Raw genomic sequence first — 140,164 nt, 5'->3', positions numbered from 1 at the left:
ACAGGAGTGTTAAGAGTAGCATGCTAGGACTTTGTTTTAATCTGGCTTTAAACATAGCACAAGTAGGTTGAATAGCACAGTAGGTTACTGGACAAAGCAAGGCATCTCTCTGCCCCAGGCTAGGCCTTGCGTCCGCATGTGTACATAGTTAGGCCTGTATTGATGCACGACCAGTAAGTCACCGAGATGGGAATTCCGTCTTTGCCCAGCTGGGGCGTTCACGTTAGCAATAACTGGCATTTGTTCTGGAAAGCAGCCTGAGACCCCATCCGCAGGGGTCTGCCCCTGCCCACCCCTCTGACAGGTGCATGTCCTGGTCTCCCAGTTACAGCCAGAAGTGGTGCAAACAGATGCCCACTGGTTGCCGAATTGTAAAATCGGGAAGTAACTGTAAATAACATTACACAAGGGGTGTACTATATTTGTTCAACTTAAGATGATTATTTCACAGAAGCCTTACAGCCCTCTGCTTGGTCTAAGCAAACAGTTACCAAAAAACGTTTCTCTCCATAGCAATGCGAAATACCTGTTCAGATGAGTTAGTGCTGATGTAGGTAGTGTAGATTTTACTACTGCATTTTATACCATTAACTGCTTATGACACAGTATTATTGCAGTGACCTATTGTTTCATATAACCAAAATGCATGGTTTAATTAAAACATGTTTAACCTAATAACTGTGCCTTAGGAGTTAATGCCCCCTTATGGAACATGACTGAATTGCACCTATGGGCGGAGACTTGGTGGCCAGTCACCCAAGGCATGGTGGAGCTCCCACTCCTGGTCTGCGGGAGGAGTCACCTTTGAAATGTCTTTGGATGATGCTTACCGTTTCTGACTCACAGAAACAAAAAGCTGAAGCTGTCGTGTAGTGTTTTCACAGGACCGCCAAGAGCCAGTGGCCAGCCACGGGTGTGCGGGCACTGCACCCCACCCGCCTGCGCCTGCTGACCTAGGACTTGCATGTGGCGTGCCTTGATCGCCTGCCATGTGGGAGGAGATGTTGGTGAATGTCTCAGCTGTCTTTGTAGTTAGGCCCAATAAAGCAGTATTTTTGCTGGACAGTTGGTCTGCAAGTGGTCCGTTCTGGTGGTTTGCCCCTACGGGTGTGTGTGCTTGGCTGTGCCGGGCAGCCCACGGGTCCCTTGCTGCAGAAGTGGACCGAACTGGAGCTTGTCCCCCCATGGAGAGGAGATATGGCCAGGAGCAGCATCCTGCAGGCAGCCTAGAAGCTGGTCATCTGGGCGGGGTGCAGGAGGAACTCCAGCTTCTGTGCCGTATTCTCGCTCAGGGAAGCTCCTGGGCGCGGCTTGGGCCACACACAGAGTCCCTTGCGGTTTGGTAATCGCTGCAGCAGGAGATGCTGGAGCCTGCCCCTGCTGCCCACCCACTGCCCGGAGCCACCCTCTGCTCACACAGACGCGGGTGGGCTACAGCTGTGAGTCTGTGGGTGTTGCTTCTTGTGTGCCTCGCTGAGAGGCCTGTGGCCAGAGAGACAGCAGAGGCCTTATGCCTGGACCAGGCACAGGGGCCCCAGAGGCTGAAAGGAGCCTTCTTGGAGTCTTGTAAGTGGCTACTGCTGTCAGAATCTGCACTGTCCAGCCCCAGGTCTTGTCCAGGCTGCAGCCTGTCAGTGACACCATGTCCTGGAGAAGCCTGGCATCCTGCTGGCTGCGGAGGAAACTCCTGCTACCCCCTCTGCTGAGAGTGCCCGTCTGGGCATCCCGGTCTACAGTAGGCACCACACATGGCCAAGCTAGAAGCTCTTGGTTCTAAAGTGTGTTCTCTAACCCCCTTTTCCATGATCCTACATAAGATTCTTCTATGCCGGAAATGCAGATACAGCCCAGAGGCAGCCAGGTGGCTTCTACGAGGGGCGTGGCTCTGAGTAACCATGAGTCCCAGAGAGTGCCACAGAGCAAGGCACGGGGGAGCTGCATGCAATGTGGTCCTCACACGTATCAGATGTTCCAGGCAGCGCTCTCCTGGGACGCACTGCTTCACGGAGGCAGGTGGCCTGGGGACCTTCCCAAGGGTCACTGCCCACGGGCTATCTCCTAGGGACACACGTGCCCCTTGGCGGGCTGCCACACACAAGGCATGAGACCCCCTCTGCCTTGTTTCCATGGCTTAGATTGTGTGAGATGACCAGGACCTACTCCACATCGGACTTGTGTCTGAGTCCTCGTCGCCCTCTGGTACAGCTGGGCAAAGGCCTGCGTACCCACCTGCCCAGCACTCCAACTACCCGCACCCCCCAGATCCCACACACTGACACAGCACCCAGAGCGCACACTCTGTGCAAATAGGAGTAGCCTCATGGGGCTGCCGTGTGTGGGGGACAGATGGGGGCCGAGAGGAGCCAACAGCCTCTGTGCAAGGCCGGCTTTTGCTTTGTCCTGAGTGCAGGTGAAATTTGGATTTTCAGCACTTACAGTGACGTTTCTGACACCACTTCTGTCTTACTCCAGAACGCCCTTGTCACCCAAGGCCACCCCTGCCCCATGTCTGGCCCCCCAGCCTCCCATGCAGTGGAGCTTCTCAGTGTGTCACGGTCACTTCTGTGGGGTCCGCACAGTCGGTCACCTGGCCTGTCCACCCCCAGCTCATGTCCACTCCCCTTTCACACAGCTCTGTGTTCAGGCCTTTGGGGCAGAATTCTTGGGTGAAGTCCTCATTGTATGCCTGTGTCACCGTCCCAATCAGTCACCAGCTCATGCACCCAATTAGGAATGCAGATGGGAATATATCCCATTAATAACCTTTTTCTTTTTTAAGATTATTGGAAAAGCAGATCTATAGACAGAAGAAGAGACAGAAAGATCTTCCATCTGCTGATTCACCCCTCAAGTGGCTGCAATAGCCAGAGCTGAGCTAATCCAAAGCCAGGAGCCAGGAACTTCCAGGTCTCCCACATGGATGCAGGGTCCCAAGGTTTTGGGCCATCCTCGACTACTTTCTCAGGCCACAAGCAGGGAGCTGGATGGGAAGTAGAGCAGCTGAGACACAAACCGGTGCCCATATGGGATCCTGGCACTTACAGGGGAAGGATTAGCCAATTGAGCTGTCATGCCAGCCCCCACTGATAGCTCTTGACACCAAGAGAACTGAGTTTGGTGCTCACTAACCAAATGTGCAGAATCAGGGGACAGGGCCCTCAAGTCCATATGTGTGACCTTGGCCGTCTGGCTGGTCTCCAGTACACACAGCAAGAGGCTATTGTCTGAGATGCACTGCAGCCCACAGGTATTCGGTGCAACACCTGCCTGACTCCTAGCCCATCCTGGCCTCGCAGAGCTTGCTTTCAGAGTTCATGGCCCCAGGGGCCAGGGGAAGGAGGAAGAGTGCAGATGAGACTGTTGGGCAGCTTGAGTCACAGCTGCGGGCAAGGAGTTTGAGTGACTCAAGCCCACGCTATCCATCTGCTGCCTGGCCCCGGGGGTTCTTTGCCTTCCCCTACCCCCACCCTCTGCTCCATGTTCTGGAATCACCACAGCCACAGCCTCTCCTCCTGGCTCAGGCCCTAGAGACGCGGGCATGGATCAGCTTCTGCTCTTACAAGCGCAGCTCCTAGAAGGGGACTCTGGTCCTGCCTGGCTGTCTGCATCCATCCCTTGGCTTTAGGGTGCAAAATCGAGGCAGTTAGAGGGTCTTCCCTGGGTGTGGGCTCTCAGGGCAGAGGACTGAGCACTAAACCCTGGGGGCCAGGAGCTCCCACCCGTTGAGATGTCGGCTGCAACCGAGGCTCACAGTGCATGGCTCAGCCTGCTGGCCCCAGCGTGTCTGGGACACTGACAGTGGGGCTGTGGATGGCCATGTGTCCAGCCATGCCAGGAGACCCGGGCTCCCTGCTTGCCAGCCCCACACCCATGAGGCAGAAACTGTTCCCAGTCAGAGCCAAGGGCCAGAACTGGAGTAGGGCCATCTCCCAGGCAGTGTTTCCTGGCCTTGGGCTCAGGCCTTTGGGGGACTTGGTGGCTGCAGGACAAGGCAGACCACCTGCCTCCTGATTCCCTCAGGGACACACCCCACCAGAGCCTGGCCATGTGGGGAAGCCATGGAGACCCCAGCTGAAAGCAAGCAGTAGCCATATGAGCTAGAGAGACACCAGGAAGAGAGACAGACAGCAAGACGTGGTCATAGAGACCAAGAGAATGCAGTGCCAAGTCTATGCCATGGAGTGACTGATTCCTGGGTGCCCAGGCTGAGTATCTGCAAGGGAAGAACCCTCCCCAGTGGGCTGCCCCAAGTGACGCCTTCTGTGCCTCTGGAAGGAGCAGGGGAATGCTAGGACCCAAGCAGGAGCCCCCACCCCCACCCCCATGCCAGCATTTAAGCAGGACTGACTCGTGCTGGGCCTGGGACAGGCTCCTGCAGGCTGCTTACCCTCCCCCTGCCTGACGCCGCTGCCTCCCTGCTCGCTGTGCTTCCCTTCTAAGAAGCAGCGAAGGCAACCAGGTAGGTGTGAAAAGGCGCCCTGCCTTCTCCAGGTTGACTCTGTGGGCTTCACCCGCCCCTTGCTTTCTCAGTGCCTGGCCTGGCATTAGGATGAGAGCCACGCCAACCGCAGAAGAGCTGGGAGGTGTTCCGGGCAGATGCAGGCTGTCAAGCAGGATCTGAGGAGGACAGTGACTGCAGAGACAATGTCGGCCATGGAGGTGACTTTTCCAGGCCAACTGGCCCCTGGGAACTTGCCCACACGTAGCTGACCATTGTTCAGTCACCCCGTGAGCATGGCCTGGGCTCTGGTGTCTTCACCCACAGGGGAAGCCGACAAATCCTGTGGACCCTTTCTTTCAAGGCAACAATGTCTGGAGGTGGCCGAGGAGCTGGACGCTGCCTGGGGCCTGCCTCCCGTACCCAGTGTCTGGTTCTGTTCCAGGTCCGTCCTGCTGACAGCTTCACCCACCCGTGCAGGAGACCCTCGTGGAGTTCCTGACTCCTAGCCAGCCTGTAAATTTGGGGGGTGAATCAGCATGTGGGATCTTTCCCTCCTCTCTCCCTTTCTCTGTTTCAGGGAGCCCTGGTTGTCAGCCTTCTTCCACCAGCTTGGTTTCACTCTTAACCCCCGCATCTCTCCAGCCAAGACAAGCTCGTGAGGGAAGTGGTGCTGTGCAGGAGAGGACCCCACAAAATGGGCACAGACGTGGGCACGATTCTCAGCACTTGTCCAGAGCTCTCCAGTTTTCTGAGCACGCACAAGGCCTTGGAAGCCTCTCACAGCCAAGGCCAGGCACAGAACTACCACTCTGTGGGGCTCCTGCTGAGCACAGGGCCCCAGCCTCTGCCTGTTCTTCAGCTCCTGTGAGTGAAATTGCAGGCTCATCACCCACACGGGCATCAGGTGTCACATCCGCCTGCAGGCATGCGTGGGGTGGCTGAGTGCAGTCTGCGAGTGCTGCTGTGGCCCGTTACCTCCTGTTCCACCTGTTTCATGGCTCACTGGTATTCTCCAGGAACACAGCCTTGTCCGTGAGATCTGAGGGTCCAGTGCACGACTCCCCTCTGAAGGGTCAGACACTGGAGCTGAGCCCAGCCCAGCCTGAGCAGCTTCTCTGGCTTTGTGGCTTCGTGCTCTGAGTTGGTCGTCTGGAACCCTCACTTTCTGTGCAAGCGCAAGAGGTTCATCCTCTCCCTAGTCACCCGGCGGCTCCCCTGCTGAGCAGTCCAGCAGCTCGCTGATCCCAGCTGAGGTCCGTGGTGTCCCTGCCCTGATCCCAGCCATGGTCTGTGGTGTCCTTGTCCTGTCCACTTCCTGAGAAGTGAAACGGGCAGGACTCAGGCTGATATTTCTATGGAATGACAGTGTCATAGGCAATTGCGTGGAGATCTCAGGCGACAGCTGTGACAGTAGACACCCTTGTCTTGTCCCTCAGGCTGAGGGGACAGTGGAAATCCACTCCTTATGTTCCCAATCTCCACCACCAGGGGGATGTGAACCGATGGACTATGCAGAAGTTCTCTATCAGGCTGCCAACACACAGTGCCAGCTCGTGCTTCATCTGTCCTGTTGGGAACAAGAGCGTCGTGACGCTGTGTTCTCACGAATGTTAGGGTCCCTCTGATCAGCTGTGTGCCTCCTGAATGACTCTTCATTTCTGAAAATCCTTGTTCCTGTAGATTCTGTTTGCTGGTATTTTGATTGCTTGTCCACCATTCTCACGTGCGGCTTTGTTCTCAGCCACCTCTAGCACTGCATGGCGCTGTTTTCTGTGCAATTTGTTTTCATTATTTTATTTTGCCTGTAGTATTCGGGGTTTGCTGACTTCATGGACCTACAGTATGTAATTTCCATCAAATGTGGAAATGTCAGCCACCGTCTGTTCAGCTGTTCCTGCCCTCTCTTTCGGAGATGCCAATCACACGTAAAGGGGGGTCTTTAGAGTGTTCATGGAGAGTGCTTATCAGGAAAAAGCTCACGTGGATTTCAAAAACTGGTGCACTCAAATAAATTCCTCTTTCAGTCACAACTGCTCAGAGCTCGTGTTGCAGTGCCTCCTGTTGGTACGTGGAACTGGTCCACGGCTCCCTCCTGCTGTGCGTGGGGCTGGTCCACGGCTCCCTCCCGCTGTGTGTGGAGCTGGTCGCTGGTCCACGGCTCCCTCCCGCTGGTGAGTGGAGCTGGTCGCTGGTCCACGGCTCCCTCCTGCTGGTGAGTGGAGCTGGTCGCTGGTCCACGGCTCCCTCCCACTGTGTGTGGAGCTCATCCACAGCTCCCTCCTGCTGGTGTGTGAGCTGGTCCACAGCTTGCTCCTGAACACCCTGTTCTAATGCCTTTTCTCCACACTCAGGAATCTGCATCTGCCATAGCTATTGTTCTGATAACCCTGCCTCCCATTTCAGCTCTTGCCGCAGGCCTGTGGGGCACCAACACGTCTCAGTGGGTCTTTCCCGGCCCTGAGGGGCTTCCTCCCAGACACCCAGTGGCTGTGTTGGGCGAGACCCTCAAAGAGCTTCAGGGTCTCACCCTCCCACCTTATCTCACCCTTATTCCCCCCACCAGGCTCTGGAAAGACTTGAGGCCCCTCTCACCTCTGCTACGAAGAGCACCCTGCCTGAGCCCTCTCCCTGCACTGGGGCCTGGGCCCTTCTCCAGGCCTCGCCCTGCCTGCCCGCCCCACAGGCCGGCTGCCTTGCACAGCCTGACGTTGAATGTCTAACACATGTTTCCTATATTTTGTCCACTGTTAAAAGTTATTTTGGTGGAAGACTAAATCTGGACCCTGTTAGTCCCTCTTGGCTCAAGTGCAAGTTCTGATCCTGATATTTCAAAGCTTCTTAGAAAGCCAATTTTCAGTCAGAGCAGTAGTCAATCTCCCTTTCGCAGGCATTTTATGTCCCATAACAATCATGCTATTCAAATGGAAACTGCACGTCTGGCCAAGCGAGTGGCTCGTGATCACCAGCTATGCCTCCGGGCCTCATATAATTTTAATCGGAAGGGAAGCATCAAACAGAGACTGAAAAACAGCTCTAGCTGCCAAATATGCTTTTTACCTGGAGGAAGAACAAAAAATCCTGGGGATGGGCCAGGAGGTTTTCACAGCTTTTACAAAATCAACAGAGACTCGAAGATATGTCAGTGCCCCACAGGCATGCGGCTCCCTCCCCCAGGCGTGGGTGGTGTGTGGGCTGCATTTGAGGGGTTCCTCCTCGCCCTGTGCCATGGGTTGGAGGCTCACCCGCGGAGCACCTATGTTTGTTTTCATGCCCAGGCACTGTGGGGGGCGTGCTGCACCTGGACGCTCACTCACAGGGCCGGCCTGGAATTCAGGATAATTGGATATTAATGATGACTTGGCTGCGCCTGGGTTTACCTTTCAACTTTCTGGCGTGGAAGAGGCTTGCCAAGCGATTTAATCACTTAAAACAGGAGTGCAAACACCACCTTCACGGGGACCGCTTTAAGACTTGGGGAACGCTCATTGTTTGCATGCAAATGAGGCTGCTAATTATGAGATTTATTTTCCTATTCATTGGAGTGGGCCCAGCCGGACTTCTACTTGAAAATATGCTATTAGCAATTAGTACCTTAATGACATACACTTGGAAGGAATAAAGACGATTTTTAAATGCCCTCTAATTCAGACTTTGCACTAATTTGGATTCCACTGAGCCTGGTTTATAACCACACGTGAATTTCACTCAGCTATGGTTTTCACTATTTCTTACAAACATGCTCCACCTCATCTGATGCCCAAAACTGCCTTTGGAGGCAGATGGACAAGGGACTTTCTGAAGACACTCCTGGGGGGTGGGGAGGCAGCAGGTAGCAACAGCGTTCCTTGTTGCAGTGGGACCTTAATGAGACAGGGCCAGACACCCACCCATCTATTCATCTCCCGTCACCCCCTCTTCCCTCTCTCTATTTGTCCGATCTCCATCTGTCTGTCAGTCCATCCATCCGGTGTCCACCCATCTGTCCAACTGTACATTACACATGCATCCACCCACGACCTTCCATTCCTGTGTGGCTCACGTGTCACCACGATCATTGCTCACCTCTTGTGAGAGCAGCCCAAGGTCGAGTTCGTCTCCAGCTTTCTGAAGAGTTTCCTGAGGTCCCATAAGAGCGAGGGCAAGGGCTCAGTGGGTGCAGGCTCTGACGCGTACTGGGTTAATGAAACCTGGTCTGCAGAGGCACTTTGAGTAAACTGATCAAATGCCTGGCTTGGGGAACAGTGCCAAGGGGAGCCATGAAGATAGAGTTGCGGGAAGGCCTGACCCCGGAAGACCCTTCACTGGGCATTAGGACCTGCCCTGCTGCCCTCCTGTTACACAGCCTCCAGAACCCACCGGGAGGCAGGCTCTCAGGAGTCCCACACCCCTGTCCTTGGGTCTCTCTCCCATCAGCCCCTCCCAGCCTGCCATGGGGTTGTGGAGTTGCAGTACCCTAGGGGACAGGGTCCAGTATTCTGGGAGCTAGAACAGAGACCCACTGAGCTGCCAGCTGTGCCTGGGACTGCCCTGGGATGAGGTGGGAATAAAGCTGGCTGCTTCTAGCTGTATGAGCACGAGACCTCACCTGTGGGTCTTGATGTGTCCAGCGGCAGCAGAGCCAAGGTGGTGGCTTCCAGCCCACCTGGGGACCCCTGCCAGGTCATCGACTTCCTGACCATCCCATTAACCAGAAATACTGGGTTATGCTCTGATGGGATGTGATGCAACCTGGGGCAGTGTTCCTGTTAATGAGGAGGGGAGGGAGGGAGGTCCCCTGGGGGAGGAACTGCAAGCCCCCCCCCCCCCAGCTGTGGGAAGTTAGAGGTCAAAACAGGGAGCTAATTAGGGGAGACTCAGATGAGAGGTGAGACAGGGCCTACCCTGGAGAGAGCCAGGGAGCTACTGCGGCACAGCAAGCCGCAGCCCTTGGTCAGATCACAGGTCCAAGGGCAGTGCTCTCAGCAGGTGCTGGAGTTCCTTGCCCGATTCCTCTGCTGCACCACTAACCTGCAGCTGCACTCCTGTTCCCTGAGGCGGCTCAGCTGCCAGGCCCCTGGTTCTGTGGCGCCATAAGGCATCTGGTCCAGCCGGCACAGCCAGCATCTTGCAGTTTCAGCGTCCCCACCTGTGCTGCTGCTGGCCCCATTTCTTGTCAGCACAGCCTCTGCCTGAAGCCCAGGGCTTTGGTGCAGCCCTGCATTCTGCCAAGCTGAAAGAGCCACAGGAACCTATAGGCACCCACCTCCTGCCCATGGGCTGGTGCACAGCGCCACTTCCTCGTGTTCCCCAAGGTGCAGCCGAGGAGCCCTGTGGGCAAGGGCTTCTCCTCCATCAAGACCTTCCCACCTTAATCAGAGAGTGTGCTCAGGGACCCTGGGTTGGGCATGACCCCAGGAGAGCCAGGAGAGCCCAGGAGAGCCCAGGAGAGCCAGTCTCCTCAGTGGCGATGGAGGCCTAGAGCCCAGAGTGGGATCGCCTGTGCGACAGTGCAGCCACTGTCCCCTGTGAGCCCTAAAGGACTTCAAGACACCAGCTCTCCCAGGCTCTACCTCTACCCAGGTCAGGCTTTCACACTGCCTTTCAGACCCACAGCAGATCCAAGCCTGGGGTCTACACTTTGGTCACTAAAGGCACCTCATTCGCCTGTGAGTCCCAGAAGAAGAGGTGGCCGCCCTGTATCCCAGCTGACCCTCTACAGGGCTGCAGGCCTGTCCGCTTCTCTAGGTGCTGCCGGGGCGGGTCCCTGGGCACAGCGCCTGCCACATCGGCCACCACACTCCCTAACTCCTTGCAGGCTGGGGTGAGGAGTGAAATGTCACTTTGTCCCAACCTTCAGCTTTTCCCATTGTCCTACGAATCTCACCTTTGAGTACATCAGCGACCAGGAGATGTTCCTCAGGAAGCGACCTGGGGTGTCTGACAAAGGAACTGCACTTGGAAATCTCCCGTGAGCCTCTCTGGGTGGCCCCCCACCTCCGTGCTGCCCTCTGTTCACTGGCTTCTCCCTGTACATTCAGTTAGTGAAAGGGGCCACACTCAGCTCTGTACCCACGAACCCATACCCACCCCTGCCTGCCTGCCTGCTCTGAGAACGGCCTCAAATGGCTGCTCAGACTCAAAAGCCAGCAGCTCCTGTCCCTTTTGTTGTTGCTCCTGCTCCCACAGGGTGGACTGTCCCCGGCGAGCTGCCCACCTTCCTGACAGTGGCACCTTCCCCAAGGCTAACATAGGGGCACACATGCCAGATGATGCCCCACTGGCCAACGTGCCTGCTCGGTGCCCAGCCTGCCCCACAGCTCACCCACACAAGGTTTTGTTCCTGAGACTGCCTTGTCTCCCGTCCTTTCTTCCTGGTGGGTGAGAGGTGCTTTTTGCAGGTGCTAAGTGTGTGACTTACAAAGCAGTCTCCGCACACGTGGCTGCATGCTGTACTGGGGCCCTCCTAAGGCCGATCCCATCAGAGCTGCAAGCCCTAGTCTGTGCACTGGAGCTGAAGCCATTTCTGAAAGCGTCCGGGAGCTGAATGCAGAATCCCTGCACGCCGCCCACAAGGCTGCCTTTCTCTGACACCTTCTTCCCCTCGGTCACCAGTTGCACAAGAGACAGCATCCTGCTTTAGGCAGAAGTGGCCGCTCCTAGTTCCTGGTGCAAATCAACATCAGGATGATGACCACTACCGGGACAGCCAAAACACAACCCTGGGCGCCCAGCCAGCTCCACACGCTCCCTCCCCTCCTCCAGCAGTGCAGCCTCTGGCCCAGCCCCAGCACCTGCATCTCCTGTTCCAGCTCCACCTGTAGGATTCAGAATCAGCCAAGCAGACCCTCAAGAGACTGCTTCTCTGGCGCCTTCCAGCCCTGGCCGCACGCTGCCCGAGGCTGTCACACCACGGGTGCTGGGGTTGTAGGACGGTTCAATGCAAAAATCCAACAACCTTGTTTCTTGTCTCGAAAGAAGAATTTTCATGCAGACAATTCCAGTTTGCAAAGCAAGATTTATTTAGGGAAAAAAAGAAAAAAGGGCTCCTGCCATGGTGATGAGAGGGGGCTCCAAGTGTCCCAAGGAAAAACCCCAGACCCCCTACCACTATGGCAGGAGCAAGGAAGGAACCCCCGTTAATGGTGGAGATGGTGTGTCTTATGGCCCACCTCAGGGGAGTCACCCAAAGACAAAGGGAAGAAGAAGAAAAAGCTCGTTCATAATGGGCAACCATCTGGCACCTGGTCCAGAGCCAAAGCGTGAGGCTGGGAGCTTCCTGCTCTCATCCTGATGGAAACTGAGTCCTCAGACACCACCTCTTTGACAGTGACCCAGAGATGAGATTCCACGGGCCATGTCTCCTTGCTTTGGTGATGACACAAACTCTGAGATGGGCAACTGACATGTTAATTGTGCCCCTTTGTTCTTTAAGGGATGAATGTGTTCTTGGAAGGAAGCATTTGCTCTGGAAAAGTTAGGAAATGGGAGATTTATGGATTTATATTTTTAAAAGCAACTTCTCCAGGGACTAGAAAAACCTGAACTGCCTGCTATCCTGTCTGATTCCTCACACACTGGCACCATGCAGGTGTCAGGAGGGCCTGGCTGGGTCTGGGAGCCCAAGCACTCGTCTGGGTTCGTGGCTGCCAGGAGGGAGGCAAAGCAAGATGCCCACTAGGGCAGAAAAGGGTGGGCTGCACCAGGCAGGAGCCGCTGTGGGGGGCCGACACACAAGGGCAGCTGGGACCGTGCCCCCTCGCAGAGTGCGTGCATGACCCTCAGGACCTGCCTGACTGGCCCCCCATTTCCTGTCTCACTGCCAACCGTGAACAACAGCTCAAGGTGGCTCAGCCCCGGCCCCCCCACCCACCCACACCTGGGCTCCCCTGCCTGGGTGACACTTGGCAGCACTCTGGGAGCTACTGACGGTGCTGTGTGTTGTCTGTCACTTGAGTTCTCAGCTTTTCCGCCCCAACACATCCTGCTGGGACAGGACACAACCCCCGGGCTGCCTCAGCTCTCTGGGGCAGGTGCTGAGAGCTCTGAGCCACACAGACAAAGGAGTGCTGGCAGCAGCCCAAGTTCCTGGAGGCAGGCAGCCAAGGTTGGGGTCCCCAAGGCTGGGCCACTCTGAGCCCGTGGGCGCTGCCCGGCTCTGGTGTAGCCAAAAGCCTGTGTGTTGGGGATGCCTGTTACAAGGTGTCTCCCTGTGTTGTGTCTGTCAAGGTTGAGTCCACTGGCTTTCCATGGGCACACAGAACCCGGGCGGAAAACAGCTGGGCGGGAGCAGGCCCCAAGCTCACAGCACAGCCGAGTCTAGGTGACTTGAATGCCACACCAAAGCAAGAAGCCATGGCTCTGGAAGGCCCCGGGGGTCATGGCCTTTCTGCCATCACCGTGCCACCTGTGTCCCCAACTCTGTGTTAAGGAAAGACAGGAAGACAAGTGTCTGGCTTTGTGGCGGGAGGTAGTAGGGCCTGGGGCCCAATGATCTCGGACAGTTTACTGAATGTCAATTGTGGAGGCACAGCCAGGCTGTTCAGGTTCCCTGAGAGAACACACTGCCCACACTGGGCCCCAAGTGGCCCCTACCACCTGAGGGCCTCATAAGCAGCGTACACCAGCTGGAGGTTCGAAATGGCTTATCTGGCATTTTCAGGGTGCTGGACTTAGCTCAGAAATGGACCAGCAGCCAAAAGGTACTGCAAGTCAGGTGTGGGCTGGACACTGGCGCTCAGATCTGTCCTAAAGGGTTGCTGAATGAACTGGTTGTTGTAGCTGGGGTGCAGGGAGATGTGGGAGGGTCTAAGTTCTTCCCAGAGCCTTCAGTTTGGAGTTAGGCGACCTGGGCACACAATCCGCCAGCAGTGTTTGCCGGTTCCCAGGAGACACCCTCACAGCTGCAGCCAGCGCCTCCTGGGGCTGCATCGAGTGAGTCACGAGGGCTCCACTGTGAGTCATCTCTTCTCCGGCACCTGCCCAGACATGGAATCCTGACCCACCCTGTCCCCCGGAACTGCACTGACTCTTGCACGCTGAGCACGGTGTCCAGATAAACTGCTGACCGGCGCTCTCTGGGCGCTGAATGAGCAGCCAGCCACAGGCAGCCGCAGGTGGCAGGAGTGTGTGGAAGAACCCAGCTGACAGTAAGGAGTGTGGGCAGAAGCCATTCTCGGACAACACGGCGCATAGGTGGCCCTGGCACACACCTGGCTCCTTAGGCTGGTGAGGGCCGCGTCCCCGCTCGAGGATCTACCCGGAAGCTCAGACTCGGTGACGTCAAGACCTGAAGGAGATGGATCAGGATTCACATCTCCCACCCATCCCTTGTCCCTTTGTGCTGCAGGGGTGAAAAGCAGAGGGGGGACAGAGAGAGTAACCGACAGGGCCAGAACGAGAGCTGTGACTCACAGGTTCGCCCCCCCCGGGGACCTCTGAGCCTGATGGGGGGGGACCTCTCCTCCCGGGGTCCCTCCCCTGCAGCCACAGCGCCCCCTCTCTGGCCCTTCCTGGCTCACAGATCCCACCCCGGGGCTCCCTGGGAAGTGGACAAGGCTCATCTGGAGAGTGTGAAGGTGCAGACACATTGGCCAGAGAATGGATGGGAAAACACTCCAGTCTCCTTGAAGGAAATCCACACCCAGGGTGGGGGTGAACAGTGTGAGCTCTGTGTCCACAGCAGCCACGGCAGGATCAAACACACGTGGGAACTGATGTGCCAGAGCCACAAAGGCCTCCCCACGCTCATCTCCTGCACTGCAAAGCCATGGGCTTGCTTCACAGGAGGGGGCTCAGCCGCTGTGTCCTTGCTCCACAGGGAGAAGCTCTGGCAGAGACGTGGGCAGCGCGGTCAGCCTTGATGCAGAGGTGCTGGCCGCTTGCCGGGGTCAGCTGCCTCCTGAGCCCTTGGCAGATATCCAGCATCTTTGCCACCCAGGCAGGGTGAGGGTGAAGGCCACCTGCTGCCTGATCAGAGGGATCTGGCAGGAACGTGCTCCAAGTCCCTGGAGCAGCAGAGGAAACGATGAGAGCAGCCAGGGAGTACTGAGACCCGTCTTAAAAACCACAAGGATCCACGCAAGTGACCAGGTGTGGAGGAACCACCAAGGACACAGCCCCATGGTCATGGCCTTCGTGACCACTCAGGCACTCACTCTGGGCAGGGGTGTTGGGCCAAGCAGTGGGGACACAGGCTACACTGCCCAAATCCCACATGGGTCTGGTCTGGTGCCAGCTCTGCTCTTTATGCCAGCTCCCTGCTAATGCCCACTTGAGGGGGCAGTGGTGATGGCACTTGTGCTCGGGCCTGTGCCCTCAGTCTCCCAGTCCCTGGCCTGGCCAACCCTGGCTGTCGTGGGCATGCAGGGAGTGAACCAGCAAATGGACAATCTCTCTGCCTCCTCATCTCTCAGACAATAGCTCTAGGTCCTGAATAATTATACTAAAGTAAAATTAAAGAAAATAAGTGGTAGGAAAAAAAAATCTCACTAAGGCAAAACTGAATGAGTGCAAGCCAAGGAGAACTGATAAACCCAGGGCAAGGACGCCCCGCCCACCCCAGGATCCAGCAGGTGTGGCCACCATGTTTCCAGCCTTCACACCCACACCCAGCCCAATCTAGGGATCCAGTGCCAGAGTAGGAGGTATCCTGGGGACACCCCAAGGGACCACACTTGTCAGCCAGATGGACAGAGAGAGAGACCCTGAGTTCAGCAAGATCTTTTCTGGATTTGTGCTCCAGGCAGCACACAGACTCTGGAGCGTCAGCAGTGTTCCACATGGGAAGTGCAGTGCCAGGGCTGTGACCCCAATGTGGCTACTCTGGCAATGAGACCGCACTGCAGGCCAAACTGCTTTCACTTAAGGCCCAGCAGATAGGGGCAGAGCTGTGCTGGGCACGGCCACCTCCACCAGCCCTGTGCTGGGCATGGCCACCTCCACCAGCCCTGTGCTGGGCATGGCCACCTCCACCAGCCCTGGGCCCCTTGTGCAGCATCTCTGCAAGTGCAGCCTGGGTGTCAGGCCAGCAAGGAAGCATCTTCAGGCCAACAACATCATCACACTCATTCTGCCATCATCCCTGGCAGCCACGGCACCGCCAAGGGAGGGGCCAGTTCCAGGGTGGGCCTAGGAGACGGAGCCCCTGCAAGCCTGACACAGTCATAGGACCCACGTGGAAACCACACCATTTGGGGTCCTTGGATCCTACAGGGGACATGGTTGCCCTGGCCAGCAGCCCCAGAGCTGCTGTTGAAAAGAGTCCCAATTGAGCACAGACGCAAAAGTGGAGGTGCTTCTAGAAGAATCCAAAGGGAAGAAGCAGGGAGCGGAGGTGGAAGTTCAGAAAGCAATATGCACTGGTGAGTTCTGAGGTCTCCTCCATGTGTTACAACTCCGCATTCACGCCCAGATCTGTCTGCATCCAGCTGCCAAGAGAGCTGCTCATACAGCGTGGACGAGCCCCTGGGGCCACTGCCGCACCCAGCTGCCCACTGTGCAGCAGGCCCCCATCCAGGCAGCTGGGGAATCCAGGGAGGGGAGGGGGGCCTGGGGCCAGGTCCTCAGAGACTCCAGGGCTGAGTGCCCTCCTAGAATGATCATCCTGGGTTAACTGGGAGCAAAGTGGTGCAGACAGAGGTGAGGGAGCAGTGGTCAATCCAGGCGCTGTCTCGCCAAGTGCTTCTCTCAGGTTTTGTTTGGGAAAACACTTTTTTTTTAATGCATTCCAGGCACCTCTGTGAGGTTGAGAAGTCATGGCAAATACAAAAAGCTTAAGAAAAAAAATCTTTTATCTGGGAGCAAAAGTCCTGCTGAACAGCAGCTTACACAGCCTGTCTCACCTACTCTGAGCCTCCCTGAGCTGCCCGCCTGTGCACAGTGCCTCCTGCACGTGCTGTGTGCCCATGCATACCACATGTGTGTGCTGTGTGTACCACATGACCACCTATGTATACCCCCATGTACCACATGCTATGTGCCCATGGGGACCACAAGCTGTGCACCTGTGTAGACCACACATCGTGTACTCTGTGTACCAGGTGCTTCCCAAGGTAGTCCATGCTCATCAGGCTTCATAGAGATGTCTCACTTGCTGCCGCTTCAAGATACTCAGGAAAGCTGTGGGTGCTTCCCTTGGAGGCCCCCAGAGCCATCCATCATAAATTGAAGTGAGGGCACAGAGAGCACCTCGACTCAGATGCTCCCATGCAGCCTGGCGAGATGCCCCCACAAGAGCTGCTCCCAGATCCTAGCCAGTGAAGACCCAAAGAGAAGGGCTCACGGCAAGGCCAGGTCCTGTGGCAGAAGCTGGTCTGTGCAGTGAAGGCTCCTGGACTCTTGGCCCACGGCTTCTGTCCAGGCCTCTGGTCCAGGGCCTAAGAGGGATGGGAAAGGGGGCAGACTGGAAAGATGAGCCTGTTAGCTGAAGAATCTCAAAACTCCCCAAAATGAAGCTGTCCAGATTGGGTGGTGTCAGTTTTTTCAAGCTGGCATGGTGCTGAGGGGCAGTGGATGAAGTCCTGACCTGTAACACCACTACCTCCGATCTCAGTGCCAGTTACAGTCCTGGCAGCCCCACTTCCCATCCAGCCCATTGTTGTCTGGGAAAGCAACAGAGGATGGCTCAAGTCCTTGGGGCCCTCGCCTGCTTGGGAGACCGGGAAGAATCTCCTAGCTTCGGATTGGCCCAGCTCTTACTATTGTGGCCATGTGGGCAGTGACCCAGCAGACAGAAGATCTATCTATCCTTCTCTGTAGATCAGACTTTCCAATAAAAATGAATAAATCTTTAAATAAAAGCAACAAGAACAACAACAAACACACAACAGTGATGACCTGGATGAGCCGTGGCGTCCTGCTCTCCCTGGCTCAACCTGGATGAGCCGTGGCGTCCTGCTCTCCCTGGCTCAACCTGGATGAGCCGTGGCGTCCTGCTCTCCCTGGCTCAACCTGGATGAGCCGTGGCGTCCTGCTCTCCCTGGCTCAACCTGGATGAGCCGTGGCGTCCTGCTCTCCCTGGTTCAGCTTGGCACGTTCATGTCTTTCAACACCCAGAGGCAGACAGTCTGCGGCTCTTGGTGCAGTCGCTTCTGTAACTAATGCACGCTGGCCATGGGTGCGGTACTGAGCAGGGAGAGTTACAGTGGAAGCTCACTCTGGGCTGGCCTCCATGGCCACTTACGACAGGGGCCTCCTAGCATCTCTACCCCGGGTCCACAGGAAGCAGCTGACAGTCTGTGCATTGCTGACCCCAGCCAGCGGGAAACAGACTACTTCCCACGTTTCAACTGAGGGGCTGAGACCCAGCCAGGCCCTGACATAGGTGGCTCTGTCCCCGCCAGGGCCTCCCCAGGGTCTGGCAGCTGAGTCCTCCTGGCACATTCCCGCCCTTACCCAGAGCTTCTCTTCCTGGTGCACCATCTCACCTGAGACTTGTGATGTCTGTCCCATCGGGGGCAGCCTGGGTCCCATGAGCCTCAAACATCTGTGGAAAAGATGACATGGCACTCACTTCCAAGCTAGGCAAGTTCCCACCAGCAGTGTCCCCCTTGCTGGCCATACCTGTTCAGCCACCTCAGCCTGCCCTAAGCTGCACCAAGCCAGCTCACAGCTCCAGAAACTCAACACCGTGGTGGCTCAGCCTGGAGTGAATCCCCCAGCCAGGCTTCTGCCCTCAGAGCTGACAGAGCAGAGGGCGGCTGCACCCCAGCGCTGCCCGGTGCCATTGGCAGCCGCCAGCCTGGACTCCCAGGCCTGCCTACAGCCTGGCCAGCCCTTGCAGCGGGAGCCTGCCTGGCTCCAGCCTCCCTCCCCACATTGATGTAAACCCCTGGCCCCACCATCTGAAAGTGAGCTTTTGGACTCCACAGACGTGAAATTAGCTCACAGCAGTCCAGACACACATCACAGCTCAGAAACCACACGGGAGCCGTCGGGGAAGGCAGCCACGCCGCCCAGCAGCCAGGCTGAAATTTATCACCGTGGCCTGGGCCTCATCAGGCCTGTGACAGCGGCCGCTTAGTCACCGGCTGGCGCAGCGTGGCCGGGAGGATTAGTCCGGCCGCTCAGACAGTAGGAGTCTGTCTGGACTCCTGGGTCTCCCCAGCAACCCGTACAAACACCTCCCGGCAGCCTCCCTGCCTCTCGCTGGGTCGCTTCTCACTGATGCGGGGCCAGGACACATGCTACATTCCCCACCCACAATTGTCATAAGAAGAAGGGGAAACTCAGACATACCTGAGGCCTTGACGAGACACAGCCCAGTCAGCAGCTCCAAGCAGGCACAAAGCTGACACACAAGAACCCACACGTGCAGGCCCACCTTCTCCCCACCTCCTGGCTGCCATATGACCGCCTCCTCCACACACGCTCCACCAGCCAGTGGCACCTCCTCACAGTCCTGGGAGCTTAGAGGTCTGACCACAGCCCGTACTGGGAGACCCCCACTCCTGGACGTGGCCGGGCAGGGGCCTGATCCTGAGAGACACAAGCATTCCATCTGTGCCGTGAGAAGGTGCTGGCCAGGGGGCAGCACTGCTCACTCACCCCAAGACTGCAGCTTCCACCTCAGCAGCCTAGAGTGGAAGGCGAGAACTGAGGGTGCTAGGATCACCCATCATGTAAGTGCTGGGAAATCGCAGATACCCACCAAGTGCCCAGTGTCCTCCTGACACCGCTGAGAAACCACGGGAGATGGGACCAGCCATGGACATGGCTTTGAGCCGAGAGAGAGGAATTGTGGACACGAAGTAAGGCACCAGCTGGGGGTGCAGGTCGAGGGGCTCCTGCGCCTGGGCAGTGGGCAGTGTGCTCCAGAGTGGAAACAAGCACTGGACATACAGATCAGGGATCCCTGGGACAGCACAGAGTGCTGGGCTGAGAGAGGCCAGCCTGTGTTGAGGGGACCACAGCCCACACAAAGCAACACGATTCCGAGAGGCTGAGGAGAAGCGCCCATGGTCGGGGGTGCCCAGGGCATGGAGCTACAGTGCGATCCAGAGCCAGGCGAGACATGCCTGTGCTGAGCATAGATCATGGCAAATGTCTGGGGAACCAAGGCAGGTTCACCCCACAGTCCTCCACTGGCCCTGGGTGTCCAGTGCCCAAACCAGGACAGGGTGAAGCCAGGCCTCCTGTATGCCAGTCCCCATGGACGCATGCTCCTGGATCACCCACCTTGCTCTGTGGGACTGCCTCACACTTCCGTGTAGAAGGCAGGTCCACGAGGGACACTCCCAGCTCCCCTGGGGTTCCCGAGACCTTCGAGTCCACTTCCCATCCTTCCTGAGAGCAACTGATGCAGACATGGGGTAGGGGGTGGCAGCACTGCCTGCAGAACTGGACAGACGCAGACGCTGTGGGAGAGGCTGCTGCCGAGGGTCCCCATCGGACTTGCTCCGTGTGCTGCCATCCTGAGTCTCTTTGGAGACTCGGGGGTCCTGTTTCTGCTGGAGTTTGGGGCATGTCAGTGGTTCCTGCGGCCATTGCACTGGGACCTGTGCACTGTCGCTGCTGCCCCTGGGGAGCAAGGGGAGGGTGGGGTCCCCAGCTTACTGGCCCAGACTCCCTGCCAGCGTCACCCACCTCTGTGCTGGTAGGCAGGTGGCTGCTCAGGCCTGGGACAGCTGAACTCTTGCGATGTGCAAGTGTGTCCTTCCAGCAGCCCAGGACACAGCTGTGCCTCCTCAGGAGCACTAACTCTGCAAGAGGGACCCTAACGCCAGGTGACATCACATGTTTGCAGGTGCCTCCTGTCCACGAGGACCCTGTCCACCTAAGGAAGCTGAGAAAGGGGGTCTCTCCTTGCCCCCAACCACAACTGTTCCCCTCTCCCTCTCTCTCCCTCCCTGCCTCTTGCTCCCCAGTGCTCTGGCCCATCCCTGAGAGGCGTCCCTCCATGTGGGGGGACACACAAACACATGCATTCTCTCTCACTGTGAAGCCCCGTCTCATCCACCAGTGCCCACTAGACACTTGCATGGAGGACAAAGCAACTCCAAGGTGACAAGTGGGAGCCAGGGCCACAATGTGATCTCCAGTGAGGCTGGGAGGTCTGTGCGATCCCTTCTCTGAGCACCTGCCAAGCAGACAGGCCACAGCCACACAGCCTGGGGGAGCCAGAGGAGAGGGCCCTCAGCAGCTGTGTTGGCCAGGAGGGGTGAGAGGCTATCTCCCCGACCCCCAGGCTCAGGTGAGCAGAGGTTGACACAGTGTACACTAGGCACTATGTCCCTAGCATCCCAGGTTCTGGTCCTAGATAGAGCATCTGCAAGTGTGATCCTGATGGTCAAGGGCAGCCACAATCCACTCCCCATTCTGGCTCTCCTCAGCCCCTGGCAGCTTCCCTCATCTGTCTCCAAGAACCAGGTCCCTGGTGCAGAGAACATGCCCTGTGTCCACAGGGCCGGCCCAGGGCCGAGACACAGCAGATGGGCCATCCGTAGCTGCATCTCAGCACAGACCTTGCAGATGGAGATTCCATCGGAGCACACACATGATTTTGTCCAGAGAGGAAGGGGAGGGTCGAGGGCTCGAGGAAGCCTGAGGCATAGCAGGAGGAAGGGCCCTCATGCTGTGTCAGGACCACGGTGTACAGAAGGCAAGGCACTCTTGGCTGGCCCAAATCCATCATAAAGCAGTATGTCTGGAGGCCCCGGCAGCAGCCAGGTGCTCCGCCATGGCTTCTCATGAGACCCAGGAAGCCTGCCATCCTTCCCCCTTCCTGGGACTTCAATCTCACAGAGTTCTCAGTTTAGGCTGGACAACATCTCTGAGCAGGGCCATCCAACATTTCTCAGGATCAGCCTGTACTTGGCTGAAGAGACCAGCTCTCCTGAAGGCCAATGGTTTCATCGGTGCAGTGATGTCTTGATTAGTGTCGCCAAGCTCACCTGCCCAAGCAGAAGCTGGTATGGCATATGATGGACACTGTGGATACCAGGTGCAGACACAGGGGAAGTCATGAGGAACCTTGCAAGACAGCCTCATGCAGAGCCCAGCCCACATGCCGCTTGACACCTGTCATCCAGGGTTGTTAGTCTGTCCAGCCAGCTGGCCTGTCCGAGGCCTGTGTGCCCACCCAGCCTTGTCCACACTGCCTCAGCAGGCCCTGAGTGTCCTATCTGTGCCTAGACCTCTGCTCCCTACAGAAATTCAGCCACAGATCTGCTGTGAGTGGTATAAAGAGGGGACCCTGGAACCCACTCTAATTTGTGTTGCCCATTCCACAGCCACATGGCCACACCATCCTCTCCCCCATGAGGCCTCCCATGGGCCATGCAAGGCTCAAGGCTTGGCCTGGTGTGCAATGTCCCCACTCCTGAAGGGTGCCCAGGAGCAGTGTCTGAGTGTTCTGAAACAGAGTTGAAGGCCGGTCCACTTGTTGCCATGAGCACAGACCTAAGCATCTACTCTGCCTCTGCTTCCCTGCAGGTGGGTCCTGACCCCTCACACTCACTCAGCAGCCAAGCCAGGTCCCAGGCAGGACACTGCACCCGTAGGAGGCTGTGAGCCTTGGGTTGCAGCCCACACCCAGCCCGGGGTGCACTCTTGTCTAAGCATAGGCCAATGGCCAGGAGTGACCCTCCAGGAGGGTACTTGCCACCTGATACCCCAGGTCCTAGCTGCTCCCACATCATAGAAAGGCCTCCCAGGCAGGCCCCAGCTCCACAGCTCTGGAGTGGCCATCCATGCACCTTCAAGGCAGCCCAGGTGGGGCCAGCAAGCAGAGGTAAGCAAAGCAAATGCTGGGGCCCTGGGCGCTGCACCCCAAGCCACAGAGCTTCCTTCTGTCCACTCTGGGGACCAGAAGTCCAAAGCACAGCACAGCAGGCCGTGCACTGCAGCGGCTCCCCGCATCTTCAGCTTGTGCCCGTGTGGTTGCGGCCCCTGCCAGCCATGTGTGTCTTTGCCCACTTGCAGGCATCAGCCATGCTGGCATGGCCACCCCACCCGAGATGACTCCTCTTATCATGTATATGTCAGTCCTATTTCCCAGGAAGGACATGACTTCCGGGGGACCCCGAGAAGTGGGTGCCTTGCTCCATCTTTTGTGCCTGAATCCTGTGCCCAGAGTCTACCCAGCACAGGATTCAAGGCCCGCAGGGACGAAGTATAGTTCACAGGGGTCAGGCAGTGCCCACAAGGGCTCCGGCGTGGCGGGGCAAGGAGGAGCGAGGGCGATAATCAAATGATATTTTCCTGCTCTGAGTCCACTGATCGCACGCTAAGAACCACTCTCTCTTAATTAAGCTCGGCTTCCAAACCCCTGCCACCACGCACCTCGAGAAGACGCATGCATCTTTCCACATTAGCCCCGGCTCCGAGGTGAACGAGACGGCAAGAGTTGCACTAATTCACTTAGCCCAGCCACAAAGCCCATTTGCCAGGCTCTCGTTTGCTGCCCTGAGAGCCGACACTGATCAAATGCGGAGGACGCTCCAGGCCCCAGGGGGCGCGTGCAAGGCAGAAGCAGGTGCAGTTCCCGCCTGGGTGTCTGGCATGACCTGGGGTCTTGCCACCCCAGGTAAGCTAGCACACCTGTTGAGTGACCGCAGCCTTTGTCTGGAGCACAGGCTTTCAACGGATGCTCTGGGAGGAAGTTTCCCATAAACAGGGCCTCGGGCACCATCTATGTCAGCCATACCTGCAGCACAGCCTCAGTTCCAGCCTTGACCAAGGCCTGGACAGTGCAGGTTGGGCCCCAGCCCATGCACGCAACTGTGTTCCTGGGCCAGTCAAGCTTCTCTCTGGGAGGAGATGCAAGTGCTTGGCATGCAATGCCCCCTGAGTCACAGCTGGGGACCCCCAGCAGTCTTTGTGCTTAGACAGGAAGTACCCGTAGGGGCAGGGAAGCCAGGGGCAGTAGCCATGGTGCTCATTGGGGACATTTGCTGACGTCGGAGTCTGAGGCAAGACCAGGCAGCCTGGGGGCCTGCAAGCGAGGCAGGCCTCAGAGGGGGAACCTGGGCACACTGTGGCAGCCTGGGTGAGGAGAGCATGCAGGCCAGCCCCCAACCGCCACAAGGCCATGGACCCCGTCTCCAGCATCTGGGCGAGCCTGGCTCAGATTCTTTGTCCATGAAAAACACAGTGAGGGGGGAATGGACTGTGTGTCATACTGACCCAGGAAGTCCTTGTTGCTCCTGGCATCCCCCAAAGAGAGAGGCACCTGTGGGGGACAGGACTGTCTATGTGGCCTAAGGTCACAGGGTACAGGGCTCCCATACAGTCTAGCTCACAGGTGCCCAGCTCAGTTAACACGCTGGACCAAGCCCCCGCCTGGTGCTTTTCCCAAAGGTGCCAAGGAGGCCTGCTCCATGCTCAGGCTGCCATCACCCTTCTCCCCGCAGGCCTCAGCCTGCCAGGCCTCTTCTGACAGCAGATGCTCCCAGGAACATTTGACACGTTGAACTTTCGGGTGGAGAGTGCTCACCCACTCACTGACTGCCCCAGCGGCCAGGGGCCTGAGAGGGGGTCTAGAGTTCCAGCTGGGGGGTTGTGGGTAGGCAGGGCCCAAGAATGGGAGCCCTCACCACTGCCTCCCAGGGTACACGCTGGCAGGCAGCTGGAGTGACGAACAGAGCCCAGGCATCCTGGAGTGGTCAGGGTGCTAGAGGCCAAACTCAAGCCCAGGACTCACCTCCCAGGTCCTTCCCCGAGTGGAGGCTCCTGCTCCTGTGTCCCAGGCCTTGGTGGCACCCTGGTCCCGGTGTCCAGGACAGCTCTGCACCATGTAGCTCATAAGTGGGTTTCACCCTGACCCACTCTTCCAGAGTGGGACCCAGACCCTGTCTTCTGGGCAGCAGGATAAGGGGGCCTGGCCAGGAGGGAAAACAGGGACTGTCAGATCCCTGCCACCTGTAGGTCCTTCACTTGTAGCCTCTGTCTGTCCAGCCGGCCTCCCACCATCTTCCTGCTTGTCCCTCTGGATGGGAGGAGGCCAGGCAGGGTTGTGCCCATCCGTGGCCCAGCTGTAGGAGGTGGTCTGTGCTGTCCACAAGGCTGCTGCATGCTGACCCTGCCCCATCCCACACCTTGAGATGGTGGCACCAGCTCAGCCCCAGGAAGCCAGTAGCCATGGTCCTGGGACAGCCTCTGTGCCAAGCAGAGCCACAGCCCCACATGGAACCTCTTGGTAGCTCCACAGGGGATCATGGTCATGGCAAGGGTCTGGAGGGTTCACAGGCATGAACAGCTCAAAGTGGCCAAGTACTGACCGGTTAGATACCATCCTAGCAGCCCCACGTCCCTCCTCTGGGCTGGCTAGCATGAGATGCACTGGTCAACCACAGAACCTGGCACACAGCACTGGCTGACCCTCCCCTGTCCTCACTGTCCTCCTGACCCACAAGGGGCACTTGGGCTCCCAGCCTGGGCTGCTGCCCAGTGGGGCACAGGTAGCACCTCATAGGGCCGACAGAGTGCACCTCACTGCTGTGGCTACTCAGTGTCCTGGAATGTCCTCCAGTGCTACCTGGAGAACCCCACAGAGCTAGTCCCAGCTGGAGGGGATGATGCCAAGGCTGTTGGCCCACGGGTTGGCAGCACCCCCCTGTCCTGCTGGTAGCACCCAAGGGCCACATGGGATTTCATGAGGTCACACCGGATACACAGGGTCACAGGCTCACACAAGTCAGGGCAGCATTGGCACCGCCCACAGTCTGCACAGCCCAGGCCTGCACATTGCACAGGGCTCACCCAGAGCAGGGAAGAGATTTCAGAAATTTCCTGATGACATCTGAGAGTCCCACAGGAATTCTAGGCTGCAGCTTCCCCTCCTGATTATCCTCTGCCCTTCAACGTGGGATCCTCAGGTCAAAGGCCAGGAGGAGCTGAGGGAGGATGTGGGAGACCCTAGCCTGCAGCCGTTCCTTTCTTCCTGGGGAGGAAAACTGTGTGCTTGGGTATGACAGTTGTATGACCATAGCATGGTGATGGCATGACAATAATACGATGAAGACATAACAGAATGACAAGGCATGACCATGGCATGATGGAAGCATGACTGTAGCATGGAGAAGGTGTGACCATAGTGTGATGAAGGTGCAACACTGACATGACAAAGTTATGACCATATCATAATGATGCCATGACCATATCATAATGATGCCATGACCATATCATGATGATGACATGAAAGTCATGACCTAGTGTGACAAAGACATGACCATAGCATGATGATGGCATGACCATAGCATAGTGTGTGACCATAACATGACAAAGGCATGATCATGGCATGATTGTATGACCACAGCATGATGAAGGCATGACCCATTACAAAGGCATTGTCGTAGCATGACAAAAGTATGACCATGGTGTGACGAAGGTATGATCATAACAAGACGAAGGCATGGCCATGGCATGATGAAGGTATGACCATAGTATGATGAGGGTATGATAATAACATGACCATGGTGTGGAGGCATGACCACAGCCCTGTGCTAACATGCATGTGACAGCAGCATGACATTGCCAGGACATTGGCATGACCACAGTATGATGATAACCATGGGCAGCAGACAGTGCCAGCCCAGAGGTGACACACTGCAGAGAGCAGCCTGGGGGCCAGCATTTACCATATGTCAAGCAGTCGGGACACAGGGCATGGCATGGGTCTGCCAGCGGGGCATAGCTGAGCGACTCCAAGGGACAGGGGAAGCCGGGACTTCCTGTGGCAGTACCGGGGCCTGTTGGCTTGCCTTCCCTTGTGGGCTAATGCTTCATGGTGGCCACTGTGGGCCATATTCCCCATCAGGCATTCAGTCATTTGACAATAAAGCTGACACCATTTCAACATGTGCTCATGGGCTGGCAACCCTAGTTCAAGTCTTGCTTGTTCCCTGCTAAAGCTCTTGGGAAAGCAGTCAAGGACAGGCAGGTGCTGATCCCCTGTGCTTGGTGGCAAACCTGGAGGAGACTCAAAGTGCCTGCCTCCAGACCAGCCCGGCCCACCTGTTGCAGGCATCTGGGCAGTGAATCAGCAGACAGATCTGTCTCTCCCTCTTTCTGTGTCACTGTATCACTCAAATAATTAAATCTTTGTAAAGCGCTGAGAAGCTAAGCTCTGAACACAACCATCTGGGTATTCCAGCAGGGCGTGCCTCCTTGTTGTGGCCAGGGATGATGGAGAAAGACGGTGCAGCCACACTACCTCCTCAGGAAGCAGCACCTGGCCTGCAGGCAGTCCTGGGCCCTGGGCATGTGCCCATGTTCCTGCATCCTGCAGGCACATACACAGCACTGCAGCACCTGTGTCCACCGTGACCCCCCAGCAGCGCCAGCCTTCCCCAAGGACCACTGCAGGTGGCACTGACAGTGCAACTTCCTAGTTGACTAGAACACGACCATAGTGGATGTGACAGCATGTGGAGTATCTTATAACGGGGTGGGAGGAGCCTGGAGCCTCCACCCAGCAGCAGGCTACCCATCGGAAAGGCAGGACACAGCTGGACACCCAGACCCCCAGGCTCAGCTAGGCCAGAGACCAACAAGTCTTACAGAGATGTAAGGCAATTTGTCTTGCCCAAGCACTCGTTATGCTTCTTAAAAATGAAATTTGTGTCAACACTACATTAGTTTACTGCTGTCTACTGCCCAGAGACTTCAGACCCAGTGGACCCCTCTCCGGGTGGGGGTGGGAGTCTTGTCCTGGGGAGGAGGGGAGGAGTATTTGTCCTGTTCTTGGGTAGCAATGAGTCATGAGAGCTGCACTGTTCCTAAGCCTGGTGCCACCAGGCCTGGTACAGAGCAGGTGTGTCTCCAGCCAACGTGTAGGGCCATCTGGGTACATAGGCTCCTGTCTGCACCTAAGAGACCGACAGGACCTCCCAGCTCCCAACCATACAGGTGGCTGGGAGGCAAGCAGCAGATAGGAGAGCCTTTACTGTTGTCTTTCTCCCTCTCTTTCAATGTTCTCTCGCAGTCAGTGCTATAGCCCTTGCATTCCACTGGGTATAAATCATTCTGTGAGAAGTCCCTGAAGGCCCCGGACCCTGGCCTGGGTCCACAGTGTTGGGAAGCAGCCACAAGGCACACAGATGAACTAGGAGGGACATGCCAGGACACAGAAACATCCATCAGAGTCCGAGGGCACATCCACCCCTTCACCAGGAGGAGGAGTTGGCATTTCTGTATGCTGGGCAGTACACACATTGAGTTCTCATCACCTGCAATTCACAGCAAAATGTGAATCCCAAACTCCCAGGTCAAAGCCAAAGATGAAAGTCGGAGGCACACACTAGCAGGGTCAGCAAGGGTTAGGGTTAGGCTGACAGCCCGTGCAGGCTGAAGGCGGCAGCTCGTTCCTGTGGCCATGCCACCCAGGCCAGGTTGCCATCCTAGAAGTGCACACTTTATCCTCTGACCTCCTAGATGCTTCCTTCCTGGTGGAGAGGGCACTGTGAAGCCACAGTAGGGCCTTTGAGGACAGGCATCGAGGGCAGGCCGCTGCCCATCCCGTGGGAAGCCCAGTTGGGGTCAGCGCAGTGGGGGCACAGAGTCCACCTCAGGAGGGGCTTCCCCGCGTAAGCCTCGGTGTCTCACCAGGCACCCGCGGCTGGGGAAGCAGCCGAGCTCACAGCACCCGTGACAGCACCAGCTTCCCCTTTCAGAGAGAAACCAGAAGTGGGTCCTTCCGCTTTCCTGCCAGACCCCTGCAGGTGCGGACACGAGGCTGCTGACCATCCCGCCCAGCCCGTGTGTGAGTCACTGCCAATCCTGATTGTGCGAAGACCAGGGCTGCCGCGTGACCCCTGCAGGGACAGAGCTTCAGGAGTTCAGACTTGAGCCTGGAGCCCATGACATGAAAAACATCATTTCCTTTCCTGGATACTGAGGCCTCGCAACCTGTGTATTCCAGGTCTCAACCACCGCATGCACACACTGGGGGCTGCTGCCCACTCCCTGCGACCCTTGACCCCACAGTCCTGCTGCTGGCTGGGACAGTACCCTATGTGATGCGGCCTCCCCTGCGCTGGGCCAAGCCCCCCCCCCCCGCCCAGCCTGTGCCCTGGCTGGCACACTGTGTGTCTGTGGTCATGACCTCATGCTCTCTACTCTGACATGTCCCTTGCATGCACTGTCTCCTGTCTGCATGGACCACATCACATGTGAATGGACGGACTGGTGGCATTGCAGGTCACCTCTGGGGATGAAGGCCCGACCAGGGGCCCAGGGTGGTGGGGGCGCAAGTGGAGCTGGTGACCAGCAGTAGAGGACTGGCACAGGACCCGTCATAGGGACCCGGTCCCAGCTGCCTCGTCAGTGTCCATGCTGCCCTCCCCTCGGGCGGGAGCTGCCATGTCACTGCTAAGAATAGCCACAGCACATCCACGCCTCCACCACCGGGGACTCTGGGGGGCTTCCCGCCCACTTCCGGGCTCTGGGGGGTGGGTAGCACTGTGCTTAACAGGCCGTCAGACAGCTGGCCTCTGGAACCTGCCTGCTGTAGCGGAAGCCAGCCCGGCCTATCACTGGCCTGACCACTGTCCAGCTGGCCATGCATGGGAACCACAAGAGTTGGGTGATGCTTGGTGTGCCAGGCAGTGACAGGCCCACACAGACCCTCATTGTCATGGCCAAATAAGTGGGTGTCAATCTCCCTGCTGGAACCCCCAAATCAGTGCCTCCGCCTACTTCTTCTGCCTGAAGTGAGTCCACCCAGGGCTGGGGCACAGGTCCAGGCGAGGCTACTCCGGCACTGAAGGCAGGGGAGGCAGGGCAGCCAGCAGCAGGAGGGGTCCAGCACTCCCACACCTTGTCAGAAGAAGGGGTGGTGGGCAGAGGTTGGTGCCCGGGCCAGGGTTAACCACAGGCCAGAAGGACAAGTCAATCTCCCCTGGAGGTCTGCATGACTGCCTTGTACTGACACCAGAGCCCCCACAAGGCTTCCCTGCCTCTGCTGTGAGCAAGGAAGGTCTAAGGGTGCACCTCACCTCCCAGGGACCATCTGTCTTTCCACCTGACCTCTACCCCTAGCACACTTGGGTCTACACCACTTGGGTCTTCACACACGCCAGCTGTTTCCAGTTTATGATTTCTTAGATTTGTACCCCTGAGACTTACTGGGGATTGGGACAGTGACATGTCACAGTGTAGGTGGATCTGTGAGAGCGTGTGAGTGTACATGTGTGAGTACGTGTACAGCCATGGAGTCTATGCACATATGTGTGTGCATTCTGTGAATATACATGTGAGTCCATTAACATGGAGCATGTGTGGATACAATGTGTGAGCATGTGCACCTGTGAGAGTGCATGTGTTTGTGTACCATGTGGTGGATTGTGTGAGCACACGTGTATGGGAGCACCTAGCACTGTGTGGGTACTGTACGTGAGTGTGTGAGCACACGTGTATGGGAGCACCTAGCACTGTGTCGGTACTGTGCGTGAGTGTGTGAGCACACGTGTATGGGAGCACCTAGCACTGTGTGGGTACTGTGCGTGAGTGTGTGAGCACACGTGTATGGGAGCACCTAGCACTGTGTGGGTACTGTATGTGAGTGTGTGAGCACACGTGTATGGGAGCACCTAGCACTGTGTGGGTACTGTGCGTGAGTGTGTGAGCACACGTGTATGGGAGCACCTAGCACTGTGTGGGTACTGTGTGTGAGTGTGTGAGCACACGTGCATGGGAGCACCTAGCACTGTGTGGGTATTGTATGTGAATGTGTGAGCGTGTGTGGACATTATGCACACTGGCACAAGCATGTGAGGACTGAACATGTGTGCACATGTGTGAGTGTATGTACCTGCATGTGCACAGCTAGGTGAGAGTGGACACACAGGTACGTGGAAGGATACTTCTTTGCTGGCCCCCACTATTGGTAAGTCCCAGCCACCCTCAGCTCTCCCCCTGACTCCCGCAGGCACAGCCAGTGAGGATTCTGAGGACACTGAGCAGAGAGCAGCCTTCCCCGTGTGCAACCCCTAAGAATGAACACACAGCTGAAACAAGAGCTGAGCACCTGGCCATGGGCCTGATGACAAGGCTGGCTCCAGGCCACGTAGCAGCTATGCCTCACTGTATAGCCACACCCAGACAGTTGTACACACACTCATACAGCCACACCACAGCTGCATACTCAGGGACACTCAAGGCCACAGGCACAGTGGACAGCGTGTGCAGAGCCCTCTTCATACATGATTTCACCCTCCAAGTTGCCCATTCAACACATTTGTCAAAGTCCGCTCAGCTGACTGACACTGTTGTACTGTGCTTGCATCAACACCCAGCACTGTCTCAGCACTTCTTCCCACTAAGAATACTCTGGGGACCAGAGGCAGGGCGCTGGTGTGTCCCTGCAGAGCCATGCCTGTGGCCTTTCCTTGCCACCCACTCCCCATGGTGCCCTGCATTCTGAGGCCTCAGGGTGAGGTTCCTGAGGTAGGCAGAGCTGTGGGCTTCCGCCTGCACCCAGGGCACCTGCCATCCTCTGACCATGCCCCTTCCTGTCCACATGATGGCCTTGACACTGGCACAGATGGGACCATGGCTGCCTGTGCCATGAGAGCAGCACTGAGGCTTCCCACTCTTGGCCAATTCTGGGAGAGAGGACACAGGGCTGCCCCCCAGTTCTCTTTGTACTTCCCTCCTCTCCAATCCTGGCTGCTGTCCTCCAGGTGAGCCCTCCTCCCCACCCCCAATTCCTTGTCTAGGTGCTGTAACTTTCCCCACCTTGGACTCATCTACATATGGGCTTTGATCCTGCAGACTTCGCCGCGGCTGTGGGTAGGTCCAGCATCTTGGTTCTGTCACCTTCTTTGTGCTTTCCCTTCCCACAGTAAAACTGGAAGTCAGCATACAAGAGGTAAGTGTGTGTGTGAGATTACTGTCTCACGGTCAACGTTCTGAGATGTGACGCTGCTCATGGAGTGCCAATTGCCACCCTGCAAAATAGGGCAAAAAGATGCTTCCCATCACAGCATTGCCGTCAGCACAAACAAAACGTGGGCACCAGCAGCCACTGACATCACACAGGCACGCTACACACAATGCACGCAGACCTCGGCGTATGGTAGGTGGGGGGCTCTTCAGGAAAGACACGGGGCTGGGGGTTGGGGAGAGTGAGGCATCCGTTGCAGAGAGAGGTTGAGCAAGTGGACTCCAGCTCCCATGTGACAGGTTTCTTTCCAAAAGCCCCACTTCCTGGCTTCAAGCCATTAGCTCCAACAAGGTCAGCATGTGCCCCGAGCTCCTACCCCTGGCTCACTGGGACTGCCCCCCAGCCCCAGGGGCAGTCCCGATGGTGTGCAACCAGGTCTTTGGTCTGGAACAGAGTGTTCCACTCCCTGAGGGAAGTGGTCTCCATTCAACCGTCCAGTCCTCTGCCCAGCTCCTCACGCCATGTCACCATCTAATAGTCACACCGCGGGCTGTGCTCTTCTCTTTCTACTGTGCATTTCAATCCCACACAATGCGGCAGCCAACAGGTCATCTGCTGACCTCCAGAAGGTCACTCCAGGTCGCAGGGCCCTGCACTGGGTCATAGCACTGCCTGCCTTCTGTGCGGTCCCCATTGGGGCCATGCCCGCAGCCCGCGTGGCTCTGGGGATGTGTCTCCATCTGGTGGTCGCCTGCTCCCATCACATCTGGAAGTGGTGTCCGGCTCTGTTGGAATTGGAGGGTGGGGATGGCTGCCCGCCTTAGGACAATACCCAAGCTATGGGAATTCAGGAGAGAGGTCACAACCATTTTACTATTACTGGGGAGTGCACTGCCATGCCTTCTGTCGGGGTGGAAGCTGACACAGGACAGGCAGGTAGCCAGGTGAGTAGGCCCCCGGGAAAGACACTGGTACCTGTGTGTCACGGCGTCCCGGTTTGAGTCCCGGAACCAGTTCCGGGTGCAGCCTCCAGCTAATGGTCACCACGGGAGGCAGCAGGGTGGCTCACACAGCTCTCACGCCCCCCGTCCCGTGTTCTCAGCTCTCACAGCCTTCTCCTCCCGTGTTCTCAGCTCCCACAGCCTTCTCCTCCCGTGTTCTCAGCTCTCACAGCCCTCCCCCTGTGTTCTCAGCTCCCACAGCCCTCCCCCCGTGTTCTCAGCTATCACAGCCCCCTCATGTTCTCAGCTCCCACAGCCCTCCCCATGTGTTCTCAGCTCCCACAGCCCTCCCCCCGTGTTCTCAGCTCCCACAGCCCTCCCCCCCGTATTCTCAGCTTTCACACGCCCTCCCCCCCCCGTGTTCTCAGCTCTCACAGCCCTCCCCCCGTGTTCTCAGCTATCACAGCCCTCCCCCCTGTGTTCTGAGCTCCCACAGCCTTCTCCTCCTGTGTTCTCAGCTCCCACAGCCCTCACCATGTGTTCTCAGCTCCCACAGCCCTCACCCCGTGTTCTGAGCTCCCACAGCCCTCCCCCCGTGTTCTCAGCTCCCACAGCCCTCCCCCCGTGTTCTCAGCTCCCACAGCCCTCCCCCCCGTGTTCTCAGCTCTCACAGCCCTCCCCTGTGTTCTCAGCTCTCACAGCCCTCCCCCCGTATTCTCAGCTCCCACATCCCTCCCCATATGTTCTCAGCTCCCACAGCCCTCCCCCCCGTGTTCTCAGCTCTCACAGCCTTCTCCTCCCGTGTTCTCAGCTCCCACGGCCCTCCCCCCGTGTTCTCAGCTCTCACAGCCCTCCCCCCGTGTTCTCAGCTCTCACAGCCCTCCCCCCCGTGTTCTCAGCTCCCACAGCCCTCCCCCCGTGTTCTCAGCTCCCACAGCCTTCTCCTCCCGTGTTCTCAGCTCCCACGGCCCTCCCCCCCGTGTTCTCAGCTCTCACAGCCCTCCCCCCGTGTTCTCAGCTCCCACAGCCCTCCCCCCCGTGTTCTCAGCTCCCACAGCCCTCCCCCCGTGTTCTCAGCTCTCACAGCCTTCTCCTCCCGTGTTCTCAGCTCTCACATGCCTTTGCATGTTCCCCAGCACTCACACACTGTCCTATATTATTTTTATATGCTCATTTCTTTTCTTTGACACTGTTCCTTACATGGGTTAGAGCAGAAACACCATGATTAAACTTCACTCCTGCACAGTGCCTCTGCAGAAAAAAAATGAGTAGAGACTAAAAAACCTTCTGCTAGAGGCCTTCGTGCCCAGATAGGCCTTAGGGAGTTCTACCAAATATAAAAAATAAAAGCACCTCCCACAAACTCCTTCTGAAGGGAAAGGGGCTGTGACACTTGCCACTCACTCTTTCCACGAGGCCACTGTCACTCTGATGTCGAGTGGCAAGATTGCCAGAAACCCACAGCGACATCTTCATGAGCACCAACACAAGAGCCCCAGAATCCAACAGTGACTAGCTGGAGGTTATTCCAGAAATGCAAGGATGGTTACGCATCAGAAAATCAGTCAGTAAATGCAGAAAAAAACAGGGCCATGCGGCTGGCTCAGGGGAAGGGATTTAAGCACTGTCAGGTGCCGGCACCTGCTCCGCTCCTGATCCAGCTCCCTGCTCGCACAGCTGGGAAAGCAGTGAAGGTGGCCCCGCGCCTGGGTCCCTGCACCTATTTGGGAGACCTGGATGGAGCTCTTGGCTCCTGGCTTCAGCCTGATTCAGCATGACTGTTGAAACCATGTGGGGATGAACCACTCTCTTGCCCTTCTCTCTGTCACCTGCCTTTTACATATATAAATCTTTTCTAAGAAATCATGGACAACTCCACCACCTGTTCATGATAAAGATGCACACAGCCAGGGCACTGAGAGGAGCAACAATCAAGGATCTCCACCTGCCAGCAGGCTGCACAAAGCACTTGCAGCCAGCAGCCCGGCTGATGGAGGGAGGGCAGCGATGCCTCCTAGGACTGCAGGTCAACGGCAGCAGATCTCACCACCTCTGTCAGCCTGGAGTGGGACAATGAAGTTCCCAATCTCCAAAAAGAAAGAAAAGGAGTAGAATTGATATAATTAAGAAAAAAAAGAAGAAAATATATGGTGCTGGTGTGGTGGTTCTACAGGCTAATCCTCCACCTGCAAATGCCAGCATCCCACATAGGTGGCAGTTCATATCCCAGGTGTTCTGCTTCCCATCCAGCTCCCTGCCTGTGGCCTGGGAAAGCAGTCGAACAGGGTCCAAGATCTTGGGTCCCTGCACCAGCATGGGAGACCCAGAAGTAGCTCCTGGCTCCAGACTAGCTCAGCTCTGGCCATTGCGGCCATTTGGGGAGTGAACCAGTGGATGGAAGATCTTTCTCTCTGTCTCTCCTCCTCTACATAAATCTTCCTTTCCAATAAAAATTAATAAGTCTTATATTAAAAACAAAATGTACAAGTATTCAGATGACCTGATCCTGATCCTCTGTGTAAAAATCCTAAGCATTGTAAGAAACAAACACAAACCAACAAAACCCTAGTCAGTGAGTTTCTCAGGTGTGCTGGACATAAGCTCATCCTGCAAGTCAGTCACACATTACACCACTAACACCTGGATACCAACTTAAGGAAACACCCCCTCGAATGGCAATGGCACCAGTGCGCTTGGTACTTAGGGCCCTGGATACACCTTTGCTCTCTAGGAACCACACCACGGAGTTCCCAGCACAGAACACTGCACACCTGGAAGGTCTGAATGTATGGAGAGACCACTTCAGCTCAAGGGTTGGAGGACGCAGTGCTTACTGTCAGCTCTGCCTGACCCACCGCAGCTTCCGTCTTCTGTGACCGCTTGCTGTCTGTCACAACGTGGGACACTACCACTCTGCCAGGTTACTGCAGAGAGAGGCCCTGCCCCTGAGGACGCCCCACCCAAGGCTCCAGCCGTTCTCGGCGCTCAACTGCGTGGAGATGGTTGACTTAGACCTGCTCTTCACCCATCGCTCCGCAGGCACAACACAAGGGGCCAGTTAGAAGACAATGTCCGTGGAAAATACACATCAGATTTAGTCAGAATTATCAACTCCAGAAGTTAATAATAACAATAATTGAAAGCATGGTGAGAATGTTCAAACATGTTCCAAAGACACCTCTCCTAGTGTAGCTGTGGTCAAGATCTCTGCACTACAGACTGGTTCCCAGAGTCCTTCGTTAATGGTTAATGATTAACATTAACTACTGGAGTAAGTGGGTGGACGCTGTGACTGCCCAGCCCTCCATGTGGTGGGCATCTGGAGTGTGAACCAGCAGGCGAAAGACCTCTACTACCACCCATCCCAAGGTTTTTCAAATACGCCGAATATTTTAATAGATTAACACTAGAAACCAAACCCACTCTGGACCTTGAGAAGTGACCAGGCTGAGTGAGGTCACACATGGGTGATGCACCTTGCCTCTCTGCACTATCCTCCTTCTGCCTGTGCTCTGCCAACCCCACTGCACACCACGACGATGGCACAGGCTGGTCTTAGGCCGAGAGACCCAAACTCCCGAGCTCGCTCCTCCCTGCAGGGCTTCTCTCCCGCGTCTGTCATGGAGAAGGAAGGTGGCACCGTCTGCTTCAGGCAGAGCCAGCATCCGCATGGAATGAGCCCATCCGTAAGCCAGCGTAGCTCTCTAAATGGTAAGGATTATTCTTAAAATACTCAAGTAAATCATCACTCGTCTTCCATAGCACTTCTTAAAAACGATGCTGGGAAAGCCCCCCAATGTGCACTCAGCCGATAAGCCTGGGAACTCTTCTAAAAGCCCTCTTCAGACTCATCTGAGGATGAGTCACGCCCATTTTTTAAAGCTTTATTTATTTTTAACTGGAAATCCAGATATACAGAGGAGGAGAGACAGAGACGAAGATCTTCTGTCCGATGATTCACTCCCTAAGTGACCGCAACAGCAGGAGCTGCGCCAATCCGAAACCAGGAGCCAGGAACGTCTTCCAGGTCTCCCACATGGGTGCAGGGTCCCAAGGCTTTGAGCCGTCCTCGACTGCTTTCTCAGGCCACAGGCAGGGAGCTGGATGGGAAGTGGGGCTGCTGGGATTAGAACCAGTGCCCATATGGGATCCTGGCGCATGCAAGGCAAGGACTTTAGCCACCAGACTAAGGTATTCGCTCCATTATGCTCATTTAAAAAAAACCAAACTTTTTCCACCTGCAAAGAATAGTTACACACAAATACACTGTAACACAAAAAGAATATATTACAGCATGCAGAGAATACATAGTAGCACACAGATTACATTGTAGCAAGCAAGTCAGCCTGTTGCATTTCTGTGCTGAAAATGTTGCCCAAGTCCACAAATTGTCGCCCCCTGCAGTGCACTGAGTGTATCTTCAGGCTTCTGGAAGTGCAAAGCTGACAAAATTTTTTTATTTTGGTAATTATTTTATTTTTTATAATCTTTACATAGTTGATTGGGGCACAAAGGGTCAAGGGTTACAGGAAAGTAGGTAAGACCATTGTTTCCACATAATTTTTTCTTGTATCTGGGGTAAGAGGGGAGATAAATGGAAAAGCCCCACCCAGCCTCCCAACCATCTCAGGGTCCCTGATGTGGGCATGCTCCAAGGGTCCTGCTCAAGTGGTTTTGATAGTTCAACAGTTCTGTATTGCTGCCAATCTCGTCAGTCCAAGCACGATGAAATCTCTCCAGAATCTACTGGCTGACATGGTTCACCTTAGAGTCTCGGTTTGCCTAGATTTTCACTGCCAACACATGGCTGGGGTAACTGACCGATTTGTTCTATCCTCCATCCTCTGTTGTGGTCCCAGGTGTCCTCTGCAGGTTTCTATGGACTACCACATCCTCCATGTGCACCTGGATATGCTGTCCACCACTTTGGCACATGCACTCCATGGTCAGACCATGGAACCTGCACTTCTCTTCATGGTTGGGGTTCTGAGTACAGTGGCTCAGTTGGAGGGATCCCCAAAGAAACTTCATCTAAGGTAATCCCAGGTCTGATTCTTGTGTGTGAATGCCAGTACAGGGTCCAGCACATACCGTCACCCCAATCAGCTTATGCACATGCTGGTCGTTGCAATTGCTGGGTCAGTTCTGTTTTCAGCCCCGTCTTCCACACAAAACAGTGGGTGTTGCAGTCCACCCCGATCCTGCCCAGCACACACTCGGCCCTCACATAAACCAATGGGAGCTGCAGCGTAGTCGGAGCAACCCGCAATAACCCCCACCAGGCCCACCCCCTGCCCTAGTTCCCGTGCTTGCCAGTATGTACAGCTGATTGGTCCAGTCTGTCCCACATCCCATTCAGCTCTCACACATGTCAATGGGCATTGAAGCCTAGTTCAACCCCACCACTGACAGAATTTTTAAGTGAAAAACATGTGGCTTAGAAATGTGAATCATGGGCTCGGCAGTGTGGCCTGGTGGCTAAGGTCCTCGCCTTGATCCCATATGGCCGCTGGTTCTAATCCCGGCAGCTCCACTTCTTCTCTCTCCTCCTCTCAGTATATCTGACTTTGTAATGAAAATAAAATAAATCTTAAAAAAAAAAATGTGAATCAGTATTCTAGAATGTTTTGCTGGGGCCGGTGCCTTAACACAAGGAGGCATCCACTTGCACACCCACATCCCACACGGGCAGTGGTTCATGTCCCCGCTGCTCCTCTTCCAGCCCAGCTCCTGCTTACAGCCTTGCAAAGCAACAAAAGATGACCCAGTCACTGGGTCCCTGCACCCATGTGGGAGACCAAAAAGAAGTTTCTGTCGCCTGGCTTCAGATCAGCTCAGCACTGATCATTATGACCATTTGGAGAATGAACCAGCAGATGAAATAACCTCATTCATTCACTGTGTGTGTGTATGTGTGTGTGTGTGTTCTCCCTGTGAACCTACCTTTCAAATAAAAATAAATAAATCTTTAAGGAAAAAATGTAAGTATTTTAGAAATGTTTTCTTAATGTCTGAGTGTTAATGATTTTGAGATGTTAACCAAGCTGTACGGGAAGGCATTTCAAGGCAGTATCTGCTAGGCTACAGTGAACACATGCCTGGTGCCTTCTCTGGAGGCCATGCCCCCCAGTCGGCATCTTGCCCTCAGCTGCAGAGTGCCATGTGCAATCTGAAGTGCTCACACTGTCATTTCAAGGGTGTCAGTCCTGTGTGGCAACTGCTCCTCCCATGGTGACCGAGTCACAGATGTCCCTTCCCTTGGGACTCCACCACCATGGCCAGTCTTTCCAAAAGTCCACAATGCCCACCGCTGTCTCCTTAAGAAACCAAAACCAAGACGCAAAGGGCTTTGTGCTCCTTGTAGCCAAAGCACACCTGCTGTCTTTAGTCCTCTCCTCTCTCACCCACAAACATCCGTCCCGCGTGACCAGGCCCATGCGAGTGGGCAAAGTCAGGAAGCCGGTTGACTGGAACACTGCCTGAGGGACACCAGGACAGAGCAAGCGCTTGAGAATTCCAACAGGACCCTGACCGCAGGGCACAGCAACAATACTCAGCAGGTGCCTACAAGATTTAGCCATGCAGCACCTGTAACAGACCCTCCTCGGCAGGGGTCTCCGGGCTCACCCACACTGCACGTGACCCTCCTCGGCAGGGGTCTTCAGCTCCACTCATTCAGCTGCAGGATGCTTCCACCACGGGTTTGTGGGCAGCGACCAGCGGTGCATGCCGGGACTCGTAGTTTGCATCTCCTGACGCTATCCCGGCAGCGGGCTGCATTGCATGCCGGGACTCGTAGTTTCCTGACGTTAGACCGACCCGCGCGGGGGACGGCGGGAGTGGAAGTACACACTCCTCTGCGCATGCCGGGAGTCGTAGTCCCGAGACGCCGGGACCCGCGGGGCGCAACCGTCGTCGAGGGCCGCGGCCGGCGCCCGCTGCAGGACCCGCAGTCCGCCGTCTCCACCCCGAGGCCGGCTCCCGGACCCGCGTCGGCGTCCTGCCGGCCGTCCCCCACGCACGCACGCCGCGACGTCACCGCCCTCCCGGAAGTGGGCGCGGGCCGGGCCGGGCCGGCGCCGAGCGGGAAGTGCGCGCTGCCCCGGCGGGGCCGTCCGCGCTGGGCTGGGCGCCCCGACGCCGCCATGGAGCCGCCGCCCGCCGCCGGGGCCGAGGTGCGCTGCCCGGGCCCCGCGCCGCTGCGTCTGCTCGAGTGGAAGGTGGCGGCGGGCGCGGCGGTGCGCATCGGGTCCGTGCTGGCCGTGTGCGAGGCCGCCGGCCCCGAGGGCGGCGTGCGCCCCGCGCGGCCCGAGCGCAGGCTGCGGTCCGAGCGCGCCGGCGTGGTGCGGGAGCTGTGCGCGCAGCCGGGCCAGCTGCTGCCGCCCGGGTGAGTGCGCGGGCCGCGGGAGCACGCTGGTGGCGGGAGAGCTGAGCCGGGGGCGCGGGGTGGCAGGAGTTCTTCCAGGGCGCCGAGGCCGTCCTAGGTCTGACCACCTACGCCCCTGCGTCCTGTGAGAGTGCTGGGCTGCCTGGGAAGTCTGCGTGATCCGTCGGTGGGTGGGTGTGTGGGTGGGTGATGTGTGTGGACCCGGCTGGGCTCCCAGGGAAGTCTGCGTGATCCGTCGGTGGGTGGGTGTGTGGGTGGGTGATGTGTGTGGACCCGGCTGGTGTTTCCTCGTGCAGACAGGTGTCAGTCCACCCTCTTCTGCGTATTCAATGAACCTCCCAGCTCCCATGAACCCTGCTGGCTCTTCCAAAACTTGGGTGTTAGAAATGGAGTCCCTGAGGCAGGTTTCGCACCCGGGCATATCCTCACGGGTTTCATTGAGCCACAGATGACTGGCCCAAGTACGTCCCAAGGCAGCGCTGCCCGGATTTCCTGTGGCTGGCCCGTGGCCTCTGCGGCAGGACCCAGGACCCAGGACCCAGGAATAGGTGCCGGTTCTCGGAGGCAGTACCCCTAGGCAGAGCACCTAGCAGCAGACTATGGGGCTGCAGGTGGTCCTGCTCCTGGGATGTGGGGACTGCACCTCCCCCCAGGAATCCAGGGCAGAGACAGAGTGCAGCCCGACACCCAGCTTCCCCCACAGAGGCTGAGGGAACGTGTGTGTGTGCGTGTGCATGTGTGATTCAACAGTGTTAAGATTGTCGCCGATGCTGTGAACTGCTCCTTCACTGAGTGATTCTTTGTTGTCATTCACACAGAGGCACTAAAGACTTCTCAGGGCATGTTTGGCCATTGCGTAGGAAAGGCTGGAACTGACCGTGTTCCTGTGCACAGGACGCAGGGGGCCCCAGCAGTGCTGCTGGCCCGACTGCAGTGTGGACGTTAGCAGCACAGGTGTTAAGGAACTTCAGTTAAGAGCTCAACTAGACCACAGCCTGGACTTGGGTCTGGGGGTGTCTGTACCCCAAATGTAGCTTAGTCCACTGTAGCGGTTGTCTACGGGCACCTGCCTGAAAGTCAGGAAAGAACCTCAGGATCCTGACAAGTCGGCTGACTCTCTCAACTGGATACCTCAAGACTTTGCTACCTACCTCTGTCCTCAGGGGCCTGGCGCAATAGCCTAGTGGCTAAATCCTCAGATTGCATCCACTGGGATCCCATGTGGATGCCAGTTCATGTCCCAGCAGCTCCACTTCCCACCCAGCTCCCTGCTTGTGCCCTGGGAAAGCAGTCGAGGACAGCACAAAGCCTTGGGAGCCTGCACCCATGTGAGAGACCCAGAAGAAGCTCCTGGCTTCAGATCGGCTCAGCTTCGGCCATTGCAGCTGCTTGGGGAGTGAACCAGCAGATGGAAGATCTTCCTCTGTGTGTCTCCTTTCTGTAAATCCGCCTTTCAACAAAATAAACAGATCTTTAAAAAAATTCCTCAGGAAATAGCTACCTGGTACTTGGATGTTGGGCACTTGTCTCTTTGGTTGAGCCCAGAGGAGGTGGCTGACTTGCAATTTGCTGTGCCATTCACTGTGTCCTGTGGGATGCCAGACTTGGCATCTGAGCAGAGCTTTGCCTAAAACACTCGTGTGGGTTTTAGGAAATTGTGGCTCCTTTGTCAGATTTGTCTCTGTTTTTGTGGGGGTTTATAAAAATTCTTTACTAATTTGAAAACAAAGAGATCTTCCATTCACTGATTCACTCCCTAGATGCCTGCAGCAGTGAAATCTGGGAGCCAGCAGCTCCATCTGGGGCTCCCACAGGGTGGTAGGAACCCAGCGGGCACCTGCGGCCTCCAGGGTGTGTGTGAGCAGGAGCCAGCAGCCCCATCCCGGGCTCCCACAGGGTGGTAGGAACCCAGCAAGCACCTGTGGCCTCCAGGGTATGTGTGAGCAGGAGCCAGCAGCCCCATCCGGGGCTCCCACAGGGTGGTAGGAACCCAGCAGGCACCTGCAGCCTCCAGGGTGTGTGTGAGCAGGAGCCAGCAGCCCCATCCCGGGCTCCCACAGGGTGGTAGGAACCCAGCAAGCACCTGTGGCCTCCAGGGTATGTGTGAGCAGGAGCCAGCAGCCCCATCCGGGGCTCCCACAGGGTGGTAGGAACCCAGCAGGCACCTGCAGCCTCCAGGGTGTGTGTGAGCAGGAGCCAGCAGCCTCATCCTGGGCTCCCACAGGGTGGTAGGAACCCAGCAGGCACCTGCGGCCTCCAGGGTGTGTGTGAGCAGGAGCAGGGCCCCGAGCCATCACCTGTGCCTCTGGGTGCTCATTCACTGACAGTGGGTTTGCAATTGGAGCCAAAAGAAACTGCACCTTCCCTGGAGGGGTCCACCACATTGACTGTGGGGACCATGTGACATCAGGGACCAGAGAGAGATTCCAAAGTCAAACGAGAAACGATGCAAGTGCTTGTCTTGTTTGGGAGGAAGGTGATGTAAGGAAAACAGCAGATGAGTTTCCGAGGGCTTCTGGAACACTGTGAAGGCCACTGAACTTCATAAGTTTGTGAAAAGCTTCTTGGGGTCGCATTTTGGAACGCCATCTGACATCCAGGTGCTCTGCATGCAGCCTCCTGCTGGTGCCCCTGGGAGGCCCTGTACCGGTGTGGAAGACCAGGATGGAGCTCTTGACTCTCACCTTGTCCCGGCCCCTGGGGTGACCCCAGATGAAAGATCTACGCCCTCAATCCCGCTCTGCCTTTCAAACCGAAAAAGCCAACAGACTGTGACGCTGGCAGGGTTGAGCCTCTGAGGCCGGGTGTGGACCCACAGCAGGGTCTGTGTGCTAGCCTGTTGGAAATGACGTGGACACACCTGCTCTGAAACACCTCACAACGGGTTGGAGTGGGACCCAAGCCACTGCGCTGTCCCTGAGCCATCTGAGAAGCCCGCCTCTGGGGCAGAGTCCTGCTGTGTGTGTGGGAACTAGACGGGCCCCTGCTGGCCTGGTGGCTTCTGCTGGTACTGCCACAGGGGAGCTGCCTGCAGCCTCCACAGGCTATATCCTGGGGAACGCGAGAGACCAGAGCCCAGTCTGTCCTGTTGTGGCAGTCGCTCCCTTCTCTGCCCCACTACTGACAGTGGCGTGCGACCATGGCTTGTCCCAGCCTGTAGTGCTGAGGGTGGGGCCCTGGTGGAAGTCACAGCCTTTTCTGAACCTGGACGACTTGTGAGAGACACTTTATTGCCCTGTAAACACCCTGCCCACCATCCTTGGCATCTGCGTTCCATTGCTGTGGACATGGGAACAGCTGATTGATGGCTTCGTGTCGCAGTGTAGGCTTGTTGTCCTCAATTTACCTGCTAATTAGGATCCACTGTGTGTATCTTGATGCCCGGATTGTCCCCAATCCTGACAGGTAGTCTGGCCACTCAGTCCAGCCCTGACTCTCTTCCTGCATATGCTGATCTGAGTGGCTCCTTTCACTCCTGCAGCAGCTGTGGGTGGTCTTTTCTCTGGCAAGGCATGCTTCTTTCCAGTGGGAGTGGCAGAAAGTCTGCCTACCCCAGGTGCTCCCCACCCCAGGTTCCCTCCTCCACCCCTCAGGTGCTCCCCACCCCAGGTTCCCTCCTCCACCCTTTAGGTGCTCCCCACCCCAGGCCCTCTCCCCCGCCCCTCAAGTGCTCCCCACCAGGCCCTCTCTCCCACCCCAAGTCTCTCCGGGTACTCTCCCATACTCAGTGTTGGGAGCTGGTGCCGTGTCCAGGGCCCTGGCAACCTGTGGGTGCAGTGCCTGATGTTAAAGGAGTAGCAGCTCTCACACCACACTTCCTGACTGTCCCTTGGCTGCTGTCACTCCCATGGAGATTCCCAGTGCAAATTGGAGAGCCCCAAATCTCCTAGTCTTCCTGTATATACAGTCTAGGGAAAATCACACATTTGTACATTTCATTTTCTGATTTTCTTCAGCTGCTGATCCTTAGCATAGTGCGTTGTCTTCACAACAGTGCTGGTGTCAGAGTGTGTGTCCGCAGCCCTGGGTGGGAGGGGTGAGGAGTGACAGAAGCACAATAGGAGTTATCCCCAAGTACTCACCTCAGCCTCCACGTGGGAGTCCTTAACTCCCGGCTTCAGTCAGTCCAGAGCCACTGTTGGAGCCTTGTGGGCAATGAACTAGCAAGTGGAAAATCTGTGTCCCTCCGTCTGTCTCTGTCACTCTATCAAACAAATCTAAAAAATCGGTGGTGCTGAGGTCAGGACACAGTGGTCCATCCCAGGGTGGTCTCAGGTGTTGCTGTTGGGGTCCGTGGGGTCAGCACATGGACAGGTCTTGGACATGGAGGTCTGTGTCAAGGGTAGGCTTGGTTTGGGGGGCGTAGGTGCAAAATGCTCACAAGATGAGGGTGCTTGGAGAGGGTTGGGTGGATGAGACCCACACCCAGCAGAGGGCTCCCTGGGCTAGAGCGGCCAGGAGTGTGCTGTGTCTCAGCTGCCGCCTTCCTGCTGTGGCCCAGCACCTATACTTCTGTGCTAGGCTGTTGTCCTGGGTAAGAGCACTGCCTGCTCCAGGGTCCCAAGAGTTTCCTCCTCCTCTTCCAAGGTTCCTACCCATTGTGAGTTCATGTCTGTGTTGGACACGAGCTGGGCTCTCACACTGAAGGGGTGGTGGGCCTGTTTGCAAGTCCCTGTGCATGTGGCTCCCTGAGGCACAGGGTGGTTGCAGTTATGGAGGTAAGAGCAGGCACAGGGACCCCTCCTCTGTCCTCTACCACGCTTCATCCACACCAGGGCCAGTGGGCTCCGAGGCTTTGGGTTCAGCTTGTCTGTGCCAGCAGAAGTCATGCGTGGGCTCTGGCCTGTGTGTGTGTGTGTGTGTGTGTGTGTGTGTAGACCTCTCTGCCCTGTGGCACAGCCCGTGACGTTGTGCTGTGGCCCTGCAGGGGCTACTGGTTCTCATGTCTTATATCATGCAGGCTTGCTGAACCTTCCGTTGGCATCCCAGGGGACAGCCACAGCATCTGCATGGGGAAGACTGCTGTTACTGAGGGCCAGGCCCCAGGCACACTCCGCTAGGCTGTCTGTTCTTGAGGGGACAAGTGCCCCACAGAGCAGTGTGTGCAGGTCTCCTCCGGGCCAGCACTGAGCCTCTTAGTGTCCCCTCAGCATGCCCGTGGCCACCTCCTGTTTGGGCGCTTGGGCAAACAGGTTGCAGAAGTTGATCGCTAACAGCTCATGGAATCTCAGCAGCGCCTGTTTCAGAGTTCTGTCAGGAAGGCTTGGCTGAGCACACAGGCATGTGATTTATCAGGTGACATTTGACCAGCTGTCCTTGCTGGTGAAAGAACCTCACTGTGTCAGAAGAGTGGCACTGGTGAAGCCAGAGGGCTCTGAGACAGCATTAGGCCTCCCCGTCTCTCCTGAGAGAGACCCCGCAGTGCGCCTGTAGCTTGGCTCTCATGTAGCCCAGCTGATGTCAGGGCAGGAGGCAGCGGGTCAGGGCAGAGCTGGTTGTTCCGGAATACTCACAGTGTGGTGAGCCATGAGCTCTGAAGTATCTCTGTGTCCATGTCTGTCCCCACTCCATGAGCTGTGGTGGGTTTGCGTGACTGCCCTCATTCCATGTGTTGCAGGGCAATCCTCGTGAGACTAGAAGCATGCAGCCACCCCGTGGTGATGAAGGGCTTGTGTGCCGAGTGTGGCCAGGACCTGACCCAGTGAGTACCCCCAGCACGTCTGTGCATGTTCCCATCTCTAATTTCTGAAGTATCATGTCATGCTTAATGCCCTCTTGGCTATGGCAATGAAGCACTGAGCGGATTCCTCTGCTCGTCCTCCTGAGCAGACTACAGGTCCCTCCATCTTGTGGCCCCTCTGAGAGAGGCTGGGCCTGCTCCCCCAAGCCCTCCGCCCCTGCACTTGGGCCCGGTTACTAGCAGCACCTCTTTCCCTCAGTAGGGAGCTGTGTGGGAGTGGCTCGCATGGCTCCCTCAGTGCGACTGCGTGTGTGTGAGCTTGACCAGCTTTGGACTGTGTGTGCCAGGGCATAAACAGTGTGCTTGAATGTGGGCTTGCTCTTCTCCAGTGTTCCCAACAGCGAGGATATTGCTGTGGTACCCCCAGAACAATCTGCTGAGACCATGGTGTACCCAGTTAGCTATCACGCAGCTCCCCGTGCCAGCTGACCAGTGAGAGGTGCGTCTCAGTGTTCCCTCCCTCATTGCAGGTTGCAGAGCACAAATGGGAAGCAGCAGGTACCGCTGTCAACGGCAACTGTGTGCATGGTGCACAGCGTGCCAGAGCTGATGGTGAGCTCCGAGGTGAGTAGCAGCACCTGGCCTAGGGACCAAGCCAGCAGGTGGGACCACGGAGCAGCCTAGGGACGTTTGCCAAGCATGAACAGTGTGGTCCAGTGGGATTTCTGAGTGAGTTGCAGACGGAGCACGGAGTTAAGAAAGGGCCACCTGGAAACAGCACTTGAACAAGTGCTTATTGATGTGTCTTAAGTAGCGTCAGGGTCTGCATGCTGAGGGCACATCAGTATGCACAGCTGGACAGCGGTGGGTGGAGGGGTAGGCGAGAACAGTGTACAGATCCGAGGGGTGACTGGACAGTGTGCAGAGCTGGGAGGACAGGGCAGTGTGCAGAGCTGGGGGGACAGTGCAGTGTGCAGAGCTGGGGGACGGAACAGTGTGCAGAGTTGGGGGGACAGGGCAGTGTGCAGAGTTGGGGGGACAGGGCAGTGTGCAGAGCTGGGTGGACAGGACAGTGTACAGAGCTAGGGGACAGTGCAGTGTGCAGAGTTGGGACAGTGCAGTGTGCAGAGTCAGGGGGACAGTGCAGTGTGCAGAGCTGGGGGGGACAGTGCAGTGTGCAGAGCTGGGGGGACAGGGCAGTGTGCAGAGCTGTGGGGACAGAACAGTGTGCAGAGCTGGGGGACAGGGCAGTGTGCAGAGCTGTGGGGACAGGGCAGTGTGCAGAGCTGGGGGGACAGGGCAGTGTGCAGAGCTAGGGGACAGTGCAGTGTGCAGAGTTGGGACAGTGCAGAGCTGGGGGCAGGGCAGTGTGCAGAGCTGAGGGTGGGGGACAGAACAGTGTGCAGAGTTGGGGGGACAGTGCAGTGTGCAGAGTTAGGGGGACAGTGCAGTGTGCAGAGTTGGGACAGTGCAGAGCTGTGGGGACGGGGCAGTGTGCAGAGCTGGAAGGACAGGACAGTATGCAGAGCTGGGGGGGTCAGTGCATTGTGCAGCACTGGGTGGACAGGGCAGTGTGCAAAACTGGGGGTTAGGGGGCCAGGAATCACCTTTTTCTTAGGATCCTTTGAGAGCTTCGGGTCCTATAAGGAGACAGAACCTGTCTGATGTTAGGGTTTTGCTAGATTTGTCTCCACGTGATGTGTCTGATGGTGAGAGGAAGCTAACCCTAACCCGGATTCAAGATTCTGGTTTTCTGAGCCTAAGCAGGCACAGCTTTCTGTGTGCATGTGTGTGCGTGACGCTGGCACTCTTGTCCATCCCTGAAAGAGCTCCCTTCCCAGAACCCATACAGTCTAAGTTCTGCCGGCCTGTCGGGCCCAGAACCTTGTAACACTGAGGTACCAATCACGGTGAGAGATCTGAACTGCTGCATACCCCAGTTTCTTGCAGTGCTGTCCTCGTCTTGGGAGAGGAGCCTGACCATGAGGGTGCAGTGCAGCCGCTCCCAGCCCCATGCCAGTGTCTGGGCTTTGTAGCTAAGTGGCTGTGTCACCACCTCGCATTCCATGAATTCGTGCAGAACAGCCACTTTCCAGGGCCTTTTGCCGTGGTTGGCTTCCTGTTTAAATTACACACTCAGCACACATTAGACTGCCCCTGACAGGTAGAGGCCAACAGCACTGCCTCCTTGCTGGCTGCTACCCTCAGCAGACCCCTAGACACTGCAGGTCATGTTTGTGTGTGTGTGTGTGTGTGAGAGAGAGAGATGTGAAAGGCATGCAGGCTGTGTGTTTTTCATGGAAGGCTTGTAGGCCATATGTGTGGTGCTGGGTTCTGTAGGCCGTGTGTGTGTGTGTGTGTGTGTCATGGTGGACACTGGAGGCCGAGTGTGTGGTACTGGGCACCATGTAGTTCTGGCCTGGGTGGTGAAGCTCATTAGTTAGGGATGTGTCGGTGTGCTTCGTTTCTGCTCGCCAAATCCTGTTATCCTTCTGTGTTTTTATAACTGTAGCAAGCTGAGAAGATAGCAATGGAAGACCAGCAGCGACTGCATCGGAACAGGAAGCTGGTGCTCATGGTAGACTTGGACCAGACCCTGATCCACACGACGGAGCAGCACTGTCCTCAGATGTCCAACAAGGTGAGCGCTCCAGCTGCCAAGTGCTGAGGGTTTGCTCTAGGCACATGAGGTGTGCTTCCCTGCTCCTGGGTGGCCTCCGCTGAGGATCTGCACAGCACGTGCACCCCTGGCCCAGGAAGGTGGACCGAGCTCCAGGCGTCAGCCGCTTGAGGTCAGCTCAGTAAACCCAGTGACTCTGGTGTCCCTATAGGTGACCTACGCAGATCCCACGGGGAAACTTTCATGGCATTCTGCAAGTGATGTAGATGTGTGTCGAGCCCTGAGCGGAGTACAGGGCTGTCACAGGTGCATAGTCCCATCCTGTATGCTAATCACATCTCTGTGTCCATGGAGTGAATATGTATGGAGGCCTCCCGTCCACACTGGCCTCCTGCCTGACCCACTGTGCCTGGTTCTCTTGTCTGCCTACATGTCTGTGCCTGCATGTGCTACCGTGGTGCTGTCTGGCTCTCGGCCTTTGAAGTTGAGTGTTTGAAGTGGTCATGTTAGGCTTGCTCCTTCTTGTGTGGTCTGGAAGGTGTGAGCAGGCCTCTGGTGTTGGCTGTAGTGTCTGCCCAGTGCCTGCCACACTTCCTGGGCCTTGTTCACCCGCTGGTCCAAGGGCAAAAGACCATTGACTTCTTCGTTGTGGCCCTCTGGACCCCATGTGTTTGAGCCAGGGACTTGTCACTGAAACTGCACCCTCAGCATCTCCTGCCACAACAGCTTCGTCATGAGTGGTGAGGTGTTTTGAGGCAGTAGAGGTTGGACCTAAGTTGCTAAGAGTGAGTGTGTTTACAGAGAAAATGTGGGTACACAGGAGTGGAAGAGCAGCTTGTGACTCCATGAGGAAGGGAATGCCTTGCCTGTGCGTCCCTGCCACACCTGCTGCATGTGATCATCATCTGTTAGTGACAGTTGATTACCCTTGCTGTGCACCTGCCATTAGACCACAGGATGGGGCAGAATGCCGGGGGTGGGTGTGGGGCAAGCACCTGTGAATGTCTGTGACCTGCCGGGACCACCACGACATGGACACACATCCAGAATAGTCCACTGCCCAGGTACAGGTTGGCACCAGGTGGTGAGCGTGACCAGCAGGAGTAATCCCCTTGGTAGTTGCTGTGGGCAGTTAACCTTGTTGTCAGAGGAGGTCACTGTTGTGGGTGGGTAGTTAGCATGTTCTCGGTAGTCATAGTGGCCATAGCTGAGTGGAGCTACTGCGGGGAGAGGCATTACCATGGCCATGTCTGTCGGGGTGGGTGTGATGAGGAAGGGCAGTCTTCATGGGCTGCCCTTGTCATCACGGCAGCTCCGACTGTTAGGGTTAGTAGCACAGTTGTCATGGCAGTGGTCAAGGTTGCCCTGTTGTCGTACTCACTTGCAGGGGTGCCACCCTGCCCTCCTGGTGGACCTGGCAGGGTCTCTGCTGAACACTCATGCTGTCTCTTGTAGGGCATCTTCCACTTCCAGCTGGGCCGGGGCGAACCAATGCTGCACACACGCCTGCGGCCGCACTGCAGAGACTTCCTGGAGAAAGTGGCGCGGCTGTACGAGCTGCACGTGTTTACCTTCGGCAGCCGACTGTACGCACACACCATCGCAGGTGGGTTCCCAGCACACCTGGCCGCTCCCTCCGTCAGATCCTGTCTCTTGAGGTGTCCCTTCAAGGGCACCTTCAGCTGCCTCCCTGCAGAGGAGGTGTCTAAGGGAAGAGAGCCTTCTATAGAAACCCACTTTGAAAATACGTGGTGGGTAGATGTGGGCCACGCTGCTCCTGTACGGCAGTGGTCCGTGAGTATGCGCGGGAGGTAGAGGTGTCCCACAGGGGGCAGCACAGACTGGCACCTGAGTCAGGGACAGACCCTCCTTGGGGGGTCACCTGGGGAAGTGCAAGGTGGGGGGTGGCCAGAACCCAGTGGTGTGGGCAGTGGTGGTGTATCTAGTGTGTCTGCAGGAAGTTAGTGCTATCCCTGGGAGCTGCACCTCCATTCAGGGTCTTGGTCTCTGAGATGATCATGGTCACACACGTGCGTGCACACCACACATACCACCCACACACAGCACATACGCATACTATACATGGCACACACATGTATTTATGGAAGACAATTGGAGAGAGAGAAAGCTCCCATCTGCTAGCTCACTTCCCAGGTGGCTGCAGTGGCCAGGCTGGTCCAGGTCAAAGGCAGCAGCCACCCAATGCTATCTCCTGCATATTAGCAAGGAGCTGGATCGGACACGGAGCAGCTGGTGCTCAGGTGTGCCAGAGTGCAGCTCCAGCTGAGCTGGGGACTTGAGAAGGGTGCATGGAGTAGGCGTAGAGAAAATAAACGGACCGCTACAATTTCAGGGTCATAGTGGACAATGCAGGAAAGCTGTCCCCTTTATTGATACAGAAGCAGTCACAAGCGCTGGTACACACTCTTGGTCTCATGATCAAGTGGGTGTTTCCTAAGAATAGTTCTGCCAATTGTTTCACCTTGAGGCAGGGTATCAGCCGTCCTAATCCTGTGGTCAGGAAGTTCTCAATGCGTATCAATCAGTAACACATTCCTACTACAATCCTCATTCTACAGCTTAGTCTTGAACCAGTTAAGGGAGAGAGTGTAGCACAGAAGGAGGGACCTAAAGATCAAGGAAAGAATAGATTCCCACTGCACCTGGGGACTTACCCTTGGTTAGCATATGGTCAGTGGGGGCAGCCTGAGTAGTAAAAGGCCTTTTGCTAAGACGTTATCAGCAACATCAGCTTCCAAGCTCACATTGATAGTAAATACCAGCTGTGCAGAGCAAGACAATGGCTAAATAGATTATAGAGATCTCAGTGGGATTGTCCAGTTTCCATGCAAAGGGAGGTGGAGCTGCCTTCAGGTGGTTGTAGAGATCCGCGGGGCCCTGCCTGCAATGGAACAATATTCTTCACACCTTCGTGTCTTCCACACCCACCGCACGGACCCCAGCACGGAGGGAGGCTCAATCCAGTAACCAGCACTTTCACTTTTAGAACTAAAAAATGTCACAGTACCACGGGAGGATGAAGAATGCAGAGTTGCTTCTCACTGCCAGCATGTCAGTTGGCGTCCGTCCCTGCTTTGTTTTCTTGCGCCTCACGGGTCCACAGCCTGCTGTTAGAATTTACCCCATGTTCCACACGGGCCACAGGTTCAGCTCGGTCTGTGCTCTCAGCTTGAACTTGAGGCAGGAGTGGACCTTTCCCCTTCTCTGGCTCAGTCCTCTGGACAGTTTCCTGAACAGGCTACAGGCAGGCAGGAGTGATTCCCAAAGGCACAGACGCGGGGTAGTTGCTTCTCTCCCCGACAGGCTGCGTCCGCCCAGGGAGGCCATGTGCTCCTGTGTCTGTCTTCTCCCTCTCCTGTGCTGTGGCTTTGGGGCTGCTTCAGGTCTGCTGGTTGTGTGAGCCGCGGTTCGCTGGAATGTTGTTTGGCTTGCTAGACTCACCCTTCCCCATTAGACAGCACGAGGAGCAGCAGGGCCCAGCATCTGTGTGGATTCCCAACAGGGAAGTAGGACATGTGCGAACCCTGTGCTCCTTGACCAAGCCGAGAGCTGTGAGGAGCCTGTTGGGCCACAGGCGGCTGGACCCCTGAAGACTCCTACCATGGCACCTGTGGGACACTGAGGCCCCCTGCCTCCTAGGGCCTTCTCCTTTGGGGATGCCATACTCCCTGGAATTCCAGTGTTGCAGCGTGTCTAAAGAATGCTGGCCAGAACCAAGGGCCACAGGAGGCAGCAGACCTATAGCCCCATGCTAGATACACATCAGGTCCAGCAGCCAGGAGGAGGGCTGCTCCACCCAGGGAGCTGTGGACATCCTGGGAGGTGGGTACCCTGTGGCTGATCCAAGACAGAATAGCTGGGGGAGCAGGCCTGCCTGCTGAGACTGGGATGAGCTCCCTAGGCAGTCCAGGGATTTGAAAAGTTTGAACTTTGCTTCCATGAATGAGCATGACACTTTGTAGGTAGAAGGAGTTGGGAATGAATATTTGTGGGCCACTGTAGTTATTTACTGATGGGAGCCTAAGTAATTGTTAACAAATGTGGCTGCTAGCTTCCTCTTCCCACTCTACTGGCATTGAAAATCACCCTTTTCGTGTGATGCACACTCCGTGTAATTGGGAGAGGAAGATTGCAAGCTTGACCACTGGCGGGCTCAGCATTCTCGTGGGACCTGCATGTCCCTTGGGCGGTGGAAAACAGTGTCACCTGTTTGGTGGAACAGGCATTTTCCAGTGCCGTAATGCACATTTGTCAGTGACCCCAAGGAATGGGGATGCACAGTCAGTGTGCTTCCCACAGGGGTGGAGTGTATCCCTCAAAGGTCCCACTGCAGGGAGCGAACCTGGTGTGGCTGGGCACTAGTAGTCGCCAGGCAGTGTGAGAAGAGGAGGGTCCAGGCCTGTGCCAGGGAGTAAGCACTCACAAATGGCACTGTGTCTTGTCTGTCCCTGGGGCCATGCGTCAAGTGGAGAGCCACAGCTGGGCTTTTTGGGGGACAGATTGCCCCCTGGCCACCACCGCTTGGGTGTCTGACGCGCCGTGCAGTGCTGGTTCCAGGGTCCTGCTACGAGTCACGCTCACGTCTCTGTTCTTTCCTCCTTGAAGGTTTCTTAGACCCTGAGGCGAAGCTTTTTTCTCATCGCATATTGTCAAGGGATGAGTGCATCGACCCGTTTTCTAAAACAGGAAACCTCAGGTATGTGTTGGGTTAGAGTGCTGCCAATATGGCTCCATTCAGTCCCTGTCTCAGCAGGCAGGTGCTGGGCATGTGTCCACACCTAAGCCAGATGCCCACTGCCCTCCATCCCCAAGGTGCCTGTGTGTCCATTAGCACGCACAAGATTCCAGGCTTTCTCACTTTTCGTCTCTATTTGTTCGCGGCAACCAAGCATGGCCACAGTACTCATTCTAGCTTTAGAGTTCCATTTCTAATCCGAGGTTTCTCATGGCGGAGACACAGTCTGAACTTGGCCTCCCCACAGTGAGCGTCTCTGTCTTCTCCCTGCTGAGTACCAGGGACGGGAAAGCAGAGTCACTGGGAGTCCTCAGCTGGGCAGCCCCGGGGTGCACGCCCATGCTGCCCTGTCTTGGCTCATTTCCACCTCCGGGCAAAGCAGTGCACTACCCCCAGTGGTGCTCTTCGTAGCTTCTTGCTCGCCGTGAGGGAAGCCCTGTCTGCTGTGCGGCTGGGTGCGTGGACTCGGTGCCCTGAACTCTGTGTTTGACTCATAGGAACCTCTTTCCGTGTGGAGACTCAATGGTCTGCATCATTGATGACCGCGAGGATGTCTGGAAGTTTGCCCCCAACCTGATCACTGTGAAGAAGTACGTGTACTTCCCGGGCACCGGTGACCTGAATGCACCCCCGGGACCCCGGGAGCCTCAGGCCCGAAGGAGAGGTATGTGGCCCTGCCAAGTGCTGGCTACCTTGGTTCTAGAACATTCAGCTGTCAGAGATGCGGGGTTCATTGGACACTGGGAGCCAGGATGGTATTTGGTTCTGATGTGGGCTCCCAGTTGCATACAGGTGGGAGGGGGCAGGCTCATACGCTGAAGGGCTGGTCTTCACCCCACTTTCCTTGGACAGACACAGCGCCAGGAACCTGGCTGCTCCACTGTGGGAAGCAGGGAGCCCCAGGTCAGTGGCAGGACAAGCCCTTGCCGTGGTCTCCAGCATTTCAGGCCTGCAGTTAGGACTGCACCCGCTGACACAGATGCTGACAGCTGAGGGCAGGTCCTTCAGGGCAACACAGGTGCCACTCCCTGGAAGTAACACTGACCTCTCCTTTGCACGCACCTGTAGCAAACCCTTCTTGTAAAGGGACTGACATCGCTGAGCCCACCTTGCCTGGGAAGGACTCTGAGGAGGGAAGGCACCTTCCTGGAATGGAGCCGAGCAACGGCCTCGGAAAGCCTGCGAGGGAGCTGAATGGTGGTGAGACCATGCCAGGAGCCTCAGAAGGCATATCCCGCCTCGGGAAGGCCGAGGGCCTGGAGGCCTGGCCCTCTGGCCCGCGGGGAAGTCGGACCTCAGCTGTAACACAGCATGCTCAGGGTGCCCCGGGCACAGACTTGGAGTTTGTCCTGTCCAGTGATAGCGAGAGCAGTGAGTCCGAGGCCTCTGCCTCAGCGAGGGACGGTGAGAAGAGTGATCGGAAGAAGCCAAAAGCCCTGCGAGATGTTGTGAGGGTGCTGCCACAGGGAGGCACCCCCGACCCGGGCGGGGGCAAGCCCTCAGGCCCTACCCACACGGGGGAGCTTCCACCTAGCACCCTGGACATGCCCGAGGAGGGCGAGCAGGGCAGCCTCTGTGGCCTGGGCAATGGCTGTGCTGACAGGAAGGAAGCAGAGACTGAGTCACAGAACAGTGAGCAGTCGGGCATCACTGCTGGCGAGTCCCTAGACCAGAGTGTGGAGGAGGAAGATGAGGAGGAGGAGGACACGGATGACGACGACCACCTCATCCACCTGGAGGAGATCCTGGCCCGCGTACATGCCCATTACTACACCAGATACGACCAGTACCTGAACAAGGAGGTGGAGGAAGCTCCAGACATGCGCAAGATCGTGCCGGAGCTCAAGAGCAGGGTGCTGGCCGGCGTCGCCATCGCGTTCAGTGGCCTGCACCCTGCTAACTTCCCCGTGGAAAAGACCCGGGAGCACTACCACGCCACAGCCCTTGGCGCCAAGATCCTCACCCGGCTGGTGCTGAACCCTGACGCCCCTGACAGGGCCACACACCTGATCGCGGCACGGGCCGGTAAGTTCTCAGCGCTCCCAGGCATCCCTGCTCGGCCTGGATTTCCCAGAGTAGATGGAAAGCTGTGTGCTGGCCAACGTCTCACTGAGCACACATGTTGTAGCTGCCGTCCTTGTGGGTGCAGAGGAGTAGGAGGTGGGTGCTAGCGTAGTGGAGAATCAGAGGCAGGACCTCAGCAGAGAAATGAGGACCGGGGCAGGGGGCTGCAGCATCCCCAAGTTAAAGCACAGTACGGCCTTCGGAGCCAGAAAACTGAACACACAATTTCACAGCATTCCCCTGGTGGCTGGGCCTGGGAGATGGCCGTGGTAAGAGCAGCCCCAGGCAGCATTCGCTGCTGAGCCCTCGGCCCAAGCAAGGCTCCTGGACCCCCTAAGATCCCTCTCTTTGCCATTCAGGGCTCTACTTCTAGGGTCAGGACAGCTGACTCCCATGCTGCAGTACACAACGTGCCCTGTTTGACACCCATGTGCGGGGCTTGTCTCAGAGAAGACCAGAACCTCCACTCTTGAGCCTCACACTTAGGCCCTCTTGCCCACCCCGAGTGGCACTCTCTTGGGAGCTGACGGCCAAGCCCTTGTCTTACCTGTGCTCTGGAGCCTGATTGTTTTCTTTAAATTTTATTTATTTACTCAGAAGAGTCACAGAGACGGAGAGACCAGAAGAGATCCTCCATCCGCTGACTCAGACTGAACCCCACCAGACGACCATAGTAGCAGGGCCTGGGCCAGGTGATGCCAGGAGCCTCTTCCAGTCTCCCAAGCACTCAGGCCGTTCTCTGCTGCTTTCCCAGGTCATTAACAGAGAGCTGGATTGTAAATGGGACATCTGGGACACAGGCTGGTGCCCATGTGGAATGCTGGCGTCACAGGTGGTGGCTTTACCTACCACACCACAACGCCAGCGCCTTGAGTCTGCTCTCATTTGAGCGTCTCGCATATAGAGTTGGCCAGACTTTTTCTTGCTTGTCGAAGGGCTTTTTCCACAGAGGGCAAGAGGGTTCCCTAAGGGGGAAGCTGTGTGGACACATCAGTGGCCCCTGACTTCCATGCCTGCCCTGACCATGCCTGCCCCTACCTGATGTCTTATATATATGCTGTGGAAGGCTGCTGCCCCATGGGCTTGGAGGAGGGCAGCAGTGCCACAGATGGAAGGCTTCTGAGGAGGGGCGGTAAAGGCAGACAAGTGAGGGAAAGCTGAAGGTGTGGTCTGGAGTCTGGACCACAGAGGTGGGCCCAGATGCTGGTGGCCACACAGTGACGCTGGGGTAGAAAAGGGCTGAGGAGTGTGGCTGCAGAGTGCCGCTGGGAGAAGGGTGCGTGGGCCGGGGAGTGCTGGCTCAGGACCTGACCTGGCTAGGGAGCCATCCTGGAGTCACGGTGCAGCACACAGTGGTGCGCTGTGGGGACAGCATGGCAGATGACAGGACAACAGAGGGTCAACTGAACCTTAGCAGTCGCCCACCCAACACAGGCAGCCCAGGGCCAAGAGCACAGGCAAGGGCCACCTAGGGGGCCTGGCAGGGGAGGCCATTGCATAGCCTGGCTGCTGCGAGCCCCGTTCACACATCCCTGCTCCTGACCCTGGCCTATTTCCTGCAGGCACAGAGAAGGTGCGCCAGGCTCAGGAGTGCCACCACCTGCATGTGGTCAACCCCGACTGGCTGTGGAGCTGCCTGGAGCGCTGGGACAGGGTGGAGGAGCAGCTCTTCCCACTCCGGGACAGGGACTCCAAGGCACAGCGGTAGGTACCTCAGCTTGCAGCCGGGGCTCAGTGTCCTCTTGGCACTGGCCTTCCTGTCCCGCTGGTTCACAGAACGGCCTCATTAGCACTGCAGTAGCTGAGGAAGAAGTGGAATTGCTTTGCTTTGTCCTGACACAGGCTGGGGCTGTCCCTGCGGCCTGGGCTGGCGTGTGTGGGCATCACACAAGTCACATTCAGGTCATTCCAGAACAAAGATGAGGGTGTTAGACCAAGGTGGGGAAGAAGCAGATTGTCTGTTTGAGAATGGCTATTGTTGGTCAATAGTCTGCCTGCTGTGTCCACACTGAAGGCCTTCCCGTGTCAGACAGTGCAGGAGAGAGCAGCAGTCCCTGCGTGTGACCGCCAGGCAGGAGATCTGGACGCTTGCCATTTCTTTGCACAGCTTTATCAGGAGCTGGGAGCTTTCAGCAGATGTGCTTGAGTGGTTGCCTGCTGTCACCACGATCCTCACAGCCCTCACCCTCTCTGCACAGGGAGAATAGCCCTGCGGCCCCTCCAGACAAGCAGGCTGTGCCTCCAACCGCCCTGCATCACCCGGCGCCCGTTCACGCTAAGGCCCCACCTGGCCCTGAGGTTCGGATCTACGACTCCAAAACAGGAAAGCTCATCAGAACTGGGGTGCAGGGCCCTGGGGCTGCACCCTGCAGCACCCTGCCCGCCCGTGGTGAGCCCTCTGCCTTCAGGTAACCATGGTGCCCACAGCTGGCGCCTGCGGCTTCTGGTCCTGCTAGGGAGAGGGTGCCATGTGGACACGTGAAGGCCAGGGCCTCACTCGGCCCTGGGTTCCAAGGGAGCTACAGCTGAGGACTCGGGAGTCCCTCGTCTTGAGCCCCAAGCTGGGATGGAGGAAACCTTGGATTCAGCCTCTGGCCACCCGCCTCAGAGTTACCTCCTCTTGTCATCAGGCTGGTCTCAGGAATGGCCTAGGAAAACTCTCGGAGCCCAGGCCACCTGCTATGCCATGCCACTGGCTCCCTCCCATGCCTGGGAAGCAGGTGCAGTGTTGGGCCCCACAGCTACACCTTCCCATTGCACACACTGAGGAGACGACTAGAGAGGGCATCGGGCAGTTGGTGGGCAGGAGGCCCTGGCTGAATCAGGACACTAGGGCAGGGCAGGCAGGTGGGACAGAGGATTGGTCACGTGCCCATGTCCTCTGTTAGAGCACCTAGGTCTCCCCTCGGAGGCGCCCACCCCTGGTACCCTCTGCCCAATCCACAGCCTCTCTGCTCTGCTCCATTCATGTATTTATTCCACAGTCAAAATAAATCATAATTTAAAGCCATAACATTTTTAAAAGACAAAGGAGAATTTGTGGCGCGGCTGCATTAATAAAACGGACACCAGTCTAAAGGGCAATATTAAACAGGTATTCTGTTCCCAGGCTGGAATAAATACACAGCAGTGAGACATGAAAATTTCACTAAGAAGCCAACATGAGGCAAATAATCCTTTGAAACAAACTGAATGGTGAACAGAGGCAGCCTGTAAACAGGTTCTATTAACATCTTGCTGCAATAGGAAAACCCTCAAGGCACTCAGACCCTTCATCCGAGTGCCAAGCCCTGCATTCTGCCGTCCTTCATGTCACACCCCAAATCCAGAAAGGCTCCTGCACCCCGGGCTCAGAGTGTGCATCTGGCCGTGGAGAAGGGCCCTCCTGTACATGTCCAGTGCCCCCTGGTAACCTGAATGCCCTCCTGCCACACACCACAGTGGGGTGGTTCCTGTTGGTGTGGGAGCGTGGCCACCCATGGGCTGCTCACTTAAAGATTGTGTATATATCACCCCCCCAGTAAATGACCTCGGCTCTTTGCCACATTTGTTGTTTTCCTTCTAACCAGTAGGATGACTACCTGCCCGTGTGTGTGTATGTCATGTGTCTGTGTTGCCAAGAGAGGAAAGGAAGCATCTTCCCTTCACCAAGGCCATGGCTCCTGCTTTGGGCAGCTTCTTGGCAGCCTTGGAGCAGCTGCTTGGACTTTGCCCTAGTGGGTACCTTCTGTGTTCCCATTTCCTCCTGCTGAGATGGTGTCCCTTTTGGGGCCATCCATGCTGGGAAGCATATGTGCAGTGACTGAAGGGGTGGCCCGTGTCCTCACTGAGCAGCTCTTCAACCTCCTGCGTGGTTGCCTGTAGGTGACATGTTCCAGGTTTGCAACGGAGCTGTCCCAGGGCGGTTCTCATGGCGGGTCAAGCTCAGCTCCCTTGCCTCTCAGAGGGGATGCCGCTGGTGGACAGCCTGGTTCACAGCCCAGAGCTGGACTGCACTGCCTTTCATGGCATCAGAGAAGCAACCACATAGGTCAGTGGATGAGGCTCCTGCTGGCACACACATGGTCACCGTGTGTCCTTGAGTCACTCCCTGCATCCCAAGAACTCTGAGTGTGGCTGTTTCCAGAGGAGAATTGAGACTCCACTTCTGTTGTCTTCCTCCCTTGGAATTTTCTGGTGCTCCAGGTTTGAGAGGGACCAGAGCAGTCCTGAATGGGTGCCCCCAGGAGCATGCAGAGAACAGATGCGTCCACCTCTGCATGCACACATGCACACACACACTTTGATGGAGGGCCATCTGCAGCATTGGAGGAGGGCAGCAGCAGCTGGTAAATGGGCTGGTGGGGAAAAATACCAGAAGACAGGTCGATCAGAAAACTAACTTGAAAGTGGGACCACAAGTAGGACCACCAGGACAAGGTTCCCAGGTGAAGCAAACCCTTGGAAGTTTCAGATCAATCCTACAGGTTCTATGAATCCAGGAGCCACACCCTAAGACAATTAGAGGGGATCCAAACAAACCCTTAAAGCCCAAAATGAGCAGGCCTGCAGCAGCCAGATCATCATGCAGTGCTTGGCCTTAGCGAGAACAGCCAGCAGCTTGCACAGAGTGCCAGGCACACGGTGTGCAGTCCTGGGACCAAGCCAGGAGGGGCAGAGAAGTGCGGAGTTCCCGAGTCTCCCCACAGGACCACTTGCACAGCTCTGGGAGGTGACAGGGAGTGTGCAGAATCCAGCCTGCGGGGGCGGGACGGGGACGGAGCTGGGGAGCGGCAGGACTGGGAACCCTGCATGTTTTCTTCACACTCTTCCCTGTCTGATGTAACACTGTGACCACATAGTTGCTTTGAATAATCCAGGTCCTTCCTGAGCCATGGAAGATGCCATGTAAGGGTCAGTGTTACCTTCAATTGTAGTGTTTGTGGCAAGGACCCACAAATAAGCAGCCAGTTAAGATCGCAAAGGACATCAGAAAAACTGTGTTGATTCCCTGTGGGGCTGTGTGAGGCCATGATGCTCCCCAGGCTGGAACTGTGCCTCCTGGAGGGCATGGAAGGATTGGGGGCCACCCAGGACCTCAGGACAGCTGACAGGTGCTCACACAAACGAGTGTGGACAGAGGCTATGACAGGAGAGGGGCACCGTGCTGAGGCCTCGCTTCCCCAACCCCCACCTCTCCACAGTCACAGCCCCTTAGCAGCCATCCTCAGTTTGTGATAGAGTCAGTTGGGATGCACCTGCTCTCACACTCTCGACACCCTGTTGAAGCCTCCTTGTGAGGTGTGGTTGGTGGAGTCTTTTCTAGTGACCAGCCCGTCCTGATGCTGCCTGGGGCCAACTACCATCCGCTCAGCTGTCTGGGGACTCCCGAATGTCAGGAACAAGTGTTTCTGAGACATGAAAGCCACAGTCCCCCTTGGGTATCTGTGTTTTTGTGTTTTGCTAGCCGCTCCACTCTAAGCTGGCCCAGATCATGCTGCCCCTATGACCACTCGCATGCCTCAGTGACTACCAAGAGCACAGGTCCTGTGACACCGGCCCCCACGACTGGCCATGTCCACTACAGGCAGTTTCTCGTTTCTGAGTGTGGCATCTTGCTGGTGGCGCAGCAGTGTGTGGCCGCTCTGGTTTCTGATGGTTAACTGTGCTGTTCACAGGAGCAGCACCTAACCCTCAGAATCTGCTTTTCATGCTGAGAAAAAGACGGAGTTGGAGTTTTTTGTAAACATGGACAGCAACCCTGGCATGTCTGAAGGGGCATGGGCTCCCTGGGCTGATAGCAGAGGAGAGATGGCACTGGGCCTGAGTGCCTGGGTGACCACGTGTCATTCTGGGGTGTGATAGGTGAGGCCTGCAGAGGCGAGTGTCCCCAGTATGTGCTGGGTTCCTTCCAGGGAGCTGCCTTTCTCCAGTTCTTCACAGGTCAGAGGGATCATGATGGGCCTCATCTGTGACCTGTGTCAGGGCCAAGTGCTGTCCACTCTGCTGAATAATTGGCAGGGCTGAGGGGCTTCTCTTCTCCCAGGAGTCAGTGTTGGTGCCACCATTAAGAGCTGGTGAGGTGAGCCGTGTTTGGGCCCTGCTGCAGCCTCCCTGTAGGCCAGCAATGAGGGTGGCTGGACAGGCTCAGCTGCAGAGAGCCCTCGACTCAGGTTAGAATGGGTTCTGGTGCTTCTCCAAGGGTGAGAAGACCCATCGGAGTGCCAGGTTCCAACTGTTGGCGCCTCCCTGGACTTCGTGTGATTTCACAAGATGCCTGCCTGGCCGGTCTCCCTTCTGGCCCTGCTCTCTTCCACTCCATGGAGCCCCTCCCCCATGCAGAACCCTACAGCAAAGCCCATTGTGACAGCACACACATGATGAGGCTCTCACTGGAGACTTCAGGGACTGTAAGTTGGTGTTGGTCTGGCATCTGAGTCCCTGGAAGGATGTGTCAAGTGGATCTTGCAGGCTTGTAGGCGAGCATCAAACAGCTCTTAGGGGTGCTGCAAGCGTGCTCAAGGTTGGCAGATGAGAGCAAGCCATGGGGGAGTTCTCATCCAGCAGTGACTCAGTGGCCCCGGGCTGCAGCAGCATGTGCACCTCGCCCTGACCCGGGTTTCTGGGGTGAGGGAGACTGGTCTCACCCAAAAGAATGCTGAGCTCCTACACCGCAGAACCCTCCAGGTGCCCTCAGGGTCAGCTACTAAAACACCAAGTAGCAGATGACTGTATGCAGTCACTGGGGGGCAATAATGCTCAGTATCACACTGGAGTATGTGACATTCAGACATAGATCAGAGTGGATCACGGGAGTGTGTGAGGATCTCATAACTCAGTGTGGGTCATAGAGTGGATCATAGATCAGTGGATCATGGAAGTGTGTGAGGATCTCATAGCTCAGTGTGGGTCATAGAGTGGATCACAGGAGTGTGTGAGGATCTCATAGATCAGAGTGGATCATAGATAAGTGGATCATGGAAGTGTGTGAGGATCTCATAACTCAGTGTGGGTCATAGATCAGAGTGGATCATAGATCATTGGATCATGGGAGTCTGTGAGGATCTCATAGATCAGCGTGGGTCATAGGAGTGTGTGAACCAATCTAAAGCCAGGAGCCTCTTCAGGTCTCCCGCCTGAGTAGAGGGTTTCAAGATCTTGAGCTGTCTTCTGCTTTTCTAGGCCATAAGCAGGGAACTGGAATGTGAGTGGAGCTGCTGGGACTCCTCAAACCAGGGGATGCCGACTGGGATGTATGGGATGTATGGGATGCCGACACTGAAGGCAGAGGCTGAACTTAGTACGTTGTAGTGCCAGCTCTTTACTCGTTTTTGTTGCTGTTGTTATTGTTAAGCTTCATTTTTCTTGGCGAGGCAGATTTACAGAGAAGGAGATACAGGAAGATCTTTCTGCTGGCCCACTGCCCAAGTGGCCACAGTGGCTGGAGCTGAGCCGATCCAAAGCTGGGATTCAGGAGCTTCTTCCAGGTTTCCCACACGGGTACAGGGTCCCAAGGCTTTGGGCTGTTCTCGACTGCTTTCTCAGGCCATAAGTAGGGAGCTGGATGGGAAGTAGAGCAGCCAGGACACTAATCAGCATCCACATGGTATTCTGACACATGCAAGACGAGGATTTTTCCACTGAACTGTGGGTCCTCCTCTCCCTTTTTTGAAGACTTATTTGAGAAGCAAAGTTAGAAAGAGGGAGAGACAGAGAGGCCTGGCATTCTGTGGTTAATTCCCAGGTGGGTCGGGCTGAAGGTGGAATCTGGGGGCTCCACCTTGCTCTCCAGTAGAGTAGCAGGACCCGCACCTGTGAAGTCTTTGCTGCCACTCTGCCAGTCACATGAGCACCAAGCCAGAATGGAAGTCACAACTTCCTTCATCAGCAGCAGTAAGTCTGCATCATGCGTGGCCTGTGCCACGAACCAGCCACACTCCATCCAGTGAGGCAGTGCCCAGTGTTCCTGCCCACCAGGAGCCTGGCCAACCCTGGAAGAGAACAAGTGGCCATTTTTAGAGTCCTGAGTGCCATGAGAATGTGACCAGTTGTGTTTCCAAGGGCACCCAGAGAGTCTTGGAGCATGGAGAGACAAGTCCATGCACGCATTCATGGGTATCTGAGCTCACAGGAAGTGTGTGTGTGATGGGAGAGCCTGCTCTGGATTCTCAGGCAGCTGTGCACCATGAGCTGCAGCGGTGCCCATTGTGGGGACAAGAGGCTAATTGGATTTGCTGATTGTAGCAAATAGAAAGCATGAAGCATAGGTGGCCCCGGCAGGGAGCCTTGCCAGTAGCAGTCTTACTCCACACAACTGTTAGCAGACTTGGGATGGGGCTTGTGACCTTGCAGGTGTGATGTGACTATGTCTGTCTCCTTTGGGAGTGGATGAGCTTCTGCTGGTTGACACTGTCAAAATCCCCGTTGTGTTCTGTGTATCTGTTTTGTGCCCGAGACAGGTTGTAATTGCTGTTTTTGTTTGGCTTTGCTTTGTTTTATGTTTTGCAGCCCTCCTGGTCTTATTTTGAGGGCTGATAACACTTGCTGGGGCCTTCTGGGACATGCCCATCTCCCTTCACATTTGCTCTTGATTCTGACCCCATTGAGCCAACCACTGGCCTGCAGATGGGGCCTGTTGGGGAGCAGGTGATGCATGATGGGCGGGTAGCTTCAGAGGCCTGTTTACCCTCAGCCTGACCCAGCTGTGGGGAGCAGGACGCATCCGTAAGCCCTGCTGAGGGTGCAGGGAGAGCCCTTTGGACAGTCCGGCGTTTTCCCATCCAAGCACTCTGCTGCCTCGGGGGAGGGTCAGCTCCGATTGGCTGCATTTGCTCATGGGCCTGTGAACTTGTTGCAGAGCTGCTCAGCCACTCCAGCCACAGATGTTTGGTGGAGCAGTACCTGACATGTGCGATGGGGAGCACCCTGGCCCTTCCCGGAGAAAGCGACAGCCCAGTATGTCGGAGACCATGCCGCTGTACACCCTCTGTAAGGAAGACTTGGAGAGTATGGACAAAGAGGTGAGCCACGGGTGGGCAGGACTCCGGACGGGGCGGGAGCTCTGAGCCAGCTCTCCTGAGACCCTGTGGCTGGGGACACCTAGGACCCATGTCCCCCTTCCATCCTGCTGTTACAACAAGAGGTACTCGGGGCAGGTTGCCATGGCTGCTTGGCCTAGGACCCTTGGTGTGCCATGGCCCTAAGCAATGAGGGGCCATGGGGAGAGTTTCCCAAGTACAGGAGTGAGGACCCTGGAGCTCCAAGTCCAGTTTTGACTGGGACCAACATACAGCAGGGACTTTGCTAAACTAGAAGTCATGTTGTAAATCAGTGTTTTTGTTTCACGGTGTGATTTTACACTCAGAGTAGCATGGCTGGCCCTGCATGACTGCCAAGTCCTCATTGGCTTACAAGGACTGTCTGCCAGGGTTCCTGAGGCAGGAGTGTGCACAGCTGGACCTCACATAAAAGCAGTCATGATGGCCATGACATGCCCACAGCCAATATCTGGCCACTCCTCACTCAAGCAGCAACTGCACTCAGTGTCCAGTGGACAGCCTTTGTACCATAAGGACAGAAAGCAGTAACAGATGCACTGATGGCCAGCCAGCCTAAGTTGGCGCCATGTTCAGGGAGGATTCAGCCATTGTCACAACGTGCTGGGTCTCATGCTTGTTCACCTCTGGGCCCAGGCTGCTGTCTCCGACCCACATCTGTACCCATCCATCCATGCCTCCCTTCCAGCTTTCAGGGCTTGCCTTGATAAGGCAGCTGCAGTTCTGACTATCACAGAATTAGAATCTTAATGTGAAGCAGAAACTCCAAATGCACTTAGCATTGCAGCCACTCAACGCCAGGTCCTTTTTCCCCAACAATAGCAACCCTAGGCCTCAACAGTGGCTCTTGAGAGACCATGCTCAGACTGCTGCTGTGGGTCTGCTGAGCACTGGGGCTGTGCCCTGGGCAAGAAACCCACAGTTTGTGCCACATATGAGTTCCTTGGGCACCTGTGTGTTCTTGCCATCCCCTGGTGTCACAGGGATACCACCATAGATCAAGGCAAGGTGTGGTGGACAGCGCTGTAGACACCATGTGTCTGTCTACATGCGAAGAGACATTCGAGTGGAGGGGGAGCTATGGCCCGAGGTGTAAGAACCCTCTGCCTTCACACCGGATGTGCAAGCGTGGGGCCATGAGTACTGACACCTGGTGTGGCCATGGCTGCAGTGCCTGCCCACCTCGGCCTTCCATCCTGCCTGCCATCACTTCTGCAGGACTCGCTTCCCTCCCAGGAAAGCACACACACTTGAGTCTTCCGTGCACTGGTTCACGCCTCCCATGGCCGCAGTGACTGGATGGGGCAAGGCTGAAGCCAGGATTTTCATCCTCATCTGCCATGTCGGTGGAGGGGCCCAGTCACCTGAGCCATTGTCTGCTGCTTTCCCAGGCACGTTAGGAAGCTGGCTGGCAATGCGGCAGCCAGGACTCCAGTGACACCCCACATATGTGCTGGGATGCAGGCTATGGCCTCACCCAGTGTGCCACCATGCTGACCCTTTGACTTCCTGAGGGAGGAAGTCTCCTTTACATCAGGCATGACATTTTATATTTTACTGGAAGGGAATCCAGATCACCCCTGGGTCTTTTCTTGTTTGCAAGCATACCTGGCTCAGGTTGTTTAGGGAAGCTTTCTGGCCTAGCTTCCCACCGAGTGCCTCATGCTGTGTGCACAGTGTGTCAATGAGCTCATTGCCCTGGCTCATCTTCCATGGAGCTTTGCTGTAACGAGCCGGTAGGGAAGGGTTTTCCTAACCCTTGTCTCTCACCTGCATCTGGCACTCTGAACCTTCTGGCTCAGGGTGGGTGCTGTCTGAACTCAGCTCCCCTGAGTGGCCACCGCCCGTGGGAGCCACAGCCAGCCTAGGCCCTCATCTGCCTCAAGCCCTCAGCTTCACGCTGGCCCTGGGGCCCCAAACCATCCACCTCTTCTGCTCACCCTGGGTTTGACTCTCCTTCCTGGGAGGTTCTCAGAATATGGCCTTATATGAATGAGAAAATCAGGTACCACTGCTCCAGCCTCCAGCTTTGGCTCATGCAAGGGGCACTGCACATACAGGGACCTATAGGGATAACTCTAGGGAGCTCTTGCTAGTCTCCAAGATCCCCAGACTCAGGTTGATACAGCCTTGAGTTTTAATATGAACCCTCCCATGCTCCCAAGCACCAGGGCAGCCCTGAATGGCCCTGCCTTGCTGGCACAGGCACCCACAGTAGATCCTTGCATGGCCTCTCAGGGTGAGGACTAGGGGCAAAACCCAGACAGTGAGCGCCATCCATGTGTGTTGAGTGCCTGGCTTGTGTCTCTTCTCCCAGCACTGCCTGGGGCCTGCTCTCTGCTCTGGCCTCGCTCCACAGCCACAGCACAGCTCCTACTCAGCCGTCAGAGGACTGCTTGTGAGTGTGAGCAAGCGGATGAACACCATGTGCGTGGCACGGTCTCCCCGGGACGCGCGTCTTGGGCTTGCCTCACAGTAGCTTATCTCCTTCCATGCCCGTTCAAGGGCTGGGAGAAAGATGGAGCCGGAGAACCCAAGCCCAAACAGCAAGTAGCCTAATTGAAATGAAGTTTGCCCACCCGATCAGGCAGCCCTGTCAGCCACGTGCTGTTTCCCATTTACTACCTGCTGCCTGGGGGTCCCTGGTGGACGACCACATGCCAGGGCCACCACCTGGCCTCTCCAGGTCAGCCGAGGGCCTTCGTCACAGGTGGGCCTGGCCAGCAGAGCTGATGTCTGTCTGCAGCATTGGATTTTGGAGTGTGCCAACCATGGATGCACCTTCCCTGTAAGTCATGCAGTGTGGTGCTGCGCATCTGCATTCACAGATTCCGGTGTGTCTGTCTGCTCACTGAAGGCCTCACTGGGCGTCTTCAGTTCCACCTGAGGTGGACAGGGTGCTGGTCGCATTCCTACTTCTTATTCCAGTGCCTTCCCCGTGTCCTGCTTGTTCAGGCCCACACACTCCTCTCCGTGCTCATGGGGGGCTGTGTGCCGCTAGCCATGGTCTGTGCTGTGGGGTTTTCCCACCAGTGTCCAGCTCAGTGAGGTGGTGAAGCCACAGCAGCCTGCTGGAGCGTCCTCAAGAGCACCCATGTTTTCATGCGACAGCCGTGACCACGTGGCTTCAGGTTTATAGTGACACTTCACGGGCGTGGTCAGTGTCTGAGCCTTGAGACCCAAGGTGGCACCTGGCCAGCACCAACAGGCAGTGGGGTTGCCATGGCACAGCCCTCACTTTTGTCTCCCATCCTGCCTGCTTGCAGAAACGGTACCGCTTCATATGGCCACCTCCTACTGGGTGCCTCAGCTCCCTGGTAAAGCAAGGTGTGCGCATGGTGTCCGGACGGTGCTAGCTGTGTGCCTGTCCGCTCCTGTCGTTATATAGGCTTATCCCTGTGAGCACCCCCTCAGGTGAGGACTGAAAACTCGCCTCTTTGAATATCTGTGCAATGTGAGTTCACATGCTCGGATTTGTTCTGGCACCTGCTACTAGGCACAGCCTCTCCCAGACTGAGTGGAGGCTGCCCTCTGGGGACAGGCTAGAGCCTGCTACTGGGACTCGCACAGCTTATGTGCTCACGTGTGCTACAGAGCTTTGCTTCTGAATCTGTCTCTACAGAAACCACATTGGATCATGCCAGGTTCTCCCTTGCGGTCAAAGTCTCAGGAAGGAGTGACTTTGGGCTGTAGTATTTTGTGGTCAGTGGAGAGGTGTCTGCCCAGGTACTCCTTTGGAGCAGGCTTGGGTGTGATTTGGTTCCTGCTCTTCTAAGGTGACGAGTGTTTCTCTTGGAAGTTGCAGTCCCCCTCTTCAGTCAGGGCTGCTCTCCGGACACTCGCCATGGCCCCAACGTGGAGCAGTGCCGCTCTGTCCTCCGGGTTTCTCTTGGGCTGTGAGGTGCTGTGTTTGAGTGTTTTCTCGGCTGCCATCTGTCCACTTTACAGCGCATTCCAGTTCCAGCATGTTAACTAACAGCCACGTGTTTGATGGGAAAACAAGCGCCTGGTGTTTTGTTTTGTGATTTTATAACTAATCTATGTTTGAGAAGTAGAGTGACAGAAAAGCCTCCTCTGCTAATTCATTCCTCCAAAGTGCACAGCAGCCAGGCTGGACTAAGCTGAAGCCAGGAGCTCCACTGGACCTCCCACATGGGTACAGAGGCCATGAGGCCCTGGGGCCATGCTCCGCTGCTTCGCCATGTGCCCTAGGCAGCAGCTGGATCCAGAGCTGGCCTGGGCTGGCTGAGCAAGCTACACCAGAGAGCCAGTCCTGCCTGCCTTTTGTTAATGCGTGGATTTTTTGGTTCAGGTCCCCTGCTTGGATCTTGACATTGTGCTTTAAGTGGCACCTGCTTTCTCTCAGCACAACGTCCTAGCCTGGATACCTGTGGGGGTGTCACAGCCCCTGCCTTGAGGCCACAGAAGCTGTCCACGACCTAGGGATAGGCTGTGTGGGCCATGACCACATGGCTACCGGAGGGCAGTGAGGTTTGGGTCTCCTGTGTGATGGGCAGGTGGCCTGGCTGGACTGAGGCCCATGGGTCTCAGGGTGGAAGCTGAGTGCTGCCATGCTCCATGTAGCTCTGCCACACGCTCCATTTCAGCAGTGTCTGAACAGCTTTAATCCCATAAAATGTGGGTCTGAGTAATGGGGACAGGATTGTGTGGGCTCCAGGCGCCCTCAGGTGGTACCATTTCAGTGGGATGGATGTGTTCATGAGCCCCAGCTGGGCTGTGTGTCTGCCTGTACACCTGCAGGCGCCCTCTGGGGCTGATGTGGCTTCCACAAGGCCAGGAGGAGGTCCTTCACCTTGCAGGTTCTCAGCATTTCCGTGGAAGGTGCTAGAAGCCAAAGGCCTGCTGGCGGGGTCTGTGGCTGGACGCTGCCGTCTCCACTTGGTGGTGTCTTAGCCTCTGTCCTGTGCCTGGGCTGGCCCTGCCTTGCTCTCTGCTTCCCGCCCTCCCTTCCACAGGGGTCCTCAAGGTGTCCGGTGGCATTGTTGTGCCCACTTGCTGCGTGCATCCTCTTGGGAGGGAATTCAGGACTTAATTCAGAATAAATTGAAGTTTTCTATATATTTGCTTATATTAGTAAACGAGCTTCCTGGTAAATCAGTCACTATGTACACTGCTCCTCTGGAAGCACGGTTGCCCTGTCTGTGTGACATGCTCCATCCCGCGGACGGGGGATGCTGAGCCTCAGGGCCCTGCTGGCATTCCTTGTCTGTGTGACATGCTCCATCCCGGGCATACTGAGCCAGAGCACCCTCCTGGCATTCCAGACAGAAGAGGGTTTGTGCCCTTTGCTCAGCTGTCATCAGATGGGGTGTCAGTACCTGTCAGACATGTCACAAGTCCTGGGTAACCCCAATCCCCATGACAAACATGTCACAGGTCCTTGGAGATCCCCTCAGGTTGCAAGCTCAAGAGGCTGTGCTGCCTCATGCTGCAGCCCCTTGGCGTGGGTGTCAATGAGAAAGGAGGCCTTGCTGCCTGGCCACCATGGCCCCCAGAGGGTGGGCCTCACCCTTGGCAGAGATGCTGGCAGAGGTCAGGGCTCGGCATGTGCTTTACCTCCATGAAGGTAGGGTTGGCTGCCGGGGACAGCGGGGTCCTGCCTCACCTTCTGTTTAGCCTGCGTCTGCCCTCTGGCCCACCCCAGAGGTGCTATCGAAGGAGGCCTTGGCAGTGGGTTGCCAGAGTCCTGATGCGAATCCCACTGACCCAGCAGTCAGCCCTGTTCAGTGCAGCCCCCAGCAGGGTCAGCAGTGTACCACAGGAGCCCCTCCAGCAGCCTGCTGCAGCGCGGTGTTCATGTGCATGATGCAGTTAACGCCCAGCCTCTTGTACAGCGAGGCCAGAGCGTCTGAGCGTGCTACATGCTGCAAGCTGGGGTCTACCCACAGCAGGGCCAGGCGCGCGCCGGCTGCTGACCAGCTCTGTGAGTCTGTGTGTTGGCTGCTGACCACCTCCACATCTTTCAGGTTGATGACATCCTTGGAGAAGGCAGCGATGACAGCGACAATGAAAAGAAGAAGCCGGATAGCCAGGAGGAGGGGCCAGAGGGGCGACACCCACCCATGAAGCAGGAGGCCTGGGGGGCCTGCAGGGAGCAGCCCCTCCGGTCATCTGCACGCACTGAAAGGACGGGGACCAGCCCCCGGGGACCCAGGTGAGAATGCTGGCCAGGGTCCCTGAAAGGGCCACCAAGGTAAGAGCAGGCAGCTGAGGCCCGGGCAAGGGGATCATGGGGCCGGGGCGCACACACACTGGCCCAGGCCCACATGCAGTCACTGGTGTCCCGCTAGAACTCGTGAGGCCCTAGGAAAGCTCAGGGGGCCAAGCGTTGGGCCTGGTGGCTGCCCCGCCTGGATGCAGTCCCCGCTCGGCAGCTCCTCCAGCATGCTGCCAGTGTGTCCTCAGGTGCTGGGGCCCCTGCCGTCCATGGGGGAGACCTGCATTACGTCCAGCGCCGGCTATTGGCATGTGGGACGTGAACCAGGGATGTGATCTCTCTCTTACCTGCTCTCTTACTCTCCCTCTCTTTCTGTATCTCTCAGATTTTTTATTATTATTATTATTATTAGTCCATGGAAAGTGAAAATGCAGAATTCAGAAGTCTTTGCATGGAGTCAGCATGCCTTTTAATCCCATTCTCCTGGCAGCTTCTCGGATCCTTGTCTAATGTTTGTGCCATGTGCCCGTGAGGGTGCGGGGTGTTCCTCAAACTGTGGGTCCTGCAGAACCAACTTTCCAGTGTCAAGTTTTGTGATGTCACGTGTTTGTGATGTCAGCTGGCACCCAGGCAGGCTTCCTTTACCACTGCAGAGCATTCTCTGTGTTGCTGACAAGTGGTTTCCCTGCATGAGGGAGGACCTGCGCTGGCCGAATCCTCTGACCAAGTGTCCAGTGTGCGCCGCTGGGCTGGTGCTCGGCCATGGGTTTGGTGGAGACAGAACTGGAGGGCAGCAGCCCTGAAGCCAGGAGAGATGAGCACAGGTGTCCACAAGCAGTGTGGATCCTGGAGGTAGAGAGGACAGCCCAGACAAGCTGGCTGCAGGCGGCACCTCACAGGTGCTCCTCTGGGGAGGACCCCACCCAGCCACAGGGGCCAGGGGCTCAGGGTCCGGTTACTCTTCAGATGTCCTCACCTGTGGGAGGCCCCCGGAGAGCATGACAAGATTGAGAAGGGGAAACAGCAAATGTGGGGTCCAATGCTACGAAGCACACGAAGCATGCGCAGAGGGAGACGCTTGGAGCAGCAGGGCCTGCTCCTCAGAGCCTGGAGGACCCAGCTGCTCGTCCTTTGCCCTTGTGCCCGCAGCTGGCAGAGAGCAGAAAACTGCCCCACATGGGGGGCTCATGAGTTAACGCCCCTAGAACCCCAGCCCACTCCAGTGGGGCTCACAGCACCGATGGCTGTCCGCCGTGGGAGATTGAGCACTAACTCAGTGGCCACTTGTGGATAAGGAGCGATTTCCTCCAGAGCAGCTTGGAAAATTCCTTGAAGGCCTTGTGTTAAGGGTCTCTGGTTCCAAGCTTCTAGAGGGAGGGGCCTGAGCTATTAGAGCACTGAGGCAGGGCTGGCAAACAGCTCCCTGCTTGCAGCCTGGGAAAGCAGTCGAAAGCCTTGGGATCCTGCACACCCACGTGGGAGACCTGGAAGAAGCTCCTGGCTTCGGATTGGCTCAGCTCAGTCATTGCAGCCACTTGGGGAGTGAGTCAATGGGAGGAAGACCTTCCTCTCTGTCTCTCCTTCTCTCTGTATGTCTGACTCTCCAATAAAAATAAAATAAATCTTAAAAAGTGTTGGTGAAGGCAAAACTCTCATGACCTACAATACTGGGGACATGGGTGCCTGGGACCTGTGTACAGGTGCCAGTGCTAATGTGTGTCCCTTGAGTGGGGGGTAGGGCCTGGCACCATGGTGGAGCTGAGTGTGCCAAGCCGTCCTCACCCCGCTCTCCTTCTCCTCAGAGGCCACAAGAGGAAGCTGAGTGAGGACAACGCTGCCAGCGACTCCAGCAGGGAGTCCAGCGACGCGGACGGGGAGGGCAGCAGCTCGGAGGCAGACGAGATGGCCGCGGCCCTTGAGGCGGAGCTCAACGACCTCATGTGACTGCGGGCTGTGCCAGGGGCTGCGTACCATGCTGGCTGGCAGCCACCAGGCCAGCGCTCGCTGCCCCCTTTCTCAGAGACACAGTTGCAGAGCTCCACGTGCAGAAACACATTATTTTGCAGAAACAGGTGTTTTTAAGAAGTTTTACTACAAAGTACAGGAAAGTCTACTTTTTTAAGTGAGAGGGCGTACTCACCCAGCACTCCCTGTGCGGTGAGCTGCTCCTGGCCTCTGCATTGTCGGGAGGCCACTAGGCAGAGCTGCATGCAGCCAGGAGCAGGCTTCCCTCCCGCCACCTCCCCTCTGCACGGAGGCCTGATGTAAAGTTTTGTATATCTTTTCATACTGGATCCACCACGCAGATCTTCTCTCATTTAATAAAAACCCTTTTCATACACTCTGCTCTCAGTGCATTGCTGCAGGGAGCTGTGGGCCCTGTGGGGCTCGCCTTTCAGCTCCCAATGTGATGGGCCACCCTGGTGCTCCCTGGTCAACGCTTAGTGCCTTTCCGGTCTGGTTGAGAATCCGCACGGGGGGTAACCCTGTGGCTCACCTGGGTAAGCCACCACTCGCACTGCCTCACAGTTGTCCAGCTTCTGGTCCAGCTGCCTGCCGACAGCAGAGGATGACCCCAGGGCTTGTCCTCTAATGGAAGAGAACAGAGTTCATGGCTCCCGGCTTCTCTGTTCTGACATCGCACAGCCACTTGAGGAGCAAATCTGTGGTTGCGAGTTCCCTTTGTGGTTCTCCCTCACTGTCACTGCATCTTTCAAGTAAGTGAAAAACCAGCTTTAAGGAAGAGAATTTGTACACTCAGGATGCCAAGGGAAGGTTTCTAAATTTCTTCTCCTCAGGCACAGGCTGGGGTCCCCAACGGAGGGCCAGGTCAGCTCACATGAAAGAATCCACTTTTCCCTGTGCACTTCCTGTGAGAAGCTGCAGTGAGCCAGGCTGCCCTCCACTGCTGCCCCGGGGTCCTGCTCCGCCCCCTGTGGCCACCTTTGGCAGGTCAGTGACCCCTGTGAAATGAAACACTCATCTGAACCTCAAAGCTAGACATGCAGATACCCAGGGCCACACGCAGGTCACCCTGCACCCGCCCTGTTCGCCCTCAGTGCCTGTGACGGACATGAAGGTATCGGGCCACATGCAGGTACACTGCTCACCAGCAGTGCGTGTGACAGACATGAAGGTGTCCCACTGGGAACTCTGTTGTGCACACTGCCTGGTATCTCCAAGAGGATTTGCAAGATAAAACAGCAAAGGAGAGCTGGTGTGTGAAGACCTCAGTGAGTGGGCGCTGACCCGCTCGGGGCCCCTGACCCACAGGGCGCTGGCCCACTCAGACCACTTGGTGGGTGTTAACAGTTCATCTGTCTCCTGCGAGGGTGTGGGTTTTGTTCTGTTTATTTCTTTAGAGATAGACGCTGAATTACTTAAAGTTAAAATCATGGAAAGGGCGAGTCAGGGCAGAGACTTGTCTGTCCCCTGTCAGGGCTCGGCCAGCTGCTGCTGCTCTGTGCGCCTACGCAGGGAGCAGGACCAGACTGCAGTGAACTAAGGGGCACCTGACATGGGATGCCAGTGTCACCGTGAGCAGCCTGACCCACTGCCCCCGGCACCTCTTTCACATTGTTTCACTTGATTTCTTCAGAAATGAGCCAGCCCACACCCCTGATGTATTCTTCCTGTCCCCTTGTCTCCCTGGGTGTTCCTGGGATGCTGTTCGTGCCGGGCACCTGCTCATCACTCCTGCCCCTGGCGTCCAGCCCTACATTCTGGCAGGATTGTCCAGAACATTGTCCAGATCCAGGCAGCATCTGGCACCCAGGTGGCAATATGCTTGTCGCTCTGGCGTCTGTGGGACTAAAACCTGCCACTGGATCCTCCTCTGGCCAACCTGGCCACCCACTGACACTCTGCACATGCACCTTCCGGAGGAGGAGGAGCAGGCAGCCTGGGATGGTGCTGTTTCAGAATGCAAGACAGACTCGTGTAGTCTGCTGTACATCTGGCAAGCACCTGAACCAGGGCAGGAGGCGGGCCTGGTAAGGGTCATCATGGGTCGCTCCAACTAGGCTGCAGCTTCCACTAGTTTGCATGAAGGCCAAGTTTGTGATGGGCAGAGGCAGGCTGGACTCCAACATCCATTAGTTTGTGTAGAAGACAAGGCTAGAGCCAGAACTGACCCAGAAATTGCAACTAACAGTGTGTGCGTAGGCTGATTTGGGTGTCCAACTGTGCTGGACCCTGTATTGGCACACAAGAATCAGGTCTGGGATCATGAGATGAGGTTTATTTAGCAGTTCTCCCCCTTCACTGCCTCCCCGCCAACTGAACCACTGGACTCAGAACTCCAACCATGGAGAGAATCGCAGGTTCCATGGTCTGACCATGGAGTGCTGGGCCTCTTCAGTGGCTTAGACAGAGCAGTGGACAGCATATCAAGATGCAAATGAAGGATTTGGCAGTACACTGGAGCCTACAGAGGACACCTGGTACCATAACAAAGTTCAGAGGATAGAACAAATTGATCAGCTACCCCAGCCAAGCGTTGGCAGTGAACATCTGGGCAAACAGAAGCTCTGAAGCGGACTATGTCAGCCAGTGGATTCTGGAGAGATTTCATCGTGATTGGAGTGGCAGGATCAGCAGCAATTCAGAACTGTTCAGCCATGAAAACCACTTAAGCAGGACCCTCGAAGCATGCCCCACATCGGGGACCCTGAGATGGTTGGGAGACTGGGTGTGGCTTCTCCCCTTCCCCCAGATACAGGAAGGAAAAAAGAGAATGTCAAAACAGTAATCTTACCCACTTTCCTCTAGCCCTTGACCCTTTGCATCCTAATCAACTATGTAAAAATCATCAAACTAAAATTAAATTTTAAAAAAAGAAGTCCCAGCCTGGCCTGGCTGGCCTAGGTGGTATGGCCTCAGCTCTCTGCTTCAGCCATTTCTTAAGTTCTTGACAAGAAGGACCATTGCCTTGTTTCTGGGATCCTGCACAGCATGGACTAAGTGTTTTTGTGTGCCTAGGCCTCAGCCTGCATGTTCCCATGTGTGGCATGGGCTGCGTGTTCCCATGTGCGGCGTGGGCTGCGTGTTCCCATGTGCGGCGTGGGCTGCGTGCTGCCATGTGCGGCGTGGGCTGCGTGCTCCCATGTGCGGCGTGGGCTGCGTGCTGCCATGTGCGGCGTAGGCTGCGTGCTGCCATGTGCGCCGTGGGCTGCGTGTTCCCATGTGCGGCGTGGGCTGCGTGCTGCCATGTGCGGCGTGGGCTGCGTGCTGCCATGTGCGGCGTGGGCTGCGTGCTCCCATGTGCGGCGTGGGCTGCGTGCTCCCATGTGCGGCGTGGGCTGCGTGCTGCCATGTGCGGCGTGGGCTGCGTGTTCCCATGTGCGGCGTGGGCTGCGTGCTGCCATGTGCGGCGTGGGCTGCGTGCTGCCATGTGCGGCGTGGGCTGCGTGCTCCCATGTGCGGCGTGGGCTGCGTGTTCCCATGTGCGGCGTGGGCTGCGTGCTGCCATGTGCGGCGTGGGCTGCGTGCTCCCATGTGCGGCGTGGGCTGCGTGCTGCCATGTGCGGCGTGGGCTGCGTGCTGCCATGTGCGGCGTGGGCTGCGTGCTCCCATGTGCGGCGTGGGCTGCGTGCTCCCATGTGCGGCGTGGGCTGCGTGCTGCCATGTGCGGCGTGGGCTGCGTGCTGCCATGTGCGGCGTGGGCTGCCTGCTCCCATGCATACAATCTTGTACACAAAGCATCAAGTGAACTTGAGGCTCAGCATCAGAAGTCCCTAGCTGCTTTCCCGCAGTCCTGCCTCCAGGACACACGGGGGTGGAACTCCATGAATTTTCCCAAGGGCTTTGCTTACCGTGCAGCTCCTACTGGAGTCCCAGGTGTACGCGCGTGCTCCTCTGTGGGCAGACGACACTGTACTCCAAGGCAGCACAGGCGTCACTTGGCGCAGCCCTGTCCTGTCTACAGCTCTGGGGTCAGAGCACACAGGCTCAGCTGACCCTGAGTTCCAGTGACGGCACCTGCAAAGTGTGGACAAGTTCCAGCAATGTCACTACGTGGTATGTCACTTCCAAAGGTCAACAAGTCCCAGAACATTCTTATGGAACAGCCACTTCCCAGGTCTCCCCACAGGATTGTGTGTTCCAGGAAAGTCAGCCTGGATTCAGGCAGGGACATACAAACAGGAGGACTTGGCCTCTTGCCTGTGCTATGGGCCAGGGAACAAGGTCAGAGCAGACCTGCTCTGCACTGTGCTGGGAAAGGAGCAAGGGGTGGTCCCTCACCCACCTGTCTTCTCCCAGGGGTCCCCAGTGCACCAGGCTCCTGCATGAGAGGGTTCACCCTGTGTGTTCCCTGGGCCACAGGCTGCCCCTGCTAGTCTGGCACAGGGTCAGGAGGAAGGGTCCCCACGGGGGTCGGGAGGCCTTACAAGAAAGCCTCACGGGTCACACAGGCGATGCAGCCCTGTCTCCTGTTGCCTCCCAGGACAGCTGTGAGCCCCAAGACCAGGAGGGGCTCCGTGTGGCTACTGGGAACCGAGGCTGCAGAGTTGCAGCAGGGACCTCTTGTGACCTGACCCAGACCTGGCATTTCCTAAGTCAAATAAAGCCATACCGTTTTTAAAATACGAAAAGCAAGGCTGTGCACATGAAAGTTTGCATCCAGGTAAAATGGAACGGGAGCAGTGAGGAGTGGAGGTTAAGGATGCAGATGTGAGGCCGTTCCAGTGCGGATGTGAGCAAGACTGGGGCAGCAACGTAGGGCAGCGGCTCAGCCACCACCTGCTACACGGGCAGCCCACAGGAGTGCCCCTCGGAGTCTCACCTGTTCCTGCCTGGCCCCACCATCCCCATGGGAGACCTGGCTGGAGCTCCTGGTTCCTGGCTCAACCATGGCCACTGAAACCACTGGAGGGGTGGATGAACAAATGAAAGACCACTTGATTCTCTCTCTTACTGTCAAATAAGTGCATCTGACTTAACCCTGATAGCCCAGGGTAGCCGCCAGCAGCTAGGGCAGTTGACTGAGGTTGTTGAGTTTGAACTTGGGTGACATGGAATGCCAGGAAGACTGGGCCAGCCAGGGGAAGGATATCAACATGGAGGGGGCAGGGTGACATCCATGGCAGGATTAACCATGGGGAGGGGTGGAGCTATGAGAAGCCCATGGCTGAGGGCTGGGCGGGGCCCCTTGAGACCAAGGAGAGGTAGACCAGCTGAGGAAGCCAGCTGCAGTGCATGGAAGCCCCCGGGGACTTCAGCAAGCAAGTTGGAGCCTCCCAGCATGCAGCAGGACCCAAAGGGACTCATCCACCCTCTGACCCGAGAATGCTGCACCCCCCTGGTGAGGTCTGTCACCTGTGATCTTGGAATGGGGTGTCCTCCCTGAGGCTGGAGTCTCTGGTCCCTTTTTCCTGGCCTGGAAGTTCCCCGAAAGGGCCACGGCTCTCCCTCCTGCATTTCTGGAAGGTTCCCAACTCCTGCCCCATCCGCAGTATGCCATGAGTGGGCCCTTCTAAGCAGTGTCCCTGCAGCAGCACCTCCGGAATCTCCACCATTGAGAGCACCCAGGACGCTCACTTGGCAGGTTGATGAGGGTAATGGCGGAAAGCCCAAGTGTTCCAGCCAAAGGCCCACGTGGACTATGCACACAGCAGGTCCACTGGTGAATTGCTACAGACACTGCTGCCTTGACCAATGTCTGTCCAGTGGGTGCTTCCCCTGTAAGCACTGTCACGTTGCTGCAGGGCTATGCTCCAGCCGCTCCAGCCTCTCCAGCCTCTTCTGGGCTCATCACCCACAACGTCCGTCCATCTGAAGTGAGTCAGGTTAACAACCGGAAGCTGCTGCTCACAGCCCTGGACACATGAGCCACTCACAGGCTTCCACTGGCAAGCAGAGCGATCTGCCCCTGCCAGGCAGGGAACGTGGCGTGCTCAAGCAAGCATGACTCACCACCTCCAGGACCGTCCTCCCAAGTGGACAACCCTGGCCTGCATACACATTCTTCCCTCTGCCCAGAGCTGACCCTCAGGCTGCTACACCACCAGGCCCGAGGAGGCGGAGGTGCCCACGCCCTCCTCCACCCAGGAGACGGGGAACTGACCTGGGCGCCCTCCCCTCTGCTGTGGGAATTCTGAGGACACAAGGTGTTAAGCCCTGGAGGGAGAACGGCAAGGACATTTGGTGCCTCATGTCCACCGCAGCAGAGCCTGTGGTCAGGGGTTGTGGAAGCCGAGGGCCCTTCTCTGTCTGGGGACCAGCACAGGGTGGCTGTGTGGAAGCAGGCAGTTACAGTCGGAGCACAGGCAGGCTGCAGCCCTGGGAGTCAGCTCCCTGTGTCTGGGAACATCCATCTTCCACAGCCCCAAAAAGGTTGCACCTGTGAGCTGTTCTTTTGCCGTCTGAAGTTCAAATTCGCAAATTTAGAACTTGGTCAGGGTCCACTTCCACAAAGAAGCATTTTAGGGCTAACAACGTTTGGTAGTTTTTCTTTCTCCTCCATGGCGAGCATTTCTTTAATTGCTTTGCCGTCTTGGACTTACTGCTGAGCACATTTGAGGAGTCTCTGGGGAGCTTCCACTCTGCACCTGCCCAGCAAGCCGTGGGGCAGCTTTTCATTTTTGGTCTCAGTGATCGCTGGTCCGTAGGTGTTGAGGGAGAAGCAATTTTCCAGTCGTCTCACAGGGACACCGACTCAGCTACCGGCCTCTCCTCCATCCCGCGGTCCTCGCACGGTGAAAGGCTGCGAGGATGTGACAGCTAGGTTGCGTATTAACCACCATCAGGCCGGGTCAGCAGCTGGCTCTGTCCTGAATGGCAGGGTCTGGTGCCAGAGAAGCCACCGAGAGCTGCTAATGCGGTTCCATCCTGACGTCACTGCCTGCACACCACTCTATGGACAGCCGGTGATGAGGCTGGGATGAATGCTCGTGTATGGGCTGAGCCTTGGGCAGATAACGAGGGAAGCAAGGTGCCCAGGAGATAAGCTGGACACTGCCAGCACAGGAGGCAGAGGCCAGGCTTCCTGGCATCCCTGTGTGTGTCCATCTCACACCCCAACCTGGCCTCCTGCGCGTCCTAGGGCCTCAGGCACTCTGCAGTGCTTGCTCACTCTGCTTCCCACACGGCCAGTATCTCCTGGTTCCCTACTGGGGGGTATGCAGCTGGCACAGTCTGCTCTGGGGAACAGCTCAGGCTGGGCTGGGGGCTGGTCCATGCAGGAAGCCCACAGGCTTGGTGGGGAGGGAGATCAGCCATGCTGCCTCACCCCAGACCCCTCCTAAGCTGTGACACTCCCAGTGTGGCCCAGGGCCAAACAATCAGATGGGACTTTCTAGGGTTGCAATCACCTTCCAGGATCTGAGGCCATAACCACACTGCTGACCAAGGCGGACAGCAGCCAGCACTCTCCAAGATGGACTTCTCAGGCCACTTTGTGCAAGAGGACTTAGCTCAGAGGAGAAGGGATTTGTTACCCGGTAGGCCTGGCGATGCCCAGGCTGTGACCAGCACACAGCCCTCCCTGAGTTTGCTTCCAGCCTGGGCCCCGGTGATTGGATGTGGCTGCCTACTTTCTGCACACTCAGCCCCAGGGCAGTCAGTTGTCTGGCATGGTAAGGCAATGTTCACCTTGCCTTTTGCAGACACGAGCATGTTGTCATACAGCCCAGCTCCGTATTTTCCTCAGAGCCCACGCACTGCACACACTACTGTTGCCTGGGTCATCCTTGTACACTGGCACTCTTGAGCAGAATGTGCTTTCTGAAGATTCACATATTTTTATTTGAAAGGTTGGTTTTATAGAGACAGAGAGAGAGATCTCCCACCTGCTGCTTTACTCCCCAAATGGCCACAATAGCTGGAGCAGAAGTTTCCTCCAGGTGTCCCACATGAGTGCAGGAGCCCAGAGACCTCGGCCATCTTTCGTTGCCTTCCCAGGCATGTTAAAGGAAGCTCTGATTGAACAGGCAATTGCTGCGTGCTAACGGGAACCTTGACCAAAGACAGCTGTGGCCGTGCCCACAAATAGGCCTTTGTGTTTTGAGTTTGACGAGTCAGCACCCCGGATGAGTTGGGGGATGAGTTAAGAGACCGGCAGACAGCACTGTGTCGGCTCACAGCCTTGCCCTGCACCGCTGATGACAAGGTTTCTGTGTGACACTGTGTGTCCCTTCCTGGCACTCCACGCGAATCCCTACAGGAGTCACACGGTCTGAGAAACAGGCCGTGTTCGGGGTGGTTTCCATCCGCAGTCACGTGATGACTGCAGTGCCGGCCAGCAGAAACATCTTAGGAGAGACTTGCTAACCAAATTGGAAATTCTCAGCTCTGAGAGGGGAGATGGGCTGCACTTGTCACCATCACCCGTCGCATCTCTATTTTTAGCTGCTGCAGTCCTGTTTGGAGGCTTGGGCGTTTCGAGAACAGTGGGTCGGGTCCTCTGCCGGGAGTGCCCACTGCTGGGTGCCCAGCAGTCCCTGGGCCCCTTTCTCCTTCGTGACGGTGAGCAGCAAGCCCTCCCACAACAAACACGCGCTGGCACGCTCCTCTTCTGCCCCCCAAGTTGCCTCTGAACCATCACTAAGCGTTCCTTTCCTGGAGAAGCAGCAGGGCCCTGGGAGCCCTGAAGTGAGGTCCGAGTGACTGGGAATCTCACCTCAGCCGTGAACTGAGCAGAGCTCCAGGACAGGAGCTTGGTGTGCAGATCCAAGGTGTTATTCCCTGCTGATTCTCCATCCGGGGATGGGGGCTGCAACACCACCTCCACCAGCAGGTCACCCCACTGCTCCACAACTACACTCTGATGTCAGTCTCCTTGTTGCTGCCCACAGTGGTCTGTTCAGCAGTGGACAGCACTTGAACACAGCCGGTCAGTGCCTCCTGGGAGTTTTACCAGAACATTCTCAGCACCAGCGTCACCTGAAAAGCCTCCAGTAGTCAGACCCTCATGTCCACCTGGGAGCACCACTAAGAAAGCAGAGGGGGAGCGGAAGGACGAGCGGACACTGTGGACCTGGAGTTCAAGTCTCAAAGTCAGACGCGCTCCCCGGAGGCCCTGGCTGGTCAAGTACTTGAGGTTTTCAGCCAAGGTTCTGTCTGAAAGCAGCCCTGTGGCACAGTGGTGAGCTCCCCGCCATGCAGCAGCACTCAAGGTCTGTGACTAGAAAGGGGCAAACCCAGCGCTCTCTCTCCTTTTTCTACTTCAACGTGGGCATTTGTTTGCTTAACTTCAGTTTACCACATTGTCCTGTGGTTAACAAGAGCACCTTGAGTTCTGAGAAGTTTACAGAATTGTAGAATAAGCTGTCCAGATGCTGCCTGTCTCCATCAGTACGCCAGCAGGTGCCGCAGGTAAACACAGAAGATTAAACGACAGACTCAAAGGGGGAGCCACGACCCACCCACCCACCCAACAGTAAATACAGTTCCCATGGACCACCTGTGTCTCCTGTGCATGCACACATGTCACAGTGCCCAGGGAAGAGACGAGGTGAGTACGTGTCCGTGATGGAGCCCTCGGAGGCCGAGCAGAAGCACAAGGACTGCTGACTGGCACCTCATGAGCTAGTTCCCTAGGCAACATGCAGTCCACAGATGAGGTGCTCCTTGCCCAGCATGCCCCTCATGCTCTGCAGAGACCAAACTGGGCTGCACACCAGATCCCGAGTGACATCAGGGCTGCCTGCCAAATTGTGGGCTTGCATTCTCATTGCTGGAAGCCGAGTTACAGCTGGAAGTGTTTTCCAGAACCATGGCAAGTCCTTGGGGCTCAGCATGGCTCAGCAAAGAACAGCGGCACCTGTTCCCCCTGACACACACGTCCTGGTGACTGGACCCTCTGCTGTTTGCAGTCTGTAGGGGCTAAGGGCCCAGGAAGTGGCTGAGTGTGGGGGCTGTGCTGTGTAGCCTGAGCTGCCCTGCCCTTCAGCTTCCCCGGGGAAGGCCTGGCTGGGGCTCCAGGCCAGCTGTGGCTTTCTCTGGCCTTTCACATCCTGACTACATGATCCGGAAGCTTCTGCAGAGACTGGAAGTGGGTGGCATGGAGCTCCAGGTTTAGGAAGGAAGAAGTGAGAGCAAAGGATGGGACCTGTGAACACCACCCTTTCCATGTGGCCACATTCCGACCCAGCACACTGCTGGTCACATCTGGTGTTCCAGGCAGTCAGTTATATTTTCCTAGCATGCCTGGGTGTGATGTGTGAGCTTGGGGGAGGCAGCCAGTCCACCCAGTGGGAGCGACTGAGGGACTTGGCACACAGCAGCAACAGAAACCTCTGCTCTGTTGACCCTTCCACATGGCCGGGGGGCAGCCCCAGCCATTGTGCTTGGTACAGTGGGCCAGCCGGGTGATCCGGTGTCCATGCAAAGGAAGGTGGAGCTGCATTCTTGTGGTTGTGGAGACATCCACTGGGCCCTGCCATACGCGGGAAATTCCTTGCAGCCCTGCCTGCCAAGGGACAATACTCTTCACACCTTCGTGTCCCCCTCATCCACCGCACGGACCCCAGCACAAAACCAGAGGAGGAAACAGATCAGTTGGTGCAGGGTGGGGGACTGAGGGGTGCCGAGCAGAGGGGGAGCCCCAGAGGGAGACACTGAAGCGGTGAGAAGTGCTTGGTCTGTCTTGGCCTAGAGGAGCCCTGAGGGAGGTTAAGTAGGCAGCTCTCAGGGCACCTGCAGGAGCCACAGAGCAATCTGGACAGGTCGAGTGGAAGGAAATTGGAGCCTGGGAGCTGGGCAGATGGCACCATCTGGGCTTTGGGGCTGAGGAGGCTGGCTTTGTTGGTGTGGTGCCAGGGATGATTGAGAAACTCTGGAATACCAATATCCACTTAACTGTGCTTTGTATGACAATGGGCCTGGGGTCTGAGCTGCCTCCACAAAGGTGCTTACATCAAATGGAAGAGAGAAAGAAGTGTTTCCTCTTGTTCTGAAGATGAGGATCACAGCAGAATGTGTAAACTTCAGGTGGGAACTAGGAAGTGTGAGCATTGTGGTGCCTCCCTTGATAACGGCATTCCTTCACGTCCTTGTCACACCTTCTGTGATGTGGGCCAGTTAGAGTCGGGTTCCACACCATGGACTGAGAACACAAATGCAAGATGGCTCCTCCCGGGGTATTGGGTGGACTCACCCCTGCACCTGCCACAGGTGAGTACCTGGACTTCCTAGACAGCACAGCTGTGAGACTCAGTGACTGCAAGGCTCTCTCCGTGGGACTCGGCAACTGCTATAGGGCTGTCTCAAACAAGAGTTGAAGCAGATGTCAGAAAGACAAGATCTTCCTTCTGTTGCTTCATAACCAAGCTGGGCCAAGCCAAAGTCAAGAACCTGGAACTCAGTCTAGAGTCTGGGTCTCCCAGATGCGTGCCTGGGACCCAAGTACTTGAGCCCTGCCTTGCCTCCTGGGTGTGCACCAGCAGGGAGCTAGGACAGAGCTGGTGTTGACACCAGGCCCTCTGACATGGGGTGCAGTGATCAAAGAAATGTGTCTGAGGCTAGCATGATGGCTCAACAGACTGATCATGCGCCTTACAGTGCCGGCATCCCTCATGGGCATTGATTTGTGCCCCGACTACTCAACTTGCCATCCAGCTCCCTGCTTGTGGCCTGGAAAACAGTAGAGGATGGTCCAAAGCCTTGGGATCCTGCACCCAGGTGGGAGACCCAGAAGAAACCCCTGGTTCTTGGCTTTGAATCAGCTTAGCTCTAGCTGTTGCGGCCATTTGGGGAGTGAACCAACAGAAGGAAGATCTTTGCCTCCCTCTTTCTCTATCTGTTGTAACTCTGCATTTCAAATAAAAATAAAAATAAAAATAAAAAAACAATTTTTAAAAAATGTGCCAGACCCCCAACCCTGGCAGAGTCCTTTACAGCGGTGGAAAGCTGAAGAAAAAACCACTGTAGGGCCCAGCGGCGTGGCCTAGCGGCTAAAGTCCTTGCCTTGAATGTGCCGGAATCCCATATGGGCGCCGGTTCTAATTCCGGCAGCTCCGCTTCCCATCCAGCTCCCTGCTTGTGGCCTGGGAAAGCAGTCGAGGAAGGCCCAAAGCTTTGGGACCCTGCACCCGCGTGGGAGACTTGGAAGAGTTTCCAGGTTCCTGGCTTCGGATCAGCACAGCACCGGCCGTTGCGGCTCACTTGGGGAGTGAATCATCGGACGGAAGGTCTTCCTCTCTGTCTCTCCTCCTCTCTGTATATCGGAATTTGTAATAAAAATAAATAAATAAATCTTTTTTTAAAAAAACACTGTAACGTGATGGGGTTTTAGTTTTTCAGTTTCTGTATTTTATGCAGAATAGAACTCTATTTAAAGATTACTTAAAATGATGTTGGAGATGAGAAAATGCTGAAAACTTTCATTTCCTGGGTGGCAAAAATCCAGTCCATTATTTGTATTAGGATGCTGGGTTTTTTTTAACAGAAATTTTTTTAAGATTTATTTATTTTTATTGGAAAGGAAGATATACAGAGAGGAGGAGAGACAGAGAGGAAGATCTTCCATCCACCGGTTTATTCCCCAAATGGCCGCAATGGACAGAGCTGAGTCAGGACCTGAAGCCACAGTAGAGGGTGCTCCTGTATAAGAAATGCCACTGACACATCCTGGTCCCATCCCCAGGTTGTCACTATGATGGAGGCTTTGCTGATACACAGGACCTGGGCTGCCAGGAGGCCCGGGAGCCTTGGCATTGGCCAACAAGGATCAGAGACATGTCTAACAGAAACAAGACAAACAGGAGAGAGACATGTGGCATGGAGCATGGAAAGGAGGCGAACCTGGGGAAACGACCAGGCAGCTGTGCATCCAGAAGACACTGCAGAGCTGTGGGGCTGTGGGGAGGGTCTGTGGAGGGCCCGATGACATGGGTCATCTGGTGTCCTTGTCTGCTCTACGTGAAAAGCTGGCCAGCCTGACCCCATTGGATTGTGATGAGTGATAGAAGGGCCTAAAACAATGTAAGCACTACTTTGTTTACTCTCTGCCAGGTGTATCCCAAGGGCAACTCATTCAAAGATGAGAACACTGGACAGGGGATAGGAGGTGGGCAGGGAAGGGGACATTTCCCTTCAGTTAAGGTATTTGGCTCACTCTGTTAACAGCCCCTGCTGCTCAGAAGCTGACCCGAAGACAGGCAGATCCCTCCAGCCCTCGGCAGATGAGGAACTTGGGCACGCACAGGGTGCCGGGCTAAGTTGCTCTGATGGTTCCGGCGCCAACATGGTTTGCCTGTGGGTGTCCCAAGGCGGAGATTAGCTGGCGCCTTCTGGGCTGACTGCATTTGCACATTTTCTCTTGCTGTGATCACACTCCTGGGCTGGGGACTCTGGGAATTCCCCCCATTCAGAACGGTGACCCCTGTGGGAGGCATCCAAGAGGTTTCCATGTCTGGCGCCATGCATAGCAACCCACTGCGCCCACTCAGTGACAAACTAGACCAGAGCCTTGCGGAGCAATTGTCCCCTATTCGTCCAGCAGCCTCTGGCCGAGACCTCCTGGCTTTGCTTGACCCTCCAGAGGCCTACCTGTCTTCTGCTTTGGTGGTGTTGAGGCGCGGAGGCAGCTGGGGAATGGCCACAGGGTGAACACGAGAGGGGTGAAGTGAGTGCACCCGAGCGCGCGGGTGTGTGCACTGCAACTGCGCACCTGTGCCGCGTGTCTGCGGTAAGATCTCTGAGCTCTGTTCCAGGCTCCCCCGGCCCTCCCAGGCTCCTACTGGCGAGGGGGCTTTGCGCCACCATTGGTGGGGATGCACCGGCAGCTCCAGAGAGGCTGCGCTCCGCCCCAACGACGACTACGACTCTGGGCGAGTAGAGCCCTTTGGGACAGTCCCAACTCCAGGTAAAGTTGCCCTTTGAAGTGGCCCGAGGCTCACCTTTGGGGTTCACAGGACAGGAGAGAAGCCAAAGTGTACACTGTAGAGTTGCAAGGCACGGCAGGGCTCGGGTTGGGGTCTGCCTGGAGGGACCAGGAAGGAGCGGGGCAGAGGCGCAGGCACCGATCTGGAGCCAGTGTGGCCAAATAGGGGCCGGTGCTTTGGGGGAGGAACAGTGGGCTCGGGTGGGTCTGTGCGGGGTGCCGCCCTCAGCCCCGAAGTGAGGCAAGCTCCAGCGGGAGGCGCTTACAGGCTTGGCCAAGTGGCTTCCTGCTGCCCCTTCCGTTAGAGCTTGTCCTGCGGGAGCCCTGGTAAGAGGGAGTGGGCACACACCGAGAGGGGAAGGGGCCGCTGGGGATTCCCCAGCGCCTGGAAGTTCCACCAGCGAGGGTGGGTGATCGCTCGCTGAGGCACTTGCCTGGGTCTCTCCTACTGTGCTGGGGGGTGGCGTGGGCGCCCATCACCAAGCTTCACTCGTGGGCACGTGAGCACAGCTGGCCCTCTCGTCGACCCCGCACAGACCTGAATCTGGGCAGGTGACCCGAGCTGCCGCTGTGGTAATCACTGCCCAAGTGTCCGTGGTACCGAACCAGGGATGCGGGGAGCGGCCCCTGGTTCAGATGCTTGGCTTGTCAATGGTTCGTGGAGGGGTGCAAGCCTGGAGAAAGGGTGGGGTCCCAAGCCTGGGCTAACTGCACTGGGTTCTCAGGGTGAGTAGGGCTCCCTTGATGCTCCTAACGATCCTCCAAGACGTCAAGCACCTGAGGAGCCAGCGGCGTCCTTTCACGCGCACCTTTGCACTCCAGCAGTCTCGGACTGATCCTTGGGCACGTGGTTGAAGGGGGCCTGGCCCCATTTCCGCTTTTTCGAATCTCGGGAGGCCTCCTGCTCTGCCTCCCTCCGGGCCAGAGAGGATAATGGATTTGATCTAGTCGGGCGCTGCCAGGGTCCGTTAGAAAATACTCCCTCACTCCGGGCCTAATGGAGGCAGGAGGCGCAGGGACTGACTCTGAGCATCGTCCACTCGCGCTGAGAAGTCCCCAGCCTCTCCTGGGGCGGAGCGGAGGCCCTCCTCTCCCTGGGGCGTTACCAGGGGCTCTTAGCTTGGGAAGGACTCCTGCGCTTCTCCCTCCCTCGACCTGGTGAATTTGTGTTCTCCTGCCTGCAAAGTCCTTTCTGAAGCGTGGGATTTGCATAATTTTGGAAACAAATTGGGTGTCTTATGGGCAGGGGAAGGAGAGGATTTTGAAATGTGCTCTTTGGTTGCGAGTGGGGGAAGGGCGGAGCCCTGTGTGCGCCCCAGCCCCAGGAGGTGCGTGCTAGTGGATGTGCTGCTAGCACATCCTGACAGTACAGAGCACCAGCACACCGACCCAGCTCTGCTCTGGCCAAAGCAGGGTCCTGCTGGAGTCAGTGGGGCTTCCTTGTCTTGTCTCGCTGCCTGGAGTGGCCGTGGGATGGCCTTGTCGGTTTGTGAAGCCTGCTCGGATGTGCTGTGGTGGTGGCAAAGGCAACCAGTGGAACTGTGGGGGTGGGTACTGGGGGTAGGGCGGCCCTTCCTCTGCCTGTGACTGGGGTGCTGCTGCGTTGGTCTGCACACCTAATGGGTACCGGGTTTTTTAGGCCCTGGTTCTGTGCCAGGAGGGCTTCAGCGGTGGTGAAGGAGTAGTCCCATTGCCAGGACCACAGTCACAGTGAGGATGGGGCTGCTCCTTAGCACCAGGGGGACCCCAGGGGTGTCCACCCTCACCTCTGATCTCTCAGAATGGGTCCCAGCCACGCAGGGCCTGCTCCCCACTGGGTGGAGCTCCAGAGGACTTCCGCATTTACTTCCCAGTCCAGCAGCTTTCTTAGCAGATTTTAGCGGTTCTCTTCCTTGGAGGAGTGAAAGCAGGTGAGGGGGAAAGCCGGCCCTGACCTCGGGGCTGGCCTCCTGCCTGGCATTTCACCTGCCCCAGCATGTCCCGGCAGGGTGGGCTCAGGGGCTGGTATTTGGCTGAGCAATCCACACCTGTGTAGAGAACACAAGGGCTCTGGTGTGGGATCTGGGCTTCTTCTCCACACAGCACTCATCAGATTTCAAAGTCAGTGGCCTTGGCTGTGGCTGACTTTCCACAGGAGGTATGAGGAGTCGGCATGGCCCCTCCAGGTGCCTATGGACGAGGATACCTGCTTCTTGCTGGCCACTGTGGAGTCCATAACTCACAGATGTACCTGTGTCTATCCTGGAGAACAGAGGTTCTGGTGGCCATGTGCTTCCTCTGTAACTTGCTGGTTGGCCACAGTTAGGTACAGCCACAGTCTCCTGCTGTAGCTGCTGTGTGCCATCCAGGTGACCACTTGGACCGTTGGGCCTGCAATGCAACAGGTACCACCATATGAATGGTCACATTCGGTAACCACACTTGTGGTTAGCCATGGCATAGTCAGTGTGTGATTGTAGGGCCAAAATAGCTTAAATTTTGGCTTTGCTGCATACTGAGTGTGAGCTGGATTCTGTGTGCTACAAGTCATCTATTAGAATTAGAAAAATCTAACTGTGAGGAGACACATGTTGCCCCCCAGGGTGGCAAACATTGTGATTCTGAGCCTGGCTGCTTTCACGTCTGGCTGTGAAGAAGCAGTGCTTGAGCCACCCTGTCAGAGCATGAGCTGGGACAGCCCTGCCTCAGGTGTTTGTCTTCATGTCCCTCTGGGGTAGGGATGGGAGTGATGTGGCTTCAAGGCTCCTTTGTGGAGCCCTTTTGCTCCCGTAGTGCCGGTCGTCCCTGTGGCTCCCGTGCAGCCTGTGGGTGGGTGGTGGCTCTGGTCCTTCCTGTGGCTCCCGTGCAGCCTGTGGGTGGGTGGTGGCTCTGGTCCTTCCTGTGGCTCCCGTGCAGCCTGTGGGTGGTGGCGTTGGTCCTTCCTGTAGCTCCCGTGCAGCCTGTGGGTGGGTGGTGGCTCTGGTCCTTCCTGTGGCTCCCGTTCAGCCCGAGAGTCATGCCAGTGGTCAGCCTGAGGCTCCCGTTCAGCCCGTGGGTGATAGCGCTGGTCCTTCCCATGGTTCCCGTGCAGCCTGTGGGTGGTGGTGTTGGTCGTCCCTGTGGCTCCAGTGCAACCTGAGGGTCGTGACAGTGGTCAGCCTGTGACTCTCAGGTGAGCATTCTACCTCTGCATCAAGCTCAGAACCCATGCCTTGGTTGGCCCAGGCCAGCCCTCACCTCAGCCACACTGGAGAATGTGGGTAGCACCTCTGGGTGGGGTCCTAGTCCAGTAAGCTTTGTATCCCACACATTTTCCACCCCGTGAGACCTTCACCTCATGATTCTGGAGGGAAACTGAGGCAGTTACATACAGACCAAGATGTCAGATTGGCATCGGGGACAGCATCCCGTATTAGAGTGCTGGTCTCTGCCACCTGCATGGGTGACCCGGATGGAGTTCCTGGCTTTGGCCTGGGCCATCCCCAGCCATGATGGCCATCTGGGGAGTGGGCTGGGGAATAGATCTCTCTCTCCAGTCTTTTCCTTTTGTTTATTTTCTTTTTCATTCCTTCCATCCTTTCTTTCCCTTTCTTTTCTTTCCTCTCTCCCTCTCTTTCCCTCTGCCAGTTTGTAATTAAACTAAATTAAATAAATCCGAAGACACCAAACATCTGATGTTCCACATGGAACAGAGAACTGTTGTGGACTCAGCTGGTCTTTGAGAAAGTTGCAGAGTTCAGTGGAGGAAACAAAGCCCTGATTGTAAAGCTATCAGACTTGCAAGGGGTAAAAAGGAAAATAATCATCTAGGGTCTGTGAGAAGTTTGAGGTATCCAGGGCCGGTGTGATCCCTGCCTGGCAGGATGGGTGGGGCCCCGTTGGGATGCCTGGGATCTGTCCCTGACTGGAGCTCCTGGCTCCAGGTTGCCGGCAGTGAGGACCCTGGGAGACGCTGATGTGGCTCATGTCGGATTGTGGCCACCTCATGGGGAACCTGGATGGAGCTCCTGGCCCCTGCTGGCCCCTGGCTTCTCTCCCCCCAACCCTGGGGCGTCTCTGGGGAGTGAGGCAGCTGGTGGGGTGCTCTTGAGTGCTGAGAGCACAGGGAGCATGGGCTGCCATGATGGCTTCTCATGGAGTTCCCACTCGACCTGCCGGCCTGGTGAGTGAAGTGGCAGCTCATGCTGATTTTAACTTCCACTTTCCTGGAGCTCAGGTAGTGTTCTGTCCTGTGCTTACTGCTGGCCATGTGAATGTCCCCTTTGGAGACACTTTTACCCATTTTTTAATTGAGTTGTCTCGTGGCTGAATTGTATTTCTGAAATAATATCTCACACACATAGTGCTAGTTTTTTTCACTTTACTAATAGCGTACTTTTGTTAAATTTTTTTTTTTTTACTTTTTTATGTAAAAGAGCAACAGAGAGAGAGGGAGAGTCAGAGAGCCCCCATCTGCTGGTCTCATTCACACGGTCAGGTTTGGGCCGGCCAAGGCAGGACACGAACTGCATCTCCCACACGAGTCCAGGCAGCATCCCCAGGTGTGGCTGTGGTCTGGGTGCAGCGTCCACCTCCCCGGCCCCACTGGACCCTCTTTCCACTAGGTTCTGTGACTTTTCTCTGGTTGCTGTGAAATTGCCCTGGGGGTTGTTCCTGCCCATGAAACCTCTGACCTGAGACAGTTTCCTTGTCTTCAGCTTCTCTCCCACAGCCAAGGCAGACTTCCCAACAGGCACTGCCCCTTTGGCATGCTCTTGAGGCTGCATTCAGGCACATGGCAAGCCCTTGGGTCCCACATAGCTCCAAATGGTTCTGTGGCAGGTGTTGTAGTGTGTGGAGGGATGTGGGGCTTCCCGGGCTCTGGGCATCCCAGCTGAGCTGTGTGAAAACCCTAACCACCCTCAGCTCTCCGTGGGGAGTGACCTGCTGGGTCAGGCTGTCACTCCTACAGCCACCTGAGTGTCTCCACCCAGTGTAGCCAGTTCTCCTGGGTCTCCTGCAGCAACCAGTGCTAGGTGTCAGCCGCCCGGCCATGGCCTGCCTCACTCTTGGCCCTGCTGCGGGCAACAGTGGTGTGGGCATTCCCAGGCACTCTCATGGGTGTCTGGATCAGGTCCAGCATTTACAGCTGCACTGCCATCCCCGGTGACATGGTGCCTGCATCTTCCATTTCCACAGAGCCAACTCCCAGGGCCAGCCCTGCAGGAACAGGGCCACTTCTCTCACCCCCACGCTGGTACCACATCCTGGCAGCTCGAGGTGAGATGCACCTTGGTGCTGGGCTGATGTGCACACACCTGCTGAAACTGTCCATCCCTTCACAGTCATTTCTGCCTCAGTTGCCACCTTATCCCTGCGCAGAACTCATGATGGTTCTCACTGTGTTTGTGTCTGGGGTGTTTGGCCATGGTGGCACCTCTGATGTCAGGCTGTGCTTCTGAGCTCCTGCAGAACCAGGTCCCTGCACTGTCTGGCATCCCCTCTGCTCCCTCTGTGTGCCAGAGGACCTCACATGCTTGCTTGTCAAGCCAGGGCCCATATAGTTTATGCTGCTGGCATAAAGACAGCCTTTGCCCTCTGCAACCTCACAGCCACCATGACCCCGGGGCCTCTGGGGTCCCAGGTGCTGTTTGTTACCTCTAGGGACATGCTCTTCTATACCCACCCCTGACCCCTCCCAGCAGTGTGGGACACAGGGGGTCCAGCTGCTCCTGCAGGTGGGACAACAGCTATGCTGTGAGAGTGCCATGTTGGCAGCTTGCCCAGGCACTGTTCTTTCTGCCTCTCAGGATGCCTGAGTGGCCCATCTCACAGCTTTGATTCTTTCTTCAGCCGTGGAAACCTCCTGTGAATGTTCACAGCTCCTTGTCATGGCTGTCTTCGCTGAACTTCATGACCTGCAACTCCCCTCTTGCTGCTGGGTTGTGGCTGCCTTGGCTCTGCAAGCGAAGCTCATGCTGCCTGTGTGAGGTCTTTGCCTGGGAAGCCTGACTCCCGGGGCTGTCCTGTTCTCTTCCAACTACTGTGCCCCCTGTGGTTCTTTTTCTTGAAGGTAACGTTGAACTTCGAGTGGCAGTTCTGCAAGTCAGAGTCCCTTTCCCTTCAGGGTTGGCTATAGTTTACATTTCTGAATGGGTTTTTAATATCTGTCGTGTCTGTCTCACATGGACACTGAGACCTATTTCATCAGCTAGTAGACAGATTCTGAAGTGCTGGAAGGAAACCCTAAGGCAGTTCTTGGGTGGGGACAGCCCCTAACCCTTGGGTCTCCAGGAGAAGCCCCTTCAGGCCCCGCACAGTGTGCAGGTCTCCCCCTGCCTCTGCCAGGTCTGTTGGGGCTGCTGCTTATCCAGACACATCTGGAGTACATTTCAGCCCCTGCCACACTGGAGCCTACCCTCTCCACCTTTCTGGGTTGGAGATCCCAGGCCCGTGTCCCCAGGCAGTTCTGTTGGGCAGCCGTGTCCTGTTCTCTGACCTTAGATGGAGGTCAGATCGCCCTTCAGCGGGCACCTGGCATGCAAGAGAGGACCAGGCTGACGGTTGCCAGCATCCAAGGCTGATGCACACTCCCTTCTTTTCTCACAGGCCCTGCAACTTAGTTGGCAGCTCTTAAGCCCTTCGGCCTGCGTGGCACATGAACCCATGACCCTGCTTCATGGACCGGCAGAGTCCCAAAGCAGCGGAGGTGTGGGCCGTCCGTGCCACGTCATCAATGTGGGAGGCTGCTGGGTGCATTTGGCCTGGGCGGCCCTGGCATGCTGTCCGCTTGCACTCCTGGAGCGCCTGCAGGCCTACCGCGGTCACCACGAGCTGCTTCTCGTGTGTGAGACTATGACATGAGCCGCAAAGTGTTCTTGGACCACAGCCCCTGCGCCTTCCGCGCCATCACAGTGCTGCTGCACACCGGCAAGCTGCGGCTGCTGTGGGGACCCTGCACACTTGCCTTCTGCGAGGAGCTGGCCTATTGGGGCATCGACCAGGCGTGGCTAGAGCGCTGCTGCCTGCGCCACCTGCGCTGCCACGAGAGGAGATGGCCGAGGCGGGACGTGGTGAGCCGCAGACCCTGACGTAAACCCTGGGGCCTGGGCCGCTGCAGCGTGGCCTCTAACGTCTGCCCGACATGCTGGACAACTTGCACTTGATCCCCGCTGGGAAATTCTTCACCTGCGTCTCGATGGGTTTCATGGCCATCACAGCCATGGGCCTGTGCCTGAGCACCATGCCAGACATCCTCGCCGAGGAGGAGCAGGTAAGCAGGGCGGCGAGGACGGCCCGGGCTGCGGGCTGGCTGGAGCCAGAAGTTGGTTTCAGTGGCTCAGCAAAGAGCAGGTGGTGTGCAGGGCTAGACCTGCCCTGGGGTCCGCAGGGCCACATCAACCCCAGGGTGGGTCATGGCTGCCTCCCCCTTCCACTGACCAATTCTGTGTCCTGTTGGCCTGGGAGGCTGCACCCACACGGGACAGAACAGCCGAGTGGGGTTTGTGGATACTTTAGGACAAGTGGGGACATGCTGGTGGCTTTGGAAGGCCTCACTTCTGGTCACACTGGAGACTGCAGGTGAAACTTAGAAGAGTGAGGACCCAGTAGGTAAAGCCTGGTGGGCTGAAGGGAGGCCACCTTCCCTGACAGCCTCCCCTCCGCGTAGCTGGTCCGGAGAATTTTGCCTGAGGTTGAGGGGAGGGGTTCCAGCCCAGGAGCCTGACACTGGATCCCACACAGCCCTGTGTGTGGCCTCCCCAGCGTCACGAGGGCCACAAGGAGTAAGTCTTGCCATTATACTGCCTGGAGAGTAACTGAACAAATGAACATCCAGTCCCCTCACCCAACCCAGCACCTGCTCCCAGGAGACACCCCTGCCCCAGCGAGGCTCGCAGCCCAGCCTAGAGCTGTGCCAAGGACACAGCTGTGCCGAGAGCTCGGGTGTCCTGGGGGGCCGGCTCAGGAGTGTCTTCCTTTCCACCCATTAGGAGAAGGGCAACTGTGCACATGGTTATACTGGAACATGCTTGGGCCTACATACAGTAATGTCAGATGTCCGTCATCATGGCTCCTGTGTCGGACTGAGACACCTCTGGCCACTGGTGAGAACCTGAGTCAGCTCCTGTGTCGACATTGGCCAGCAACAAGCAGATGTCCCACAGCAGAGGTGCAGCCGTGGTTGTTTCTACCTGGTCTGCAGGCTGGGAATGCCTAGTGCCCCAAGATGCAGCCCCGGGTGTGGGTGGGAGGACCATGTGAGGGTGGTAGACCCCTGACGTATGAGAGTGAACATGCCAGCATCAGCCTTTGTATCCTTCCCCCGCCCCCACACTCACCTGGCCTATCCCCTTCACTCACCTGCCCCTGTCCCATAGCCACCTGCCCCCTCCCACACTCACCTGGTGTGTGGAGGAGGCTGCTATGTGGGGGAGGTCCGTGGGGGGGGAGAGGCTGGGTGGTAGAGGCTCTTGTGTTGGGGGAGGCTCTTTTGTAGGGGAGGCTAGGTGTGAGGGAGGCCGGGTAGGCTGGTGGGTAGGGAAGGCAGTTGGGTGGAGGAGGTGGACCCAAGCAGGAAGTCTTGCAGCAGCACCTACACACTATCTTCTCTCAGCTCTGCCATGAGTACCCATGCTCTCTGGCAAAGGTGGCCTGGCCAAGTCCAGAGTGAGTGTGGATCTGGGAGGATGAGGCTCCTGAGGACTTTATTGTAAGACTGCCCTCTCCTGGCAGATACCAGAAGAGCTGGGATGCTAATAGGTCACAGAGAGTAACCCAACCTACAACCCATCAAATCTATACTTAGTAACACCAGATACTGGGAAGTAACACTCTTAAGTAGAAACCCAGCAAAGATATACTTAGTAACAGCAGAAATTGAAACATATGCTGTGAGTTTAAAAGCCCAAACAGGTACTTAGTGGCCACAGAAACCACACTCAGGAGAGGACTCTGGAGCCTGCAGTTGGAAAACCAAGGAAGGTTGTGGGGTGTAGGGCAGGAGGAAGGCTTCCTGGGAAGGCCAGGAGAGGGTGGCGCTGGGCCTTACAAACTTTCCAGCTGTATGGGAGACTTGGGTCACCACACCACTTCCACAAGTTAATAAAAGGAAGCATAGTTGAGCACATTTAAACATCCAGGGCAGGGAAGAATCTTCCTAGGTTGTGAGAAAGCCAGAAATTGTACAGAAAGGAAATATTTGGCGAAACCCCGATAAAAGCCCTCACCCAGATTTAAGCAGAGGACTGCGATCTCAGCATAAAATGGCTGCATCTGTGACAAAGAGCATGTGTCCTTCATGTGTGGGAACTTCTGACAAGTAAGGACCATGCATCGCCAGAGGACAGGAAACCTAGCAATGGCCGAGACCTAGGGAGAGCTGTACGGTGAACAGCAGCTGTTGGTGCAGGGACCACGTCACCCCGTATTGGCGTGTCCTGTGTCCGTCCTGCCACCACACCCTGGGAGGCAACAGGGCTTGACCCAAGCGCTTGGGTCCCTGCCCATTCCACACTGGAATGCAGATTTGGGTTCTGGCTCCTGGGTTCAGCTTGGCCCAGACCTGGCTGTGGACATTTGGGGGTGTGAACAAGTAGGTGAAAGATCTTTCTCTTCCCTGCATGTTGCCACTCCACCTTTCAAGTAAATGAGAGTAAAGCTTTTGTTTAAACAAAAAAGATTGTTTTGTTTTAAAAGACAGTTACAGAGAGATACTCCATCCGCTGGTTCACTCTCAGCTGCAGTGGCCAGCGCTGAGCTGACCTGAAGCCACAAGCCTCAATCTGTCTCCCATGTGAGTACAAGGAGCTATGCATTTGAGCCATCCCCTGCTGCCTCCAAGGCCATAGGGAGCTGGATCAGAAGCGGAGTAGACAGAACATGAACAGTTGCCCATTTGGGATGAGCCTACTATACCATGGTACCACATCAAAGGACTTTTTTTTTTTAACTGTTATTTTAATTCTGAGTGAGGGGGTTTCAGATGCATGTAGGGTGGAGAGGGTCTGGATTGGGGGAGGTAGGTGAGAGATTCCAGTGTTTTCTTCTGTGTCTGAGGTCAGTGTGTGGCTGGGTAGGGGGTGCACCATTCCTTACTGTCAAGCTACATCATTGCTTAGGGATGGAGATGGTCATTTGATGTCACCTTAGAGATCCCAGTATGGGGAAGAGCACTCGAGGATGTCCACTTGAGTGGTCTTGATCTGAGGTGGTGTTGGCTTCATTACACATGAAGTGCTAAATTCTGAAGCCTGTTGGCTGTCTGTGTTTACCTGTGTGTCCACAGACCTGGGAGCCTGTTGCAGAGCCTGGACTGGAATGTTGTTCAACCTGTCCTTTCCATCTTTTGATGAGGTACTCAAAGTCTTCTGTGATTTTAGATGACCTGGCTGTCTTGTCTTTCATGGTCATCTGGGTGTGATCTCCATTCTAGGCCACCGAGGTGGCCTAGTCCTGCAACATGTGTTCCAGGGTCAGATCACATGTCAGTGGTTTCCCCCAAAACAAGGATTGAATGTAGTAGTCTAGTTGGGAAGCCCCCTAAGAAACCTTACCTGCGAGGTCCTCAGACCTGGTTCTCACATGCACTACTGGTGCTGTGCCCTAGTCAGGGCAATCCTGAAGAAACCTTACCTGGCCTACCCCAGGCTGGATTCTCACACGCGCTAGCAGATGCTGCAACCCAGCCCTGCCCTGCCCTGCCCTGCCCTGCCCCTCAGCCCAGCTTTCATGTGCACAGGGTGCTGCTGCCTTTCCTGGCACATTCCCAGCCCTATTTCTCGCAAGTGCCAGCAGGTGCTGCAGTTCAGCCCCAACACTCATAGGCAGGTGCTGTGATTTAGACTGGCCTGCCCCACCCTCAGTCCAGCTTTTGCTGATGGCTGCTGTGGTCTGGCCCAGCTCAGCCTGCCAATTCTAGTTCTTGCATGTGCCGGTAGGTGCTGTGGCCTAGTTGGGGTGTCCTGAAAAAAACCTTACCAGACCCACACCCAAGCATAGCTTGGCTAGGTGATACAACCTAGCCTGGCCCATTCCAACCCATTCCCCTAGCCCCCAACTGTGATGGTAGGTATCTTGGTCTGACCCAGGGAGGCCCTCTGATCTACTCCACTTCAGCACCTTCAATTACCTGCAGGTGCAGTGGCCTGCTCCGTGGATACCTCTAGAAGTTTTCTGTATGTGTCAAGACCTCAGTGGCTCCTATTCCGATTTGCCCACAGAACCCTTCCCCATAAGTATGTGCCTCTCACCACTGTGCCAGCAGGGGCCAGGGCACATGGTGGGCCCTCCAAAAGCAGGATTTTAGAAAAGATGTTTATGATGAGAGAAATGCACATTTCAGCCATGTGATAGTTTAAGATGGTAACAAAAATTCAAGTAAATGACCACAGCCAGTGTTGTTCAGGCTGCCCAGAAAGGGGCCTAACCTGTGGACATGGCATTGCCTACATCCTGTGGGGAGAGGGAGTGTGGCATTGTACTATGTCCTGTTGGGGGAGGAAATGTGGCACTGCACCGACACTGAAAGGAGAGGAAGTGTGGCATTGCACTGACCCACTACGGGAAGAAGTGTGACATTGCACTGACAGTAGGGAGAGGAAGTGTGGCATTGCAGACACACTTGGGAGAGGAAGTGTGGCATTGCAGTGACACTGTGGCGACAGGAAGTGTGACACAGTGCAGAGTGTCAGCTATGCACTTACACAGCCTCAAGGTGCAGTTACAGCAATCAAGATGGAGATCAGTGCTGGCCCTGAAGTGTTGCCCTGACAGCAAATGGATACCTAGGAGGGGCAGCAGTAGACATCTGGACTGCTGCAAGTTTATGTGATGAGGATAGAGCAGGCAGGTACTGGCTTACAGCCAAGGACACCATATGCTGGCCCGCAGGCTTGGAGTCCAGTCCTGGCTCCACCGCTGCCTCCAGCCCTGTAGAGACATGCAGCCTGGAGGTGGCAGTGATGGCTCACGTAGCTGGGCCCTGTCATCCATGTGCAAGACCCAGGTGGGGCTTTGCCCTCTGCAGGGTTGTGAAAGGCAGCTGTCATCCTCCCTCCAGGTCCTGTGGACACGTGGCCACTCTAGAACCTACTCGTCACCTACTTGGTCACTCCCAAGTCAGGCCTGTGTCTGCTTCCTCCTGGGTCCCAGCCCTCCACCATGTCCATGAGGCCTTGCCTTTAACAACTAGGTGGAACTGGACACTGGACCCCCAAGCATGGGCTGCCTGTTTGTTAGTTCTTTGTAGCGACCAGGAGGATCTCTGAGGAGAGCTGGTGGCACTCCCACAGCTGCAGTGTCCAGTCCCTGGGGAGACCTTCGGTGGGCTGCTCTGTAGTGACAGTCTGGGCACCTTCTGTCTCCCTGAGCACGCTCGGCTGTCCAGCTCCCATCAGTGGCAGCCGTGTGCCAGGGCCAAGATTCCTCCACAAACAAGTTGCCTGTAGTTGCTTCTCTGGGACCTTGGGGTCGGCGCCTGAGACTCCTTGTCCCCCAGCTCTCAGTCGTCGTGGCCCCTGCACTCTGCAGCCTGCAGCCAGGGCTGCATCCTGCTCAGCTACCTGGGTCCCTGGGCTACTGCCCACCCCCCACCACTGTCCCTGAGAGTGCCCAGGTTATCCCCCCACTGTGCCTAGGAGTGCCCAGGTCAGCCCCTCCATGCATGGGCATGCCTGGCTCAGTCCATGTGCCTAGGAATGCCTAGGTCAACCCCTTCGTGTCGGAGAGTACCCAGGTGAGACCCCCATCATGTCTAGGAGTGCCCAGCTCATCCCCTCTATGTTCTGCAGCAGTGGGTCTGCTCTTTTGGGAAGGGAGTCAGAGCCAGTTTGGGATCTCAGTCTGTGTCCCTGCTCCCCACACCAGGCACAGGCTCTGAGGCAGTCACATTGGGAATGACCCACAGCCCCAGGAGCCAGGCACTTCTCCATGGTCATCTCTCAGACCCCTAACCCAGGCTGAGTCAGCCACGGGCACTGGCTCTCAGGCAACAATCCCAGGAACACTGCATGCCCCAGGCACCCACATTCCAACCTATGTCCCCTCTCCTCCACAGGGCGAGTGCTCCCGCAAGTGCCGCAACCTGTTTGTGTTGGAGGTGGTGTGCGTGGCCTGGTTCTTAGTGGAGCTCCTGCTGCGCTCTCTGCAGGCTAAGAGCAACTGTGCCTTCCTGCGGGCATCGCTGAACCTCGTGGACATCGCAGCCATGATGCCCCTGTTGGTGTCACTGCTGGCATGGCTGCCAGTGGGAATGGGCCCTGGCCAGCGCGGGCTGCTGGAACCACTGTGTGCACTCTGTAATGAGCCTGGCGCACCACTCGCCAGGGTTGTGCTTGCTGGGGCTGACCGTGTCACTGCATACGTGAGCTCGGCCTCTTGCTGCTGTTCCTCTGCGTGGCCATGGCATTATGCGTGCCACTCGTGCACCTAGCCGAGTGTGAGCTGGGCGTGTACCGTGACTCTGCCAGTGTGCCCACCAGCTACTGGTGGGCCACAGAGACATGGTGCCGCACAGCCTGCCTGGCCAGGTGGTGGCACTCGGTGGCATCCTCAGCAGCATCCTGCTGCTGGCCCTGCCTGTCACAGCCACCTTCTACACCTTCTCAGACTCCTATGCCAAGTTCCATGTGCAGAGGCGCCCTGCAGCCAGCCCAAGGTGAGCCTGCAACGGGGTCCCTTCCCTTCCATGGCCAGCCCAGAATAATACGGAAGGGAGGGGCACCCGTGGCAGGGACAGCAGGAGCCCAGAGAGGTGGGAGCGCAACCTCCATGGGGTTCCAGGACCACAGAAGGGTGTCCTGTGATGGGGATCCTCCCACAGCACACATGACCCACACCAGCTGTACTCAGGGAGCAATATGAATAACCAGGTCCTGGCCATGTAGCCCTCCTCAGGGTCAGTACCACTGTTGGTTGCGTGTTGATTCTGTGGGCACCACAGACTCCATAGAGAGAAAACTAGTAGCATATGAATAGGAGGGGTGTCCCCCACATCCTGGGCTGTGCTGGGCCAGGCAATAAGCAACTGCAAGGTGTACCTGGGAGCTGCCACTTCTGTCCAGTCATGATATGGACACAGGCAGGAGGGTGCCTGCAGCTTGCAGCCCCCAGCCCAGACCTGATCCTACCTTGCTCCAGGCCCAGCATGTTCCACTGGGGAGGTGCCAAGTACATGCACTGCCCCAACATCTGCTGCTTGGAGAAGCTGCACTCCCTGTCCAGCTCCAGCCAGTTCCTGTCCGCCCTTTTCTGAGGCCAGGCTCAGCCAAGAGCTGCAACCAGGCAGCCTTCAGAAGTTTATTTCTGCATGAGCTCAGAGTGCCCAGCACTCCCAGAAGAGTCTGTAGCAGCCAGTGCATCCCAGGCAGCCCCTCCTCCCCAAGTCCTCCCCAGGGCAGTGCCCAGAGGGGCACACAGGACATGGCATCTGGATGAAGTTTATACAGCCCAGGTGCAACGGGTGAGCAGTACAGCCAACTCAGCCAGCCGAGGGGCCAACGCCGCACACAAATCCTGTCTCCGTGGACAGACACATCCCTGTGCAGTACAGGCGACAGCAGCTGGGTCAAATGTGGCAGCAAGCACAGCCTGAGTGACAGGAGAGCTGACAAGGGCAGAGGAGGTGGACTGCACTCCAGGTGCTGCCTGCCACCTATAATGTTCTGCTCCCGCAATCTGTGCCGCCCCCCCCAACCAGGCTATAGGCTCTTGCCCTCACCCAAGATGCCAGCCTTGGGCTGAGACAGGTACCAGCATGACGCTGAGGACCACTTAACATAGTGCTGGTCTGGCTCTTCCTGTCCCCTTGGAGGGGCCCACCACCCTCTGGTCAGCCTGCACCCTACACCAAGACCCAGCTGGCCCCTTGTAGGCACCGCAGCCTGCCTGCTGCCTAGTCCCACAGCAGAGTCCTCCTTGGCGGCCTCAGAGGGCTTTGGCACTGGCAGGGTGAGCAGCATGGGGTGTTGGCTTCTGAGGGTGGCGGGCAAAGGCATAGGCCTGGCCCAGGATGGCCAGGTCCACCAACACCTGCAGGAGGCCACAGACAGAAAACTGCAGAGGCGCACCCTTGAGCAGGAAGTAGGCCGTCTTGAAGGTGTCTCCACTGGTCCACATGAGCACCATCTTGATGCTGTGAAGACAAGAAGCAGTCAGTGGCTGGACGGGACTCAGGGACAGGGCAGGTGGGGAGCAGGGCTCACTTCCTCCCACCCCTCTGTGGCCTGCCTCTGGGTAGGGTGGTCAACCCACCTCCTGGCCAGAGGTGTTGGCCAGAAAGGCCAGTGCCAATCCAGACAGCTGTACAGGGTGCCCGGGGGACCTTTCCATCCCTATTCACAGTGCAATGTCCCCTCCAGATGACCACAATTGCCACTCTTGTCCTTTTCATCTTCCGAGGTGTGCCAAGCAGTGAGCATAGCACAATTGCTCAAAGTACACTCCACTAGTCTCAAGCTGCAGGCAGGCTGGACAGGCTGAGCCCCAGGCTGGGGAGAAGAGGTACCCTTGAGCCTCAAAACAGAGGTGAACATGGGGCCCCTAGAAGTGAGGACACTCCTCAACCTCAGGCTACCCAGGGATGACCCCAGCTTCCTTCTGTCTGCTACTTCAGGGCCCAGATGGACTGCCTGGGAGCAGGGCTGCTGTCACACCTGGAATATGCCACAGCGGAGTGTCCAGCTTTGAGTCTCCATTCAGTTGCCAACTCTGCATCTCAGAAGGCAGCAAATGAACGCCCAAGTGGTTAGGTTCCTGCTAGTGTACTCCATGGTCTGGGCATTTAAGGAGTGATCTGACAGAGAGTCTCCTGATGTGTGGGCGTCTCTAGCCATACCTGGGACCATGGAATAAACACCTGCCTATGATGTCCAAGGCCTGGATAACCCCACATGCTTCTCTTCCCATACGACACAGATGGTGAGAGCCCAGGGGTCCTGTGCTGGGGTCACCATCACCAGGGGCCATGCAGACCCCTCAACTCCTGCCTGGACAACAGCCAAGGTACCAGAGCTACACAAAGAGTAGCTGAAGCAGCACTCAGCTTTGTCAGACAGCTGAGAGGCAGCCAGGGAGACCATGTCTGGGATCAGCAGGGGAAGAGAAGAGAGCCTGAGAACCTGCTCCACCCCTGGCAGAGGCTGACAGGGTGGGCTCCCAGCATATGAGCTGCTGGGCTGCCTGTGATCTGCAGTTTTAACTATGGTTTTAGGCAAGATGGCTGAAGCTGCCCCAGCCTGGGTCCTCTCCTGCCCTGGGGTCTCCCACTAACAAGGCAACGGTGGCCCTCCTGGTGGTGGCCCACCTCTGCACCTGCCACACTATGAACTCCAACCTCCACTATCCCCACACACCACTCCCAGTTGGCCCCGGACCCAAGCAACACATGCTGACTCCAGCTGTCCGGGAGGGGCCCCTTCACCTGACTCCCACTGCATGGAATCCCTGACCCTGCACACCCCGGGGGCGTGGTCAGACTCACCTGACCTCCACTCAGGACCAGACCCTCCTTGGGGTCACAGTCTAGACAATGACCTCAGGTGTGGCATGGCCAAGGAGGCCCTGGGTGGCAGGTGCAGTCTGTGCCCAGCGCTTCTAGAACTGGAGCAGCTGATCACCTTCCCTTGCAGACGTCGCCTGCAGCCTCACCCCACAAGTGCAACCTCAGCACAGTTGGGCCCTAGCCCACCTTGTTTGGGCGGTCACATCCCCACTTCCTACTTACTTATTTTTGTCCACTTAGAAGGCAGAGTGAGGTCTTCCACCTGCTGGTGCACTCCCTAAACTCCCAAATTAGCCGAAGCTGGGCCAGCCTGGAGCTGAGAGCCTGGAACTGCACCTGGGTCTCCCGAGTGGGTGGCCGGGGCCCAAGGGCTGGATTAGCAGCTGCCTCCACCCCCCACCCTACATTGGGGCCTTAGCAGGAAGCTGGATCAGAAATGAGCATCACAGGCAGTGGCTTGACCCACCGCACCCCAAGGCCCGCCCCAGCCCTGCTCATTCATGAGGTCTCCCACTCCCACTCCGGATCACGGTCTGATCCAGCTGGTGATCTTTCCCAATGAGCTGTCTGATGTTTAGCTCCACCATGCTCACCTCCTGTTTGCCTTCTGACTACTTTAGGTTAGTCTGCAGTCTATTTTTATTTTAGAGTTTTTGGGTGAAGACTCAGGCGGAGGGTTTGTCAGCATGTGGCTCCATAAAGGAGCCCAACTTGCCCTCCGGCTGTCACTGCTCCCCAGAAGGTGACGCTGTTTTTGAGTTTGCATTTCATGGAAGCACACAGTGGAGCTCTAGCAGACTCAGCGTCTTTCCTTGACCAAGTCCTGCCTCAGCTTCACCACAGTCGTGACACACGGTACGACTCCAGCTTCTGAACCCTACCTGCCCACCCCTTGTCCAGCCTCCTCTGCTGAATGCGCTGCTCTGGCCCAGGGGCCAGGGGTCTGCCTGTGCAGCCCCCGTCTCCGCCCCACTTGCAGATCATGCTGCTTCTGGGCTGGTTGTCGCTGCGGGAGGGGGAGGCTTGTCCCACTGTTGTCCACCGAGGCATTGCCACCTGCGCTGTCTCAAACCTCCTCTGGTCCTTGGCTGGACCTTCCACCCCATGAGTCCCAGAGCACCCACTTGGGACCTCAGACCTGAGCAGAAAGACAGGGCAGCTGAGGGGCAGCCACTCAAGAGGGCCAGGCAGGAGCACCAGGCCTGGGAGGCCCAGTGTCGCACTGGCTTAGCACCTGGAGACTACAGCAGCCATGACAGAGCCACAGCCACACCTGGGGTGCAGCACTGACATGTGGTGTGTCAGGACAGAGCCAGCATCCCATGTCCCATCCCCTGCATCAGGCAAGGGATGGCCACCCTGCAATGACTTGCTCTGAAAGACAGCCTGGGTAGCCCGACACTCACGCTCGGCTCCAGCACAGAGCAGGGGGCCCAGGGTGAGGCTACGGTACCCTGTTCTCTGGAAGGCAGACAACACAACATCTACTCCTTCTGTGTGTACCCCGCATGTGGGCTCCTGGAAACCTAGATAGACGGCCACTGCCACCTGGGCCTCCATGTAACCTACAAGCTCACTCCCAGCCACACATGGCCTAGCCATGGTGAAACAGTCATTGAACAGCAACATCCCCTTGTCCTCAACATCACTGGGAAACCAGATAATGCAGAGAACACACACAGGCCCATGGGAGGAGGAACATACACATGGTGAAGAGCCCCCTTCTGCCAGGCTGCGGGGACTGTGCTGTGCCTCCTCTCCATGCAGCGAGCCACAAGCAACTCACCAAAGCTCCCATGGAGCCGTCAAACCAGGGCCCTGACCTGAAGATGGTTTTGTGCATTTACAGAGAATCAGGAAAAGCCAGGCAGCCTGTGGCCTGATTGCCATGGTCAGGGAGGTGGCTGGGGCAGTGCAAGGCCAGCTGTGCCCTGGTCTCTGAGGTGGATGCCCAGACCCAGGAAGGCAGAGCCCTCCATGTTCGATGGCCAGAGCCCTTGGAGAGAAACCCACAGTGGGGGACCATCACAGCTCATGTTGATGGCACAGAGTGGCTGAGGCCCCACCAGGTCCGGACCAACACTGGGAACTCTGGGCAGGAGACCCTGGAAGCCAGGGTTGATAAAGCCCTCACCCCTGCCTTCCCACTTGGGGCCTAACAGGACCTCATGGGAATGTTCTCTCCCTATCGGCAGGTCCCCGGACCCAGGACACTACAGGCTGCAGTGGCCTCAGGCCATGGAGAGGCCATCTCCTGGGTCAGTGGTTTCAGTGGACAAGTCTGAGTGTACATGTGCACATCCATACGTACACTACTGAACACATGTGGAGATCAGCCACCTGAGCAGATGGGTCCTGGACATATTAGGGCAGCACCCCCAGCTCCTAGCCCACCCACAACACTGGACCAAAGATGTGCCACAACCACTGGGTTTGTGTGCTCCTCTGGGGCTGCTATACTCACGCATGTTATATACACCATGTAAAACGTGTATTAGATATGTCCCAACACAGCCCATGGGAGCCCAGTGGAGCACACACCATGGTGGGGGAGTCCCTCCAGGCCTTAACCCCCATTTCCCACAGCGGGAAGCCCAGAAGCCCCCTGCCCCGCCCCAGTGTCCATGATGGACACTGCCCCTCGTCCTTAGCTCTGTCCTCACAGCCCAGCCCACCCTAGCCAATCCCTGCTATGGGTTCCTCTTTACAATCAGCAGCAGAGCTGGAAACAGTGCCCTCTCCCCTACCACTTCCCGTGCCCTACCTCATGCCCTCGGTGGAGCGGTGGCGCTGGTTGCGCAGGAGCTGTGGAAGGCCCAGCATAGCCTCAGTCAGCACAGCCAGGAAGCCCAGGGTCTCCACAAACAGGGTCGAATCAATGGACAGGTAGGTGATATAGGCAGCCACACCCGCAAAGGCCAGAACACACTGCACGTAGTCCCCAAAGCTGCTCCAGTGCCAGAAGTGATGGGGGTCGAAGTCTGAGAGTGAGAGAGGGGAAGGGCAGGTGAGCTAGGATCCATCCCCTTCCCTCCATAACCAGGCAAACCAGGGTACCACCCCTGCAGAGAGATGGTGCTCACAGTACCTACCTCCCCCTCTGCCCCGCACTCTTGTTGGGAGCCTTATGTGGAATGTGGGCAGGTGTGTGGGCAGCAGTGGGTGGATGGGTGTAGGCAGCAGTGTGCACTGTGGTGGGACACAACTCAGGGTGACCAAATCCCACTGGGAGTGCCTTAGCATGAGTCCTGCTCCTTACCCACTCAGCCTCCTGCTCAGGCACTCTATACGTAGCCACGAGGGACACCCTAATGCACACTGTGGCCCAGCCACGAGGGACACCCCAATGCACACTCAGCCCAGCCATGAGGTAGACCCTAATCACACTGTGGCCCAGCCACGAGGGACACCCCAATGCACACTCAGCCCAGCCATGAGGCAGACCCTAATCACACTGTGGCCCAGCCACGAGGGACACCCCAATGCACACTCAGCCCAGCCATGAGGCAGACCCTAATCACACTGTGGCCCAGCCACGAGGGACACCCCAATGCACACTCAGCCCAGCCATGAGGCAGACCCTAATCACACTGTGGCCCAGCCACGAGGGACACCCCAATGCACACTCAGCCCAGCCATGAGGCAGACCCTAATCACACTGAGGCCCAGCCACGAGGGACACCCCAATGCACACTCAGCCCAGCCATGAGGTAGACCCTAATCACACTGTGGCCCAGCCACGAAGGACACCCCAATGCACACTCAGCCCAGCCATGAGGTAGACCCTAATCACACTGAGGCCCAGCCACGAGGGATATCCCAATGCACACTCAGCCCAGCCATGAGGCAGACCCTAATCACACTGTGGCCCAGCCACGAGGGACACCCCAATGCACTCTCCATGTAGCCACAGGGCCGACTTCGATGCACACTCCACATAGCCACAAGGGACACCCCAATGTACATCCTGACCCAAACCAAATGTAGGTTCTGGAAGTGAACAGGCAGATAGGATATCTGTCTCTTTTAAATAAATAAATAATTTCTGTTACATTTATGAACAAATTGACAAGGGACTTCATAGAAATTTGGAATTTCCACTTGTTGCTGAACACCATTAAGAGAAGAAAAAGCCATAGACTGGGAGAAAAACTGAACATCTCATTTCCATGAAAGCGGCTGTTTCCCAAACAGAATATCCTAAACCCTCAAACCAGCAACTCAGCCTAGAGCCGCCAGAGGCTGCTGCTGTGGTGCAGCAAAGCAAACCACCACCTGCAGTGCTGGCAGCCCACATGGTGCTGGTTCAAGTTCTGGCTGCTCCATTTGTTCTCCCTCTCCCTGTCAATGCCTGGGAAGAAGCAGAGGATGTCCCCTGCACCCACAAGGACCTGGCAGAAACTCAGGGCTTCAGCCTGGCCCAGCTCCAACCATAAAGATGCTAGATCTTTGTCTCTCTCCTCTCCTCTCTCTGTAACTGCCTTTCAAATAAGTAAACAAACCTTAAACCAGTCAAAATAAAAAACAAACAAATAAAAGCAAGTTGGCAGAAGCTATGCTTTTTTTCACCACAGAAAGTACTGGGGTCACCAGGCACAGGGCAGACAAGGCCTCCTTCAGGACACACAGCTCGAAGATGAAGCCATGAGGCATTCAGGGCTAAGACCGGAGACAGGACCCTGGTGGACCTCCCGGCTTCTGTGAGTCGCCATTCTTACACATGCAAACCACAGCCCTGCTGGGCCCGTCCATGCCAGCGATGGGCTCATGGTAATCCCTCATTCAGGGAGTACCCAGCAAAGGCGTCCAGGCCTGCCCATTATCCCTGCCACTGACAGCCCCAGCATCCCACAGGACGGCACACGGGGTGACCCCAGCCTGAGCCTCTGACTGTGGCACACAGAGCCGACAGCCTCTTGTCTGCAACAGAGCGGGGTTTTCTGCCATGTTTACACAGAGAGGTCAGGGTGACTGGGGCCAGCATCCACCCAGGGATGGCATCGCACAAGCAGGCTAGCACCTGATCCAGAATACAAATAGGCAGCCCCAGGCTCGGCAGCGTGGCCTAGTGGCTAAGGTCCTCGCCTTGATCCCATATGGCCGCTGGTTCTGATCCCGGCAGCTCCACTTCCTCTCTATCTCTCCTCCTCTCAGTATATCTGACTTTGTAATAAAAATAGAATAAATCTTAAAAAAAAAAAAAATAGGCAGCCCCTCTGCTCTACCCGAGCGAGGGTCCTGTCAGGGCACACACAGACACCCCAGCACTCACATGACTGCCATGCATCACGCCTGTGCCACATGAGGCCTTCAGTCTGTCACACACAGTGTGGTCATAAGTTCCATCATCTGAAGGGAAGGTGGACTCCACTCCATCTGAGCCTCCACTGAGGCCTGCGGCTCATGGCAATCAGCTGGGGAAGGTCCCTCCCTGGCAGGGGGTTGGGAAGCCACACATCTGCACCTTGCTGGGCCTGAGGGCGGGGGGTGGAAGAGGACACTGCTCCACTCACTGCCCATCATGCAGACTCAAGACCTCAACCCTGCCACACAGGGCTGTGACCGTGCTGCAGGAGCCTCCCCCATGCAAGGGGCACACTACTGGACGTGAGCATGCCCCAATCCACTCAACACTCTCCCAAAGTGCCAGCACCAGGGTACAAAACAGAAAGCCACTGGCATCCGCGGGCCACACTCATTACTGGGTCAGGACCGCCAAGACCTCCAGGTGCACAAGCATCACCTGTAAGCCCTCAAAGGCCCACACCAGGAAGGGGAGTCACACAGGGGGGCTGGCTGCAACAGCCCGTGAGTGCCCTCATGTGGCTTGTCCTCTGTGGCTCCAGCAACGTCCTTCTGAGCATGACCCAGAGTCAGGGCAGCCAGTAGGGTGAAGGTCCCCAGGGCTACTGGAAAGCAACAGACCATCTAGCTCTCAGAAGGTGCCAAGTCCCTGGCACAAGCCCAGGGAAGGCCACAGAAGCATGGGGAAAGAAGTAGGGGGTAGAGCCAGGAGCCCTCCAGAGTGAGGCAGGACGGCTCCATACCTCAAAGCTGACGCCACTTCGCAGAGCAGAGTACTTTTCCGCCCAAGCCAGCAACCCTCCAGCCCTGTGTGCACCCCATGACCACTGGGAACCCACAAGCCTCCAGCATTGCAGTAGCACTGGGCCCCAAACTCCAAGATGCTGGGAAGGAGGCCCTCCCTGAGGGAGCCAAGCCAGCCCCAAACCCACACCTGAGACACACACAGGTGGAAAGCTGGACGGAGAGATGAACGAATGCGTAAGCAAGTAGATGATGGGGTGGATGAATGGATGGATAGGTAGGGCAGGCAGGTAGACAGACAGACAGACAGCTTCAGGGTCGAGCCAACAGCAGTCCTCTTCCTACTGTTGTTCATGTGTTACCAGGAACTCCCAAAGCACGAGGCTCTCACATGGCTCTCATTCTATTTTCAGGGGGCAGCAGGTGCAGTGTCAGCTTCAGCCTAGCCAGGACCCCGCCCAGGTTGCCCGCTGGACACGCCCTAGGGATTCCAGGCTGGACGCCAGCTGAGTTGGCCAAGCCCAGAGCTTACCAAGCTCGGGCCAGAGGCAGCAGATATGGAGCAGCCACAGTGCCGGGGAGGCAGTTCCAGCCCGGGTGGCTGGACTCCAGGGCTCACACAGCAGTGCCAGCCAGGATGCCTGCCAACCAGGGGCCAAGGACACCAGGGCAGAGGACAGAGCAGGCAGAAGTTACAGGCAGGGGGTACATGGGCTGGGCAGGGCGTAGCCCAGCAGGCTCCGGGAAGCAGGGCTTCCTGCATGGATAGGCACTCAGCCTGCACTGACCACCTGAAAGATGGAGAATAACAGGAGGCCCACGCAGCCCGGCCAGCATCTCCCGTGAGAGATGTGTGGTTTCACACCTCTAGCCGCCTGTGGCCCCAGGACCAGGTCCACCTGGCCGCCTACCCTCCCCCACACACCATGGTCACCACTCTCAGCAGCAGCAACTCTTATTGCCTCACGTGTTCCGCCTCCTTTGCCCTGACCGCCACATTGGTTGGTGACTTGGGCAGAGATCCCTGGAGGGCACCAAGTCCCTCATTCTCAGCATGTCATAGCCTGCAAAGGGATTCCAGAGAACACAGGCACTCCTCACCAGAAAAGGCTAGGACGGGTGGCCAGGAGGCAGCAGCTGGGCCTAAAGAGCTGGACAGACCACAGTCCAGGCTGACCCGGCAGCCACTACAGCCCAGGAGTCACCATCAGAGGACACAGCAGGAAGTCCCTGGAGGGTAGGAGGGCCAGTGGCCACCAGCCCCTACAGGGCTCCCTCTTCTCAGGGCCAGTGCAAGCTGTCAGCCCCCTCCTCTCTGCCCATTCAGCTCCAAGAGCCTCAGATCCTCACCCACCTCCCCACCAGCTCCAACCACATAGCAGGGGCAGAGGCTACTATGTGACCACCTACCCACCCCAGTTCACCCCACTGTGTGACCACCCACCTGCCCAAGCTTACCCCAGGATGTAAGGACCAGGCCAGTACAGAGAGCCAAGAGCCCACAAGCCCCCCAAAACCTGCACTGCACCTGCCCCCAGAGGCTGACCACTGCCCCTGCATGGGCTCCTGGACACATGAGTTCCGCTGCGCTCCCCATGGGTATGACTACCTCAAGCTCCCAGGTGACAGAAGTCACAAGGACCTGGGTGGGGAGTAGAAGAGGGAGCAATGCAGTCACCATATAGGAGCAGCAGGACGGGCAGCCAAGAGCCCACCTGGGCACAGAGCCAGGCTGGACCTCAGCAACCAACACCAACACTGCAATGCATGAGTGAGCAAGCAGCTGGTGGACAACATCAGCTGCCTGAGAGACAATGGCACTGACCCCCACAGGGTCAAGGCCAGAGCTGGCCAATGAAGCAGCAGTGCAGCCAAGCCCAGAAGCAGTAGGCAGCCCAGCTGCTCGTACAGGCACCTCGAGTGTCTAACGTACTAGAGGATGGCACAGAGGGGTGGAGTGCTCAGTCCCCAGGGGGAAGCTGGACAGAAACTGCCTGCAAGTCTTGGACACGGACTAAGCTGGGGAAGACCAGGGTACTACTGCCCAACAAGGAGGCAGTGAAGATAACAAGCAAAGCAGAACCACATGAACACTTGAGGTTCATGTACGATGCAAACAAAACCTTCACGCTGACCTGGCAGACATCATACAATCTGCAGGATGCAGAAAAAAGAGGACTGGGCAATGAGCAGCACCCAAGAATGCGCCAAGACCGGCAGCACCCCATGTGCCCAGAAAGAGAGGGAAGCTCAGAGACCAGGGTCAGAGACTCAAAGAAGAGACCAAAACAGTGACCCCAACTGCCCAGGCATTGAAGACTTGGGGGTCCTGTCTGACACCACACCCGATCCTGCAGACACAGGGGCCACACTGACAACAGGATCTGATCAACAGACACCAGGGACGGGGAGACCAGGAGCAAGGCACCTATGCACTCCAAGAAACTTCAGTAAACCCAACAGCTAACTGTGGGGTTCTGTAGTCCTGGGAGAGCACACGGAACTGAAAGCTAACACACAGCCCCTGTGGCCCAGATGGCTGACCCAGGCCTCTATGTCCTGGCTGGCTGACCCAGGCCCCTGCGGCCCGGCTGGCTGACCCAGGCCCCTATGGCCCAGCTGGCTGATCCACGACCCCTGCGGCCCGGCTGGCTGACCCAAGCCCCTGCGGCCCGGCTGGCTGACCCACGGCCTCTATGTCCCGGCTGGCTGACCCACGGCCTCTATGTCCCGGCTGGCTGACCCAAGCCCCTATGTCCCGGCTGGCTGACCCATGGCCCCTACGGTCTGGCTGCCTTCATAGTAAGGGGCAGGCATCATAGCAGTGGGTTCTACTGCTAACTGTAGTGCTGACATCCATATCCATGTCAGCTCAAGGTTGGTTCCTCTGCTTACAACCCAGCTTCTCTCCCGAACCTGGGAGGTAGCAGGTGACAGACCAAGTACATGGGTACTGGGAGTCCCAGACTCAGTTAATGGCTCCCAGCTTCAACCTGGCCAAGACCTGGCTGCTGCGGCATGTAGATCAGTGGGTAGAAGCTCTCTCTCCTCCTCTCCTCCCTCTCTCTCACTCAACTTCTCCCTTGGCTCTGCCAGTCAAAAGAATCTTTTCTATGAAAGGCTACAAGTACAGCAGCCCCCACAGAAATAAGGGCTGGGAGACTGGGCTGCCAGCAGTTGACTTGCTTCACAGGGAACAGAGGGTAGGTTCTCCATGTGGAAAGCCAGTGATGCCACAAAGAAGCCACAGCTCAGGGGAGACAGACCACAGTGCCTTTATTCTCTCCTAACTCACCCAGACAGCCATTGCACACAGACACGTTGTGCTGGTCCAGGGACTCCACAAAGAACCATGCAACAACAGCAGAGGTGGAATGCTACAGGAAGCGACCATACAGGGCGACTCAGACCACAGAGCGGGACCAGGACAATCCTCAGCCCAGAAGTGCTGGTTCATGTCGCAACTGCTCCACTTCCCAGCCAGCCCCCTGCTTATGGCCTGGGAAAATGGCAGAAGATGGCTCAAAGTCTTAAGACCCTGTACCTGTGTAGCAGACCTGGAAGAAGTTCCTGGCTCCTGGCTTCCAAATGGCTCAGCTCGGGCCATTGCAGCTACTTGGAGAGTGAACCACCAGATGGAAGATCCTTCTCTCTCTGTTTCTCTCTGTAAATATGCCTTTCCAGGGCCCGGCGGCGTGGCCCAGTGGCTAAAGTCCTTGCCTTGAATGCGCCAGGATCCCATATAGGTGCCAGTTCTAATCCCGGCAGCCCCACTTTCCATCCAGCTCCCTGCTGTGGCCCAGAAAAGCAGTCGAGGATGGCCCAAAGCCTTGGGACCCTGCACCCACGTGGGAGACCTGGAGGAAGTTCCTGGCTCCTGGCTTCAGATCGGCAAAGCACCGGCCGTTGTGCTCACTTGGGCAGTGAACCATTGGACGGAAGATCTTCTCTGTCTCTCCTCCTCTCTGTATATCTGACTTTATAATAGAAACAAATAAATCTTTTCTAAAAATCTGCCTTTCCAAGAAAAATAAATAAACCTTGTGTGTGTGTGTGACCACAGAGAAGTGAGGAGGGCCAGGTGAAGTTGGTGCCAGAAGCAGCTGTGACAACGCCACAGGGAAATCCAAGTCCCACACACAAGGGTCTGGGTTTGCATCCCAGTTCTGCTCCCAATCCCAGCCACCTGCTAATGCAGACCACGGGAGGCAGTGATGGAGGCGTCTGGGAAGTCAACTAGCGGATAGAAGATGTTTTTCTCTTCGGCTCTTTGCTTCTCAAATAAAATGAAAAGAAAAAAAGCTGAGAAAAGCAATAAAATTTAAAATATCATTATTGAGTTGAGATGCTACACCTGGGCTCGGCAGCGTTGCCTAGTGGCTAAGGTCCTCGCCTTGATCCCATATGGCCGCTGGTTCTTATCCCAGCAGCTCTACTTCCTCTCTATCTCTCCTCCTCTCAGTATATCTGACTTTGTAATAAAAATAAAATAAATCTCAAAAAAAAAAGATGCTACACAAGAAAGTATTCACTTAAAAGCAAAGGAAGCTGCAAAGAAGCAACAGTTGAAAACACCTACAAGAAAAAGACATGAGAGACACAGAAAATGGAAAGTAAAATTCAGATATAAATCCAACATCACACTGACCATGAATGAAATAAGCAATAATAGCAAAGAGCAGCACAGATTCTGCAAAGACTCAACACGCTGCCTACAAAAGACACTAAAATGCTAAAAGAATAAAAAAAGGTAACTACTATGTCCAGTAGCAACCACAGGATTCACAGTGTCTACATTAGTACCAGAGGTAGCAAACAAAAAAGCATGAGAGTAACAAAAAGTCAGCCCGTCAGTGTGACAGCCATGAACATACCCACCGGGCAGGGTCCCAAAGTGCATGAAGCAACATCTGGTGAGAGAAAGAGAGAATTGAACAGAGCTGCAGATATCAATGCCAATGAGCAACAAACGCTCCAAGCAGACACTCCCACCCCACACGCCACCCAGCCTGGCACACCAATCATCCCAGGTACACATCCTCACCCCATAATCCACCCAGGCCTGGCACACTGATCAGCTCAAGCACATACCACACCCCACAAGCTACCCAGGCCTGGTAAACCAGTCCTTCTGAACAGCAGGACACGCACCACAGGTGGGACCAGTTTCAATGCACCATTAACATACTACAAGGACTCAGGATCAAGTTGAAGCCAGTAACAACACTTCTAAGTAATCAATGTGTCCAGGAAACCAAAAAATGTTCAAACACGACCAGCCAAAGTGGACAGGCATGGCCATCGCACTGGTTAGCGGCAAATGCTGATGCAAGAAAACAAAACCTCAAACCAATAATGGAACCTTCCACCTTAAGAAACTCGAAAAAAAAGTTAAGCCCAAAACAAGCAAAAGGGAAGAAATAATAACATTGGGATTAAGTAAACTAGAAAACAGTAAAAGCTCAACATAGAGAGTCAAAAGTTTTTTCTTCAAAGATATCCATCAGGACTAACAGGTCTGCCGCTGGGCCAACAAAAGGGTGAGCAAGAGGCCGCAGATGACTGAGAGGGGCAACACGGGAGGCCCACTGGCAGCAACCCCCCAGATGAGAACCGTGAGCAGGGAGGCTATCCTATCAGTGCAGTGCACAAGCAGAGAAGCAGACTGGGCCAAGTTCTGACCAGGGGACCAAAGCCAGGCAGTCCCCAGGCAATGCTAAGGATTTCAACAACAATGATCATAACCTCTGCAGTCTCTCATTAAACACAGAAATGAAGCAGCACCACTCAACCCTGCTTAAGGTCAGTGTTGCCTGAGTATTAAGCCCAAAGTTGTTCAGGGAGACATAGCGCAGACCAGCACAGATACAGAGCAGCACAGAGGACAGACCAGACAGAGCACAGACCAGCACAGGGGACAGACCAGACAGAGCGTAGACCAGCACGGGGCACAGACTAGCACAGGACACAGACCAGCATGGGGCACAGACCAGACAGAGCACAGACCAGCACGGGGCACAGACCAGCACAGGGGACAGACCAGACAGAGCACAGACCAGCACAGGGGACAGACCAGCACGGGGCACAGACCAGCACAGGACACAGACCAGCACGGGGCACAGACCAGCACAGGGGACAGACCAGCACACAGGACAGACCAGACAGAGCACAGACCAGCACAGGGGACAGAACAGCATGCGGGACAGAGCAGCACGGGGGACAGAGCAGCACAAGGCACAGACCAGCACGGGGGACAGACCAGCACAGGGCACAGGCCAACATGGGGCACAGACCAGCATGGGGGACAAACCAGCACGGGGCACAGGCCAACATGGGGCACAGACCAGCACAAGACATAGACCAGCAAGGGGCACAGACCAATACAGGGCATAGACCAGCACTGGGTACAGATCAGCACAGGGCACAGACCAGCACAGGACATAAACTAGCACAGGGCACAGACCAGACAGAGCACAGACCAGCACAAGACATAGACCAGCACGGGGCACAGACCAATACAGGGCATAGAGCAACACAGGGCATAGACCAGCACTGGGTACAGACCAGCACAGGGCACAGACCAGACAGAGCACAGACCAGCACGGGGCACAGGCCAACATGGGCCACAGACCAGCACAGGACACAGACCAGCACTGGGTACAGACCAGCACGGGGCACAGGCCAACATGGGGCACAGACCAGCATGGGGCACAGGTCAACATGAGGCACAGACCAGCACTGGTAAACGTGACACACTCAAGAACTCAGGCTTTCTTGACACGTAAGATGTCGCTTTGGAGCACCCCTCTCAGACTGAGCAGGGGATGAGAGTACCATGACAAACTCAGGTAAGCTCGGGTCACCTCCAGTACACTTGTCAGAGAAACTTCCCAAGACAACTCAGAGGTCCCTCCTCACAGTACAAGGTGATGACAGAACAGCTGAAGCTAAGATTGTAGACACCTTCTCTCCAGCTCTAAGACCAAAAGAAGCACACCCATCTCTCCTCTTCCATCAAACGCAACTGGGCAAGAGAATGAGAAACAGAAGGTGCAGAGCCCAGGAAAAGCATCCAAAACATTCTGAGCTTCGACTGGGAGCAACACGGATTCAGCAAGTGGGTAGGACGCAGGTCGCTACGCAAAATCAATGTTCTTTCTAAAAAAACTTAGAATGAGCAAATCAAGATAGAAAAAAAGGCAATGACATTTGCAGCAGCATCAGAAAGAGAACGACTCTGCAATAAACATAATGAAGATGGTGAGAGCCCTTCCCTTTCATCTCACCCTGCTCATCGCCCTCCCTCCTCCCTCCTCCCCCCCTCACATTCACACATGTGCACACACACAGAGACACACAGGCTCCTAGGAAATATGTCATGCAGTGCTGGGGGTGTTTAGCAGGCTGCAGACACGCCATGCTTGGTAACAAGGTTCAGTACGCTAAGGTAGTCATGAGGGAGGAGGGCCAGTGGACAGGTGCGGAGCAGTCCATGCAGGTGCTACCTACTACATACCCAGATAGGACCGCCTGGGGGGTGCTTTGCTTCCTTCATCCTTAATATCAGCAGCTACATAAAAAAAAATCAGAGAAAGACACAGAAAGACAAGACAAAAAACACGCAGCTTTAGCAGGGTGAACAGCTGCATTTCCCATTTAGCATCTCTTTAAAAGAAACAGAAAGATTCCGATTCCATCTCTCTTTGCGGACCACCTTCCTTCACCCTCTCCCAAACCTCTAAGAAAGTGCAATGGTTGCCCCACACTCAGTGACGGCCCTGGACATGGGTGACCTTCAGGGGCCAGCTTTCTCAGGGAACCCACGGGATGATGCTCCAGCTGCACAGCCCACCTCCCAGGCCACTTCCTGAGGCACCAAGGGAACTGCTCTCGGAGCACACACACCGTGGCATCCCCACTCAAGAGCTGCACTGCCCAGCACGTGGATGCAGCATGAGAACACAACCCAAGCTAGGCTCGGCCTGCCACGGCGGCTTGGCGGCAGAAGCTTCCCTTGGCAGCCCCTCCCTGCCTCACACCCCTGCAGGGCACATGCGTGTGATGTAGTCCCATCACACATGTGTGTCTTGGGAAACAGACAGGGCCAAGCACAGGCTAGGTGAAATGGCCTGGATAGGTCACCACAGGCTTGAGGTCGAGCCACCTATATGCATGAGTGAAACATTTCTCGCCCACAGAAAAGGCCCAGCACAATCCCCAACCTCCCAGATGCACAGTGCCCACACAGACTGTGGCTAGTCTCCAGGTGCCATGTCCCCGACTTGAGGTTTCTGGGAGAAAGGACAGACCCTGGCCATGCACAGGAAGTGCAGACACCACAGGGCCCTCTCTGAAAAGCCTATTGATTTATTTGCACACAGAGACAAACAACTCCCACCTGCCCATTCACTCTCCACATATCACTGGGCCAAAGCTGGGAACAGGGAATTCAATCTAAGGAGTAGCAAAGGAGCCAAGTTCTTGTACCATCGCTCCTGCCTCCTAAGGACACAAAGGCAGGAAGGAGTAGAGCCGGGACCCAAACCCAGTCCCCTGATACGGGATGTGACATCCTGGTGATCCCGGGCTAGGCCAGGGTCCACGGTGGGGAAACTGACGAGGCTTCGCAGTCAGAGACTGAGCAACCAGAGTCTGGACCGGCAAGGCAACACCACACAAATGACTTTTTACATCCACACCCAGAAGAAAGAGCGAACAAACATGTTTTTCACTACAAGATTCACAAGCCAGGCCAGCATGGTACCCTGGCAGCTAAAGCCATTGCCTTGAGCACACCGGGATCCCATCTGGCTCCCGGTTCATGATCCAGCATCCCCAGTTCCCATCCAGCTACCTGCTTGTGGCCTGGGAAAGCAGTGGAGGATGGCCAAAGCCTTAGGATCATCGTCTTGCACCCGTGTGGGAGACCCAGAGGAGACTCTTGACTCATGGCTCTGGCTTTGAATCGGCTCAGCTCTGGCCATTATGGCTGTTTGGGGAGTGAATCAGTGGAAGGAAGATCTTTCTCTCTGTCTCTCCTCTCTGTATGTCTGACTTTACAATAAAAATAAAATGTCCGATGATTCACTCCCCAAGTGACTGCAATGGCCTGTGCTGCGCTGATCCGAAACTAGGAGCCAGGAGCTCTTCCGGGTCTCCCATGCACGTGCAGGGTCTGAAGGCTTTGGGTCATCCTCCACTGCTTTCCCAGGCCACAAACAGGAAGCTGGATGGGAAGTGAGGTCACCGGGATTAAAACCAGCACCCACATGGGATCCCAGCACGTGCAAGACAAGGACTTTAGCCGCTAGGCTACCATGCTGGGCCCTAAAATAAATAGATCTTAAAAAAAAAAAAAAAAAAAGACTTACAAGTCAACATGAAAATCCAGGGAGAGGCCTATCACTCCTGCCCAGGGGTATACACTCATCGCCAAGAGAAACCAGTAGGGCTGGCCGTGGCCCAGCTGGCAACAACCGACACAGGGAACCTGACAATGGGAGTCCCCACAAGCCAAGCCAAAGACCAGGGTCTGGACAGGCTTAGACAGAGACTCAGAGGTCCACACGGGAGCTGGCCAGGTTGGGGACAAGGATCTGCACAAAACAGAGAGGTCCACACAGTTGCTGGCCGGCTGCCCAGAACACAGAGGGCCACACGGGAGCTAGTTGGGCTGGGGACACAAGGGCACTTGTGGTCCTTGGAATCAAACAACAAATTCATATTTACAATTCCTAGTCACCTGCTGTTTCTCCCACACCAGGTGTGCTTCTTTAACTTTCAAACTGAACTGGTGACCTTGAACTTGAAAACCCTACAAAAGGCAGCTAGAAAATGCTGACGGCTTCTCTGGACACCTGACCATCCATTGAGAGCAGGGAGTGATTTCACACTAATGGTTGGGGCCACACACACACACACATACACATTCGGTCCTCAGGTGAGGCTGGATGAGCTGAGAGCCCTCACTGGCTCCAGAGTGAGTTCAGGTAGAACCTCCCACACTGAGAGGAACTGGCAGCTAACCCAGAGCCTTGCACTTCTCCCCCATCCTCCCCACTTCTGACAGCCAAGAGAAAATGAACCAAACCACATGTCTCGTCCAAGTGACCCTGGAAGATACCAGGGCCCATGTTGTGTGGCTCACAGAGAAGGAGCTGTGACCCATACTCAAATAGCATGGTGTGAGTGACACCCCTAGTGTCTGAGTCGGGGACTCTTGGGATTGAGCAGGATCCACAAGTACTGCAGGGCCATATCCCAAGCAGAATCCCTCAGCCCCAGAGGACTGACGTGTGGACACCAGGGGCTCTCGATTCTGCCCACTGTGGCAGAGCCACCTGTTGGAGATCTGGATTCCAGGCCTGCAGAGCCCTGTCAACTGGGACTCAGGGCTTCAACTCAGTTCTGATGAACAAAGCATACATGCTCCTCTTGAGAAGTCGGCCAGAACAGCAGGCGCCCTGACAGCAGACATGCCCAGTGTGTGCTGGCAGAGCCCCTCCTAAGCCCACTGGTCGCAGTCCACACGGACCCTCCCTGTGCCACAACATCTCAGACAGGGCTTCAAGAGCTGGTCTCACGCTAACAGCTTTCGTAGGAGAGACACCAACCACGTCCCAGTGTTCCAGATACTTCCGATGAAATCTGAGCCCACAGCTCTGACCTCCCGACTCTGGCTGGCCTCCGGCACATAGCTCTCTGGGCAGGGTGGTGTCATTGGCTCCAGCCTGGTGAAATTTCAACTCAAATCAGAGCCCAGAGACTGAGAGAGGAGGACAGGGGAGGGAGAGAAGAGGGCGAAGCCAGTAGAAGCAAGCCTGGCATGGTCTCCATGGCTCAATTGCCCAGCACTGTCCAGACACCTGGGCAGAGCCAAAGGTAGCCTGGTTCCACAAGGATGCTCACCTCAACTTGGAAGGTATGTGGAAGGCAAGAGGAACGGCCCTCTTCAAGAGTAGGAGGGCAAAATCAGAAAGAGCCACACAGGTCTCAGGCCACAGCAGCCCCTCGGAAGAACCACAGGCCCACCCTTCCCCAGCAACATGGCCCTTATGGCCCAAGACTAGACCCCCCAAGGCCTAGAGGGGGACCAGCAGGAGATGAGCACCACTAGCCCGGAGAGTACCTTCCCGCAGGGACACAGAGAATGTCCAGTGGAGAAGAACTCCTTTGTTTGCTCTGAGTCACTGAATGGCCAGGGCTGCCATGTGTTATGTGTACTACGGGTGAGTAGAACAGAGCATGCAGACTGTGTGTGTTGTTCCAGAAGCCCACATCCTAAGTATGTGCCAAGTGTGTTAGTAGCACACAGCATGTGCAGACCCTGTGTGTCCTCTCCAAGCAGCCCGTGAGAGCATGATCCTGCATGTACACAGGATAAGGTATATGCGACCCCAGTGCAACTACATGTGAAGCCAGAGATGCTGCCTGCCTGGGCCTTGGTAGATGGACACATGTCCAGCTCTGAGGGAGAAACTGAGGCCCAAACAAGGAAGCTGCAGGGAGGCTATCACCCCTCGCCCTGGCAGTGAGACAACACTCTCCCAAATTGTTTCACATCTAAAACTCTTGCTGAACTCAACTCAGCACCAAGTGCACAACTGATCTCAGGCAGAGGGGCCATCTGGTGCAGTGGAAGCGGCTCCTGCCTCATCTGAGGAACAGGAGACACACCACACTTGCTGACTCAGACACCTGAAAGTCAACTTCTATTTTCAAAAGCCGCAGTCACCAACCTGCAAACGAGCGGCGTTTTATGTTCAGTTCATTCGCCACACGGACTTCAGTACAGAGTTTCAACATCAGTAACATGGTCAAGATCATGATAATGCTCTGCCACAGGAGTGGGGACTCAAAACGCCTTCCGAACCTGGGGAGGGAAAGAGGCTGCAGGTCAGGGGAGCCGGTGGCAGCACCGGGAGCCCAGGCCCAGCGTGGACAGATGTGGGACCCCTCACCCAGTGACGACGGCTGTGGGACCCCTGACCCAGCATGGACAGCCATGGGACCCCTGACCCAGCGATGAGGGCTGTGGAGACCCAGACCCAGCAGTGATGGCCATGGGAACCCAGACCCAGCGTGGATGGCCATACAACCCCAGACCTAGTGTGGATGACCATAGGACTCCAGACCCAATATGAACGGCTGTGGGACCCAGAACTAGTGCGGATGGCCAAAGGACCCAGATCCAGAGCAGATAGCCATGGGTCCCCAGACCCAGCGTGGACAGCTGTGGGACCCCAGACCTACTATGGATGGCCATGAGAACCCAGACCCAGCATGGACAGCCATAGGTCCCACAATGGGACCTATGGTCCTGCTATGGATGGCCGAAGGACCCAGACCCAACATGGATGGCCATAGGTTCCAGACCCAGAGTGGATGGCTATGGGACCCAGACCCAATGTGGACAGCCGTAGGTCCCAAACCCAGCATGGATGGCTGTGGGACCCCAGTGTGGACAGCCATAGGTCCCAGAACCAGCACAGATGCCTGTGGGACCCAGACTTAGAGTGGATGGTCATAGGTCCCAGACCCAGAGTGGATGGCTTTGAAATCCAGACCCACTGCCACCAGGACCAGGGTGAGATTTGGCCCTGCCTGATCATTCAGAGCCCAGACCCTACCCCAGTCTGCCTGTTCTGGTGAGAATTGGTTTGGGGTTCTCTGGCCTGAAAGGGTATTTCCAAGACTTAAACTGGTGGCTAACACCAAAGTCCAAGTGTGCTCAACAGTCCAAATCGCTGAAATCCCAGACATGGGGAACACAGCAGGGCCCACTGTGGCCCAGGCCTGGGGGAAGGTAGTGAGTCTTCTGAGAAGCAGCAGCCAAGCAAGGCCCTGGCAAAACAGGGCAGAAGCCCCGAGTCCTACTGACCTGAGATTTCCGAGAAGAACCCCAAGTGCCCAGACAGTACACAACACTAGCAGTGGCCTCACTGCCAGCGATCTATGGGCAACAATGCCTAAGCCTGCAGCCTGGTGTCATGGCCCAGCTGGAGAAGTCTGCTTCAACACCCGGGAAAATGTCCTGGTAACAGGAAAGCCACACTTGGATCTGCTTTTGTGTCCAACCCTCAAGTCCATGTTCACCACCAGGGTGAGTGGTGGTCTCCGCGGGGCTCTGAGGGGACAGGACATCTGGCACCCTCCCATGGGGTCTTCCCCAACTGGGGCCCCACTTTGCCCAGCTGCTTGCACAGAACAGATGCCAAGGCCAGGCCGAGCCCACATCCCAGGCACATCTCCTGGAAGCTACTGAGTCCTGCAGACAACAGCCATCCCAAGGGACAGGAACAAGGCAGCGGCCGGCAGAGGTGACAGAGAGCCAGGGCCTGGAAGGGCAGAACGCCACTGGGGATCCTGCAGTCTCATCAGAGCTTGGCCTAGCAAGGCAGCCATGCAGAGACATGGACAGACCAGAACCCGCTGGACACAGACTGCTGTGTGCCCAGGGCAAAGGCTAGGCATGGCAGGCTTACACCCACAGGAGTATCACCCATGACCCCTGTGCCCTCAGAGCACAGAGCCTGGGTGAGGCCAGCAGCTAAAGAGGCCATGACCCTCACTCCTGGTCATCGGACTGAGTGTGAGCCCTGACCACGTCCTCGGGAGAGACCACTTCCAACCGCTGCAAACACGGGGGATGAGCCTGGTGTCCACAGGCCATACCTGCAGCTAGAAGGGCGAGGATGGAGACAGGCCACATCCAGCAGCTCTCAAACACAGCAGAGTAAGTCTAACTTGCGTCCTCTCACAAAGCCGAAGAAACACATGCCAACCTTGACCAGCCAGGCTGGTTCCAGCTCCTTTCATCCTAACCACCTGAGCTGCCGAGCCAGCAGGACAGCACTGTACTCTACTCCTGCAAGTTGGTGCACACAGAGGTCTGAGCTGAGGGACAGAGATGCCAGTGCTGCTCCCGTGGGCACGCCAGCAGGCACACACGCTGCGCCCCTCAACTTCCTGCATGACAGGACTGGAGCACCCGGTCAGCAACCGGCACACACCTGGCTCCTTTCCCCTTCTCCATCACAGTCCACAAACGTCTCTCAGCCCCCTGCCCAGGCTTCTGACACTGCAATCTCCACCCAGTGCATATGCACTTTCAGGATGTGGCCAAAACCATGACCAAGATGACAGTCCCACAGGGTCCATCGGCCTCATCCTTACTCTCCGGTGCCTGTATAGTGATGGGGGGACCGCGCTAATCTTCTCACTCCGGGCTCCTCTCACACACCAAGATACACGTTCCAAGTCCTGGCATAAATGCAGTGCGAACAGTGATAAAGTTAGAGAGCATGAACACAAACAGGGAGGAGCAGAGGAGGGGGGGAGAGACAGACATCACCTGCAACCCCTTCGCTGTGTTCCTCTGGAGAGGGCGAGAGCCCCCTGCCCAGGCTAATTGGGCACCCTCTCTCCTGGGGTGCGGCCATCGGTGAACTCCACAGCACACATACAAGTTCCCATTTTCATGCTATCCCTATCCAGCTCCCAGACAAAAATGTGCATCCTGGGAAAGAGGGCACTCTGACAAGGAGAGCAGCACTGCATGAGGGGGTGTGACTTCAAGCTCAGCAATCCTACACTAACTTCCTATTTACCCCACACTAAGAGCTCTGCATCCCACCAGCATCACAGTCACCCAGCTCCCAGGTCGGGGAAGAGCTACTCTCCCTCCTCCACACCAATCTCGATTCCCTTTGTGCACACATGTGCTGTGTGTACATGTGCCCTGTCTGCACACGTGTGCTGTGTGTACATGTGGTATGGGCACTTGGCTGCACAAAGATCCAGTACTCTCTACCCTCGCAGCCTCCTGGATCCACACAAAATTTCCATGGGCCCAGGCCGACTCGGAGTACAGGGTCTCCAGGCTCACCTGTGAGCAGTGTTCAGCACCCATGAGACCCTAGCCCAGACATTCAGGGCCCAGGTACACCTGGTAGTGACGTGAGAGTCTAGGAAATTTGTCTGGGGTGCTGAGTTGTGCTGGGAGCAAAGCCACTCTCAGGAACTTCCTTCCCGGCAGCTCTCCACTATGCTGTATTCCACAGAACCCCAAGTCTGCAAACAGGAGCTGGGCAGGGGAGCAGCAAAGGCAGCCCAGGCTACATTCCGGGACCTGCTTCCGTGGCACTGCGCCCAAAGCCACTCCAGTCACCTGGCCGCTGTCACTCAGTTTGTGGGAGGTGGAAGAGTAAGCAGTTTTCAACTCTTTCAACAGAGCACCCTGCAAGGTGGCCCTAGTCAGCCTCCTGCCAGTGGAGGGCCACCCACACAAAGCAGGACCCCCACGTCCTCAAAATGAGGCAAGTCTGTCATAGTGGGGTCAGCTGGAGCTGGCTCAGTGACGACCGTCCAAGGGCCAAGTTCTGGGACAGCTGCCCACCTGCTTCCCGACCTTGGGCAGCAGCTGGAGCCCGGCTCTCCTCTTCCTTTTGGCCTGGACTCACTTAAAACCAGTTTATTTCCTTAGCAGGTAAGAGGAAGCTGCTGGCCGGAGAGGGGCAGAAGTGGGTGAGCGACTCAGCCGCTTTCTCCTTCCGAGAGAGCCCAAGACTACTCCGCCGCCTGAAAAGAGGGGAAGGACCGGGCAGGCTCCGGGGTCCCAGGGAGTCTCGGCCTCCCCTCTCCCGGCCCCGTCCCAGCCGCTCACCAGAAGAGGATCCGCAGGATGTTGGCTACCAGCAGCACCAGGCACACGTAGGTGGAGAAGCCCTCTGCGCTCTGCGTCCGACGGATGTGGCGGTACTGAGGGATGTACGGCACCACCCCGCCGAAGACCATGGCCCCAGCCGCCCCCCAGGACACCAGGCGGTGCAGCGGCGCCAGCAGCCAGGCCAGACTCTCGGCTTCCATCCCCGCCGCGGGCGTGCGCTCCCCCGGGCTCTGCGCGCAACGTCACCTCCACATGTCTCCACCACCTGCGCGCTCCGCCGTCGGGCCTGGCGGGAGGGAACGAAGGTAAGGACGGCCCGGGACACCGGGCGGGCGGGGCTCACGGGACACCGGGCGGGGCGGGGCTCACGGCCCGCCGCACTTGGCGGGCAGAGCTACAGAGAGGCGCCGCCCCGCACCCTCGGGCCCGGCCTCGGGCGGCTCCGCTCGACCCGCGCGCCCCACCACCGTGCGCGCGCCCTGACCGCGCGCCCCTCTGCCGTCCGCGCGCCCTGACCGCGCACCCCTCCGCCGTCCGCGCGCCCAGACCGCCCCTCCGAGCCCGCGCACCCCTCCGCCGTCCGCGCGCCCAGACCGCCCCTCCGAGTCCGCGCTCCCCTCCGCCGTCCGCGCGCCCTGACCGCGCACCCCTCCGCCGTCCGCGCGCGGACCCGCCCCATGACGTCACGCTCGCCGGCTCCCCGCCCTCGCCGGCCTGGCGGGCGGCTCCGCCGGGTCCTAGAGTGTGCCCAGCCATTTCCACGTGGCCGCGTACGCTGCTGTTCCCGCGGCCGGTTGCCGGGGTGGAGAAGATGTGCGTGTAGGAGCCCTGTCCCCCACAGTCAAGGGGGTGGGCGAGGGGACGCCTCGACATGCAAACAAGCTTCGATCAAGGGCCACTGACCGGTCAGCCTCCTTCTGGAGTCGTCTCCCAGAGTCCGGACCCTCCCTGAGAATTGGCCACTTTATTAAAAGGGAATTCACGGGCACTTTACATACAAACTACACTGAAAAAAGTCGCAAGTTTGTTTTAGTGCAAAAAATCAGAGATTAACACACTTTTTTTCATAACATGTTTTCTATGAACTTTATAAGGACACCCTAAAGGCACGGACTTCAGGTTTTCTGCACTAAAATAAACATCTTTTTTAAAAAAAGATTTATTTATTTTTTATTACAAAGTCAGATATACATAGAGGAGGAGAGACAGAGAGGAAGATCCTCCGTCCAATGATTCACTCCCCAAGTGAGCGCAACAGCCGGTTCTGCGCTGATCTGAAGCCGGGAACCTGGAACCTCTTCCGGGTCTTCCACGCAGGTGCAGGGTCCCAAAGCCTTGGGCCGTCCTCGACTGCTTTCCCAGGCCACAGGCAGGGATGGGAAGTGGAGCTGCTGGGATTAGAACCGGCACCCATATGGGATTCCAGGTGCGCTCAAGGGGAGGACTTTAGCCCTAGGCCACTCCGCCAGACCCTAAAATAAACATCTTTTAACTCCATCTTCCACGGACTTTATGGATTTGTCCTCATCCAGTCACAATGCTGGGTGTGCAGCATTTTCATCTAGTTCCAGAACGCCCCTCATCCCAAAATAAAATGCTGCACTTACTAAGTAAACAGTTTCTCTCCACCCCCACAGTTACTGGTCTCAGGCAACCACTGACCTGCTTGTTCTAGACATTACCAGGAATCAGAGATCACGCCCACACCACCCTGTGTGACTGGATCACACACATATATACACACGACCCTGTGTGACTGAGACACACACACTCCCCTGTGTGAATCACACACAAACACACACACACACAGCCCTGTATGACTGAGACACTGAAGATCCTCAGTATCAAAATTCCAACCATTTGTTCATGGCTCATTACTACTAAGAAACTGTATGAACTTGCAGGCCAGACAGCCTGTATGACCTTTAGCACTGATGGTTCCCAATTCTTATGAATCAAGGTCCACCTAAGTCTGGATATCTCACAGATGGCTCCAAGTTATTAAGTGGGTGCTTACCTTAGTTGCTGGAGGCATGTGCTGTCCAGCCGAGATAGGTAGGGAATGTGTGGTATTCTTCCTCACCTTGCAGGCTGTTGTGAATTGCTCCTTTTCAAGCTATTTTGGACTGCCCCTATAAAACCCCTATGAATGATTTGTTTGGGCCACAAGGGGTGTTGGTCCTGGCAGGCAGGCTGGCCAGTCGATCAGCCAGCAGCCTGCTCTCAACCAAGAACCCAGGCTCGGATGTGCTGAGCTTGAATAAACCATCCTTGTGTACTTGGATTGGCTCAGACTCCTGGTAATTTCTGGGGAATCTCAACATCTGGGCACTACAACACACACACACACACAACCCTGTGTGATTGAGAAACACACTTACCCCTGTGTGAATTATACACACACGACCCAAATGACTGAGACACACACACGACCCTGTGACCCTGTGACTGACACACGACCCTGTGACTGAATCACATACACACACACCTATAGTGCCTCCCCTTCCAGAATCTTCATTTTTTTTTAGAGAGATTTATTTATTTTTATTGGAAAGTCTGATTTACAGAGAGGAGAGACAGAAAAACGTTCCATCTGCTGGTTCACTCCCCAAGTAGCCATAACGGCTGAGCTGACCCAAAGCCAGGAGCCGGGAGCTTCTTCTGTGTCTCCAACATGGGTGCAAGGTCCTAAGAGTGCTTTCCCAGGCCACAAGCAGGGAGCTGGAAGGGAAGTGGAGCAGCTGGGACACAAACTGGCACCCATATGGGATCCTGGCACATGCAAAGCAAGGACTTTAGCCACTAGACTATTGCACCAGGCCCCAGAATCTTCCTTTGAACTCTTCTGTCATGCTTCAGCAGTCTATGTTGCAGTCCTTGGTGAGGTTACCCCTGGGAGCCCCACCATACCATCCGCTTCAGCCTCTGACCTGACTCCATGCTGGGTCCTGGGCCCATTCAGTGAGAACCCTGCTCCCTCCTTGGGGGGGGGAAAGGAGGGAAGAGGTGAGAGGAGAAGGGAAGGGAGGGGAGGATGGAAGGGGAGAGGAGAGGAGGAAAGAGCAGACTGTGGTATCTCCACATGTTCCATTGAAACCAAGGGGTGAGCTCCCTTAGGTGCAGTGAGGGGACTGCCTGGAACCCGCAAGGGACTAGCTCTGAAGTCAGCAGAGGACGTCTGGTCCTGCTGTGAGTGTGACCTGGGCTGTTCCCTGGGTGAGGCTGAAAAGCTTGGTGCTCCCAGAGAAGCAGAGCAGAGGCTCGAGAACTTTCTCCAGAAGAGGATATCTTGGCTGTTCTGAGGCAGCTCAGGCAAGTCTGTTCTGAAGCCAGTGTGTGGTTCTGACAGGATTGTCTCAGGTGTGGCCTTCCCAGGAGCTGTGAGGCAGCCACCTATGCTGCCTGCCTCTGTGGGTGGCTGCTGCCACTCAAAAGGAAGCCAGGGGCCGCCCACCAGGATTCCTCACACCTGAGCCACCCTTGGGTGCGCCAGGCCTGGCTTCTCCTGAGGAAGACACGGAAGGGGGCAGGAAGGCAGCAGTAGGTGGGCGGCAGCCAAGACAGGCCCTCTGAGCCACCTCTGGGTGGTCCTGCCTCTACCTGCAGGCACATCGTGGCTGAGTGAACATGCATGGATGCAACTCGGAGCTCAGACCCATGGTGGGTCAACTCCAAGGGCAGTAGCTGTAGGCCAGATGCTGAAGGGCTCCCCACCACAGGGCACAGGGTGGGGCTGCAGGGGTGGCATCCACATTTCCTGGATGACTAAGGATTGCAGGGATGTGTGGCCACCACCGAGTAAGCTAACCCTCTGTGTGTTGTCACTGGGCTGGGCTCTGGGGAATGTGGGATGACCTAAACGTGCCCTGCCCCCATAGAGCTGCAGCCCAGCCAAGTGCCCAGCAGCCACAGCAGGACCTGGAAGTGGGCAAAGGGAGTGGGGGTGTCAAGGTCCGGAACAACTGGAAAGAAGCTGCTGAGGCCTATGGAGATTCAAGCGGTGACACACCCTGGGCCACCTGCCAGTTCTGGCAGTGTAGGGGTGGCCAGGTCTTCACCAATGGCGTCATTTTAGAAATTTGTCAACTCAGATGTCAGAAGGCAGGGCTCGCTGCCGTTGTCCAGGGGACGCCCCAAGTCAGGACACTGCACTGCAACAACAGTTCCCGCCTCCCAAACAGCTGCATCACGGGCTGGCCTGGCCCCGCCCCGCCGGCCACAAGAAGGAAGGAGTGCGACTGGGTCACCCGCCCGGACAGACTGCTTTGCTGGGAGCTCCCCCTGGGCAGGAGCCACAGTGGTGTTGAACTCGCTGCCCTGACCGACTCTAGGCGCCTCGGCCCCATGGATGACCGCCAGCCAGAAACCCGCTCAGACACGCTGCAGAATGTGGTGAGTGCTCCCTCCCCTCTGCACGGGAGAGGGCGGGGGGGGGGGTGGGAGGGGGTGGCAGAAGACAACGTGCTCTGAAGGCATTTGTCCAGCTTGGAGATTCCTTCTGACAAAGGTGAAACCATCATGTTCCAACCCTGGCCCAGAGCTGCCTGCTCTCCTAGAGGGGGTCAGGATGTGCGTGGGAGGCAGCAAGCTTGATGGAGGGCCCCCCCCCTCCACCTGCAGTTTGATTGGTCTACTGACACAGAATTTGTGGAGAAGGGGTTCTGTTCCCTTTGAATCAAAATGTCCAAATAGCAAACCAAGTAGAACGGGGCAGCCACCCTAACATCTTGGATGTGACGCAGAGAAGCGGTAGTGCACTTGGTTCTCTTGTGGCTAATTTTTTTTTCCTTTTTTTTTTTTTTTTTTTTTTTAGGCAGAAAATCTATTCCAAGAGATCCAAGAACATTTTCAAGCTCTAACTGCAACGCTAACCCTCAGGAATATCCTTTCTGTGGACCACAGAGGTCGCGTTCACTCAGCTGGGACTGTTTCTTAGGGAATCCGGGAGCCCAGAAATGCACAGAACCACCCAGGGGGGTTCCCAAGCCTTGTGGCAGCTGCCTGCTTTGTCTTAGGAACAAAAAACAAGAAATCAAGCAGAATTAGGGCAGAATATTTTTTTTTTTCCAGTTTGAGCACCTTCAGATAAGGGCAATATCTGCCCAGCAATTTATTTGTCTTACTTGAAATTCAGAATTAGGGAAAGATCTTCCATCCCCACAAACTGGGCCGGGTTGCAGTCAGGAGCCGTTTCCAGATCTCTGATGAGGGTGTAGAGGCCCAAGGTCTTGGGCCATCCTCTGCTGCTTTCCCAGGCTGTTTCTCAGGGAGCTGGATGCAAAGTGGAGCAGCTGGAGCTTGAACCAGCATCCACACTGGATGCTAGAGCTGAGGGAAACAAGCTCCCGCACCACCACACCTTGTTCCCCAGAACAAAAAGTATTCTCAAATGTGGGAAGATCTTAGAAATTTTGAATTTTTGAAGCGGTCGTTTCCATTTTATTTGCACACTCAGAATTTGGCTAAAACACAGCAAACTCCTATCCCTAATCCATGCGCAAGCAAGAAACTTACAGGTTTCCAGGTCAGAAGCACTCTTAGGAAGGGACTGATGGGCCCTGGCGCTGATTTCACCCTGCCATTCTCCCTAACCTCCTACTGGAAGAAATGGGGCATCACATTGAGGACCTTCAGAAGAATGTAAGTGATTTGATGGTGCAGGCTGGGATCGAAGCTTCTGTGAAAGAACAAATGGTAAGGCCACTGTGCACCTTGCATGTATGTATCTCCTGCTGGCTCCATTATGAACACTAGAATCCCCTACTTGTTTGTGAGGCAAAGTATTGTCTCTAATTCACAGAAAATGTTCTTTTCTAAACAGACCGACTAAAATATCTTGGTCATAGTTTCTCAAATGTACATTTATTTGAACATTACATTTCATGGGGAGTATTTTTTCTCCCCTAATCTTCTTGCTTTAAATATTTATTTATTATTTGAAAGGCAGAGTTGGAGAGAAGAGGAGGATCTTCCATCTGTTGATTCAGTCCCCAAATGAGCCTGGGCAAGCACCCCTCAGTGGAGCAGCCACATCAGATGGGATGTGGGGTCACAGGAGGTGGCTTAGTCTGGCATGCCACAACACTGGCCACACTCCTAATATTTTTTCAAATTTACTGTATTCCTCTGAAAGGCAGAGTTAAGAGAGAGGGAGGGAGAGAGAAAATCCCCCATCACCCAGTGGATACAACAGCTGGTGCTGGGCCACACGAAAACCAGGAGCTTCATCTGGGCCTCCACTTGGGGCATTGTTGACTGCTTTCCAAGGCACACAGCAAGGATCTAGATCAGAAGTAGAGCAGCTGGGATTTGAACTGGTCCATGTGGGATGTAAGCACTGCAGGTGGAGGCTTAGCCTACCATAACACAATGTCATCCCCTCCCCAACTTTTTTTTTTCAATGATTATTTATTGTTTTGAAAGTCAGATTTTTACAGAGAGGAGAGACAGAAGAGAGATCTTCCATGCACTGGCTCGTGCTCCCCAAGTGGCCACAACATCCAGAGCTGAGCTGATCCAAAGCCAGGAGCCAGGAGCTTCTTCTGCATCTCTCACGTGGGTGCAGGGTCCCAAGGTTTGGGCCGTCCTGTCCTCCCCCAATTTTCCCAGGCCACAACCAGGGAGCTGGATGGGAAGTGGAGCAGCCAGGAAATGAACTAGCATCCATATAGGATCCTAGCACATGCAAGACAAGGACTTTAATCACTAGGCTACCACACAGGACCTCAATCTTTGATAGCCTTCAATCAGAACATGAATCACAAGCTAGACAGACTCTGACCACTGATTTGCAATCACACAGCCTGCAGTCATCAGACCCCTCCACACTGCAAACATTGCATTTCTAGTGGATCTAGATATGGAGTCTTGAAGGTAAAATAAATGCTGTTTGAAGTCTCAAACAGTTAAAACCAGGAGCCAGGAGTTTCCCCTAGGGATGCACGGGCCCAAGCATTTAGGCCATCTTCCACTGCTTTCCCAGGTACATCAGCAGGGACCTGGATCAGAACTGGAGCAGCAGGGACTGAAGAGGTACTCATATGGGACCAGGCATTATAGGCCGTGGTTTTACCCAGTGCACCATAGCCCTGACTCTTACGAGGATTGCTTTTTTTGCTTGGTGGCTTTTTTTTTTTTAACAAAAAAAAAGGGGGGGCTTTCTTATTTTTATCAGAAAGGCAGATCAGATTCACGGAGAAAAGGAGAGACAAAGATCTTTCATCCACTGGTTCACCCCCCAAATGACCAAAATGGCCACAGCTGAGCCAATCTGTATCTGTGTCTCCCGTCCCGCGGAAGAAATCACCCGATACTGGAGAGCATTTCAGAGGCACTTTTATTCCAACCTTCAGTTCCTTCTTTGGGGCAGAAGCCCCTGGCTTATATATCCCTCCTATCCGTTAAATCCGTTACCCAGAAGCCTTCAGTTAAGTCAGTTAAGTCCGTTATTTCCGTTACACAGAGAACCTCCTCCCCCTCCCCCGAGGCCCCTGGCTATCTCTCAATCCTCCAATCAGCTTACACGCCTGAGGCAAGCAGTAAAGGGCCAATCACAGGGCACTTCCTGAAACCTGTCTCCAAGAGGAAGTAGGGTCCAGGCTCTCCTTAGGGCAGGGCACAGGTGCAGTGCTCCCAACAACTCCCCCTTTTTGTTTTATTAAGCAAGGGACTGTGCCTGTCTTAGGTGTTCCGAGTCCAGGCTCTCCTTACCCGTCATGGGCAAACCGCGTGGCTAGGAACGTGGCGCCTGTCTTAGGTTGGTAAAGCCTTTTCGGATACTTACCCGTCTCTGACTACCAGTCCAACATGCCTAGCCAGACTTCTGGGGATTCTCTGTTGTGAAGGGCAAGCACAGCTTGCACTAGCAGCCGCTGTTGCTGCTGCTGATGCCATACTCAAAGATGAAGCATCTGCAGACCCCCAAAGAAATAAGATAAGGCCCAGGCCTACTATACCGGCCCATTGGCGTGCAAAGGAAAGACCCTTTAGTATCCAATTTGTCCATTGCTCTACCGTGGCAATCTCTACTTTGGTGCTATTTATAGCGGATAACTCTCTGGGCAAATTCAATGCTTGGGACCCATTGGTGACAATAGAAGGAGTAACACACAATCCAGGTAAATGGAGCTTGTACACATACATAAATAGCATTATAGATAACATCACAACTGCAATTAACTTTAAAATCTTCCCATATTCTAGAACTATTACTACTATAATTACAATTTTTTATCACTACCTTATCAATAAATGCAAAAGCTGATATATCTGAACACCTACCCCTACTGGTGCACAATACCCAAGCATTCCAGGGCAGGGCAGATACAGATTGAACAGGATTACCATATGTATAATTATATCAAACTGAACATCCCAAGTCCCATACAAATAAACCGTGTAAATTATCAAACTAAACATCTCAAGTCCCATTCAAATAAACTGAAAGGCTTCTAAATAGATTAGCTGCAAGTTGGAAACTGAGAGGACTTCAGATAACATGTCCACCTGTTCTTAAGTCAAGTTCACTCATCAGCTTATGATTAGTAAGCCAGTCCAAACATGTTGGTTAAACTGCTCCTGTGTCTGAAGAACCACAGAGATCTGCCACGTCAGGGCGTACACAGTCATAACCGCCGGTAGCTATTGCTGTTACAGTGGCAGCGGTAACCCTGAAGTCATACTCTGGCCGCAGGTGGACTGACAGGTCGTTTTCTTTAACTGTCATCGTTCTGGGAAAATAGGTGGGCACGCACCTCACCACAGCCAGCGGGTACTCAGTTGTATTCCAACATTCTGAAAGAAAACAATCTATTCCACAAGTTAAGTGAATCTCTGCCTAACTAGCATTGCTAACAAGAAACACAAACGGATAAAAGCAATTCTGCAACTGGCCTCCACAAATCATGGACATTGCTGCTTCCACAGCACAAACGGAGGCTTCACCTCAAAAGAATTTGTGGTTATACTCTGCATAGGATTTTAGTAGGAATACTTACGTCCTCTAAATGTACTGTTTTTATCTGTAAAAGAATGGCCACTATTCCTAAGGTTTAACTAGTCAATACAATGCAGGGTGATGGCACAGTAGAATTACTAATATTAATACTCACCTGAAACAATAATAACTAGCTTGTCCTTTAGGGATCTATATTGATCCCTATTCCCCCTTTCTGTTTATATAGCATAGTTTTTTTTTTTTTTTTCTACGCTTCCACAGCTTTATTGCCTCTTGGCACCATTTTTTAGCCTGTTCATACACTAACTGCTTTACCAAAGGCATTGCTGACTCCACCTCCCCAAAAATTCTAGAGGCAGTTTGAATAAGTCTAGCTACAAAATCAACATAAGGCTCATTGGCTCCTTGAATAACTTTGGAGAGACATCCCTGTAGATCCCCACTGCCTGTTCTAAATTCCACTGGGGGTTTCCTGCAGCAGCATTACGCTGCTCAGTGTCTGAACAAAACTCTTGGTATGCCACCTTCCAAGAAAAAGCATGGGCAGAAATTGAGCTATTTATAAAAAGAGCTCCATACCCCCAACAGCTGGGGTCACACACCAGACAATCTGATAGTCTGATTTAAGGAGAAACTGGCAGGAAATATCAGGACCTAAGTGCTTAACAAATACTGATATATAATATATAAAAGCCTAATATACTTGCTTGTCCCGTCGATCTTCCAATTGAAATGCCATCATCTTGGCCACTACCCGAGCTTTCACAAGACTCAGCAGCAGGAGCTTGCCGTACAAGCCTCTCAGGAATCCACCTCGGACCATTTTCATATTTTGGGAAAATACAGACTGATCCTCTCCCCCAAATGAGGACGGGATCTGGGCCTTGGGTCTGAGGTACCAGGTTGCTTACTCTTATAGGGTTAGTATAAAGTGAAAACTGTCAAATAATAGCTTTACTAAACATTTATCCCAAAGGCCTACTTCCTGTTATAAATGAGGCAGGAATACAGGTTAATAATAAATGTATCAATGATATAATACTTTAAAAATAATTATTAGTAATTTAAGTTACATAAATTTAAGAAATCCATGTTAACTAGTAATCTTATTCAAAGTAAATGAATTTGTAGCAAAGGTTTAAAATCACTTAGATATTTTTACAATCCTATCAGAAAGCTCTGGGAGTGTCTGCAGAATTCAGAGCTCAAGGCAACCTGCTTTTGCTGTTGATATGCAAATTATATGTATGCATTAATTTACCTGCTTTTTAAAATGTTTCCTACAGGAAGTTTAAACTTAATTCACAAAAGCTAGAATATACAGAAGACAAACATTAAAACACACATGTGCGCGCACACACACACACAAACACATGCTTTTGGAGACTTAAAAAAATTATTCTCAATCAAACTTAGTAATAGTAGTGTTCTCCAGAAACCAGCTGTAAAATCATCAAGTAAATAGTCTTGAACAAAGACCTTGAGAAAGAAAAGTCACCGCTATGAAATCTTTTCATCATTGCAAGAATGCGAATTTTAGTCTTCCCAGTAATATAGCTATCCTAAGAATATGTAGTAAACAACCAGATACAACTGTAGAGCTAAATCATTAAAAGTGCAAACTAAAATTTAAACCTTCACAACTCCATGGATGTATACAACAGTTTGACACGACAAAATTTTACTACATTTGGCAATAATCTTAATCCAATCAACCTGATTAACTGTCTCCACAAAACGGGAGATAAATCCGTTGGCATTCTTGAGGCCTCATAAGAATACCAAGGGAAACCCTTTGGAAACTTTTGAATTCTTGGATGCCGCTTTAAGGATGGCTAAAAATATCTGGAAGAAGGTTTTTGTTGTTGTTAGTATAACACATTATAGGTTAGATTTCGTTATTGACATGAAATCATCATTCAAATACCTTTAAAACAAATACAAAATCTTTACCAATTTAAAGCAGTGAAAAGTTTGATAACCAGCCGAAAACACAAGAATTATTTTAAACTATAAAAATGCTTTATATAAAATAAATACCACATTAATTTAACTTATACCTTGAAATAATTTAATAGTGAATTACAGTTAACTTCTATAACAAATTATTTGCAATAAAATTTTATATTTTTGAAAACATCACAAATGAAACCTTAAGAATTACAAGAGATAAAATCGTGGTTTTTTTTTTTTTTTCTTGACCTTTTCTTTCGGATCATACTAAAAAGATATTTAAAAGGTAGAAAACAAGGCAACAGAAAACTTAGGGTCAGGTAATGGAGGTCTGCATGAATCCAAAAGCGGCCACCTGTAGCAATATAAGGCCTGACTAACAAAATCAGCATCCCAAGAACTGCTATCAGAGCAAAGCATTTAGCCAAGCTTTTAATGGGTGGAGGATCCTCAGAAGACTCACTTCCAGAGGCCTCTTCCTTATCCTCCGAGTTTGACTCTCCTGACTCACTTAACAATCTCTGCAGCAGGTGCTGCATGCGCACAGTGGAGGACAAATTCCCCATTGCTCTAACTTTTTTCTAGTCACTCAACTGTGAACCTTATTGTCGCCAACTGCGAACTTTTCTATTTATTTATTTATTTTTTCTTGTCGCTAACCTGCGAACCTGACGTGCACGTCCCCGCCTTGTGCGGCTTCCTGAGCAAAAGGCTCAGTTGTAAACTAATTCCCGCTGTAAGCGGCTCCCTGAGCGATCTGCTCAGCTACTTACCTTCCTGGTATTCACCAGCTAACTTCTGTCCGAGTCACGGTACCAGATATCTGTGTCTCCCGTCCCGCGGAAGAAATCACCCGATACTGGAGAGCATTTCAGAGGCACTTTTATTCCAACCTTCAGTTCCTTCTTTGGGGCAGAAGCCCCTGGCTTATATATCCCTCCTATCCGTTAAATCCGTTACCCAGAAGCCTTCAGTTAAGTCAGTTAAGTCCGTTATTTCCGTTACACAGAGAACCTCCTCCCCCTCCCCCGAGGCCCCTGGCTATCTCTCAATCCTCCAATCAGCTTACACGCCTGAGGCAAGCAGTAAAGGGCCAATCACAGGGCACTTCCTGAAACCTGTCTCCAAGAGGAAGTAGGGTCCAGGCTCTCCTTAGGGCAGGGCACAGGTGCAGTGCTCCCAACAAATCTGAACCCAGGAGCCAGGAGCTTCTTCTAGATGTTAGCAGAATATTTAATTAAAACATCTAGCTGGGGCCTGGCATGATAGCCTAGTGGCTAGAGTCTTTGCCTAGCATTTGCTGGGATCCCATGTGGGTGCCAGTTCATGTCCTGGCTGTTCCACTTCCCATCTAGCTCCCTGGGTGGCCTGAGAAGGCAGTGAAGGATGGCTCAAAGCCTTGGGACCCTACCCTGTGTGGGAGACCTGGAAGAAGCTCCTGGCTTTGGGTCAGGCCAGCTGTTGCAGCCATTTGGGGAGTGAACCAGCAGTCAGAAGATCTTTGTCTCTGCCTCATCCCTTCTCTGGAAATCTGATCTGCCTTTCCAATAAAAAAAAAAAAACATCTCTAAAAACAAACAAATAAATAAAGACATCCAGCTGGTGCCAATCCCACATCAGTAACAACCAAACACCTTGAACCCTCTGCCTTGCTGAACTCTGGTGTTTCTTCACCTGCCTCCCTCTGTCTCCCAACACTTTCTCACAGCTCTGCCTTTAAAATAAATGTTTTTATGGGTATCAGTTACAGCTCTCATTTAAACACTAAAATTAGCTGTGTGTAATGTGCATCATTCTCCTCAAACTCAGAATCACCTGTGACTCCACCACTGGAGCCCTCTCCCGTGACTGCTCTTCTGTCATCTGATGTTCTCCTCTTCCACATGATCCGTGGCTGTCATGTTCTCTGCCTGGCTGTTGTAATTTTAGCTGCTTTTGAATGGAAGGCCAGCTATTCCCTTGTGATGCAAACTGCTGCCCACCTTCATGTCATGATAAACAGGCCCTAACAAGCAGTTACCTGATAGTCACTAACGCCTTTCCTGAGTGTGGCTACAGGCAGAGGCATGTGGCCCAAACCACCCAAGGATGGACTCCCAGCAGCAGGGCTGATACCAGATGCTGTTCTCTGCTCCTTTCCCCAAATCCTCCCTGCCCTGTGCCTGGCCAAGGTGTGACCCTATTTCTAAAGTTCTCATTTCTCAGGAGAACTGCTCAAGGACGTAAGAGTACAGGTGCGGATGTAGAGCAACAGAACCTCAAAATGCCAATCCCACAGCATGGGTGATGGAAAGAACCTGCTGATGAGGAGAGGGGGAGCCAGCACTTGCCTTCCACCACCTCACCATGAAGGGCTGCGCCCCAGCCTGGACAGCACATTGACGGGCAGTCTGTGTCCTAACCTCTCCAGCTCTTCTGTTGGTCAGTGTTGAAAATACAGCTTTTCCTTTCCAAATCACAGTCAAAGTGGTCTTTGTGTGCTTGGAGCAACAATCCTACCTTGCTCAGCAATGGGTCATTATTCTAACCCCAAGGTTGAAAACCACATCATTTTAGGGGTGGGTGCTGCCAGATGAGATTCCTGAATCCCATAATGGAGTGCCTGCTACCAGCTCTGCTTCAGGTCCAGACTGGGGGATAGCTGTCCTGGCCTGAGTAGGTGGGGTGCCTGCCGCCCATATGGGAAACCTGAGTGGAGTTCCTGACTCTTGGCGTTGGGCTGACCCAGCCCTGATTGTTGTGGACATTTGCGAGTGAAGCAGAGAGAGTTAATTTGGCATCAAATACTATATTCATACAGGTAATTTAAACCTCATTTAACACAAAGCCATGAAACTATAAAAACATAAACCCTTGTTGTAGGGTTAAATCTTCAAAGACTAAGTTGCTGAAATTACACATTCTCCAGTTTTAAACACACTCGACTCCCTTTGTCAGAGTACTACACATTCACCTTCATACGCTGTGCGACAGATAAATGTGGAACAGATGCAACATTGACATACTGTGACATATACAAGAAACACATTGAACACTCAGATACTGAAACATCAACATGAAACATGCTCAACATGCAATGAGACAGATAAAGGTGGAACACACCCCAGACAGGTAATCATGGAACATATTCAATAGTGTGACACTGAGATAAACACAGAATGCACTCAACCTTCACACACTGTGACACAAACACAGAACACACTCAGTGTGCAAGCACGGCACAAAAGGGACTGAGCTTCCCCTGACTATTTCCAGCCCCTCCACCCCTTCTTGTGCACCGTGGCTTTGAGGGTTTTTTCCCAAAAGGAAACCCCTCCTCCAGCTGCCCCAGCACTGGCTTCTGAAAGACAGTCCCCACTTGACCTCTGGTTTTGGAACATGGCCCCTGCATCCTGGCAGGTCAGACCTGAGTTGCAACCTTATACATTCTATCCCCTGACTGAATTCGTGAACGAGTTTCAAGCTTTTTGTTCATGGAGACACTGAGGCTATGGCCACCTAAAAGGCCAGGGAAGGACACCTGTGGACTGCCCATAGTAGCAGGAAGCTGACCAGGACACTGTGGACATTGCTTTCGCAGCTCCTGACCATAATTCTAAAAATGCCACAAAGCAATGTGGGGGTTCATGACCTTCCTTCATGAGTCACATGAGTGGCCCAGTAAGGACCAGGCCAGGAAGTTCATGACCAGTCATCATCCACTTCCTAGGATGTCTCCCCATCCTGGGAAAGCAAGGGTCTAAGACAGAGCCATGAAAAACAAGCCAAACATGCTAGATCACACCCAATGTCATCGTGGTACTCAGTGGTGGCAAGACAAGTGTCTTTACCATGACTTACAATTCCAAGGATTACACAAAGAAAAAGACGTGACCTACGTGAGGAAATTAAAAAAAGGGGGGGCTTCCAGAATGGAGGCCCATGCTGTGGCACAGCCTGTAAAAAGCCACTAACAGTGATGCCATCATCCCACATGGGCTGGCTAATAGCCTGGGAAAGCAGTGGAGGGAGGCCCAAGTGTGGGGGCCCCTGCACCCTTGTGGGAGACTCCTGGTTCCAGTCTGGCCCAATCCTGGCCATTGCGGCCATTCCAGGAGTAAAGCAATAGATGAAGAACATCTTCCCCATTCTATACTTACCTTTCAAATAAATCTTTTTTTTTAAAGATTTATTTATTTTTATTGGAAAGGCAGATAAACAGAGAAGAGAGACAGACAGGAAGCTCTTCCGTCCGATGATTCACTCCCCAAGCGGCTGCAATGGCTGAAGCTGAGCCAATCTGAAGCCAGGAGCCTCTTCCAGGTCTCCCACGTGGGTGCAGGGTCAAAAAGCTTTGGGCCGTCCTCGACTGCTTTCCCAGGCCACAGGCAGGGAGCTGGATGGGAAGCAGGGCTGCCGGGATTAGAACTGGCGCCCATATGGGATTCCAGGTGCATTCAAGGCGAGGACCTTAACCATTTCGCTATTGCGCTGGGCCCTCAAATCTTTTAAAAATTTAATAATAAAAGCTGGAGATTAAGAACAGCAAAGATTTTGCAGTGACAACATCTATGGTGATTTCTTTTTTAAATGGGGATTCATAAACTGTAAAAACTTATAAAATACTAGAGTCAAGAAGCATTCTCAAAGCTGTTAAATGATTTAAAAAGAGCGAAGGTGAGGTGGGTCCTCCGTGCACTCATTCACACCTACATTTTGATAAGAAACCCAGAGCATCTCAGCCTGCTCATCCACTGCAGACACTTGGCATCCTGCCCTTCGGTGTCCTTGGTTCTAGCTCACTGTCTGCGGTGTAGCAGTCCTCTGAATTGCCTACTTTCTAGCTGATTTTTCCCAAATGCTGCTGCGGTAAATACATGTGCCAGTGTCTGTGGGGATGTGTGCTCCCGCTGTCTGCACACCCAGTACCTGTGGGAGTGCGTGCTCCCGCTGTCTGCACATCCAGGGTTGTGGTTTCTGCCAGCTGTTCCGACTGTGATCTTTCCAGAGCCAGCAGATGAGGCCAGGTCTGGCAGCCAAGCAGCTTGGGGCTCAAGTGCACATCCCCTGTGACTATATTTGGGGCAATCTAAGCTTGAGTTTCCCTTTCTGGTATCTGTGATTGCTTGCTCTCTGGAAGAAGGCAAGGTAGACTTGGGACGCCATTAGTCAGCATCATTACAAACCACAGGCAGGTGATGACACTAGTGTGCAAACAATGTGGCATTCACATGCAGCCCCCACACTCACGCGGAAGCCCCTCAAGTGGCTACTTTTAGAGAACAGGCCTCCATGGAGGTTCAAGGTTGGGCTCCTGCTCCCACAAGAGGCCCAGAGCCCCCTCTGACATGTCCATGAGACACAGATGTGGAACCCAGGC

At 55.6% G+C, this 140,164-nt stretch overlaps 4 protein-coding genes across 8 annotated transcripts; 3 read left to right on the top strand and 1 right to left on the bottom strand.

The window, feature by feature from the left end:
- Positions 1-39,231: 39,231 nt before the first annotated feature.
- On the top strand, positions 39,232-72,076 carry LOC101518607 (RNA polymerase II subunit A C-terminal domain phosphatase). Its single transcript, XM_004579645.2, has 13 exons — positions 39,232-39,569; positions 45,187-45,270; positions 45,780-45,873; positions 47,762-47,890; positions 49,325-49,475; positions 52,496-52,586; positions 53,123-53,289; positions 53,694-54,650; positions 56,252-56,393; positions 56,888-57,097; positions 63,526-63,688; positions 69,712-69,899; positions 71,705-72,076. The coding sequence occupies exons 1-13, from the start codon at positions 39,328-39,330 to the stop codon at positions 71,844-71,846; spliced, it is 2,760 nt and encodes a 919-aa protein (XP_004579702.2). The 5' UTR covers positions 39,232-39,327; the 3' UTR covers positions 71,847-72,076.
- A 20,273-nt stretch (positions 72,077-92,349) lies between these two features.
- On the top strand, positions 92,350-99,684 carry LOC101518366 (potassium voltage-gated channel subfamily G member 2). Its single transcript, XM_004600087.2, is given in 7 exon segments — positions 92,350-92,530; positions 92,533-92,721; positions 92,724-92,956; positions 98,738-98,976; positions 98,978-99,031; positions 99,033-99,175; positions 99,178-99,684. Coding segments are annotated over 7 exon segments (1,203 nt in total). The 3' UTR covers positions 99,342-99,684.
- Positions 99,685-99,942: 258 nt separating this feature from the next.
- Positions 99,943-124,235, bottom strand: SLC66A2 (solute carrier family 66 member 2). Of its 5 annotated transcripts, XM_058659794.1 has the most exons (6): positions 123,894-124,235; positions 119,968-120,101; positions 115,746-115,799; positions 113,104-113,139; positions 104,946-105,162; positions 100,485-100,813 (listed from the first exon to the last, which is right to left on the bottom strand). In XM_058659794.1, the coding sequence occupies exons 1-6, from the start codon at positions 124,094-124,096 to the stop codon at positions 100,606-100,608; spliced, it is 852 nt and encodes a 283-aa protein (XP_058515777.1). In that variant the 5' UTR covers positions 124,097-124,235; the 3' UTR covers positions 100,485-100,605. The 5 variants fall into 5 exon arrangements, with proteins under 5 accessions (XP_058515779.1, XP_058515777.1, XP_004579469.2 ...); XM_004579412.2 differs by lacking the exon at positions 113,104-113,139; XM_058659795.1 differs by lacking the exon at positions 115,746-115,799.
- A 4,005-nt stretch (positions 124,236-128,240) lies between these two features.
- Positions 128,241-129,726, top strand: HSBP1L1 (heat shock factor binding protein 1 like 1). The gene is made up of 4 exons (XM_058659790.1): positions 128,241-128,288; positions 128,710-128,776; positions 129,496-129,590; positions 129,718-129,726. Exons 1-4 carry the CDS (start codon positions 128,241-128,243, stop codon positions 129,724-129,726), a joined length of 219 nt encoding a protein of 72 aa, XP_058515773.1.
- Positions 129,727-140,164: the final 10,438 nt, after the last annotated feature.

Source organism: Ochotona princeps, unplaced genomic scaffold, assembly GCF_030435755.1.
Source record: "Ochotona princeps isolate mOchPri1 unplaced genomic scaffold, mOchPri1.hap1 HAP1_SCAFFOLD_129, whole genome shotgun sequence".
Classification (NCBI taxonomy): Eukaryota; Metazoa; Chordata; class Mammalia; order Lagomorpha; family Ochotonidae; genus Ochotona; species Ochotona princeps.
Note: the sequence above shows the minus strand (reverse complement) of the source record. Positions and strands in the feature narration are given on the sequence as shown.

Excerpts from the sequence above, each read along its gene's own strand:
- LOC101518607 (XM_004579645.2), top strand. The coding sequence starts at position 39,328 with ATGGAGCCGCCGCCCGCCGCCGGGGCCGAGGTGCGCTGCCCGGGCCCC. Across the intron at positions 47,891-49,324 it reads GTCCTCAGATGTCCAACAAG|GGCATCTTCCACTTCCAGCT; the intron begins GTGAGCGCTCCA and ends TGTCTCTTGTAG. Across the intron at positions 49,476-52,495 it reads GTACGCACACACCATCGCAG|GTTTCTTAGACCCTGAGGCG; the intron begins GTGGGTTCCCAG and ends TCCTCCTTGAAG.
- SLC66A2 (XM_058659794.1), bottom strand. The coding sequence starts at position 124,096 with ATGGAAGCCGAGAGTCTGGCCTGGCTGCTGGCGCCGCTGCACCGCCTG. Across the intron at positions 115,800-119,967 it reads AAAACGCCGCTCGTTTGCAG|CTGCTGATATTAAGGATGAA; the intron begins GTTGGTGACTGC and ends TTTTTTATGTAG. Across the intron at positions 100,814-104,945 it reads CGCTCCACCGAGGGCATGAG|CATCAAGATGGTGCTCATGT; the intron begins GTAGGGCACGGG and ends TTGTCTTCACAG.
- HSBP1L1 (XM_058659790.1), top strand. The coding sequence starts at position 128,241 with ATGGATGACCGCCAGCCAGAAACCCGCTCAGACACGCTGCAGAATGTG. Across the intron at positions 128,289-128,709 it reads CAGACACGCTGCAGAATGTG|GCAGAAAATCTATTCCAAGA; the intron begins GTGAGTGCTCCC and ends TTTTTTTTTTAG. Across the intron at positions 128,777-129,495 it reads TGCAACGCTAACCCTCAGGA|TGGAAGAAATGGGGCATCAC; the intron begins ATATCCTTTCTG and ends CTAACCTCCTAC.